Below are 141,750 nucleotides of genomic sequence, written 5' to 3' on the forward strand. Positions count from 1 at the left end.
CATTGAAACAAGCTAGTGATCAGTGCTTTAATGTGAGTTAAAGGAACATTATGTGCTGCTGTGCGCGCTGCTTTTTAGTTAATCGTGCATGGCAGCAGCTCACTGATGAACTTTGTGAATGATGCACTGTGAAGTACCATGCCTCATTGAAGCTCTCATTAGGTGTTTTATTAACACTCGTGTCTTTCAGCGCCACGTGATGACTTTTATTTGTTCAGGACCAACACTGCACGCCTCTCAGGGCTTCTGTCAATCACCTGACATGAAAGGAGGTGGAAGAACCACAGATGGAGAAAGACTGACTCCACTTTCTCGAACTGTAAGAAAGTTTTAGCTTTAAAGCAAGTTTTCTTCCTATTATCTTTTCCAGACATTTTTGTTGCGATAAAACAGATTTGGTGATTCCTTAAGAAGTGGTTTGTGAATGCTGAACTTAATTTGTTCAAAAGTTAGACAAAAAACGAAACGTACGAATGAAAAGCAATTTTTCTCCATGGGAAATCATGTAAATCCAATTAACCCGTTCCAAACACCAGAAACATACAGTACATTTTATAGAGAATAATTATTTTTACTTGTGGAAAACATCAATTATAAATGATGAATGGATGGAAGTTATTGTTGATGCGGACGTCCCGCAGTTCAAGTACAATATTGTACAAAAACTGAAAAATGTACGAAAACTAAGGGGTATGAAATACGAAGTTTGCCTGTAAAGTTTTTTTTTTATATACTATACTATATACTATACTTTCTATACAAGTAGCATACATGATTTTGGAGGAAAAAAATCTAGGAGAAATGAGAGGAGGGGCTTGGATTACATGACATCCTAGGTCAGGGGTCGAGAACCTTTTTGGCTAAGAGAGCCATGAAAGACACATATTTTAAAATGTATTTATCTAAGAGCCAATCATAGTTTTTAACTTTGGCTACAAATAAATGTGAATGTGTGCATTTTTAAGCAACACCAACAATTTTAGAATATAATAAGTCTCTGAATTTATTATTTTTTTAACTTTGTTATACTGAAGCTAACCAATAATACATAAAATACTTCTTACCATTAATGTAACGTCTGGCGCTGCATGGTTTTGCATCGTACTCCTTATCTTTCTTTATTTTCGCCATCTTCTTTGTCAAAAGGGTTTGCAGAATTAGCTAGCTGGCTGTATGATTGACCTGGAAAATATTGTAAGGGCAGCTGCCATTGGCTCAGGCCACCTGCATTGTGGTAGACAATGGATGGATGGATTAAAATGAATAATAAAGTTTTATATTTTGAACGTTATTACCTCTGCCAAGTGCAACCGCGGCCTGTCACCTTCCCTCTGTAACTGGGTGTTTAACTTTCTCACAGGCAGACCCCAGTCAGTCAGAGTCCACAACCGCACATCCAGCTCAAGAATTGTGAGCACTGGGACCCCACAGGGGTGTGTGCTGAGTCCGCTCCTCTACACGCTCTTCACCTACGATTGCGTGGCCTCCCAGAACAACATCAGCATCATTAAATTTGCGGATGACACTACAGTCATCGGACTGATCACTGGTGGTGTTGAAACATCATACAGAAGAGAGGTGGCGGACCTCATAGCTTGGTGTCGTGATAACAATCTCCTTCTCAATACAGATAAGACTAAAGAGATGATCATCGACCCAAGAACAAGGGAAAAGGAGCCGCATAGACCCCTGTTTATTGATGAGACTGAGGTGGAGAGGGTGAAAACCTTCAAGTTCCTTGGCACACACATCAGCGAGGACCTCACCTGGTCTCACAACACCCAACAAATTATGAAGAAGTCCCAAAGGAGACTGTACTTCCTGAGAAGACTGAGGAAATTTGGCATGTCCACCACAATCCTGAGTTGCTTCTACAGATGCACTATGGAAAGTGTCCTTACCGCCTCCATCACTGTTTGGTACGGTAATTGTACAACACGTGATAGGAAGGCACTCCAGCGGGTGATCAAGACCTCACAGAACATTGTTGGGGCAGCCCTCCCCTCACTGCAAGACATTTATAAATCTAGAGTCCTACGCAGAACACACAACCTCATCAAGGACAGCACACATCCACAACACTCATTATTCACACTCCTACCATCAGGCAGACGCTACAGGAGTTTGAAGTCCAGGACCACAAGACTGGCAAACAGCTTTTACCCACAGGCCATCAGGCTCCTCAACGAAGCACTCGCACACGCCGCACGCACACACTCATAGCACTTTATTTATTTATTTATTTATTTATTTATTTATTTGTTTGTTTGTTTGTATTATTTGCTTGTATTAATGTCTCTTCTGTTGTTGTTGCTTAATTTATTGGTATATATGTTTATGTGTTTATGTTTCTTATGTTCTTATTCTTTCATTTGTTTTATTTCTTTTCTTGGGAGAATGAACAGAATAAGATTTTCATTGCATGGTATAACTGCTGTTTTACTATGCACATGACAATAAAACTCTCTTGTGTCTTGTTATGTTTTTGCCGGCGTTTGTTGTCTGTGTGTGTTCAAAATAACTTGAAAAGTTGTGAATGGATTTGGTTCAAATTTTCCAGTATTGTCAGAAATGGGGTATGGAAGAACTGATTACATTTTGTGGGTGATCCGGGTCACCGTCTGGATCCAGGATTTTATTTTTTAACATTGCGAGATAGCACCATTTTCGGCATTTGTGCGTATAAGTCCACAAAAAATGAAGGATAAGTTTCCAACAGGTTCTACAAAATATCAAAGACTGATCCAAAAAATATAGGATTATTATTTTGGTGTGAATCACAACATGGGTGGAACTATGGCGCTTGGCAGAGGTCTGCGCTCTTAGAGTGCTTTTCTTTTAATACTGTGATTTCTGTAATGTTTTATTTTAAAATGTCAGCGAAAAAAATTGAATAGCTAAATTTGATGGTGTTAAGAAATGTTTGAGAGCCAGATCTGGCTCCTGAGCCTACCGTCTTCGGCATTCTTTTATCATAGCAGTCCTTCATTAACACTGGAATAGTCACGACAGTGCATGATGTGCTGCAGTGGAATGAAAAAGACTTGTCTTCAGGGGGAGGAGGAGGAGGAGAACAACATCCAGGCTAATCTTGAGTCTCCTTGAAAGGAGACTGTGATCCCCGGTCTGTTGTCAGTTTCCAGTTAACCATCATAGATTTAGCAGTGTGATAATAGATTGAAGCAAAAAAATATCTCGAGAAGGAAGACAATCAGGGCGATTTGCCAAACTTGGACAGATGGGGTTCTCCTTTTTGATCCTCCTCCTTGATTTGGTTTCTTGGGGCTGCATGGCCTCTTCTTAGTTGCTGCTTGACTGCATCCTTGGGATCAGGTGTGTCTTGCAACCTGAAAACAACGTAAGCGCCCGTAGAGTTTGTTTGACATGATAAAGAACATCTCCGGTCGGTCTACGGATCAAAAATGAGCATGTCAAACACACGCACTCGCCGTGCGTTTTTTTGTGTTTTTTGCACGTAGACTGACCATAGGAGCCCGTACAACCGGTTCTGACCTAGGCTTTAGTTAGCTTGCAGAAACTGTTAAAAATCAATATATTCGTTCTATAAAGTGGATTATACTGTATGCAGGTCCGCCCCTGGCTAAATTGGGTCCCTGAACAGAATTTTATTTGGACCCCAATGACAAAAAAATATCACATTGGGCCACCACCTGGGCAGCTGCATTCGCTACATCTTTAGGACCTAACTTATTCAAAGCTATTTTAACGCTATTTGACTTTTACCTGATTTTAGATGCAATGCGAATATGCATGGGAAATTATTTTTAGTGCATAGTAATTTAGCAGAAAAAAACAGGATCAAACTCGCACCCTCTGCTGTCAATGCAGCAGCTGTACCATTACACCACCAGGTACTGACAAGTGAGCAGGTGACATCTGCCATTTAATTGTGATTTCAATCACTGTGGAAGCGAGCGTGATGTCAGATAAATCGTCCTTTCTTTCCTCCTGCCTCAAGCTGACTTGGTGCTCTGTGCCTCCCAGCGGTAGCATGCGAATATGTGACTTTACATATTCCAGTGCGGTGCCTCTTCATAGAAACAATCATTAGACAAAGCTATTTATTTATTGATTGACATTTTGAGTATTCGGCAAGAACTTGAGAGCTAACGGAGTGGAGCGTTAAGCTGCACGGTGATGAGGCTTAGCCGGGCCGAGTGTGGCCTGGTGTTAAACGACAGCAGTGTGATGAATCATAGCCCATCAGGCTGCTCGCTGCGTGCTGTGCGATGATTCTATCATGCAGTCCTCAGCTGTCATATGGTCTGTTTGACAAGTCACCACGCCACCAAGAATATTCCCTGCGCCACATTCACACCTCTTAGTTGCATCAGTTCGGAGGGGCGCTGTGCTAAATTAGCTTGTGGCTAAATGTAGAGCATTAGCATAATGTAAATATGCTCTGTCTGTGTGTGTATGCAAGACTGACGGAATTTTGAAGGAAAAATGCTTGTAGGTCTCCAAAGTCACACAAAACCGTCACACATGATGTCACAGGAGAATGTCGGCGAACTTCTTGAGAGCGAGCATCAAAGCGTAAACGGTGTTTGGCTTTTTCTTTGACTTTTTTTTACGTGTCCTCAATAGTTAGCAAAGTTAAGACGTTATACCATTGACACTGCTTCACTTCTTTGTTACACTTCTATGACACTTAACAATTGTATTGTATTGTATTGTATTGTATGTACTTTATTTATCCCACAGCGGGGAAATTTACTTGTTTCAGCAGCAAGACAAGTAAAGAGAACAGTGTAAAGAAAGCATAGTGTCTACAACATGGTTCAGGTGGTGCAGGTGTTGTAGAGCCTGACAGCGGTCGGTATGAAGGACCTGCGGAACCTCTCCTTCTTACACCGTGGGTAACAGTCTGGTGCTGAAGGAGCTGCTCAGGGAAACAACAGTGTCATGTAGCGGGTGAGAGGTGTTGTTCATGATGGATGTCAGCTTAGCCAACATCCTTCTCTCCCCCACTTCCTCCACGGAGTCCAGAGGACCGTCCAGGACAGAGCTCGCTCGCCTGATCAGTCTATTTATCCTGCTCCTGTCCCTTTCCGTGCTGCCCCCTCTCCAGCAGCCCACAGCATAGAAGATGGCTGAGGCCACCACAGAGTCATAAAAGGTCCGTAAAAGAGTCCTGCACACACCAAAGGACCTCAGTCTCCTCAGCAGGTGAAGGCGACTCTGGCCCTTCTTGTAGAGGGCGTGGGTGTTGACGGACCAGTCCAGCTTGTTGTTAAGGTGAACACCCAGGAATTTGTAGCTGTCTACCAACTCTATGTCCGCTCCCTGGATGTTCACCGGTGTAAAGTGAGATGTTTTCCTCTGGAAGTTAATGATCATCTCCTTTGTCTTGCTGGTGTTGAGCTGCAGCTGGTTAAGCTCACTCCAGCTGACAAAGTCCCTGATGACCGTCCTGTATTCCAGATCATTCCCCTCTGAAACACAACCAACAATGGCTGTGTCGTCGGAGAACTTCTGGATGTGACACTGTGTGACACAATGTGACTTCAAACCCGTCTATGCACTTAATGAAGCTTTTGATGGCCACAGTTTGACCCTGGAGCAGACTATTTCTATTTCTATTTCTATGACGTACTGATGATGTGTCATTTATGGCTGATGGTAATAATCATGTAGTATGTGTTGATGTAATTATTTTAATGGGTCTGTGAAGTAGATTAGCGCCAATTAAATGTCCCTTATGGCGCCATAAAAAGACAGTTGGCGGTAAATCAGTGTGCTCGTGCGAATAGAAGAGAGATGAAAGACTTAAGAATGGTAAGAGCAGACTCTTAACGTGTCATTGAAATGACTCCCAGACAGCAAGTGAGACATTTGACTTGTCCAAGGTGACATCACGAAGACGGCAGCCAATCAGCGTCCTCTTGCACGATGCTCTGCTCTCGTCCATAATCGTTCTCCACCTCCTCCTCCTCTTCTTCCCGCCGCGCGGCACCTGCAAGCGCGCGTCTCCCATGCACGGACCCTCGCTGAGAGACATTGTCGCCGGAGGACATGTGGCAGTGAGGGGCAAAGATGGAGGAGGGACGCTGACACGAGTTGGACTCTTTCAGGACTGCGGGATTCTGCGTCCTCTTGTTTGGGAATATTCATCATAATTTTTTTGTTTTGTTTTTAAAAGCAGCCGCTGTGACCCAAATTCGACATGAAGACAAAAGACTGCGCTGCCTTCTGAGACTAGAACCACAAGAACTCGCTCAGACCTCCAGTGGACCACACTGCGGTAGCGACCAGTAGACCTGAGTGGACCTAAACACCTCCGAGGTAAGTTGTGTCTCACATCACACCTGTTGTTTGGACGAGACTCACTTTGGACATAGTCAATGTCCACTCTTGAGTTGGTGATTGACGTGATGATGGTGAAGCACCAAGATCAAAGACACAATCATCGTCACGGTCATCTTCCACCACGTGGTGGCGCTCTACAGGACGTGTTTTCACAGTGTGGACACTGGGATCACACACTTCATGTCCTTTTTCTCATTTTTCATTTGTCTCCCACTGTCTGGACCTGGAATGCGTTTGTCTCGCCATCTTTCTCTATCGCTTCTCCTTGTTTGTCTCCTGGGCCTGTCTTTCTACCGCTCTGTCTCTGACTTCATTGTGTCTCCAATGTGTCTTATTTTTTGGGCTGCCTCCTTGTCTAACCTCAAATGTGTCTTTGTCTTACCTTTAGTTTGTCTATTTGGAGTCAGTCTCCCTGTCTTGTCTTTCCTCCCCAGTATTGTTTGTGTCCCTCTACATGTGCCGCTGTCCCTCTATCTTGAATGTGGTCGTCTCCGCATGAAGTGTCTTCTACATGTCTGTATGTCTACGTGAGTCATGTGTTGCGTTACCTCAAATGTCTCCGTCTTGATTTTGTCTCTCGAGTCTTCACCTGACTCTCTGTGTCAGTCTCATACGTAATTTGTCCCCTTGTGTCCCTTATGTCTCTCCCTACTTCGAGTCTGTCTCGATGTGTCTTTTTCTCGGGTGTCCCTCTGTGTTGTGTTTGGAGTCTTCCAGTGGGACTGCTGGTTGTTGCTCTCCATGTGGAGGAATGTTTGCTGGAGGGGAGGGGGTGCTGAGGATGAGGAGGGAGGGGGTAAGGAGGAGGAGGAGGATGATGATGAGGAGGAGGATGCGGCGTACCTGCTGCTTGGGTACTCAAATATTAACGTCTGGGAGGGAAGCTGCGATGATGTTGCTGCCGTTGAGGCTGGAGCGTCGAATTGAAACAGCCGCGTGGACGCTGGGCTGTGACTCAGAGTTCTGATGGAGGAGGGGGCGGCGGCAGTGCCCGAGCACCATCCACCGGCAAGACCGGCGGAGGCGAACGGGGACCTGCCGGGGAAGGCGTACCTGAGGGACGGGGGGGCGTCTGCCAGTGATGTTGTCGCTCTGCGGTGTCCTGCTGAGCTGCACCCCGTGCCTTGTGGGTAAGAATGCTGCTGTCTTGCGGGACGCCTTGTCAACAGGAGCTTCACAGGTCACCATTCAGGTCTGGACCGTGGACCATGTGGTGTTTGGTCTGTGACCTTGTGTCTCTTTGTGTTTAAACATTGGAAGTGCTGCAGTGTTGTCCTCACATGTCTGTGCTGCAGCAGAGAAAGACGAACTGGACTTGGACTTGGACTTGTTGTTCAGTGACTTGTCGTCTGGCGTCCATGTCAAAGTGATGTGAGGTCACTCAAGGTCACGATTGCTAAATTTGGCTGATGTGTTGAGTTGAAGGGCCCTTTTGAGTAATGCTAAACGCTTGGTGAGGACCAAAAGCGTCCCCTTGTTGTTCCTCCTGTCTCCAAGGCGACTCAGATCACCACCTGTCCTCCTCCTGCATGCACAACCATTGATCAAAGCGACACATTTGCATCAGCTTGCATTTATTTTGTGGATTGATTATTCTGTCGTGGTTGTGAGGAGTTTTCTTGCTGTGTTGATACAGTATCACCATCACAGGGCCAACAATTCTCATTTGGATCACCTTGATAGATGCACACCTACTCTACATGTCTAAATGTTGTCACTTAGATAGTAATATTAACGCTGTCTCATAATATTACACACTCTGCACCAAAATGTAGTGTAAAAATTAGTACGTTTTTGAAGTAACCGCCACTTTACTTTGACTATTTCATCAATGAAAGCATCCATCCTGCACGGAATCATGGAAGTAGCCTGCTAGCTAACACACAAACACAACTACAGTGGAACCTCGGTTAGCATACGCCCCGGTTTAGCATATTTTTTGGTTCACGTCAAAAATTTACGACAAAATTTCGCCTCTGTGTGCGTACGTTTTCCGGTTAGCGCATGTTTCTTTGTCGTGTTATTAGCACATTACGTGAGTGCAACTGGGTTCTTAATCTTGATCATAAAACGTCCTTGTTAGCAGCTTGCTAATATGTGGAAACGGGAAGCGGAAGTCAGCTTCGTCGCCCGTCTATGATGTCCTCAGCAGTTGACTCTGTAGTTCTTTGCCAACTAAAATAGTTAAAAAAACGTTAACATGAAACACTTTTTTATAGTTTTACATGCATAAAAGAATTCTAAATGTTTAAAATGCTTATGATGAATGAAAGACATAAATGACCATTTAAGGTTACTTTTACCTTCATTGAAGACGTGATTGTTGACAAAGTTATTGATTAGTGATTGTTGCAACTTCCTTTGGCTCCATTTTGGGTTATTTTTGCAGCCGTGATCAAAAGAAAAGCAGAAACATGAAGTGAGAAACACTGCTGAATTCAAGAAATAACTCATGGCAAAACACGAAGGTGGTGTCCCTGTTGATCTCACTGCCACATCATGTCTTTTGTCAACAATCACGTCTTCAATGAAGGTAAAAGTAACATTAAATGATCATTTATCCCTTTTATTTATCATCCATGTGTTTTATTTGCATTTTGAATTGCTTTCTGCATGTGAAATCACAAAAACGTGTTTTGTATTGGAATGAATTAATGACCACTGTACGACTGATTTTTGTTAACCTCCTTGGCAGAGTTCTGCCTCTTTTAATTACTACTGCAGCCTTGGGTGTGTTGTAACTGCGCCCTCTGCTGGTCGCCTCCATAGTGACTACGCAACATAACATCATTAACGTTCGACCACACTGCGCTTGTTTTTAAACAAAGGCATCATCCTGAGGAGGAAGAAGAACATCCAGTCACGTAAGACGTCTCTATTATGCATCCTGGCCGCCTGTCCCTGCAGCTCATCCTCCAGCCTACATCAGCAGATTCCGTGCACACCTGGAAGCCTTTTGAAAGTCACCAAGTGTGTGATTTATTTAAGAGCATCCCTGCTGATGATGAAATGATGTTATCAATGCGTCCACACCAGGAGACGTCACTCGAACCATGATGACCGTGCATCGTGGGAAATCTAACATGCAACACATGAGGACATGTGTTGAATGGGTGTGTGTGTGTGTGTGTGTGTGTACATGTGAGCCAGTGATTTGTTATTATGGGATGTCAGGCAACATTCCTCCGCTGAGTTGAGGCCCATGCGGCGTTAAACGACGTCGTATTTGGATGCTTTTATTTGCGACATAAAACACCTTCACGACTCCTCGGGGGCGCCTGTGGCGCACAGAGGAGTAAATATTCATAAAGTAAAGAGCAAACCGTCATTATGACAAGATGACTTCATGCCAGAAATGAATTCCATACAGTTGTATCTCCAAGCGGTCCCTGGGTTACTAGACTGTCAAGTTTTGGTGTAAGTCGGAACTTACAGTATACCTAAATTAACTCCTAAGAGTCCAAAGTCACTCACACAGAACACATAAATGAAATTAATAAAAAGATGGAAGACAAGAATGAAATGTTTAAAATATTGTCCCAATCTAGTCTTCTCCCAGATCTTGTAACAGCGCACAGGATCCATGACCTAGCATTCATTAGCATTCAGTAATCTTTATCCTCAATGATGCTCGAGCGGTTGAGACCCAAAAGGGCAGCCATTTCTTTGACATTATTTTGATGTTTGTTTTCACTTCCATGGTGATGGCTTTCCTTTTCTTTGGCGCACTGCCGCTTGGGAGACATAATGAAGTGCAAAAAGTTAACAAATAAGTCTCTCGTTGATTTTTTTATTACTGTAAATTTCGGTGTACAGTATAAGCAGCTACTTTTTTCTTACACTTTGAACCCTGCGTCTTATACAGCGGTGTAAGACTCTAATCTCATGACATCTCCTTTACTTCAGAACTACTACTGATTGTTTAAATACTCTGCCGCTTGCAGGTCAGTGAGGAAACGGTAGCTCTTTCTTTGGTAGGAGCCAATCACGAGCTATCAGTGCACTCACAAGTTTGTCAACCCATGAGAAATTGCCGGAGGTCATTATATGTACCAGTATAACATCATAACCGTCTGACTCAGTGTCATCTTACCAGCAACTTACACTCAACACTCAAAAGATACACCTGAGAAATATATAAGCATGTGGCAATTCGAGTTAAAATGAAAAACAATAACTCTTTAAAGTTTTTCCATACAGCATGGCGTCTGAGTAACGCATTCATTGGGGTGCTGCAATGACGTCTGCCTCCCTCTGGGCTGTGTGCGCCAACCTCCTCTGGCTTTCTCTGGTAGACAGAGACAGCACCATCCATTTTCTATGTTGCTTGTCCTCCAATGAACTGCTCTTCTGGCAGTAATGCATTATGGGTAGATGTTAAAATAGCTGCTGTTTGTTATTTTAAACTCGTGTTGGTACTTGTAATGTATATTTCGTTGTTACCTTTTGAGTGTTTAGTTGCTGTGTGATGAGTTTAATGTTTGAATGGATGACACCGTGAGTCAGACTGCTATATTGAGTAATGACCTCCCGCAAGTTCCAATCAGTTGACGAGCTCGTCGTGAGTTTTGATTGGCTCCTGTCAAAGATCTGCCTGGTCCTCACAGACTCGTGTGCGTCACAATATGTCATTTTATGACGTGGACACGTGTGGCTTGTACACCGGTGCGGCTTATATATGAACAAATCTGTTTTTCTCTAAACTTAGTGGGCGTGGCTTATACACTGGAATTTGCGGTAATGTACGGGAGCATGCTGGTAACCACGGAAACTCGTAAACAGATGACCACCTGTCATCTTCATTTTAAAATGTTCTGATCAGGTGATCTTCTCAGCTCATCTGTTGCCATGGCGATGAGCCCCACCTTTCTCAGGACCACCAACTCCTTCTCAAATTAGCGTCACATGATCTCCTCCTGTAGTTATGCTTACACAGCACGTGTGCACACGCACAGCTTTCCACTGTGACTTTCCATTTAGCGGATGAGTTGTGCTTGCTTTATTATGGAAGCTCTTGTTTGAGCTCACAACACAAGCACATAGTGGGGGGGCCGGAGGCTGTGGCTCAAATCAGTAAAGACCGCAGGGGGGCCATTTCAAGACCCAGATCCAGTTTATAAGAGCTCCCTTTTTATATGACCCACGCAGCGAGACACCTCCAAAAGTAACATATCCTTTTAAGACGAAGGAAAATGGAACATTTCATTTATGTCCAAATATTCTAAAAAATGATGACTGAGGGGACGGCTGCCGCATGTGGCTGCAGACGTATGATCTCGGACCCGTGGCTATGTCCATCACACGACCTTGTCTTTTCTTCCTATCAGGGAGAAGATGCCGTTCCATCATGTGACGGCAGGTTTGCTCTACAAGGGGAACTACTTGAGTCGCTCGCTATCGGACAGCGACAGCGACGTGCTGGCCAGCATCTCCGTGGAGGAGCTGGATGGTGAGCCTCTGACGTGAATGCCAAAAGTTACAGCATGAAATACTGTTTGATATCATTAACCTGTGCACAGAATGAATGGTAACAATAAAGGAGACTCGCTTGAAGGTTCATCTTCTCATCAAATCCAAAAGCATCTTCTTGCTGTTGGGGAGAGAGAGAGGAAAAAAAAAAGTCTGCCGCACGGTTTTAGTGAAGTTCCACTTAACATATTTTCGAGAAGCAGCGACATAGCAGAGCAACCAAACACATCAAAGCCAGAGAGAGAAATATGTGCTGCATACTAATCATCACACACTGACTGCAGTGCCGCACTACATGCACCACATACAAGAGCAGCTCAACAAAGCAGGATATGGCGCAAAACGGTTTGGATTTCAGGAGTTCAATTAAGAGAAGGAGAGCGATTAAAGGCTCTGGATGTTTTTGCAGTTTGGCTGATTGGAGTGTGAATCAGAAGGTTACTTTCTTGAACTATTGGGGTAGCTGTGGTCACCACATCTCTATTTAACTTGAGCCTGAATTTAGTTAGATGCGCGTTTTGGAGTACAGTCGTCCCTTGCCACATCACGCTTTGAACTGAAATGTATTAACTAATAGATCATACTGTTTTCTGGTTGAATACGTCCTTTTAAAAGTAAAAGAAATATGCATATTTAAGCAAATTTGACATATTTCTATCTAAATTAAGCATTTTTAAGCATAAAATGGCCAACTGAAGTAAAATACAAATATAAGGCATTCAGAAGACACATTCAAAGACGCTGTGATGATATGTAGTATATGAGACATTAGCCACTGCAGGAAGTAACTGGAAGTAAAAAAAAAACAAAAAACAAAAAAAAAACAAGGAACTCTCCCAATGCTAACTTGTGTGAGTCTTTATTATGTCTTATTTTCTCTTTTTATATCGACTATATTGGGGAAAATTAGTGTAAAAGTGACTATAGGGCTATTTCTTTATGTCTGGGGAGGGCTCTAATAGTGTTAAAAATTGTATTTAGGAGGTCGTAAACAGGTTTTTTATGCTCCAAGTACGAAAATATTCCATTTATACATAACAAATCCTACTTTGTGGAAATTCACTTATCACGGTCGGGCCTGGAACCAATTATCCGCGATAAACGAGGGGTATTATGAGTGTGTATGGGCTAATATGAGTGTAAAGGTGAGTATGGAGTGTTATTTAATGTCTAGAGGGCTCTCATAATGTTAAAAAATATGTTTAGAAAGTCGTAAACAGGTTTTCTATGCACTAACTACAAAAATATTATTTATAAATAATCAACTGCAACAGTTACTGTAATACAAATAGGAAACAAACTTTTCAGTCAGTTATTTTTTGTGCAAAATATCAAATTAACAGGATTAAATAAAATTTAAAAAAAGTCCAGGGCTGGGATTGAACCCTTGCCCCCTGCTTTAAAAGGTAGCAACTGTACCATTACACCATTACATCTCTTACTCTGCTGGATGCTGTCATTTCCTGGTCTTGCCCCATAGCAGAATGTGCCCCCTTTTGAAAAATGGGGCCCCCTGTGGACTGTGGGGTCCTATGCACAGCGCATGCTGTAGGGAGGGGCGACCTTGGGTAGCACGATGGCCGTCGTACTCCCTGCATCCTCACCTGACGGATTGCAGCAAGTCACGCACACTCACAGACTTGCGTCTGCCACCAAAAAGTAGGAATGCCTTGGTGCCACATTAAGCCGCCAGCTGGAAAATTGCTTGTGCAGAGTGAGGGCGAGATGCTCCGTCAGTGTTAATACGCTGGCGACGCATTAAGTCCTCATTCCACTTCCACTAAGGTGATATCATCAGGGGGAAATGGCTGAAAGGTTGTGGCGGGGTCGACTGAGCGCTGACAAATGAGAATGTCTCACCTATCTGCTGCTTCCTGTTAGCCGCTGCACACACTTGTACTGCACAGATATACAAGTACCAGCCACTCTCTGAGCGTGTTTATTAGCATGTTAGCTTCAGTGAGATGGATGACAACATATTTTATTTTTGTGCGTGTGTTCAAGTCCTTTTCTAGATGTTGTGCGCTGTTGGTGGGAGACTGAGAACAATTTGCATAAAGATGAGGTGGACCAGAAGGTCAAAGAAGCCAAAATGACAGAAAGTAATCAATGCTGGAAACTGATCTTGTTAACTTCAGGCAGTCATGTGAGACTGGTGGAAGATGATAGAGAGAGATAACCTTTCTTTGAAACACCTGTTCAATCATATTATTTACTCTTACAACCCTAAGGTAGCTCAGGTATTATCTCCTCCTGCTTGCACTACTAAAACCTTCTTTTCAAAGCACACAACACACGTGTCAAATCTGACAACCTTATTTATGTAAAGCTCTGTGCACCTTTTTCAGTCATTGCAGCTTTGGTGAAGATGGAGGGAGGTGACGCAGGACAAGGTGGGGGGATATTATCGAGGGGATGGATGGAGAATGTAGGGAGGTGGAAGGTAATGGAAGGAAGTGATGCGAGACCACAGGAAGGAAATGAATGGATGTGGATATTGATGGACAGATGGGGCTTATTGGCCGTACCTTTGCCGGCCGCGCTTTCCAATTTTGAGAGCCTGTAAGCTGCAAACCCCAGAATTTAGACACAGCCGGAGACTTTTATAGCCAGTATTGGCTTAAAAATAAAATGTTTGTACGTGTGTGTGTGAGACAGGAAGTGTCCCGAGTTGACTTCCTGTTTGTGTGGCAGAGATTCGGGAGGCCTTCAAGGTTCTGGATCGGGATGGGAACGGCTTCATATCCAAGCAGGAGCTGGGAATGGCCATGCGCTCTTTGGGGTACATGCCCAGCGAGGTGGAGCTGGCCATCATCATGCAGAGACTGGACATGGATGGTGAGGGGACACGCACACGCACACACACACACAGTTTCTTACTGAGTAGAACCGCAAACACGTGACAAGAATGTTCGGTACTTCAAGTTGTGTTGTCTCCATTCTGCTTCTGTTCTTGTCCAAACTGGAGAGGAAACAGTCATTTGCATCTTTCTTCAATAATTCATAAAAAGTTCTCGCTCCAGACGGAACCAGTGCTCTTACTCGATGACGCAACGCAGGAAGTGGACCGGCGGTCATGTGACCTTGGCCTGTGGCAGCTGTTATTTTGAAAGAATGAAGGATGGCGTGTTCGAGGAACATTTAACAAGTGTTCTGATCCGTGCTACTCAGATCAGCGAGCACAGCAGGATCTCAGCAGGGAGCCGCCCACATGCTGCCAGGCCGCAGTACTGATCTGAGTGCGAGAACCAGAACCACATGGAGGACAACAGCAGCCATATTTAGTCTTCATGCGCAGCATCAGTGATATAAAAAAAAAAAAAAACACATTCACGTCTGTTGAGTCCTTTTGGAGCAGAACTCGGGTTCTGTTCAGGAGAGGAACTTTGTTAGTTTAGTAGAACACTCATAGTGTTTTCATTGAATAATCCCTTTTAAGAATGTGTGGTTTTATCATGCAGGTGACGGACAGGTGGACTTTGAGGAGTTCATGACCATCCTCGGACCCAAACTTCTGTCGTCGGAAACCAGAGAAGGTTTCCTGGGAAGCACCATAGACACCATCTTCTGGCAGGTACCGCCTCCTGTTCTTTGAAGTGTCCTACTTGGCAGTAAGAACATTTTTACAAGCACTTAAGTACGACATAGATGAACAAAATGCAATTTCAAATTAAAAGCTGCAAGCAGCGTTGATGGGACCCCCACTCAACTGTCGCCACTGTGTGGTGCTGAGACGAATTCAGGAGGAGACCTACGCATAGCTTCTAGGTGTCGTCTTCATCATATCCACGATTGAAGGAGTTATGATGAAGGTCTGACCTTGTGGAGCCATGAACGTTCATGTTTGTGGCGAATCATCATATTGACCATCAACGTTTGTCACCGTGCCCCGCCCACATCCTCTGGCGTAGGCGAAACTGTCTCAAATCTCCGAGTTTCATTTGGTCAAAATCCCTAAGACTAGTTCGTCAACGTACGAGCCATGGGTTTTCGCCCAAAATGGCCGCTTCAGCTAAAAAGCTGACTTCCTGTTTGCTTTGGAACATGGGTTCTTGAAGCTTTTTTGTGCGTACCTTCATGATAGACATATTCACCCAATTTTGTGATGATTCGTGAAACTGGTGTCTGGGGCTAATTAAAACGGGGCGCTGCTGAGTGAGCGTTCAGACCCCTAAAATATGACATTTTTTTAAACGCTACTCAGAGTAGAGCGGCTGCTCCTTCACATCGAGAGGAGCCAGTTGAGATGGCTCGGGCGTCTAGTCCGAAAGCCTCCCTGGTGAGGTGTTCCGGGCATGCCCAGCCGGGAGAAGGCCCCAAGGCCGCGGGGCAGACCTCGGACACGCTGGAGGGATTATGCCTCACAGCTGGCCTGGGAACGCCTTGGTGTCCTCCTGGTGAAACAGGAAGAGGTGGCTCGGGGACCGGGAAGTGCGGACTTCCCTACTGAGACTGCTGCCCCTGCGACACGGACCCGGATAAGCAGCAGAAAATGGATGGATGGATGATTTTAAACATGATTGCAGAAATTACTGCCATTATTGCATTACTGCCACCTTCAGGACAGGAGTGGAACAGTTTCAGCTGTTCAGCTGCATTGAGGATTGTTAGGCCTTGGTGGAGGTCCGTTTTTGAGTATATCTTCAATAACTAGTGACATTTGGAGCCTCAGTTTGATCTTGTTTTGGTCCACAAAAAGCCAAGCACTGCCGGCACTGGTTTTATTGCGCTAATCGCCGGCGTGGTGACGATTGTCGTTATTGACCCGTGTGACCTCCTGCTGCCGTGTGAAGATGGACGGCGAGAGCTTTTTAATCACGGCTCAGTGTGGCATACAAAGCGCTGATGAATCCTCCGGCAGCACCATGGAGACACACCAGCACACATGCAAATCAACTAGCACCATTCTAGAACACGCTCAACACATGGTAATGGACCGACCGCGCTGCTGCCGTCTAGCTAGCGGCATTTTATTTTGAATCACACGCACATCTCTTTTTTTGGTGTTAGCTTAGCTTCAGTTGCTAGTGTAGCTGCGTTCTGTTGGCTAATGAATCTACGCTGCCGGCTATTGTGGCTGTGTGATAGTACGTTGTGTCAACTTCTGTCCCCGACGCCTAGAGAGCTGCGCTGGACAGTGGGGTCGACCGGGGCTTTTGGTTCACTGGCTAGCGCTGCTCAACTTCACAATCATGTGCACGGCTGGACTGCGCGGTTGACCACTGTAACACCGGGCGACTTAATTAGGAACACCTTTAACCGCTCGTTAAGGCAACGACCTGACCAGCGAATCACATCTTAGCACATTTTAAACGCATCAAGGTGATGTGTTGAAGGTGAAAGGGAGCTTGAGAGTGATGATGTAACATTTGTGCAGCAACAGAGATGATTTTAATTTGAGATAATGCGCGAAGGTGGGGCATTTTATTTTACTTTAGTGTGTGACCGCAGGCCTTTTGTCTCCTCGTGTATTTATTCCAACAATAAGCTGACTCACCCGTCTGTCTTTCCTTCTCTAGAAGGTATAGTTCCTTGCCTCTGTCGCCAAAGGGCTCGCTCATGTGGGCTTCATTTGGTTTGTTTTGGGGGGGGGGAGTTTTGAGTCATAAATGACTTTTACCATCAGAGAGAGTGGAGGAGTCTGGATGAGCAGATTTTAAAAATAAATTTGAAAATGCTCAACATTTTTGCAATATGCATTCCTGCCACCTAGAGGACTGGAGGTTAAGGTCATTGAATGCTATTTACAGTGTTCTTGTTTTAAAGTTTTTCTTTTTGTTTTAAACCGCAGAACTTATTTACAGCTCTGTTCCTCGTGCGTACGCTAGTACAGCAATCCCTTGACACTTTGCGCTTCGAATTTTGTTGAAAATGTATGAACAAAATAAATAAATCATGCCGTTTTGTGGTTGAATTCGGAATATTGTCAAGCATAAAAATGGCTAAATGAAGAAAAATACAAATATAAGGCTTTCAGAAGACGCATTCAAAGACGTGATGATATGTAATATTCTACACTGGTCACTAGGTGTCAGTAATGTTACTGTAATGGTGGGTGAGACACACAAGCACCAGATATGATCGTTCGATCTGATGATCTCACAGCTGGCACAATAATCCCCAACACGCGTCCGTAACCCACGCTAAGCTAAAACTCCGAAACCCCGACGCCACCTCCTGTCCGCCCGCCACTCAGCTCCCCTGGCATTTACAGCAAAACACACGCGCATGAGTCTCATTTATCAGGGCTGTACTAAATTCAGAATTGATTGAGAATGACTGCTAAATTCCAATACAATTCTTGCGAAGAGGGAGCAGAATTGCAATTCAAATCTGAATTGCAGGAAGTATAATTGAAATTCCATGAAAAACTTCATGACGCATAATTAAAATTCATGTAACAATGAAGCTTTCCAGTACATATTTAAAACATCCATCCAGCCATCCTTCTTATGTATGCTGGAGCCTATCCCAGCATGGGCTTTATGTGCACAATACTTTATTGTAGTAGTTAAGTATAGTAATTGTTTTGTTTTGTTTTTTTAAATCACAAATTAACATTGAAAACCTACTTAGATAAAACAGATCATTAAAATTGTAAAAAGGTTGAAATTGTTGGCGAGGAGGCTAGAACAGCACTTCATCTCCCAGAATACCTTGCTTTCCAAGTCTTTCAAATGGCTGTCCAAACATTTTGGACATTTTGTTTGGAGTACACTAGTGAAATAAATTGATAATTATAAATAATTGAACATTAAGCAGTGTGTGTAATGTTAGCGTCTGTACTTCCATTTGGAAGACAAACGTATGTTAAAAGTATCCAATTCAACTAATATGTGATGAGAATTAATTTCTCTGAATTGCATTGAATTCAATTCCATTTCCTGTAATTCTAATTCAATCCAGCATCCCGTGGGGTGGAGTCAATTCAAATTCATCCATTGAATTGAATTCTGAATTTTGCAGAGGCCTGTTATTTATGTCTTAAATGTCTCATTTTCTCTTATGTCTACTATCTTGGGTAAAAGGAGTGTAAAGGTCTTGTCTAGAACGCTCTAACAAGGTTAAAAACTTTATTTAGAAGGTTGAAAACAGGTTTTCTCTGCTCTAACTATGAAAATATTCCATTTATAAGTAATGAACCCTACTTTCACTTATCACATTCAGGTCTGGAACCAATTAACAGCGCTAAACGAGGGATTACTGTGTTGGTATATTATACTGGCAGAGATCTGAGCTTTGCAGCGTGCTCTTGTTTACATATGATGGCTTAGTTTATTTGGAACACCATCACATTTTCACAATTGGACATGTCTGAAAAGGAGGGAAAGCAGAAGCTTGAATCCATGATATGAGCATTTTATTGATTTTATGAGCGCACTCGGCAATGGAGTTCTAGAAGGATGTAGCATTGAGTGCGTCATTATCGTCGTGTTGTTTGAGTGTAGCGGGTTGTCATGTTTACAGCAGCAGTTGACAACAGTGTTTGATGTAGATGTGGATCGGAGTTCTAGAACAAACGGAGCGTGTTTGTCAGACTCTTGTATGCGTCCGTGTGTGGAATGTTTGTGTACAAGCGCTCGCGCTGCGTCAAGGCCTCTCTTTCTCTCCTATAAGCATCGACCTGCTCACGCGTGGCTAACGAGCAGCCCGGCCCTCGGCTTAATGGCTGTAATGATGAATCACTCCGACGCTAATTGGCTATTGATAACTTTGCTCCTCACCTCTGTGATGCTGATAGGAAAAAAAAAAGGCAGCGTAATGGAGTGTTTCCTCCCAGATAGCGATCACGTGCGGCTAATTCCTCTTGGCTCAGGGACGTGTCCTCCCAAGTGGACATGGACAGCCAGCGTTAAGAATTCATTTTACACACCAGCTCAGAACTCCTGATGCTGTTAATGACGGCCAAAATGTTGTTTTTTGTATGATGTGAACCCTCCCTTCACGCTGACTGCCCCCGAGAGCCCCTCCATCACCATCTTGCACCGTAAAGGTCGCCGGCTGCTGGAGGACAGTGGCTGTGGCACAGGGAAATAAATGTTTCATACTTTTGCTCTTATCTGACGCCACCTGCTCCTTCCCTCTGCCTGGCTGTGACGTCGCCGGGGGGGGCAAGCAGTTTATTAAGTACAGCAACAATCAGCTCAGTGACCTCGACCTCCCGATCCCCAAGGACATCGTCCTCACTGGGTCCACGTTAGCGTTCTCACGTTAATCAAGCGGCTATAGTTAAATCTGTGAATGTGTGCCTGCAGTTTGACATGCAGAGGATCACGCTGGAGGAGCTCAAGCACGTCCTCTTCTACGCCTTCAGAGACCACCTGACCATGAAGGACATTGAGAACATCATCATCAACGAGGAAGAGAGCCTCAAGGAGAACGCCGGAAACTGTCAGACCGAGTTTGAAGGAGGTAAGAGTGTGTGTGTGTGTGTGTGTGCGCGCGTGCATGTGTGTGTGCATGCGCTGTCAGAACATATTTGAGGTTCCTCGTCAAATCTCCAGTGGGCAGAGTCGCTGCTCACCTGCTGATTTATTGATTGGAACACGGCGTCACCTGAAGGAGGGAGAGGTGAGGATGCCAGCTGCTCCTATAAAAAGACAGGATTCCTGCTAATGTGGTCACACGTATCGTGGTGGTGTGGTTCTGATCCAGCACAAGGGCGTATTTAGTCATTTGGGAGCCCAAGGCAAACCCAGTCGTCGGAGCCCTCCACATCCTTGCACTGACAGAAGGTTTTTTTTTTTATTTTAATTTTTACAAAAGGTGAGTATGTAATTTAGGCCACAATTTTCCTGCTTTCCAAGTCTGTTAAAGTTATCTGTCAGCTCAAGCTGCTAGTTACAAAAAAACGATTTGAAATATTGTTTATCATCTAACAAGTGTGAATGTGAGAACATTCACCTATTTCCTGAGCTTTATAAAGTCCTTCAAATCCTTCTGGGGGATTATTACTACCTAACATGTGAATCATCATAAGAATGTCATTCAATCCCAGCCATTTCTCAAAAGACAACCCCTTCAGTATCGGCCATTTTAGACGATTTTGACTGATTTTGCAAGGCAGAAGCAACACAGAATATTGTGTTCTCTGGCTATATAAACATGGAACCTACCAAAAGAAAGACTCTCATCTTTCATCAGAAAAAAAGTTTGTTTCTATTCCTTTTTCCGTTCCGTAGTAATCAGCAGTAGAACATGGGTAAGTTTCAGGAAAATATCAGTTCCCAACTACAAAAAGGGAGAAAACCATCTTTTTACATGATGGTTTTACATGATGGATACATTGGTGTGTGCAAGTGCGTGTGTTAAAATTTCCCTACAATGCGTAACCTTCTGCACGCTACACTCCTCCACGCTCTTTCACTTCCTCCTTCCTGTCATGTGTGATTCCTCCATTGAAAGGATCCCTGCCGAGCTCTTATCAAATGCACTTCCCCCACCTTGTGGCCGTTTTTATGGCTTAAAAGTGTTCTGAAATGTTGCATTAATGGAGAGTTGCATCATCACCTCTTTTTGCCTCTTGTCCAAAAAAACATAAAAGGACGTGTAAATGCGTTGTTGGGTTCGGGCGTTCGGGATTACAAAAACGTATAAATACGTCTTTGGTATTGAATGAGTTAATATAGTTTATCACTTTAAAACTCACATACTTGTGATGAGAAGCATCGCTCTCAGCTTCGTCTCGAGAAGTACTGCATTCTCTGCGGCTGACTAACAACAGAGCGTCTGGCGCTTGCTGTTGTCGTGTGTTTACGTTTATTGTGACTGTGAAAAAGGTTGAGACATTAGGTAGTTTTGATAAAAAAAAAACAAAAAAAAAACGGTTTGTTTTCCTCTCGCCTTCGTCTCTTCTCCTCTCCACTGGGGTAACTCCACTTCATTTTTCTCCAAACCACCCCAACAAGTTTGTTTTGCTACCGGAGGAGCGGTTGGAACAATCATGTTAGATTACACATTTTGATGTACTTTTAAGCACGTGAATTAAGACTAGAACAGTAAAATGTACTGTACTTTAAATGTAAGGAAAAAAAACAGGTTATATGAGACGTTTGGGGGCCCCGGGGAATGTCTGGGCCCTAAGCCAGTGTTTCCCAACCTTTTTTGTCTTGTGCATCCCCAGAGCCTTTTTGTCGTACCACGGGTACCCCCTCACTCGTCCGTATTGATAATTCCCCAAAAGTAGAATGATTTTGGGACAGCAGTGCCACAGGTTATTGTCTCCCTGGGGAAGCTAGTTGTAGCGCACATGTTCCATTTTATTGTGTGGCTTAATATGAAATGGCTGACAATATTTACTTATCTTGGAAATTAAACGTTTCCACGTACCCCCTGCAATTTGCTCACATACCACTAGGAGTACATGTACTCCTGATTGGGAATCACTGCCCTATAGGCAATTACTGTACCTGTGTTTATCTAATGTTAAGTAAACACGCTGCTCGTGCCCAGGCAGGACTCCAATCAGAACCAATTAATCAATTAGCCAAACAAACATGGACCGCCGCGTGCCTATATATGCCATAAACGATCGGCGGCATTCTGAATTTCACATCCTAAGCAATCGGTTACAGCAAGCACCCGCTTTCAACTCATTCAGATTCCTAATAATTCACAAACGATGAGGCGCGCGTTATTGGCGGCGTCTAACCAAAGAAAAGTCAAGCCGTGCGCAGCGCAGGCGCATCAAACCACAGAAGTTATCAACGATATTTTTTTAAAGAGAATTTCAGTTCCTTACCGGCTGCCTTTTCAGACTTGTAGCTCGAGATTGCACAAAGTTTGGTGGTAAAGCGCTGATCACCTGCCGATCACACCAAATCACCGCACCTGTCTGCAGCCTTGCAAGGTGCAACTTGCACGAAGTTGTGATTCACTAACTTCTAATCTGATCTTCTGTAGCATATTTTCATAACCAAATTTATTAAAAATCGTTATTAATAACTACACAAACGAAAATCCTACTTAAGGCTATAAATAAATAACCAGAACTTTTTTTTCTTCACTTGACTTTTTAAAGTTACTATTCTTTTGTTTTTAATAAATTTAAAATAAAGTATTTTTCAATCACTGGTTTTGCTTATTTCCTGTCTCATGAATTAATTAATTCTCGCTACTACTTTTAACAATAGTTTGACATGACAGCTGCTGATCCAGCATCATGACGATACATGTTGAAGACGACCATAGTTTGGTCTTGACGAGAGCCCAGAGCTGAGTGATGCTCAGAAGACAACATCGACACCTTCATCATCGTTTTGTAGACATTGATGGTGCGTTCTGGTGGCCCAGTCGGTGAAAAGTCGTGAGAAACGAGGAGAATGCCGCCCTCTGCTGGATTGCGCGTGTCATTACATCACATTGCATCGCATTACATTACAGAAGCGCCACTCCGAGCTCCTCTCACACAATAAAACCTAATTAAGGAGAAAATCAATACTGTGTGTGTGTGTGTGTGTAGGTGTGTGTGTGCGTGTGTGTGTGTGTGTGTGTGTGTCGAGCATCCACTTTCTCTGCGATGCACTCCGAGCCACTTCACTGAGAGATGAGGTGGCTTCACAGTCCTTTGCGGACCAGATTAGACAATGAAGTGGAAATAGACTCTGTTTCATTACAGGGTCAAACTGTGGCCATCATAAAAGCGTTGTTAAGTGTACATGGCACATTTAACATTCTTAAGTGCGCACAAGTGTAAAAAGAAGTGGAGCAGTGTTCACCGTATGAAAGAGGGGTGTCCAAACCTTTTCCTGTGTAAGCCGCAGCCTGAAAAAATCAAAGGATTTGAGGAGCCATTTTGATGTTTTTGTGAATTTTTATACATTTTGTAAAAAGCCCCCAGAAATTAATGTTAGTATCAACAAGTAGCGATTGCTCTAAGACTGCAAGGGACCCTCAGCTTCCCCCAAAATGTCCACACACAAAAAAGTGGTGAAATATGTACTGCCTTGTGTACATTTCATTGACTAAATAAGCTCTAGAACAGTGATCCCCAACTCCCGGGCCGCGGGTAATTTGCTACCGGGCCGCACAGAAAGAAGAAATAATTTCCATGATGTTTTATTTTGAAAAGTGGCCGGATTCTCTCTGTTACATCCGTCTCACTTGACGCATGTCCATTGTGCGTGTGCTAACTTTCTCTCGTCGCACAGATAGACTACTACTGTATTTTTAGCACTTTTCTTTCAACTCATATTTGATCTCAAATGATGATACTATGTGGGAATGCATAAAGGTAAGTTTTGATGACCTATTGAGTGCTAATGTGCACATTTGTCTCAAGTTAATTCATGCTAGCACACTGCCTTTTACCACACACGTCAAACAGCGATGTAATAATCTCTCTGGAAAAACTCCAAGCTTGAATTGGTGGATGGTGGGTCGGCATTCAGATGTTGTTCATGTCTTCGTTTCACACAATACATAATAAATAAGATCGCTATAATGTAAGAACCCCCCGGTCCGCGGGAGATTTGTGGGAACACAAGCTGGTCCGTGGGTCAAAAAAGGTTGGGGACCACTGGTCTACGGGACAGTGGGCTGGCCCGGAGGCTCGGCTTTTGCATGATGATTGGATGATCTCTCTGAGGCGGAATACCCTTTTTATTGGCAGTGAAATGAGTGAATCTGCAATCTTGAAGTATAAGCCTTCATTCCGTTTCATTCCATTGTTCTGAACTGATCTGGAGACTTTACCGATCCCCAGCGACTTTGTCCTTGTTAAAAACGACTAGCGTTGTGTTTGGCAACTCTCTTATGCCACGCTGTGGTTTCTTTCCCCAACGAGCAGCGGCAGCTTTGGACATCCCTGCTATCAATGTTAACTTTGCTAACAAGTGAGGACGCACATTCTGAACTCTTCCTTTCCAGGTTCCCCACGTGAGAATTCAAGCTGAAAACCGCCATTGACGGATTGTTCAGAGAGATGCATTCAAAGACACGCTGTAAAAACTAGCGCTAGCCTCACAGGTGTGCTTGTGTTTCGTCTCTTAGTCCACCCGTCGAAGAAGAACCGTCAGACGTGCGTGAGGAAGAGCCTCATCTGCGCCTTCGCCATGGCCTTCATCATCAGCGTCATGCTCATCGCAGCCAATCAGATGCTGAGGAACGGCATGGAGTAACCACGCCCACTGTGAGCAGGCGGGGGTGTGAGGGGGGGCGTCGGCCAGCACCTGCACATGCATGCCAGTGGGTGAGGTCACGTCCCCGCCGCCCAGACATGCTTTAAAATCAAGAAAACATCCTCTTTTTTTTTCTATCTGGGTGACACCTTGTCACTGAGAAGCCAGCATGAGGAGTCCCCGCCCCCTCTGGGGCTGCTCCTCCCCCTTTACTCTGACAGGGACTTTCAAGGGCTGACATTACCCACAATCCTCTGTCCCCTCCTTGATGCAATAACCGGGACATGCACAGGAAGGAGCGCTTGATTCCGGACCTGGAGAACTTTGGCTAGCTAGCGGTCTCCTCCATGTGGACCACATGACGGTTGTGGAAGGACACAACACGTCCAACACCGGACACGGTCCAGGCAACACATGCTCCACTTTGGCACAAGGAATGCTGGGATTTCATTCTTCTTTTCTTTCTTTTTTTAAACTAGAGCTTTGGCTTCGAACAAGAGGCGGGGATCGAACGGTGGTCTCTTTGCTACAAGGCCTGCTACACCAACCCAACCCCCCAGCATGAATATTCTTCCCATTTGTCACCATCATGTGACTTTCGCTTCCCACCACCGACAAACGTGTTTAGTTGCTGGCGAGGAGACCAAGCGGCAACATCCCGTCTCGTCCATCTGTGCTGCGTGTGTGCGTGTGTGCGTGCGTGCGTGCGTGCGTGTATCGTGCCCACATCAAGAAATGTTTATATGTCCACATGAGGTGTACATGATGGTTCTACACAGTGGTGCAGCAGAATAGACATAGCCATAGACATACTAACATATTCTAAATATCAATAAGCTATGATAATAATAATTATTAATGATAATATAAATAATAGTCGCATGTGTTGTTTGCAGCGCCTCATTGGTTGTCTGAGCTGTCCTTCATTCTACAGACGTTTGATGGACAAAAGATGCAGAAGACGAGGACAGTGAAGGTACTTAAATAATGTATTTGTTACAGTGGATATAAGAAGCTAGGAAACATTTTTTTAAAAACAGCTTTTGTAGGATTTTACCTTCACGTGTGCACCTGTTGCCCCTCCTTAAAACACGGTGATGGAAGAAGCCACCTGCGGTCTGGCCCCGCCCACATGTCTTTTGTGCGTGTTGTTGTGTCACGTGACATGTTCCACTAAACACTGTGATGCGTATAACGTGTGCGCACCTTCTGGCGCGTGTGCACGTGGTCCAAGAATCGATCGTCTCCGCAAGTTGGCGTCTTCGCGCACCCTTCCACAAAGCCATAAATGTATAAATAAATGCGCTTACACATATATATATATATACACACACACACACACACACGGGCATTCTCAAACTCAAACTCAAACGTGCTGTTTGGTTCGGTCTGGTTGCGTTTAGTGGTTTTGTACGTGCCAGCTCAGAGGACAAGCAGCAACAGCGCCCTCTGGTGGAGCTCACGGTCAACATACGCAATCCCATTAGGATTTCAAAGCTAAAGTAGGGTATTTATTTGGAACAAAATGTACAGGACACCACAAGAAGGCCATTGTTTGTTTGTTTTTTTAATCTGACAAGATGCATATTTTATTCTTTTTTAAATTAACCACCAAAAAAAAGTCACAGGTGTTTTCTTTTTAGAGGAACTTTGTATTTGCAATTCTCACGTATGTCTCTTTGACTTAGTGCACGATCCCTGCAGGACGGTTGCATGAGTCCATTCGTAGAGAAAAGCTTTTATTTTTGGAAGGAAGTGTCTCCGGAGTAGCATGGACGCACATGTTTGTGTTGACACGTCCTCCTACAGTATATTAACCAAGCACACACTTGTAGACACTTTGCATGGACAACACGTATAGACTTGACATTGTAGTCAGCCTGTAAATACTCACAGCGTGTACAAAAACCTCAGAGCTGATGCAATAAAAGCATTGTTTTTAAAACGACTCTCTTGGATGCCTTTTTGTCATCAATTCATCATTTGCTCAGATTTGTCTCCTTTGTGAACGATCGTTCAAGGGGTCCTATCCTCCTTTCAGGGGCTTTTAAAATGATATTGGACCACGGAGGTGGCACTACAGTAAGTTTCTTTTCATAAAGTACTCCATAAATCTTTAAATTGTGTACAGGGTTGATCTGTATTCTCCTCTTGGCCGGAATGCTTGGATTCCGCAGCCTCCTCACCCGACCATGACTACTCTTGTTGTGATTGGTCAGGGGATGAGCGTCTAAGCCCATTATTATTATTTCTTCTCATAATATTTTAACTTTATTCCCATAATGTAACTTTTTCCTCCCAACCTGATTTTCCAAAAATGACAATTTAATTTTGTTTTCATAACATTAAAATAATTTTTTCCTTTAATATTTCAGCTCTAAACTACTAAAATGACATTGTTTTCCCTCGTAATATGACCAGTTTATTCTGGTAAAATTGCAACTTCTCGTTGGAATACAACTGTTTTGTCTTAATATTTAGACTTTATTCTCATAAAATCACAGCTGTTTTTGTCATTTCTGCTGTTTCTTTTTTTCAAATGGTTTGGTTTGGTTTGGTTACAATGGAATACATCTCATGAATCATCCTTTCACAGCTCCACATGTCCAAAAGGAGTAGGAAGAAGCAAAGCTTATTTAATCCTACCCCCATCCATTCCACATCTAGTACTGTATATGTTGTTCACTTCCTGCATTCCATCTCATGTATTCTATAATAGAGTAATAATAAATAAATAACAGTAAGAAGACAAAAAATAGAAAAAACCCAAAACAAAACAAAAAACGAACCTGACAGAACATCATTGTAATGATCAAGACTCTTCTGCCTTGTATTTAGCAAACACCAACTGCTTGTATTGTTTTTTGAATTTGCTCATGTCTGTACATTGTTTGAGTTCCTTACTCAATCCATTCCATAATTTAATTCCACACACGGAAATGCTGTGGCTTTTCAGCGTTGTTCTCGCGTATAAATGTTTTAAGTTGAATTTTCCTCTAAGATCATATTTCTCCTCTCTGATTGAAAAATACTCTATGAGGTTTTTGGGTGACAAGTTATTAACTTTATGCATCATTCTAGCGGTTTGAAAGAATAGTAAATCTGCTCATTTTAATATGTATGATTTGAAAAATAAAGGGTTTGTATGTTGTCTATACTTGGCATTATGAATGATCTTCACACATCTTTTTTGCAGTACAGTGAGTGAGTGAAGATTGCTTTTGGAATTATTTCCCCATATCTCCACACAATACATTAGATATGGTAATACTAAGGAACAGTACAGAGTGTGGAGTGATTTATAATCAAGCACATATTTTGCTTTATTCAATATAGAGATATTTCTCGCCACCTTTTGTTGTACATATTTAATATGACATTTCCAACTCATTTTTCATCTATTATGATCCCCAGGAACTTATATTCTTTCACTTTTTCAATGTCCACTCCGTTTATTTGTATTTGGTCGTACGTATCCCTTCTGCTATTACCGAATAGCATTATTTTAGTTTTACTTAAATTCAGGGATAATCTGTTCCTATCAAACCATGATTTTAATATGACCTTTTCATCCTTGACCTTTTTAATGAGTTCTTGTGTGCTTTCCCCAGAACACAAGGCAGTAGTATCATCCACAAATAAGAGCAATTTTAAATCTTTTGTTACTTTACAAATGTCATTGTTATACAAATTGAATAATTTTGGTCCTAATATGGACCCCTGGGGTACTCCACACATAGTGTATAAACTCCCAGATGTATATTCTCCTAGCTTTACAAATTGTTTCCTTTTTGCTAGGTAGCTTTTAACCCAATTCAATACTAATTCTCTGATTCCAAACCTTTCTAATTTTGATGTTAAAATATTGTGATTAATTGTATCGAAGGCTTTTGTCAGATCCATGAATACAGCTGCTGCACATCTTCTGTTGTCTATGGCAGTAGTGATTTCCATCAGTGCCATAGAGGTTGAAATGTTGGCTCTGTAACCATATTGTCTACCTGCTAGTAATTCATTCTCATGAATACATTTGTCCAACCTGTTATTAAATAGCTTCTCCATAATTTTTGAAAATTGAGGTAACAAGGAAACTGGTTGATAGTTTGTAAATTGATGTTTGTCTCCTTTTTTAAAGATTGGAACCACCTTTTGCTGGGAAATCTTCCAGTCTGAAACGATAAGTTACCAATATATGTTAACGGGTCTACAATCTCATTAATGACCCTTTTAACTGTTTCTCATGTTATTTTTGTTCTTATCAAGTACATGACTATAATATTCCCTCTTACACGCTCTCAAGATAGTTGTCAGCTTATTTTTGTAAGTCTTGTGCTTTTGTTCTGCTTGTTTAGTCTGTTGAATGATGAATGTCCTGTATGATGTATGCTTCTTCTCACAGGCGTTTTTTAGTCCTTTTGTCATCCATGGCTGGTTGTTTTTCTTTTGCTTCTTGGACTTTTCTTGCCATGGACAGTTCTTATCATAGAGCTCCATATATGTAAGTACATAGAAAGTTGTCATATGCTTCATCCACATCTTTTGCACTGTAGACCCTCTCCCAACTTTGTTCTTCTAGACCTTTCCTGGAGGCACGGATGCTGTCCTCTGAACGCAGTTTTTGAAAAGTCTTTTTTTGTCGCCACCTGTCTTTTCTTATAATGTTCATTGTAAATTATAAACACTGGAAGATGGTCACTGATGTCACTAATTAGCAGGCCACTAGTAGTATTATCATCAAAGTCATTGGTGAATATATCATCAATAAGGGTGGCACAGTGGTCTGTTATTCTGCTTGGTCTAATGATTTTAGCATGTAAACTCAAGCTATACATTGTGTCTGTGACGTCATCTATTTCCTTGTATTTATGTGGATTCAAAAGATCAATATTGAAGTCTCCACATATGAAAATAGTTTTTTGACCTACTGTATGTCTGTAAACGTTGTCTTAATCCAATCCTCAAACATTCCAATGTTTGACTTTGGAGTTCTATACACACAACTTATTAGCACCTTTTTGCTTTTTTCTTTGCAGATTTCAATAGTTATACATTCTAAAATGTTATCAATGACAAATGACATATTCTTTACTATTTTGTAGTTCAGATGTTTGTCCACGTATACGACCACACCTCCTCCGTTTGAATTGTTCCGATTTGCACACATCATTTCATATCCTTCCAGCTCGAAGCCCATTCCTTTGTTGGCATGAATCCACGTTTCTGAGATTGCTATTACTTTGAAAGGTTCTTTGAATTGATTCAAATATTGTTTAATGTTAGTAAAGTTTGCATACATGCTTCTGCTGTTCATGTGGATGATGGATAACTTGTCGTCGTTGATGAAACTGTTGTTATATTGCTCCTCCGTATAGTAACAGCAGTCATTCGTAATGTGAGAGAAAAAATTTGAGTCCGGATCAATGGGCCTCATTCACAAACATCTTCTTAAAAGTCTTCTTAAGAAGTGTACTTAAGAAGGCGTGGGTTGGAAACTGCGCCACATTCACGACACGTTGTTAAGTAGGGATAATCGTTCGCACCGGTGTTCTTAGGTTGATGAATGCCAGCGGGGATGCCCGTGCATGTGAGCCCTAATTTGCATAGGTCACCGCCTATTATTTCCTATATAAGGTAAAAAATGTGCCGTGCGCCAACAGGCAGCTGGAGGCCAAGATGCCAAAGCGCAAGGGCAAGACTGAGGAGCAGCTGGACGACAAACAAAAGAAAAACTTCAATTCTACTGAAATAGAGGTGCTTTTACAAGGAGTGAGCGAACACAAGACCACCTTATTTTCACGTGTATCCACCGGTCATCAGGCCATCCAAAAAGAGTCGGCATGGAGCACCATTGCAGGAAACATAAATGCTGTTTCCACGGAGAAACGCACCTCCGCAAAGGTAAAAAAGAAGTGGTTTGACTTAAAATCTGAGTAAAAAAGAAAAAAGATTGCACTGCAATGGAGGGATCTGGAGGAAATGGGAGGTGGGCCATCAATCAGTGCAGGCCCCTCACACGTGGATGAGAGAATCATCACCATCATCAGGGAGACATCTGTCAGTGGGGTTCCAAACACCCAGGCCCTGGATACGGATGTGGACTTTTCATTTTTCATATCTGATTCCGAAGCTGGTGAGTCCCATTTTGCTATTTTGGAAATGCCTTTCAAATTTATACTGTCCTGTCTTTGTTACCAAACTTTGGGGCCTTTGTGGTTCTCTTATAATTCCACACTTCAAATTTAAACTTTTAATTCGCTTTTATTTCTATCTTAACCCCTGTATCTCTTTCATTTGATTTCAGAGGACCTAGTAGGACAGAAAACACAGGCGATAACAGAAGAACAAATCCCGACTCAGGCCCGAACCCCGACACGAGCCAGGACTCCGACACAAGTGTCTGCTTCCTCCCGTCACCCCAGAATCATCTCTGATGCTGAACTGGACAATCAACAACAGATAGCACACTCACTTTCTCAAATTGCCACTACACTCCAAACCATTTCGGAAACTCTAGAAAATATTTACACAATCATGATGGAAAAATAAAGTCAAAATACATAGTTTGTGTGTGACTATTTTGTTTTTTCTGTGGTTACATTTGATTAGACGCTGCCTAATTAATACAGCAGCCCCGTGCTCTGACTCAAGATGTGGCTGGGGGCGCATGTCGTTATCTGGGGGTGCTCGTGTGCAATAGGCACACCACGTTTCATTGCGATGTTATGCAAGACGCAGCAGGCCATTATGATCCTGCACACCTGCAATAACAGAGAGAATCAATTATTTATCCAGTTGACCAAATAAAACATATTTGCAATGGAGAATTCCTGGATTAATGAGAGCCTTCACAAACAATCAGAATGTTTGCCTTTTTTTTTGCCATTCCAAAGCATAAATAAACTAAAACCTAATATTAAATACTACAAAACCTACTGTACCTTTTCTGGTTTGTAGAGCAGGCTTCCACCGGCAGTGTCCAAACACATCCAGCGTCCCTTGAGTATACCGATGGCGCGCTCCACGCAGGAGCGTGTACGTGTGTGCTTTTGGTTGTACATTTGTTCTTGTGGGGTCTGCGGATTATTCAATTTAAATAAGACTTAATTGGCAGAAAATATTTACATATTCTAATTGTGAAATTCCTTTTTTTTTGATGAATTGGGATTTGAATATATATTTATCCATGGAGTATATTTTAGTTGTTTTGATGATAAATAATTGTTGGGATATTTTATTTGCACTACATTTTTTGGGATCAGGTTGCAAAATCCATCACGAGGGCGATTGCGCATTGAAAGTGCAAGCTGTATTTGTGCGTAAGAGTCCTCCTGAGCGTTCGTGGAATTTGTTCTTAGATCTAAGAACTGTGAGTTAAGAACACGTTTCATGAATGCCAAAAATCTTCGTAAGAAGGCTTTAAGAACACATTTGTGCGTAAGAACGTTTCATGAATGAGGCCCATTGTCTTTTTCCATATCCAATAGTTTGTGATCTGCAAAGCAAAAAGTGTCCAATTGTAGATCTTCTTGTAGCATATTAGAGCTCTTTTCTTCCATGCTGGGAGACCTCAGTATTTTTCTAGGTCCTTGATGTCTTTGACAACAAGAACTCTGGTCCTCCATTTACTTTGATGAAGATTTCGCAGTTTGCACTCCGTGTTCCTTGGATCCTTCCTTGCTTCCTCAGATCACGTGCTTCCTTAGCAATTTCAGCATTGCGCTTTGTCAGGTGGTCATTCATGTGGACGTTTGTTCCTTTCAGCTTCTTTCCTTGTTTCAGCAGAGCGACCTTGAATTGCCTATTAGTGAATTTGATGATGATGACGGGTGTAGTGCGATTCCTGCCATACAGTGGGATAGTATCAAGTATCAATGGATCGGATGTCTACATCCACCTCCTTAGATTGCAAAAAAAAACAACAACTTGTTGCTCCGTTGAGGCGACATCCATTTCATCTGGTCGGTCAGTGTCCGCCACTGCCCTGGCATAGGACCTTGGTTTGATTCGAAGCCCCGTCACGACCACGTCATTCATTCTTGTGTTCTGATCCGTGTCATCTATGGTGATTTTCAGCTGCTCAATAATTTTATCTTTTTCTTCACACTCTTTTTTTGAGAGTGGCTCTCAATGCAGCATCACTTTCCTGTAATTCTTTATTCTCCGCTCTCTGACCTTGAACTTCCTTCCTTAGGGACCCCTTTTCTTTTTGCAATGCACCATTATCCACTCTCAGACCTTCAACTTCTTTTAGCGTAGAGGTGGAAGTCTCCATAATTTGCTGCAGCTGCTTTCCAAATCCCCCCAGAACTTGCGCTAAGGTTCTTTCTAGCGTTTTCACAGCTTTCGCTGTTATCCCATCCCTATTTTTACTCAGTTGTCTTCTTTTCCCTTTAGCCTTTGGCATTGTTACTGTTGCTTAGCAACGTCGTCAGTTAACCGTTCACTTGTGGTGTAATGCCTTCGGTGATTAATATTCGTTATAACAGCGAGTTTGTGTCTCACCGGTATCTCACCAGTCCTCGTTAGCCGGAGAAAACTCTACAGGATGACTCCAGATGTTTTAAAAATCCGGCTTCGTGTGCAGCTGCTAGGGTGATAGCTTGCCTTTAACGGCTGTCGGCTCCAACTGTCTGTTTTGGTGAGTTTAGTCCACTCGCTGGTCCGAATTGAGGCAGAAGTCTCATCACTCACTTGCAGAGTTGTAATCACAAACTGTGGTCACCAAAAGTCACAAAAGGTTTAAAACTCCGGTGGTAGTAGACAGAGCTTTTCCGTGAGCGTCCTTTCCATACAACAGGAAGTGACGTATGAATAAAGTTATGTTATATAAATGTTCCAACTATTTCACCTTTGGTCATGTAAATTTATCTTCTTGTAATTATGACCTTATTATTCCCATAACATTTAGACTTTATTCGTTAAACATTCAAACTTTTCCCCAACCTAATTTTCCAAAAATTCCAACTTTATTTGTTGTTTTGTTTGTCATATTACAACTTTTTTTTAAAATGTCTTTTTTTCTTTATTATTTCAACTTTATACTACTAAAATGATTCATCATATTACGTTATTGTCATGAAATTACAACTTTTTTTCCGTTAGATTGTAACTTTTTTCGCTCAGTATTTAAAAAAAAAACTCTATTCTTGTAAAATTACGGCTGTTTTTTTTCCCCATTTTTGCAGTTTTTTCTTGTTAAATAAATTTTTTGTTAGAATGAAAATAACAGCGGCGCCGCACTTTGGACACCCCTGGTGTACAACATTTTAAACAGATATATAAAAAAAGGCTGGGAGCAGTGGTAGCAACAAGCTAAAACAGGACGTTATGTTGAAAATGAATGACTACGTGAAGCAGGGGTCGCCAACCCGTTGTTCGTGAGCTACTCGTCGATCTTTGGGACTTGCAAGAACATTTTGGAAAAAAATATCAGTGCCCTCACCTCAGACCAACAGGCATGCATTTTGTCCACTGAACACGCGCGTACGCCTCGCCGCTGTCCAGGCAGCAACCCGCGAGCCCCAGCAAGGAGTGACAGCGCTGCAGACCTTGAGCAGTTTCGCGGCCGAGACCACGGATCTTGGTCTCAAAAAGGTTGGTGACCACTGACGTAAAGTATCAAGTAAGTGCTTTATTGGAAGACATGTTGACCAAAAAAACCCATGACATCATGATGACGTCAGAACAATCAATCCAGCCCCTCACTTTCCTTCCTCCACTTGTCCTCTGACAGTACTTTCACATCACATCCATGAATGGACCTGCTTTGTCCTGCTGCATGCATCAAGATGCAGACGCTGCAATGGGGCACAATAGCGTCCGCTAAGAATGTCCACAACATAGAAAAACATGCTAGGACGGACGTATTTACGCGCTCCTTTAATGTTCGTCTTTTATACGTTTGAAGACGCGTTATTTGCAGACTACAACAATGCAGACGTCAATGAAGATGAGAGAACTTGCTTGTGGCTTCGTCCCCGTCCACAGGTGACCCGGTGATGTCATCAAGCAGCGTCTACTGGCTCATGGTGTTCTTGATGGTCCACCTCTGTCCAGAACAGGACTGCAGCACCACCTGGTGTCCAAAGTAGACGTTTGCGGGCACCACCTCCAGGCAGCGCCCCGTGGCGGCGTTTACCATGGAGTCGCCCTGCAATGAGGAGGGAGGGAGTTGGAGACTCAGTTTGACAGACTAACCCTTGACCTCATGAGAAGCAGGCGTCACCTGAGTGTAAATCCACTTGGTCTGCTGGACGTCCTTCACATTGTCACAGTCCACCAGCTGTGGCAAGGTGCTGCTGGGGTCATCCACCACGCAGCGAGTGTCCCCCCCGGTGCTGCCCAGTGGACCCAGGTACAGCTCACCTTCTCTGGTGTAACGTCCTAACTGAGGGACACACACATGTTGGACAGAGGCGAGAGAAACTGACTGGACAAGGGCAGGCTCTTTCAAAGGAAGGTGGAAGGTGACCGAATGAAGCTCCAGCAGATGTCCATGTCCTCCTACCTGGGGCCCCCACCCATGGCAGGGGTGCAAGGTGGCTGTGTGGTTCTCCTTGATGCCCTGGTCCAAACACAAGTGGGTCGCTTTGGAGTTGCGGACCTGAAAAGACAAAGCATCTTAAATCCTGTAAAGAAACGGCAGAAGTTTCTTTTTCTGTCCAAAACTTTCCATCCATCCACCGTCTTCCGCTTGTCCGCATTCAAGTCATGAGCGAAGCGGGTCCATCAGGGATACCTAGAACCTTGTCTCCTCTAGATCTACCAGAAAGTCACTGAAGTGTTCCCAGGTGAGTCACTTCTGCATGTCCTGAGTCCACCCAAGACCTCCTCCTGGTTGGTTATGCATGGAACACTGAGCCAGAGAGACATCCATAAGAGATAGAGAATTTCCTGACTACGTCGGCGACAGACGTGTCATTGTCCTCACGCAATCCTTCCTCTGTCGGAGCTGAGTCCTTAAAGTATTCCTTCCACTGCCCAACTGTACCTCCTGTAAAGATCAACTGTATCTCCAATTCCAGTATCACTTCCTCTCATCCTCTGTTCTAAACCGACTCACCTCTCCGTAGTAGATGGTGTTGTTGTAGGTCTTCATCTCAGGGTAGATGTTTTCCAGGTACCACTGGAAGTTCTTACACTGCAGCTTCTTCCTCAGCTCCACCCTCTCGGAGACGTCTCCGAAGTCGATGCCGTGATTCTGAGGGAGTCATCACACATGCTTAGCGCTTCGTCTCAAGCGTCCTAATGACCGCAGGTCCTCGTCCCACCTCCATGGGGATGTTCCAGGCCAGGTAAACGTTGGACTTGAGCTCGTCCATCCACACCTCGGCCACGCGCAGGGCGTTGCGGCGCATGTGGAAGACGATGTTGCTGTGGTAGGGCTTCTTCATGCGGGCAATGTGAGCCACTCTGGAACATGGAAGAACTTCCATGCTGCCCCCACACGACCACACCTGCCGGGGAGGAGGGGGCAGAGTCATGAAGACATCAAAAACTGACAGGGGAACTCGTCGAAGGCAAAACAATGATGTTGAGCATCACCTTAAAACCTTACAAGGCATCCAGTCAGATGCCATTATGCCACTAGGGGGCATAAAGCACGTTGCGCTATTATGCTATTATCAGTCTTCCTTTTTCCAAGAAACCACAACTTGGGATGTGTGAGTAGATTCTTGGTTGCATGGAGGCAACTTCTTCTTCTTCTTGTTAGTTGAAGATGTTTAATCCCAAAGGCTTCTGCAGTTTTGTCAGTTTCGATGCAGAGTTCCCGTACTTACAGTCCAGTATGTCTGTGGGGAATGTGCTTTGTTTCTGCTAACAAGGCAGCTATGCAAGTTTATGCTAACTTTGTTTTGAGGGTTTTATAACTTTTTCAATTTTGATTTATTTTCAATAAGTTTTTTATTCCAATTTATTTGTTTCAAGGGTTTTATGAATTTTGAAAAATGCTTATTTAAAAAAAGTTTTTAATTTTTTTTAAAAAATGATACTTATGGTGTTTTTTGTTTTGAGGGTTTTATATTTTATTTATTTGGAATTTTTTTTTAAATTTAGTTTTACAATTTTATTTTTTGTTTTGAGAGTTTTAAAATTTTATTTTTTAAAATGTTTTTTCATTCCTATTTATTTTTTAAAAATTACATTTTTTTATTATGATTTGATTCTAAAATTATAATTTTGTTCTTTGTTTTGAGGGTTTAATATTTTAATTTAATTAAATTTTTAAATATTTTGATTCTTATTTATTTTACAAATTTTAGGGTTTTATAATTTTTTTATGTATTCTAATGTTTATTTATTTATTCTAATTATTTTTATTTGTTTTTTGGTTTCGAGGGTTAGCCTAGCTAGCTGACATGAACTGGTGATGTGGTAGCTCAAGGCGCCACCTATGGGTGTGCACTGGAGTTGCATCAGGGCCCTCAAAGGTAGGCAAGTAGTTTTTTGTTACCGCCATGACGGTGTAGGTGTGCCCCCTAGTGGCTGTCTTGGTAGGTGCTATGATATTCCGGTGATGTCGTAACATCACTGTTGTTTGAAATCATTCACCAGCGACGGTTTGGACTCTAACATGAACAAGGAAATGTCTGAAACACAAACCCTGATGCCCAGTTCGATGTTCTCCCCTCCGTAAACGTCCATGCCCGGGTCGAGCAGGCCCAGCTCGCCAAAGTAGACCCTGTTGACCACGAAGGAGCAGCCGATCATGGCGGGACTCCTGCAAAATGTACATTAAATACAATGAATATCATCGCGGCGTTGTACTGCTAGGTGCAAGTAGCGGACCTGACCCCACCTGATGGGGGCCGACATGTCCCCCTCGTCCCACCACTGTTTGGGTGGGTTGATGTACATGCACCACAGCTCCCAGTTGTAGCCGTGACCGGAATTCTCATAGCGCTCCACTTCGAAGGTGTCGTGTTTGATGTTGTCGATGGACGGCAGGATGATCCTCGCGCGGTCCTCCTTGATTCTGGACAGAACCGGCTCGGCCCTGAACAGACGCACAGGTAAGAGCGTTTTGTTCTGTTGTGCATTCACAGCTTCTCATTAGACGACGGTGGATCACACTGGATTTCTAATATCGCGTTGACGTGTCTCACCAGAATGGGGTAAACTCCACGTGCGCGTCGAAGAATCCCGTCACCTCGGCGGTGGCCACCTTCCAGCCCTCCAATCTGGCCCTGATCAGCCCCTCCCTCTTCTGGTTCCTGACGATCTTGACCAGGCCGGGGTAGCGTTTTTTCACGTATTCCTCCAGAGGTCCTTTCAGCTGCTCTGGAAGCCGTAAAACACTACAACATCATCACCTGCAGGTGAACGTAGCCTGGAGCAGCGCCCCCTGCTGGCGTGAGAGGTGAGTAGAAGACGCTGACAGACACTAACAGTAAATACCAGCACGTCTACATCTTGTACATTTTTGCATCACTAGCGGTCGGAAGAAAACATCATAGCTTTGTGTTAAACGCTGACCAAGCCAATGAGTGTAATATGTAATAATATCTCATTAATAATTCTTTTCTTTTCTTTTCACAATATACCAAAGGCCAATAAACGAGCCGCGGGCCGCACGTTAGACACCCGTGTCATAAATCATGTTTATTTCGTGCACGTGAGCGTCTAAACATCTGAGAGCTTCCTGAGCATCGGTGAGCTGCACTTCCTGACTGCAACTAAACAGGAAGTGCTCCTCATTAGCGACCAAAAGAAGAGAAATGGCTCTCGGTGTGACCACAACAACACACACACTTTTAGGGTGAAAAGTCACACTTTGCTGAGGGAGGAAGGCGTGGCTACAGACCGTCGTCGCTGTGGTCGTCCACCAGGATGATCTCCTTCAGCAGGTGAGGTGGCGTGTGATTGACAGCTGAATGCACCGAACGCAGGATGACCGACAGCGCCTCGTTGACGAAGATGAAGATGAGAGCCATCTGGGGGAGGTCTCTCAAGTGGGACACCTCTTTGCACCTACGCACACACGATAGACGACACTAAACTGCAGCATTACTTTCAGCACAGCCTTTAAAATCTCTTTTCTTCCAGTCGCTCACCGGCTGGGTCTGTGGTCCGGGATGCTCCGGTCCAGAGAGATCCTGTCGCTCAGGTAAGCGTTGTAGCCATACTTGTCCCGCAGGTGCGTGGCCTCACTCTCCTCGGCCGGGGTCAGCGTGGCAGGGAGGCCGCCCGACCCCCGGCCCCCGAAGCCCTCGATCAGGCCCAGGGATTTGGACAGACCTGAATTAAGAAGCCAGAACACAAACGGAACGGTGACGTCCTCCTGCGTGACCCGCTTCCTGTCCTCCTTTTTGGTGTGTAGCAGGTCAGCATTTATTTACAGTCATTTATTTTAGGGTCCCAGTGACCGGACAAGAAGCTGCAAAATGTAATCAATATAAAAATGATCAATTATCAATAAATATCTATAAATGTAGTATGATGACTGAGGATGCAGAGTTTCACAAATAAGGATGAAAATGTTTAAAATGATTACTGTCATGACTATATTGCATTTTTTTAAAATTCATGCACCAATTGATTAGAACAGTATTTATTTAAAGCAGGGGTGTGGAAACATGCTGAAAAATCAAATGATGCAGTCTGATATTTATATAGTGTTCTGGTTTTATGAAAAACATATCCCCCCCAACATTATAGACGTCATGGAAAAAATGATTAGACCCCCCCCTTGTTTCTCCAGTTTCTTGTTCATTTTAGTGCCTGATACAACTAAAAGTACGTTTGTTTGGACAAATATAACAATGACAACAAAAATAGATCATAAGAGTTAATTTTTTGGCAGTACAATGCTATAGCTATTCAGGTAAGAGCTTAAGTGATTTTGGTTATTATCAAGAAACCACTGCGATGTACCCCGCCTCTCGCCCGAAGTCAGCTGGGATAGGCTCCAGCATACCCCCTGCGACCCTAAGGAGGACAAGCGGCATAAAAAAATGGATGGATGGATCAAGAAAACCAGAGGAGTTGCTGAATATCAGCTCTTAAATGAAACTCTTATGAGCCATATTTGTTATCATTATATTTGTCCAAACAAATGTAGCTTTAGTTGTACCAGGCATTACAAAGGACCACTAAACTGAAGAAACAAGGCTGGTTTAATCGTGTTTTCCATGACTGTATGTTTAAAGAAAAAGCTTTGTGTTAAAATGTGCCTTTTTGCTCTATTTTTCCCTTTTTTGTTTTCATTTCTACAATGTGTATGATTCAATTAAAAATATGTATTATAAATACTGAATTATTAAAATAAAAGAAAATAATAAATAATTATAAATCAATGACTCCATTATTTAACATTTTAAATATTAGATAATATAAAAATATAAAATAAAAAATGAAACCATGTTCCCTAAATGGCCCCCGAGCCACACACTGTACACCCCCGGTTTCAAGCACTAACTCTTAGTAAGAGAAGCATGTGAGTGGTTCGGGTGGTACCGTTAAGCTGTCGGTACACAACATCCTCCAGCAAGCTGAGCCTCTTCAGCAGCGCTTCATGGCCGACAGCGGCCCCCTGCGCGGTTCCGTTGGCCCGAACCGGCCTCCGTCGGTCCACGGGGGCGTCCGGACCGGCAGTTTGGACCTTGCGTGTGTTACACCTGCTCCACAGAGTCATGAATCCCGCCACCGCCATGACGTTCAGCACCAGGAGAAGCCTCCATCTTCTGAGCACAAAAGCCATGAAAAGCTCGCCGGTAGCCGCGGGGAGCGAGGTGGGTTCCGCAGAACACGAGCTGTCACAGGTTCCGGTTCGGTTCCCCACGCGTCTGGGATGAGAATGAAACTGCAGGAAGAAGACTCACTCGTACAGTCATGTGGTGTTTTCATATCACAGCATATTTGCAAATAAGTCCGTTTCGAACATGCTCAGGAATTCTGGTCCGGTTCTTCAGCTGCAGGGTCTTACCGTTCGGCCCCGGCCGGGTTCGAGGAGGCATCCCGCCGCTGAGCGCTCTCACACGTCCACGAGAAGTGAGACGAAGCGGCCAGCATATGTCTGCTTCTATTCTTCAGCACCAGAGCTGTTCTTCTGGTCCGGTTCGCTCGTCGTCGCCTTTGGTGCTGATGCTGGAGAGGCGGCGGCGTGCACGTCCTCAGTGACACACGTACAAACACACGCACGCACACACACACAAGCACACACTTTTCTCTAATCCTCCCCTGACACACGGATGGATGAAGGCTTCAACTAAAACATGGCCTGGATCCACTGGAACATCACGTGACATGACCAGACCCGGCCCTAACCAATTTGGTGCCCCTGACAAGACTTTAGGTGGCAGCCCCCCCTGTATCGCGTAGTAAATTCCACTGCTAGTGTAGGTGTACTCACAAGAAATTGAATAGCTTTGTGTTAAACATTCTTTTATGGAAATAAAGACACTGCACACTCAAAATACTTAGAATTAAAGAAACAAATACAAAAATGACATCTAACATAAATACTCCCCAAAATCAAGTGTAAACAAGTGATATAAATGAACTTACAAATACAATATGAATAAGATACTGCACAAAATAAGAACCAGTGTACACAAAAAATACAAGGATTTAAATAAAAATATTTTTTAAATATATGAAAAGGTGATCTTACAGAGACCTCTAGTGGCGTTTTGTGGTACTGCCTTAGCTGAAACTATTCAAAAACAACACCACCTCCTCCTCAATCTCACATAACCTGCTACAGCCTTACTGTCCTGGTCTTTCTTGCCGCAAAGTCATCTGCAACATCATCATAAGACAACTGATTTGAGACCACATGGTTTATGCTTCTGATGACAAGTCCACTGAGACACTCTTGCATCGTAGTAAATCTCAGATAAGTTTGAGTCAGTTTCAGCTTTGAGAAGCTTCTTTCAGCAGCAGCCACTGTGACAGGCAGAGTGGCAGGGATTCGTAAAGCAACCCACCAGTTGGGGTAAATTCCTACCAGCTTTTTCTCATGCAGTAAGGCCAAAAGTGCCATATTGGTCATATTTTTTGATGGCAGCAGTGGGAAATTCTGCATTTCCTTTGCAAGTTGTGTGCCATCAATGTCCGGCGGGCTGTCATGGGTCAGAGCAGTACTTAGGGTTTGACACTTCTGTCGCAGGTCCTCACACCAAAGATGTTATTCACCTCTCCAAGATTCTGAAATCTCTCAAGTGAAGAGATGGCAGTATCCACGACCACATTAAAAAATGTGGTTTCCATTTTTTTGTAGTACTTCATGTATGGGCTCACCTGGGGACTTGTAGCCAAAGTGCCTTTTTGTGGTTCCCAGGCGTTCATCTCTTCACACATCTCCTTTGCAGTTGTCTGCATCAGAAACTCCAGTGTTTCTTCTAACTGGTGAGGGAATCTCTGGTTTTCTTCAGCAAGTCGACAGTCAAGATGCATGGAGGGTGACTGCAAAATGCTATTAATTTCCCTCTCCTAAAACGTGAGCTATCCAGGTGTCTGAATGTAAACAAATTTTAACATTATAACGCTGCTGAATAAATCTAATATTTACACATTTACCTGAGGAGGGTAGGGTGGTAGTAGTAGTAGTAGGAAGTAGTTGCATTACTATTTTCCATAACAGCTTAGGCCCTTCCATAAAATTAACTGACGTTAGCTAGTTATTGATTAGCTAACGACGCTATGCTAACGGTTAATGACGCTATCAATCATCGTTCTGCAACAGAAAAATAATACAATGACATCATCTTTACTGTAACATTACCTCTGCTGTTTTCTCATTTTCTCATCATTTTGTCATTTAACCTGGACAAATAGTGTGTGACTGATTTTCAGCAGCACTCTATTTCGGCTTCGGCAGGGCAGTGAGAGGAATACACTTGCGGGTGTTTCTGAACAAGGGACGTCAGCGCAGCGCATCACGGGACGGCAGTAAAAGTGCTCATGGTCCACCTCTGTCCGGAGCAAGTCTGCAGCACCACCTTGAAAAAGGGCTGCTCCTCGATGGGCACCACCTCCAAGCAGCGCCCCGTGGTGATGTTTATCACCGACGTGTTCTGTGGGCGAGAAACTCTTTGTGACAGACGGCCTCTTGCGTCCCCTCAGCCTTTGACCTCACAAGAAGCAGGCGTCACCTCCGCGTAAATCCACCGGGTCCCTTGCATGCTCTTCACCTGGTTGCAGTCCAGGAGCTGCGGTTCGGCTCTGCTGGGATCGTCCACCACGCAGTGAGCGCTCCAGGAAAAGCTGCCCAGTGAGCCCACCATCAGATGATGCTCACTGGTGTAACGAACCAGCTGAGGGTCACAACGTGAGGACAAATGTCACCACCAAGCCAAAAAACAATCAAAAGACCCAACTGCGATAAGTGAATTTCCGCCAAGAAGAATTCCTTATTTAAATATGGAATATTTTCATAGTTAGAGCATAGAAAACCTGTTTAAGTGTTTGTAAATGTGGGTTTTAACATTACTAGAGCCCTCTAGCCATGAAATAACACCGCTATAGTCACCTTTACACTCCTATTACCCAATATAGTACAAGACAAAAAGCCAATTAAGACATAAATAAGATTCATACTCGTGTGTTGCTGTAAATGTGTTCCCAAGGGGAACATAGTGGCAGGTGGACAGGAAGTCATGTCGGGGGTTTAGAGTTGCGTTTAGCATAGCGTGGGTTGCGGCCGCAACGGTTGCCAGTGTTAGGAATTATTGCGCCTCAAACCTGCAATGAAAGCCTGTTGTTCCGGCCATCAAATCTGGTGCTTGTGTGTCGCACCCAACATTACATTTGATCAAAGCCCCTAGACTAGTGTCATCACAACATCTCTGAATGAGTCTTCTGAATACCTTGTATTTGTATTTTAATTTATTTAGCCAAAAATGCTTCAGGCAAAAAAATACATGAAATTTGCTTCAATATGTATACTTTCTGACTCGTAATAGGCTGTAGCCAACCACAAAACAGAGATGATTTACTAATATATTTTTGAAAAGTCAACCTGCAAAATTCAAAGTGCAAAGTGGCCGGGGATTACTGTAAACAAGAAAACTAAAACAAAAACCCAGCAAAAATGTAAAAAAACAAAAGTACTTTTACAAGAACAAAGTCAAAATGTAAGTAGAAAAAAGATGTAATCCTACAACAATAAAGTCGCCATTTTATGAGAATAAAGACGTAATATTATGAAGCAAAATAATGCAATTTTAGAAGCACAGAGTGACGTGACTTTTTGAAGTTGTAATGTTATGAAAAACAAACCAAAGCTGCAATTTTTGGAAAATTAGGTTGGAATTATGTTATTTCAATAGGAAATTTAGGTCATTTATGTATTTATTTATTTGGGATTGCAACTTGAAAACCAGTGAGATCCATCCATCCATTCATCTTCTTCCGCTTATCTGAGGTTGGGTCACGGCGGCAGCCGAAGCAGGGAAGCCCAGACTTCCCTCTCCCTGCCTACTTTAGCAGATCCCAGGCCAGTTGAGGGACATAGTCTCTCCAATGTGTCCTGGGTTTTCCCTGAGCCCTCCTGCCGGTCGGACGTGCCCTCAACACCTCCCTCAGGGAGGCGTCTGGGAGGCATCCTGACCAGATGCCTGAGCCACCTCATCTGGCTCCTCTCAACGCGGAGGAGCAGCGGTTCTACTCCGAGTTTGTTCCAGATGACAGTGCTTCTCACCTTATCTCTACGGGAGCGCCCAGCCGCCCTACGGAGAAAACTAATTTCGGCCGCTTGTACCGGTCATCTTGTCCCGTCTGTCACTACCCAAAGCAAAGTTAAAATTGTATGGCAATAAAGTTGTAATATTACAAGAAAAACAACATTTATGAGGAGTTAAAATATTTGGAAAATTAAAAAAAATCCAGCAAAAATTGAAAAAACATGTAATGTAAGGAGAAAGAGTATATAGTACAAGTATTATTTTACACTAAGAATGCTAAAATGCGATGTAAAACATTGCCTGTACATGTAACAAAGCTTTTATGATGGCCACAGCTTCACTCTGGAACAAATCAGTTGTATTTCCATAGGAATAATTGTTTCAAAACTAATGTAGGACCATAGATGGTTTACTGTAAATAAAGCCTTTGAATTGAATGTACCATGAGGATGACATCATGTGAGCAAGTGATGACACGTCTGTCCTACCTGAGGCCACAACCCATGGCAGCGGTACAAGATGACCGTATTGCCCTTCGCGGGGCCCTGGTCCAAACACAAATTCTTCGCTTTGGAGTTGCGCATCTGAAATGACAACATATGTTGCTTCCTTCAGCTGAGCATGTCCAAGAAACTCAGAAGGAGATGATGACGCAGACTGACGTCTCCGTATCGGATGGTGTTGTTGAAGTTCTTCAGGCTCGGGTAGATGTTGTCCACGTACCACTGGAAGTTCTTACACTGCAGCCTCTTCCTCAGCTCCACCCTCTCGGAGACGTCTCCGTAGTCGATGCCGTGATTCTGAGGGAGTGGTCACAGCTTATTAGTGCTTGGTTTGAAGCACCTGAATGACCGCATGCCCACGTCCCACCTTCATGGGGATGTTCCAGGCCATGTAGACGTTGGACTTGAAATCGTCCATCCACACCTCGGCCACGCGCAGGGCGTTGCGCCGCATTAGGGTGGTGAGGTTGTCTGTCAAGTAGGGCTTCTTGAAGCGAGCGATGTGAGCCACTCTGGAACACGGAAGAATCTCCATGCTGCCCCCGCATGTCCACACCTGCAGGGGAAGAGGGGGCGGAGCCATGGAGCCACCACAGGTAAGAAATATCACATATATTAAAAAATGAGACCCATGACAACGTGTTATAATCATTCGTGCTGCTACCGCCTCTTAGACATTGCCTACGGGGGCTGTTCATCTCAATTGTTCGGGGCGGGCAAATGGCAGCAAATGGCTAATATAGTGACGTTTAAGGTCAGAAAATCATTAACTGAAATAGATGCAAAATGTTCATACTAGTCACAGATCCTCTATATGACAGGACCTACTATAAAAAAAATGAGTCAAATATCCTCTATAGGACAGGAGCACTCTGCTGTTTTTAAGTACCTACTGCAAAAAAAGAATCAAAGATCCTCTATATAACAGGAGCATTCTGTCAAAAAAGCTAGTCAAAGATCCTCTATACGACAGTGTGAAGTTTTTAAGGTCTTACTGCAAAAAACAAGTCAAAGATTCTCTATATGACAGTCGTGCTCTGCTGTTTTTAAGGTCCAACTGCAGAAAAACGAGTCAAAGATCCTCTGTATGACAGCCGCGCTCTGCTGCTTTTAAGGTGTACATAAAGGTAGTCCAAGATCCTGTATATGGCAGGAGCACTGACATTTTTAAGGACATACTGCAAAACAGCTGTCAAAGATCCTCTATAACACACGAGCACTCTATTGTCTTTAAGGTCCAACTGCAAAACAGCTAGTCAAAGATCCTCAATGTGACAGGAGCGCTTTGCTGTTTTTAGGGATCTACTGCAAAAAAGCTTGTCAAAGATCCTCTATAACAGGAGCCGTCTGCTGTTTTTAAGGTCACACTGCAAACAGGTTAAACAAAGATCCTTTATACGACAGGAGTGCTCTAGTGTTTTTAGGAATCTGCACCAAAAATGTTGTAGGTTGGTCTGATGTCATTGATGGGCCACCAGCTAAATAGGATGGGCTGGGGTACACGTTCAGGAAGCTGCTAAGCTAGCACAGATGCTTCCTTGGTCACTTAAAATAGAACCAGGACACACAAACCCTGATGCCCAGTTCCACATTCTCCCCTCCATAGATGTCCATGCCCGGGTCAAACAGGCCCAGCTCGTCAAAGTAGACCCTGTTGACCACGAAGGAGCAGCCGATCATGGAGGGACTCCTGCAAGGCAACAGAACACAGGCATGTGCATTCGATGACATGGTTACAATCAGCTGCTGTGTTGTGAGGTACGAGTATGGACCACCTGATGGGGGCGGTGGTGTCATCCTTCTCCAGCCACTTTCTGGGCGTCTTTGCGTACAGGCACCACAGCTGCCAGTCAAAGCCATGGGCCGGGTTGAAATAGGGCTGCACCTCAAAGGTGTCGTGTTTGATGTTGTCGATGGTCGGCAGGACGATCCTCGTGTGGTCCTCCTTGATTCTGGACAGAACCGGCTCAGCCCTGAGGAGCAGACGGTCACATTAGTGTCAATTCTGTGCTGCAGGGGTGGGCGGATCGATCCAGATATTGATAGTATCGATACTAATGGTAGCCAAGTCAAAGCTCGGTTTTTGTAAGCCCCAAATTTCGTTTCATTTTTCAGTTGAAATTTTCGCCAAAATTTTGCCTCAGTTTTTGTACAATATTGCACATAACAAACTAGTGTGTTTGTCCAAACTGTATCGTTCCTTGAAATTGAGTGTCCAAACAAAGCAGCCTACGTGTTGCTGACTCACTGTGTGTGGCTGCTAAATAACCCAATAATGGATTCATTGGATTTACATTATTTCCTATGGGACTTGCTACTTCTAGTCCAAACAAACGCATACCTAGTGATTGTCTCACCAGAATGGAGTAAACTCCATGTGGGCATCAAAGAAGCCCGTTATGTCGGCGGTGGCCACCTTCCAACCCTCCAATCTGGCCCGGATCAGCCCCTCCCTCCTCTGGTTCCTGACGATCTTGACCAGGTCAGGGAAGCGCTTCTTCATGTAATTCTCCAGAGGTCCTTTCAGCTGCTCTGGAAGCCGTAAAACACAACATCATTATCATGCATGCATTCATTCATTCATTCATTCATTCATTCATTCATGGGTGAGCTAATGTTATTTGATTTCAGGAGTTCAGTTCAGAATGACAGGATTAGAATGAACCAGTGGTTTACAATATTGAACTTTTTGACAATTTTTCACATTTTATGACACAGAATTTGGGATTTTTATGAGTCGTAAGCAATATAATCACCAAAATAATTAAGAAATTCTGTAAATCCCTACTACTCTCCACTACTAGCGGGGGTGGCATTCTGTGACCCCCCAGCTAATGGAAAAAAAACGAGTAATTGATACGCACATAAAAATGTCTATTTCTGACACATTGCTCGCCCTTCCCCTCCAAACTCTCCTGCTAGCTTGACATTGACGATAAAAGTCACTGTTGTCATTATAAGATCATTCAGCTTTAGAACCCTCCCCTTCCCTCTTCAACGTGCCTCACGCACTTATTAAAGACATTTTAAATTATAAAATGTATCGGTACTCACCACCAATCAATGATAATGTACGATGATCCATGAAGGGATGGAATCGGAGTCACAGTGCAGAAGTTTTACATGATTTTCACTTTTCAATGACAGCTGAACAAAGTGCGAAATCTCAATGCTTGTAAAATACAGTGGAACCTTGGTCAGCGTCATTAATCCGTTTCAAATGGCCCGACTCTAACCGAAACGGATGCTACCTCAATACGTTTTTCCCGTAAGAAACAATGTAAATCCAATTAATCCGTTCCAGAAAGCCAAAAATGATAACACAAAACACGTTCTTATAGTTTTACAGTTATATTGTGACTTGCTGTAGACAATCCCAAATGCATATAAATACATATAAATGAAAAAGATAAATGAACATTTCAGGTGACTTTTGTCTTCATTGAAGACGTGAGTCTTCATGTGTGTTCCCAAAGACAACACCTTCCTGTTTTGCCATGAGTTCTTGCTTGAATTCAATAGTGTTTCTCACCTCAATAACACAAAATGAACCAAAAAAAACTTTCAAGTTCCAGCTTTTTGATAAAGAAGCTGAAAAACACTATTGAATTGAACTGAGTTAAAAAAATAAGTCATGGCAAAACAGGAAGGTGGTGTCCATGTTGTGTCTCACTGAAACGTCGTGTCTTTGGGAACACTCACATCAAGAATCACGTCTCCAATGAAGGTAAAAGTAACCTTAGATAATGTTACAATTGTTGTACTCATAGAAAACTATGAAAGCGTGTTGGCATAACGTATCTGGCTTCTGGCTCCGGTTGCGATTTTCTAACTTAGCAAGCTAGCTTCTTTCTTAGATGTTTTGTGATAAAAATACGTTAAGAACACAGTTGGACTCACGCAGTGTATTAATAGCACGACAAGACACGTGCTGTATTGTACGCTAACTGGAAAATGTACGTAAACCGAGGTCACATTTTGCCTTAAATATTAAACGTTAACTGAAAAACAAGCTAACCGAATTACCACTGTGATGTAAAAATTGTGGCTGTTTTTTTTTTTAACAACGGTACATGTATGCTGTACATTTTACCTGTATTATCACTAATATTATAAATTATTACTTAAGGTTAATGAGATGTATTTCCTGTGGGAAAAAATGGCTTATTTTTGGACACAAACATTTTAATATAATTTTTCACCAAGAATCCGCAAATTTGCAGGGCCATGAATGCTGCTGATTCACAAATGTGTGGGGATCCACTGTACATTTTAAAAATATTTCATATCACCTTCGCACCTGGCCTTCGTGGCCTGCTTGTTTTGTTTTCTACCCCTGCCTTCTCCTGGCCTATTTTCTTTCTGTGTGCAGTCAACACGTGAGAAGGCTGGAGGTGGGAAGGCTGGGCACACCCGTGGCTGATTGCTCTCTCCACTTAAGCTGACTGCCTGCAGCTGGAGGCCGCTGGTTCTTTGTCCTCACTTCTACCGGCTACCCACAAGTGGATTTCCACACTACACTCGGACTACTTTTCCCCGTTGTGTATTTGTCTACTTTAGCCCAGCTCTCCATCCAGCTCTTTAGAGAGTTTTGACTTTTCATGGTGTTGTTCTCAGTTTTAGTTCTTGCCAACACCATCGCCCTTTGTTCTTTGTCTATTTTTGCACGCTGTGCCATTAAAAAGCATTGAACAGTCCTCCAAGCTTTCCGCCTCTGCATCTGGGGTCCAAACCTTCACTAGAACATTACAATTTCACACCATTTGTGGTGAATCTATAGAACAGGGATGCTCAACTGGTGGGTTGCAGGTCTTTGCTCGGGCAAAATGAATAAATAAATAAATAAATAAATGTATGTATGTAATGACCCAAAGTCTGTGAATTCATCTGGCCATCGAGTGGGGACTTAACGTGCCGTCCGTCCGACACACAGCATGCCATAAAGAGAAAGACAGCGTTTCACAGTTCCAGTTATTCTTGACAAGCAAAAAAGATTGATTTTCACTTTCGTTTTTGAGTCACAATTTCCCCGCCCCCTCAAACTGAGAGCAGGTGGCAGTGTGGTCATGTGACATTTACAGTATGCATGAGCTAATGACGTTCTAAACGCAGCTCATTTCCATGGCAGCAAAAGGTTTGCATTCTTTGCACGCTATCGCCTGTGCTGACATCAATTAATTGCCTTAAACGCAGCTTCAAAGCAGACAGGACAGACAGGTTTGCCTCCTTAAGTGTTTGACCGATCATAACTGTCACCTCCTTCTGCACTGGTGAGACATTCATTTTACAAGTTGGGGGTTAAAAACATATATTTAATGTTGTCAACAGGCCATTCCCTGCGTCACAGAGGGTGACACAAGACGACAGGGCGGTACCATTTGTGGTTCTCGGGCAGGGGTGTCAAACTCAATCACACAGGAGGCTAAAACTCAAAGCCTACTTTAGGTTGTGGGCCGAGCTGGACATTATTATTTTGTGTCTTTCTTATTGAAATTTTCAACACTTGTATATTTCTGTATATTGAAAGTCTTAAAAACCTTAAAACCTTCTTGTCCTTTTAAACAACATAACTAGTGAATGAAGCACACCCATCTGTGTCATCAGTGCACACGCACACACACACACACACACACACACACAGATGGTCGTTTGAAGTTGCGAACATGACAATAATCCACGCTGAAAAAATAGTAGTTAGTATGGTTAGATTTTGAGAAAATGTCTCATTAGCATTGACGAACAGATAAGTAAGCGGCCTACATACCTTTTATCCCGGTTCCCCGCGCGTGCGGTGCCAGGATTGGAACATACCAATAAAATGCACCCCGGTGGTTGCGTTTTCAGATCGGGACAAAATGGGCATGTGTCTTTATGTTGACATACATTTTTTTAAAAACTTCACTGGTGGGGATGGACGTTTTTTTTAAATGGGAGTGGGGGGAATGTGCATTTTTTGGTGTTGGAATTGTTGATGTGTGCAGGTCAGAGTAAAGTCAGGAAAGAGAGGCAGACTTTGTGTGACTGACTGTGTGGGGACGCTATTGTGTATTTGTCTGCCCTCATAACAGAGAGATGTGGCTTGACATGATGCCCATGTGTTAATTGCACTAAACATTTTAATGTCTGTAATTAAACAGTAATGTGCTATTTTTTACAGTCCTAAAAATAACTCAACTTGATACTCTCTGGTGCTTAATACCACAAAATAACATATATAAATATAAAAAGGAGCATTTCTCTATGGTGACAAATATGCCTTGTCAGGCTAGCAAGTTTAAGGCTACATTTTTCCTCACTTGTTTTATATGAATTTATTGAACAAATATAGCAAGAAGAGTTGAATTGTAATATTTAAAGTGCGCAAGTATTAGAATTGTTTAAATTGAGTTTTAAATGACCTCTAAATGGCAAAAAATATGCTTTTGAAAAATAGCTAGCTTACCTGACACACTGCCATTTTGAGGAAGCCATATCCTGGTCACATGACAAAACTGTTTAAAGGAAAACTGCACCTTTTTTAAAATTTTGCCCATTTTCCACAATCCTTATGTGAGACATGAACACACATCTTTCTCTTTTCTGTGCGTTCTAAAGATATAAAAACATCCATCCAATCATTTTCTATACCGCTTCTCCTCTTTAGGGTTGCGGGGGCATGCTGGAGCCTATCCCAGCTGACTTTGGGTGACAGGCGGGGTACATCCTGGACTGGTCGCCAGCCAATCGCAGGGCACATATATATAAAACAGCTACAAGTAATTCATGCACGTAATGGGACACACCAATTCCGCCTAGAAAGCCCGCCATTAAAACCCCTCCAAAAACCTCCAACAACGTTTTCTATCCATGCTGTGACCATGTAGCAAGAGGCACATTCATGATAACATGTAATACTTACAGTACTTTGCCGTATTTTGGTCATTTTAAGCCTTAGCGGAACTTCCTTCCTGGGTGAATTGATTTCACATAGCATCAAGGAACTAACTTTTCTAAACTCAAAAACAAAACCACAGCAACAGTGGCGCCAGCTTCAATATGTAGCGTTACCTTTCGCTAGTGGCCTGAGGCGTTGTGTGCGTGGTACTGATGCGCTGCAGGTGTCACTACGTGAGTAAAGTAGTTCTTCGGTGTAACAATAATAATAACAATGTCAATAATATAACTATGTTAATATAGAGGCCACATTATGTAAATGCCGCATTGTTGGCACCTTTTGGAGATTTTTTCAGAAGGCTTTATAGGCAGAATCGGTGCATCCTATTACATGCATTCTTTGCTGCCTCTTTTTAGCTGCTTTTATATCTTTAAAACGCACAGTAAAGAGAACGGCGTGTGTTCATGTCTCACATAAGGATTGTGGATGATAAAAGTGCAGTTTTCCTTGAAGGCCCATTTTAGGTCATTTAAATGACCTCTCTAGTAAAGATGGCAAGTAGTTGGATGGTCCTGCTATCGCACTCATGCACACAACAAAAATCTGCAGACGCACTCCAAGATGTTGCGTTTGATCTGTCAGTGAACTCATCAGGCTTTGTCCTCCTGGACCAAAACACTTAAAGCATACACGTCTTCCCCCTCACAAACACACAAGCATGCTTGCCAAGTGAAAATGGTCGCCACAGAATTCACTATAAATGCCAAAAATGTGCCATTTCCAATGATGTCATTTCTTGGAAATGTACAATACCTTCTTTTAACCTTTTACCTTCCTCAATAACGTCATAAGAGACGAATGCAGAGCAGTCGTGTTCAAGGAAATATTTCTGACACCATTGAGGTTATATAATTAAGGAGTACTTTTTGTGCGGATTGGTGCAGCCTAAATGCTTATTTTTTTCAATGACATTGCATCATCTTGTGACTATGAATTTGTTATCAAAGCACTCTATGTCAACTTAACCCCAAAAAGCACATTATTTTGACAAAAAACAGTTTTGAACTGAGTCAGGCCCCATTAATTATAACACAACTGTTGCTTTGAATTATTCCTCTTTAATAAATGAAACAAAATGAAATGAATGACGAGTTTGCTAGGCGCAACTGCAACCCTCTTGACTCTTACTGCGTCACGGAGTGAGGTTTACCAACATTCATCCACACAGCCATACTGGCTGCCACCTATTACACCATGACTGGCATATTTTTAGCAACAATTTTCGCCAAAATTTCCTGCTGGAGTGGCAAGCATCAAGCTGTGTGCTCTCGCATCCAAAGGCTCCTTAAAGAAGACGTCTCATCCTCTAATTTTCACCAGTGATTTATGTTCTCTTGAAAAAGTAAGTCAGATATGTTTTTATGTCAATGAAGGTGATTTTATGGCCAAAAGTAAATAAAAAAAAGACACTTAATCTATGTGATAGGTATCGATATCGGCTTTCGTTGAGAATATTGGGGAACCACGGATCGTAATCTGTAGCGGTGATTTTTATTGGTTCATGAGAGACGATGAGAGATTAACATCACACGTCCACATCCGTCAAAGTAAACAAAGAAGCGAGGACGTGGATGGGCCATGCAGGGACATGATTGGTTAGGCAGTTGACGTGTGATGTTTGATTGGCCAAAGAAGTTGCTGGGATTGCCAGGTCTGATTAGGAATGGAGCGGTTCAGCTTACGGACCGTCGTCGCTGTGGTCGTCCACCAGGATGATCTCCTTGAGCAGGTGAGGCGGAGTGTGATTGACAGCTGAGTGCACCGAGCGCAGGATGACGGACAGAGCCTCGTTGACGAAGATGAAGATGAGGGCGATTTGAGGGAGGTCGCTCGGGTAGGACAGCTCTTTGCATCTGCACGCACGTGAGAGGAAACATTTCATAGGTGATTGTAGAGGTCTGCAGGCGTTCAGCATCCATGCAAGCGCATCTAGAAAAGCGCTACATAAAAGTGATGATTGCGTTTACTGTCATTCATGCAAGCACTTCCTGTTTTGGAGCACATGATGGACCTGAGCAGAGTTTGTTTTACCCTTCCATTGAAAATTGCTCTTTTCACTATAAATTCAAGCTATATTTGTGTCTTCTATTTTGTGACTCACCTGCTGGGTCTGAAATCCGGGATGGTGCGGTCCAGAGAAATTCTGTCGCTCAGGTAGACGTTGTAGCCGTACTTATTGTTCAGGTTTTGGGCTAGGGTCTTCTCATGCGGGGGCAGCGTGGAAAGCGATACATCTCGGCCCTGATCGCTGTCGCCCTCGATCAGGCCCAGAGATTTGGACAAACCTGAGGGACAGAACCGTGCACATTTCTTTTTGCTGCAAGAAGTTTGTGTTACCTGCTGAGGAGTCAAATTAAAAGTGAAAGTGAAGACATTTGTGAGAATCAAAGACAGTCAAAGATGAAAAACACACTAATAGAGTAGAAAAGTTAAAGCCCAATGGGCCTCAAGTTCTACAAGTCAAACCACCATTTTCTATTATTTTATAAATATTTTAAATTATTTAATTATTATAATTGTTATTGTAATTAATAATACAGTGTTCCCTCGCTCCATTGTGGTTCACCTTTCACGGCCTCGCTGTTTCGCGGATGTTTTTAGTGCAATTTTTGTGCTTTTTTTTTTTTTTTTTTTACAGCTTATGAACGCTGTTAAAGGCCGAGCCTGGCCCCTTAAGAAGAATTGCATTGTGGGAAGTTGAGTGTTGTAGTTCTGTGCTTTGGCAGGAAGTGGCTGTCTCTCTCTGTCTTCTCTCTCTTCTGTCTGCACTGCCCATTGTCTTTTGAGTCCTGACTGGCTGTCGACCATTGTCAATCTCCTGTTGTGGTCATCGCTAGCAAACTAGCTAACCGTGTGTGATGCTTGCTAGCCGCCAGTAAACAATAGAAGAAGAAGAAGCTAACTGTGTAAATAAATCTTTGGTTGGAGGAGGAGGACGACGAGAAAAACAGGACGACAGCAACAATATGATTTAATAAGGACACAAAAACGCATCAGCCAGGACAAAGTGCAGTCAGAGGAGTGAAATATACGCGAGTCACTTAATTTCTCGTGTCCAACCTCGTAGGTTGATCATTAAAATTCAAACAAAGGTTTGAACAAGAGAGAAATACTAGAAAATGTTAATGCCTGTCTGAGAAAAGTGTATAAAGTGTATGGTGAGGAGTTTTACAGCCTTAAAATAGATATAATAATTGAAAAAAATAAAGGTGGCTACTTCGCGGATTTCACTTACTGCGGATCATTTTGGGAACCTACCCCCCGCGATAAACAAGGGTACACTGTAATATACTGTGATTAAATAATAACTATAAAAATATTTTAATTTTTTACATTTTATTTCAAGATGAACAAACTGATATTTGAGATAAATGTTTTAGATGTTTGACAGGGAACATCAGGCATGCAAACCTCCTCCTACTGTCACGCAGCTAAGTCATAATATGTGTTCCTTTATGACGATGGAAAGTCACGGTAGGGTCATGGACTTCCATCCAAGTAGTAAAACGACACTTAGGACTGTGGAAATCCTTGATAATGTCCTGTAATAATCATGTAAGTCTGTACTTCTTTAAATCTATTGTGATGTATGGAGGCACAGTGAGAGTACTACAGATAGTATTTACTTACAGTAAACAAATACTTCATGTCTTCACTCTTTCTGGACTAAAATCTTTTAAAAGCTCACCACATGATCAAGAAGTACTGTCAGAATTGGTTCTGGTTCTACCGTTCAGGTGTCCATACACGATGTCCTCCAGCGACTTGACCCGGCTGCCCAGCTCGTCCTCTGCGGTCCAGCTAGTCAGCTCCGGCCTCCTCACGCCCACCGGAACGTCTGGACGAAAAATGATTTGGAAGCTGCGGATGTTAATGGCGGCCCACACTGTCATGATCCCCAGCACCCCCATCCCATTGAGCAGCAGAAGAAGCCGCCATCTTCTGAACCACACAGCCATGAGAAGGACACCAGGTAGCGAGCACGGTGTGTTCTGTATAAGCAGACGTGGCAAAGCCAAGCCAGAGCTGCTGCTTAGGAGTAATTAGCACGTGGGGCGTTCAGGTTTTGCTCCATTGAAGGCGGGGTTCCCCAGAGAATGTTAAAAATGAAGTGAGGCCACGCCCCCTCACAGGTGTATGACAATGAGTGACAGCAGACACCTGGAGGAGGCCTGGCATCCTCCTAAACGTGCGTGACAGGAAAAGGAAAGGAGGTTCTAAGTACAGCTTCAAAATGAAAAAAAAGAAATGGCTGTGAGACAATCCTTTTTTGAATTATTGCGAATAAGCTGTCACGTTTGCTTGTCGCTCTGCTGCCGCCTATGTGCCATATGTTCACAGTGCACCTCAGCAGGCGAGGGTGGAGCCTGTGAGCAATCTTCATCAGTAATCACTGAGGACTCTTAAGCCAGGCAGCGGCGACATACCAGTTGCCAGATTGTACTCCTTGACTCCTGGACTACCTGCTTCCTGCTTCCTGCTTCCGCTTTGTCCGGCTCCCTGCTCCTTACCCTGCTCTCTGGCTCCCTGCTTACCTGTACCTGCCTGCTTAGTATTTGTGATCTACTCCTGTAAGGTTTGCCTTCAGTGAATTTTTGTTCTTGCTAGTTTTTGTCCTAACAGCCTTTTGCTGTTAGCGTTTTTCATTTTCCTTATTTGTACTTTGTGTTTGCTTCTTGGACTCTTTTTATATATTACATTTTCCTTTTTGTATTTTTTCGCCTCACTTGTCTGCATTTGGGATCCTAGAGTATTCGCCGTGTCCCACGGCCTCGCATGACATAAGCATTCAAGTGAAATAGGCTGTTCATCAAAAGTTGAAGACCACAGCCTTTAAAAGCTGAAATCTCTGCAAAAATATGGATGAAATGTGATTTAGTGTCAGGTATTTACACTTTCATGATCTCTTCATGGCAAAGGCAAAAAAGCTTTCTCTCTTTGAGTGCGGTGGGATTGTTGAGCTGCATAAGCAAGGCGTCTCAGAGCGCGCTATCACTGCTGAGGTTGAGTACAGTTAAGGCAGGCATTTGAAACTTCTTCAAAGCTTTCGAGGTTCACTGAACAAAAAAAGTCAAGTGGTAGACCCAAAAAAATGTCACCGGCCCTGAGCCGCAGGATCCCATCGGATGTCCATCAAGACATGGGGCCATCCTCGCCCCAAATGAAGGTTGTTACTACTGCCGAGTGCGTCCGATAACCAACAGCCATCTGCAAGAAAAGGCTTTTAAGAACAAAAAACATCTTCAAAGGCCTTGTCTCCTTCAACGCCACAAAATTGTCCGTTGGGACATTGAAAGGTGGAAGAAAGTTTTATTCTCTGATGAGAAAAAAATGTAGCCTTGATGGTACTGAAGGCTGCCAACGTTATTGGCATGACAAGGAGATCCTACCTGAGATGTTTTCCACACGGCACAGTGGAGGGGGCGCCATCATGATCTGGGCTGTTTTTTCCTTCAGTGGAACAATGGAGCTTCGGGTTGTGCAGGGGCGTCAAACGGCAGCTGGCTATGTGGAGATGGTGCAGGGGACATCCCTCATGACTGAAGGCCTGGCATCCTGGTGTGGTAATGACTGGTTTTTCAACTGGACAACACTACACTTCATAATACTCGCCTGACAAAGGACGATTTTGTGATGCAAAAGTATTACGTACTCTTTTGAACGCATATTGTTTTGAGAAGCAAAAGGCGTAATTTAACAGACGCCAGCAACCAGCCGGAACTACTTTCTTCCACAACGAAAACCGACCAGAACTCGGGCTCACGGGACCAAGTCACTGTTGATGTATTACCCTGCTGATGGGGATGTCATACAACTTCATGTCAAAAAATCCCAACTATCCCTTTGATCTCACGGTTGTCACGTTCACATTCATGTTTACCCATACAAGTATGAAGATTTTTCAGGTCCGTTCCTTTTGTTTCTTTCACTATCACAATGGGGTCCTTCGCAACAGAAGACGGTTTAGCAGGTGCAATCATGGGTCATTACTCTAATGATAATTGGCTGCCATTAACTGACGACAACATTAGGTACCACAGCATAGGTGTGCCTGACCCGGAAGCAGGGAGTGCCACTTTAGTAGGGCGGGAGGGAGGCTTGGCAAAAACTTTGGTGAGATGATTAGAAACTCAGGAGGGCGCTTGACGTCAGTGTGTGATGAAAAGCATCCTGTCATCAGCACACACGCACACACACACAGCTTAAAAGTGTGGCAGCAAGAGACTTCCTGCTTAGACTTTGATCATTTGTTCATCTACATACCACGGAGAGAGAGAAAGGCAGAAATGGCCTGCATGACAGAGTTCCAAGACAAAAACCACTGCTGAACTAAAAGATCATTAAGGCTTGTCTCAATTTTGCCAGAAAACATCTTGATGATCCCCAAGACCTTTGGGAAAATACTCTGTGGTCTGACAAAACAAAAGTGGAACTTTTTGTTAGGTGTGTGTCATTACATCTGGCATGAAAGTACTGCTGCATTTCAGAAAAAGAGCATCATACCAGCAGTAAAATATGGTGGTGGTAGTGTGATATTCTGGGGCTGTTTTGCTGCTTCCGGACTTGCTGTGATAAATGGAACCATGAATTTTGCTGTCTACCAAAAAATCCTGAAGGAGAATGTCAGGCCATCTGTTGGTGACCTCAAGTTGAAACCAGCTTAGGTTCTGCAGCAGGACAATGATCAAAAACACACCAGCAAGTCCACCTCTGAATGGTGGAAGAAAAACAAAATGAAGACTTTGGAGTGGCCGAACAAAGTCCTGACCTGAATCCTATTGAGATGATGTGGCATGACCTAAAAAAAAGGCGCTTCATGCTGGAAAACCCTCCAATGTGGCTGAATGACAACAATTCTGCAAAGATGAGTGGGCCAAAATTCCTCACTAGCGCTCTAAGCGACTCATTGCAAATAATCGCAAACGCTTAATTGCAGTTGTTGCTGCTAAGGGTGGCCCAACCAGTTATTAGGTTTAGGGGGAAATCACTTTTTCACACAGGGCTATGCAGGTTTGGATTTTTGTTTTCTTAAAAAGTTTATTGATCCATTTTAATGCCTGGTACAACTAAAGGTACATTTGTTTGGACAAATATAATGATGATAACAAATATAGCTTATAAGAGTTTCATTTAAGAGCTGCTCCTTGGTTTTCTTGATGATAACCAAAATCACTTAAGTTCTTACATGAATAGCTACAGTATAGCATTGTACTGCCAAAAAATGTAACTCTTATGAGCTATTTTTGTTTTGTTGTACCTTTAGTTGTATCAGGCATTAAAATCAGCAAGAAACTGACGAAACAAGGGTGGCCTAATCATTTTTTGCATATACATATGCAAATATTTAAAATTATTTCTGTATATTTTAAAAATATTTAAAATTTTGTAAAAAGGCAAAAAAAGGTTATACAGAGTATATTCAAATATAAAGCAACATGTTATTTTGAGTTATTAGTATCAACATTTCAACTATTTCTCTTTACATTGTGCCTTTTTGCTGTATTTTCCCCATTTATGCTGTTTTTTTTGTCAAATTTTTTCTACAATGTGTTACAAATAGCCCCTGAACAGTGCTATGGACACCCCTGTTCTAAAGGTAGAAGTATGCCCCAAGCAAGAATGATTTCACTTTTTGTGGCACAAAATGACACGTCATGAAGAGACAATTAAGAGAAAATTGCTGCCAGCCAGTGTCGTAGGTTGGCAGAGGCGTCACTCACCACACTGCACAACAAAAGAGTGAAAACTTCACACCCAACACTTAAAGCATTGGCTTTCAACTGGTTTAGCTGCGGGACCCTCCATCAATCACCCCTCAGTGACAGCCAGTGACCCAAATTGTGGAAATTTTTCAACTCAAACTTGTCAAATATCTTATATTTAAAGGGACCGTTTGCAACAACGTGTTCTGCAGCATTGAGACGCTGTCTCTGTCTTTATGGCACTCTTTTCTGCAGCAGATATCCGCAGCTGTGTGTTGGACGGATGGCATGTTAAGTCCCCACTCAATGTCTTTCCTCTCCTGCTCAAGTATGACAAAGTCACCCATAAACATCGCACGCACCTCTTGGCAGTGTAACAAGCGAATAACACAGACAAAAATCCGCGGTGACATCAGGTCATTACATTTTTTTTTTTTTTGCCGCGGCAAATGCCCACGACTCACTGAAAACGGTGACCCACCAGTTGAGAATCACTGCCTTAGAGGGTAAATTCTTTGTACCTTATTGCCTAAGGTTGAGGTATGCCACTAAAGAGTGAAACCATTCTTGGTCAGGGCATGCTTTTACCTTAGAGGACTTGTAGGACCCAAGTATTGGGTCAAAGAGTGAAACCATTCTTGGTTAGGGTGTGCTTTTACTGTAATATCTGGTACTATCAAGAGACGACATTATCTGACATTTATTGTATAATTACACATGTTCCAGGAATGTGAGACACTAATAGCGAGAGTTCCTCCAGCAACCTGAGCAGTAAACAATACAATCACATACAGTACACGCATATAGGGTGGCTCTGGGAATAGGGTCCCACCAGGCCCACCATGGGTGTCTAGGGATCATTTAGACTCTCCAGATGTGAACAATGTTTAGGACATTTTTCAAAATCTTCAAAGATGCTATGATTCTATAGACTGGCAGTCGTTGGTCAACGTCAAAACAACACGTGTTTTGACCATGAAGGAAAAAGCCCAACTTTAACAACAGGATTACAACAGTTTTACGTTTTGCAAAACCTCTAAGTCTGACTGCTGGCCAGACTCATGCTAGAAGTGCTTCCAATCTGACTGAGCCCTCTCACAGGGCAGCCGACCTGTTATGATGCTTTCTGGTTGTAGTAAAGTTGTCTTTGTTCAACGGGTTTGCCTCATCGGATCTGCCACTTCATCACACCATGATCATCCTGTTGTTTGGGAAGATGGAAGGCACATCACTAACTTAGAGGATAAATACTTGGTATTCTCCAAGGTAAAGGTATGCTCCAATCAATAATGGTTTCACTCGTTTGTGGTGCGGTGTGGTGTGGTGAGTGAAGCCACTGCAAGCCACCCAACTCCCCTCCACTCCACTGTATCCTAATGACTGTCGTTTTGCACCAACCATTGTTCTTTTTTTTGCTACATTTATTCTCTCAGGCAGACGTACAGTATGTCCTTAACCAAGAATGGTTTCGCTCATTTGTGATGCAAAACAACAGTTGTTAAGATACAATGGAGTTGGGCCTTCGCCAGCCAACGACAGATTCCACCCAAACGGCTGTCGTTGGCCGACAGAGGCCTCAGTCACCACACAGCACCACAAAAGAGTGAAAACATTCTTGGGTGGGACCAACGTTCCCTCTAAGGTGCGTGCGTGCCCAATCACGCACTGCTCTCGCGTTCTCAGAGCACAGAAAATCCATGCAGTGCACCAAATACAATACAACCTAAACTATAAATGAAATAAACGCATCACAATTTATCCTTTACCATTTTGCAATGCAACTCAGTGAGTGACGGAGAACAACAAGCAGTAACAACATAAAACACAATGGAGAACACTGTCCAGCCAATGATAAGATCCTGTTTGAACGTATTTACTTATCAATTCATTATATATTTATTAATTTACTGTCCAGGATATGTACATGTACAAAAGAGTGCTGTTTCTCCTTCGGGCGCAGGTAGACAATCTTGAGTGTTGACCTAATGCATACGGAATGACAATGTTATTGCATCTGTCACTCTTTTCTTCCTCATCTTGCTCTTGTTCCTTCTGGAACTAGATGCACGTGCGTCCATGACCATTGTTATATCTGAATGGAGTACTAACAAGGGTGATTCAACCCAAACGACTGTCGCTGGCCGGTAGGGGCCTCACTCCACTATACCTTAAAGACTGTTGGTTTGCAGGACAAAGGAGTGAAACCACTGTTGATTGTTGGTGACTTCAAGCAAGTCTTTGTGTGTTTGTGTCTTTTATTTAACGGATATGCGGTCGGCTGTCAGACTCCATAATGACTGGGGTGGGTGGTCAGTTGGGCAGCGGAGGGCGTGTCCTAGCCAGCAAACACAGGGCTGGGCAAGAACACGAAGGGGATGTTGGGCTGGTTTGTTCTTTTGAGAAATGGAGACACGGTTGTTCCACCGCACACCCTCAATGGTTCTGAGGGTACGGAACTCAAAGGCTTGGATCCAGGAAGCTGTGGTCTTGCAGCGTGGTCAGCAGGTCTCTGCCCCTTAAGGAAGCACTGGTAGGACGGCAGAGCTTGGTGTGACGGGAGATGTCATGCCGTCTCCATCGTGGTCTCCAGGGTCTCATGACACCAGCTGCCAGTCCTCCCTCTCTGTTCCCCTCGGGCAGTATGTCAAACTTAGCGGGCTCGGCGACGACTATGGGTGGTTCGAGACCATCACCGACATGCATTATTTTAGTTTTGGACCAGTTGCCGTGCAGTCCCAGGTTCATTGCTTCCTCACTGAACACACAAGGGGCTCCCTCCAGCTCAGTGTATGAGCAGCAGAACAAGGTGGTGTCGCTGTTGTAGTCACCGATCTTGACCCCAGGGAAAGGGGCGCACACTGTCGTCATCAGACACCCAATAACACAGTTTAAAAAAAGGGCTGGTGCGGCCATGTAACCCTGGCGGACACCGGTGGCTATGGGGAACCAGTCGGTATCGCAACATACAGCATCGTAAAGAGTCTGATTATAGCTTTGATGGAAGTGCAAGGGTACGGCGGATGTTCCACAGTGTGGCTCGGTCAACCATGTCAAAGGCGGCCTTGAGATTGATGAAGGCGATGAGCCGGTGCCAGTCCTTGCGGAATTCCCTGGCCTTCTCAATGAGGAGTGTGAGAGCTGAAATGTGGTCGGTACCACCTTGGTTTAACTTGGTTAAACTCTATGCTGATGAAAGGTGTGATGTTCTTATTCCTGTCAGACAAGCAACATCATCTTTTTCGCTTCTTCTTCTGTTAGCTGCCCATAAGACCTGCATGTAATGTGAAGCCCAGTCACAATCATATTGCTCCACATCATCAGTCTTGCACGTCATTTTGCTTCTTTTTTTCTTTCAGCCCATCAGTTTGCTTATGAAGTGATGCATTATCATTCTTAAGATCCTTAACCTAAGCTCCCCTCATGCGGACTTCCGAGCGCTCCTTCTTCATGTCATACCACATCACCATTATCCCCTGTAGTGTTCCTGGCTCTCTTCCACGTCCTCCTCCTTTGGATTTTTCTGCCCATTCTGACCGTTGATAAACATCTTTTGTTGGGCATTGGAGGTACGTTAAAAATATTGTAAATATGGTAGAGGTTTTGACATCCTCTTTCTGCTTTCCAATACGTAATGTACGGCTTGCATGTGTATTGTTTGTTGTCAGCCACTGACAGCAATTTAGCAAAGTTTAGCTCCAGTACCTCTGTTAACTATCACTGAATGCATAGCCTATCAAAACCACACAAGGACTTAAAAGTGTTGGTTGCCTCTTTTTAGACTGCTTTAGCAGACAACCGTGAGTGACAGCCATTAACATTTGTTTTATTTATGCCAAATAAAAATTTACAATTTGTATGCGGAGAAAAATACATTTGTTCATTTTTCATCTTTTCCTTTGAACTACTATTGGTGTTCTTTTACTTGTTGGTAAAAAAAGAGAATGTAATTATGAACGAGCTGCTACAGTCCTTTAATGAGCTGTCAAACATGCCCAACAAGCAGTTGAGTCCCGCCTTCACAAGAGTTTAATAAAAGCATCTAAGTGTTCACCACAAAGTGCTTGTAATAGCTTACATAAAAAGTCCACGCAAATCTAAACTCCTCGCCAGCTTCCATGATCAACAGGGCCGACGTTCAAACACGATGAGTTCCTCATGCCAGCAGCGCTTGGCGGCATGCCACCTTCTCCTTTTGGAAGTGTACCAGCATTCATGGGCGGGGAGCTCTGTGGTCTCCATCTGCAGCTCCTTTCAGGTTCAGCTGTCCAACCTCCTCAGCCTCCTCCAACGCAGCTCCTCCTCTGATAGGCGGAAACCATACGGAAGGGGAGGGCCTTCTCTGTGGCTGTGGTGTCCTGACCAACACAACATGACAGACAGCAGCGCTCATATGATGCTGATTACTACGTGCCTCCTTTTGCCAGCGTTCCCATGCTCACCCCTGTCATTGAGGCTGTTCCTGATGGCTGCCGCCAGCTGCTCCTCCTCTGTCAGTCCACCTGTGTAAGATGAGTCACGGGTTGTGTAGTCATGGCTTCTGCTTGAGTAGCCTCCGTTGGTGCCACTGTAGCCTATACACACAAACACACATACTTATGATGATGCAGGGCCATCAAACCAGCACATAAAGTGAAGCGGTGCATGGGGTCACTGTGGTACCTGAGGATGTGTAGCCAGAACTTGAAGTGAAGGCGCTTGAACTCATCCATGCTGATGAGCACACAGGTCCAGTTTCATTGTCAAGTATGTGCAGTCTACATTATCATATAGACGCATACCTGCACACGTCTTCATCACCTTCTTCAGTGGTCCAGCAGTGTAGAGCAGGCCCACCAAGATACCCGATAGGTGACCAATCAGGGAGGTCCTGGTGAAGAAGATGAGATTAACGCTGGCGGCCTCTGCTGGCCGCTTCAATCTATTGCAACAGAACTAGCGCCACTACTGACCCTGGTGCTGTTATATGGATCAGCACAAGCTCCACCCAGCTTGCATAGCGATTGGACACGGGGAAACCCATCACATAGGTCACACCCCCTGGGTAGTAATGGTTACTGAGCACCTTCAAGGCAAAAATCACCCCTACAAAGTCACGAAGAGCAGGTTGAAACCCAACGTGAAATGACACAAAAGATGCAATGTTAGGGGGGCAATGTGTTATGGGGTCAGCACATTCTCGGATTTCTTTTCTGCTTTAAATTGTAAATAATGAGTCGGTTTTATGGTAACTTAGTACAAAACTGTATACTGTATGTCTGTAATTGTTTCTTAATGTGTAAAACTGAATTTGAAATGTGTTTAATAAGGTTGAGAGGCATATTATTGTGGTTTGAGTATCAAAAATTGGCATTTTAGGGATTTTATGTATGAATGTAACCCCCCCTGCAAATAACAATCAATAACATAGCGGGGATCTACTGCATTTCTATTTCTTAGACGTGTGACCTGAGAAGCCGACTGCACACGCTTTGCTGTACGACTCGTCCTGGGTCAGCTCAGTGAGAGCCGCCTCCAGTCCCACGTAGACCACTCCTATAAGCAGAGCGAAGACAGACAGCACATAGGAGAACCAGACGCTGCCCAGCCGCCGCTCCAATCTGATGCCTTTCATGAGGAAGGACACCATGTTGAAGTACAGGTGCATGTCGTCCGCGTGGTGCAGTGGCGACAGCAGCAGGCGGCGCCAGTCTTTTAACCTGTACGCCTGCTGGACGCTCACACAAGCCTGGGAGGGGTCAACAGTCACAGTGTGAGTGGATAAGATATATATGCCTCAATGTTCAACATATTTCCAGTACCTGCATCAGTGGTGCTGCAGGGAACAGGAACAGGTATACGTTGAGGCCCAGGACAGCCAGGGTGACCGGGGGGATGTTGTTCAAGCCCACATGATACAGCTGGGAGGCCAGGAGCAGCAGCCCCAGCTGGGAGCTCCTCTCACGGCGCCGCATGATGACCACCAGGCAGGAAAATGGACCCTGACTTTAATCAACACACAATAGGTCTCGCTTTGAAAAACTTCCAATATTTAAGTTTTGAAAAGTACCATTTCGTTTAATAACATGCACTTTTTCCAGCTATGATTTACGCTATTAAAAACGTAATTTGTCTGGGTACATTGAACAGCATATATCAAATTTGGTCCACAATAGAGATGACTATAAGTACGGTAACAACACGAACTTACTTCCTGTTGAGATCAAAGCTTCTACCTGTTTCTTCGGCTAATGCAAATGCTAGCGAGAAAGTCCACTCCGCGGGCTTCAAAACGCTCCGCTAATGACGAGAAAGTGAAACCGAGGTTACAAAGCGACACTTGTTTTGATTGCACCACGTCAGCGCAGTGTGAATTTCTCAACATTGCGCGTCAATAACCGGAAGCGTTACCGCATGTCACGTGATCAAAACAACGTACGTCACGTCACACATGCGCAGTTGCCTGCTCATAGTCACCGGAAGTAGGCTTGGAGAGGTCCACGACGATTGCACTTTTTATTGCCGTCTTCCTTCGAAGTACTCTGGAATTGCCATATGTTTTGAATGAATTACAATAACAGACTAATACCACGGGTGGTGGCTGTTTTGGGGGAGATAGAAGTCCTCACAGACGGGGACCGTTGCTGCCCCCCGGTGATCAGAGTTGAGAGCTGCAGTGTTAATTGTCTATTACAACAGTGAGATAAACGCCGTCCGTGTCAAATGTACAATATCTGTTTTTACTACTTCAAACATAGTATTCTAACATATTTTCAGTTGCCACTGTGATTTATAAATCACCATTAATGTTTGTTTGAATAATTAAAGAAGTACCGTCTGGTTGATTTAATGTATAGTGTGACAGTGATTCTAAAAGCGATGCATTCCCAGCTGTAAAAGGTAGTTTAAATGTCTCACTTTAAATGTCCAAATAGTCTTGGGTGTCAATTACTACATGTGGGCCAGGTGAGACATGAATTATTCACTCGTGACGTCAATAGACTTGTCGTCTTATCACACCAGGTGAGAGACGACCCCAGCGCTTCCGGTGTATGTCTTTATGGGAAAAAAACACTCAAATTGTCACTTTTTACCTCATCGTCAACATGGGCCTGAGCAGACGGAGAAGCTTGTTGCCATGGAAACAGCTGTACGCCTGGCGGATGGGGCGAGGATGACTAATCAAGTGAACGGAAATAGTCAAGAGCTCGCTTTTCAAATTAAAAATTTGTGTTTTTGTAATTGGTAAACCAGTATGCATTATACTGAAAAATATCGCAAGGGAGCGTTTTCAATAGAAATCATCTCCACTGGAAGGCGACATATGATGACAGCAAGCTGCCTTTTCGTAGCTAACAGGCACCTAAGTGGAAATACTCTGAAAGGGCAAAGCGGGAAGTGTGTTTCGCCTCAGCTTGTAACTTGAAGTAGCGTCAATCAGTGGGGGGGAGCGGGGATTGGCAGGTAAAGGTGCGAAGTGTTAGTCAGCGTGGGGTGGACAACAGTGAGGTGACGGAGGAGGGAGGAAGAAAGGAAAGGATGGATAGAAGGCGAGAATCACAGAGGATGATGTCGTCGTGTGGAAGCTTGTACGACAGCACTAACCTGCTGCTGCAATACTGCAACAACACCGGTGAGTGGACACATCAACATGCACCACCACGCCACTCAAATGATTCAGATAAAATGTCTAAACTCCACACCAAAAACAGCCTTGATCTTTTTGTTTTGAGAGACCTGCCCTGACATTCTTTTGGAGACAGGAAATGAATGTATTCAAAAGACACAAATATTCACCGAATACCAGCAAACCGCTTAAATCCTTGGCAATGTCAATACGTGTCTTGGTTTTGTACGTGTTTTGTTTTAGTATTTTGTTTTTCAACACATTTCTTATTCTTGTCATTATTTCATCACTGCATAAGTTACAAATCTGGTGTGCATGAATTATTAGTCATAGATAAACACATTTTGTTCTACACAAATGGAATTTTAAAATGCGTGAAAACACATTGGCGGGCTGTGTAGTGCATGCCAAAGCAACAGGTGGCACTATAGCACCGAACTAAGTCGCTTTTAATGTAAACCAGGATTTACAGCGAAGTTGGCTTAACTGCTGCACGTTTTGCTGTCAAAAGACAGAATGTGTTTCAGTGTTGGGGCCAGTCATGGTACAGAATGGTTTAAGTGTTGCATTCAGTGCCCTCTGCGTGTGGGGGACATATTGAAGGGCAGGTGGCGAGGCAGCAAGGCCCACAGAGCATGTGCCAGTCAAAGGAGGTCTGAAAGCATGGTTGTTATTCAGCCTCAGCGCATGCCACTTGATACGCTGATGTAGTGTTGTGTTCAAGTGCCCACCACGGCTGCAGTAGACGGCGTTAGTGTTTGCTATTTGACACCTTCGGCTGAGAGTGAAGCATCATGAGCATCAATCATGTCCTCCTCCTTCCTCTTCTTCTTCCTCTGCCATCTGGCTTCACTGTAACCAAATACCCCCTATAGGAAGACCAACGGTCTCATTCTTAGACCACGCCCTTTGACCTCTGACTGGAGTTACTTCCCTTCTTAGCTGACGGCCATCATAGCTTTTTAGCTAGCCTCCCTAAATGATCCCCCTGAGTTAGATTCATAGTTAACTATCTCAAACGTGAAGTTATGGTTTTCTTAAAACACCAAAAGATATATTTGTTCCACTTATATGTTCTTATTTATTTAATTAATGTCCGAAAATGCTTTGTTATGCAAAGACGTTTGCATAACTGGTGCTGATTAGTGATGTGTTGGTCGTGAACGAATCGGCTCTAAGAGCCGGCTCTCTGGAATGAACGACAGGAGCCAGTTCACATGGTCAGGAGTCGATTGGGAGCCGATTAGTTTTTTAGTCGTATTTTTTTCTGTTAAAGGAGAATGTCATTGGTCAAGATGTGTGGCGGCATCTCTGTGTCCACACTAGCAGGGGGAGGGGCAGGGTTAAACACGCTGTGGTGCTCTTAGAGCCGATTCGTTTGTGAGAAATTTACATGACGAGATTTGACCTATTTTGACCTAATTTGTCTGTTGATGAGTCTTTGTTTTTGTATTTTATTTTTTTTAAATTCTAGCCTTCAATTGGTGAGTTTTAGTAGAATGATTGAATTTTGAGTCATTAATGTTTACATTTTCAGCTAAATTATTATTATTTTTTATCAAGAGCTCATTTCTTCCTTAGAGTGGTACAAACTAGCGGTGGGCCATACTGCTAATTTTGATATCAGTACGGTACCAAGTAAATTCAGGGCCAGTATTACTGATAAATTTTACTCCAAATTTTTGTAGCTCATTGAATGATTTTGTGGTTTTGCCTTTTAATTTGTTGATCTTGATTTATAATCGGGACAAAGATTTTAGGCAAAAAACATTTTTAGCAAATGTATTAACATATAATAATATTAGGGCTGTCAACGGCGGTAACTAATTAATTTCATTAATTACGTTCAATTTTTTAGTATAATTAACGCATGTGCACCAGAACAGGCACGCCTCTCTGTTGTGACGGCAGACGGATCATCATGAGCACAGTTGAGCACATAGCACAATGGAGCACAATGGAGCACAATGGAGCGTTCCTACACAGTCACAGAGAGTCCGAAACTCTTTTCTAACTTCATTCTGGCCTGAACACATCAACAGCAGTACAATTCCAACACCATATACTTTATGTATCTCCAACACACACGTCTCTGGTCCGTTCATCCTGGCAGCGACTCTTCCTCATTGTCATTACAAGAACGCGAGATGCTTTCAGAGACACTCCGAACATCATAAAAATGGCTTAAAAATGCGTGTGTGCGTGTAAATAAACAGGAAGTTAAAGAAAAACATGAAGTGGATATTCTTATCACTCACTTCGTAACTCTTAATTCGGATGTACAATTTGCTACATTTTGGTATGCTGGAAAATACACTGAAAACAAGTAAATTTATTTAAAATTACCTTATGTCTTTGGACGCAGCCCCTCATTGCTCATAATAACACGGTTTAAAGTGTGATTAAACTTTTCTGCTTCTATGAAAGAGACTGGTGTTACACAAATAGATTTTTAGACTTGTGTGGTGTCTTTTAGCTGGATTGACATATTCAGTTCATTTGGAGCTGTTATCCATCCATTTTCCTCCGCAATCCGGGTCCGGGTCGCAGGGGCAGCAGTCTCAGTCGGGAAGTCCAGACTTCCCGGTCCCCGGCCACCTCCTCCAGCTCCACTGGGAGGACATCTCACCAGGGAGGCGTCTGGGAGGCATGCGGACTAGATGCCCGAGCCACCTCAACTAGCTCCTCTTGATGTGAAGGAGCAGCGGCTCTACTCTGAGCTCCTCCAAGATGACCGAGCTCCTCACCTTATCTTTTAGGGTGAGTCGAGCCACCCTACGGAGGAAACTCATTTTAGCCGCTTGTATCCACAATATTGTTCTTTCGGTCACAAGCAAAAGCTCATGACCATAGGTGAGGGTGGGAACATAGATCGATCGGTAAATTGAGAGCTATGCCTTCCGGCTCAGCTTTCTCTTCACCACGACGGTCCGGTTCAGCGATGGCAATACTGCAGAAGCTGCGCCGATCCGCCTAAAGACCTCACGCTCCAACATTCCCTCACTTGTGAGAGAAATTCTGTCCATGAAAATTATGAACAGAATCGGTGATGAAGAGCAGCCTTGGCGGAGGCCAACGTTCACTGGAAACAGGCTTGACTTACTGCTGGCAATGTGAACCTGGCTCCTGCTCCGGTTGTACAAGGATCGAATGGCACGTAGTAGCACGCCACCAATCCCGTACTCCCGGAGCACCCCCCACAGGACACCGTGAGGGACACGGTCGAATGCCTTTTCCAAGTCTACAAAGCACATGTAGACCGGTTGAGCAAACTCCCAAGTACCCTCCAGTACCCTTGCAAGGGTGTAGAGCTGGTCCAGTATTCCGTGACCAGGACAAAAATCACATTGCACCTCCTGTAGCCGAGGTTTGATTAACGGTCGTACCCTTCTCTCCAGCACCCTGGAATAGACTTTCCCAGGGAGGCTGAGGGGTGTGATCCCCTATAGTTGGAACACACACTCCGGTCACCTTTCTTGAAAAAGGGGACCACCACCCCAGTCTGCCAATCCACAAGTACTGTTCCCGACTTCCACGCAGTGTTGAAGAGACGTGTCAGCCAAGACAGTTCCTCAACATCCAGAGCCTTCAGGAATTTAGGGCGAAACTCGTCCACTCCCGGAGCTTTGCCACTGGAGTTGTTCTGTCATTTATCTTTCTGTTCATTAAATACAGTCAAAAATTTTATATTTCAGACATAGTTGATAATGGTGATTAATCATGATTAATTCATTTTAACACTGTAATTAATCTGATTTAAAAAAATAGCCATTTGACAGCCCTAATTAATATAAGTACAACAATATAAGATAACAATATAATACATGATAAAAAAATATTAACAATACAATTGATTCTCTTTTATTAAATACAATTGTGCAAAATAAGCAAAAACTGCTATTGGCTGTTATGAATTTTTTATTTTTTTGGCCCCAAAGTCCTCCTCCAAATATTGCACTGGCTATGTAAATATGCTGGCTGCCCCCTAGTGGTGGCCCAATAGTTTGCTCAGATCGATTTTTTTTTTTTTTTTTTGTTTTTTTTTCAGAACAATTACCTCTCAGTAGGCAATAAGAAGTTGTGTGTTTGTGCAAACATGTAAATGATGTGTGTGTAGCCCTGCAGCATTTTCGTGGGGGTGACTGGTACTGATTCTGCTGCTGCCTCCATCCCTTTCGTTTTGTCAACAAGACAGAAGAGGAGGCGCGGGGCTTAAAGGAGTAGTGGAGGAGGAGAGGAAAGGATGGAAGGGGAAAGTGGGCGTGATCAATGTGGGGGAAGCCTGAGGGAAGGGCGAGAGAGAGAGTGAAAGAGTGACCAAGCAGACAGGGCGGGGCCGGAGGGAGCAAGGGGATTGTGCTGAGTGGGCAAGCCGCCTCTCTTGACTGTTGCTCTGCGGACTGACCATTTGATTGACAGGAGCAGGATGGCAGGTAGGCCAGACTAGCCCCACCTTCATCATCCTCATCATCCTCATCATGACCATCAACGTTTCAGCATCACTCTCAATCTTCATCCCATTGTGTGACCTCCTCCTCATCTTCCTCCTCTTCTGTGGTCATTTCTCTGCTTCCTGACAATGATCATGTGACCTTATCTCTCTCTCTGTGTGTGTGTGTGTGTGTGTGTGTGTGTGTGTGAGATTCAAGGGCAAAGTGTAGAGTACAGTAGCTCTGTGGTAGTATATACTGTCCTCCTCTGCATCCATCTTTCTATGTCATACTGAGTCATGCTAAAGGCTAACAATGTTCTGTTTGTAAGGCAACCACACAATTTCAGTTTTGGGACACAAATGTCAATGTGCACTCATTGGACACTTTATTAGGTACATTAATGAACTGCCTTTTTAGAGCTTACAGTATTGTGCTTTCACAACTGTTTAATTTTATATTGTTTAATAAATAAATAAATATATATATATATATATATATATATATATATATATAGTTTAATACTTTGGCACTCTTTTATACAGTTAAATAACTTCTAATAACAAAGTATTCATTACAGAAACAGGAACGTTTAGACGTGTGAGGTGTGGAAAAATGACAAAAATTCCTGCAGACACACTCCAAAATGACCAAAACTCTTCCCAGAAGAGTGGAAGCTGTTTCTTCACTTTTCACTTCCTGGAGGTGTCCTAGTACTATTGTCCAAGTATTGTATATAAGTTGTACACTAATTAAAATATGTTGTGTCAGTAACGATTAATAGAGTAATCGGTTATGCCCTAGACCAGGGGTCTCAAACTCAGTTTGACTGGGGCCGCTGGAGATAGGGTCTGGGTGAGGCCTGGCCGTATGAAGTATTGGGAGTAGGGCTGGGAATCTCGGGGTACCTTACGATGCGCGATGCATGGCTCACCATAAACATAATATCTCCATACAGTGGGGAAAAAAATAAATCATAGTTTGTATTTTGCTGCATTCAGCTGTGATAGGCTGCAGCTTACCCGTGACCCTAATGAGGACAAGCGGTATAGAAAATGAGTGGAATTTTTGCAGCATATTTTAAGCAGCAATGCAGCCAAAAAGGAGACTTTTCGTACAACAAGTGTAAACAGGATTTTAGTTTAGATGTCTGACAAACATTAAAGCTATTTTAAACTCATTAGGAAAACATCGCTCAAGTAGATCAACTCTATAAAGTAGAAGCAAAACAAAAATACATATTTTGTGTAGTATGGCAGTAGTGATGCATTCATTGGAGAGAGACAGAGAACAACCCTGATAATGTTGAACAGCACGACAATGTAAAACGTAAACTAAACACACATATACACAAACACACACCACAGAAAAATGAACGTTTCTCTTACTAAACACAGCGTGGTGACAAACGAGGTGGTTGTGCATGTCTGTCGTATTTTTGTCAGACACTTCTTCCATACTGCAAAGTCCTTGTCCAGCATTGTCTCGTCCATGCTGGAAAAGTCAAAGTGAGTCCACACTTTTAACTGGCGTGTCTTTCCATTCCTGGCCAATGTGTTATGTGCCATTTTTTTGTAATATTTTTTTCTTCTGCTTTCATTTCTTCTTCTTTTGTGGTTTCCACACAGTTTTTCTGCCGCTGTCACGTAGAGCTCCTAGATGACATGTAAAATGCTCACTCGACTCACTGAGAAGGAACAGCAATGCAAGTTTACAGCGGTTATATGTAGGGATGTCCGATAATATCGGCCCACTGATATTATTGGCCCGATATTGGCACAAAAATATTGGTAATATCGGTCAATGTCGGTATCATTTTTTTCCCTATGATAAAAGCCGATTAAGTGCCACAGGCAACATTGCTGTCACCATAACAGTCAGCATGCAGCTTATACTTGAGCTGATGTTTTGCTTAACCGTGTTTGGGGTGGCAGGACGTGGCGGGTTGTGAAAACACCGCTAACGGTGAGCGTAGACATACAGTATATATGTAGACGCTGCATCGAGCGCTGAGCCATACTGGATGGGGCAAGAGTCGGAGCAGAGAAGATGCCTCATTCATGTGCTGCAAAACAATTCCCAGGGAATAACATTTCGCTGGTAAGACTTAACAATTACCTTTGATAGTTTTTGGCCCATGGACTGCATCATTTGGCCATTATAACATCATTTTGGGAGCATAATTTGCAGACGTTGTGGAAAACACTGTATTCCCGCGCACAAGTCATTCATTCATATTTCTATGGCAGCCCTCACCAAATGGCGGACCTCGGACCGGATCCGGACACAGTGATGGCGCTTTATGGACCCGTGACCAATTGAACTGAATGGGAAATATAATAACACATAATCATGTTAGCGGACTGATCGCAGCGGCAGTTTGTGGGCATAATTACTTCAGTTATTATGGTTAAGGTGACAGCAAACACAGTGACGTCACTCAAAATAAGCCAATGAAATTGTTTACTTGCTGTGAACCATCCATCCATCCATTTTCTATGCCTCTAATCTTCGAATAGGACCATGGCTTTGCTCAAAAGTAAGAAGTTGATGGAGAAAACCGAACATTGAAAAGTGAAAGGACGGCCCAATATAGTTGCGCCCAGTATGAGACGACTACACGAGTCGTAGCTAGGGATGTCCGATATTATCGGCCACTGATAATTATCGTGCCGACACTGGCAGAAAAAAGTGATATGGGCCAACATTGGTATAGTTTTTTTTTTGCGTACAATAAAAGCAGATACAGAACTTTTAGCGCCAAGGTCTCAAACTTGCAACACTGCGGAACTTGCTGGATCATGTTAATAATTATTAATAATAATAGTTAATAATGTGCTGCTCACAAGTCTGTGAAAATAGGGTATTTTTTAAGGTGTTTTTTAAAGAAAGACCTAAAAAAAACATCACTCAGCAACGTAATAGGTAGATAACAACAGACAAGACACTACCAACGAATAATGCAGAATAACCGACAACTATGTGAGCTCCAAACAGTACCGCAAAGCACGCTGGGAAACAGCAATCGCTGCTGTCAAAACCACATAAGTAGATGCCGCTTCGCTGAGCCATACGTCAGCGCCGCCGCCACATTTGGATGTGGCAAGGCTGCGCTGTAAGCGAATACTTCATAAAACGCCTTTCTACAAAGAAATTAAAGTTAATGCCTTTCGTTTATACATTCTACTTGTCACTGACAGTATGACACAAAGCTAATGTGTTTTTTGTTCAGATTGACCTACATTGGATGTGTTTTTGGAAATAGTGTGTACCCCCCTGCCCTGCATGGATTTAAAGTGACAGTAGCAGCATAGAGAATGTTTGAAGGAAGTGACAGGTCTGAACTGGTGCTGCATTGTTCGTCCTCTTTATCCCCATCCATCTTCATGCCGTTATGGAAATAATAACGCTGCTTCCTGTCTCATTTCACTGCCAGATGTGATACCACAATGGTTAACTCGTCACTTGTTTGGTTTTAATCATCCATAACGACTTTCATGTATGCTTCTGTGTTGTGAGTTAAATTACGCTTATGCCGAATAAAGTTTTTAGTGTAATCTGCTCATGTGGGCCACAGATTAAAAATGCACATTTTTGTCTCATTAATCCTCTTTTCCGCTGCTGATGTCATCGTGGCGGATGATCAGACAGGAAGCACGAAGGACTGGATGGCGCGAGAAGTTGGAAAAACAAGAAATACTGTCGCCGGTTCTGTTCACAATTTTCATGGACAGAATTTCTAGGCACAACCAAGGCGTCGACAGTCCAGTTTGGAGGTCTTAGGATCTTGTCTCTGCTATTCGCAGACGATGTGGTCCTGATGGCCTCAACATGTCTGTGATTACAAGCTTGTTGTGTTTGCAGATACATATAATTATACTATTACATTTTGACCAGTAGAGGGCACTGTAGGACTGCGGATAAAAGTTGTAAAGACCAACTAGGCTTGTTATTCTACACCACCCACAGAACAAAGCTGTGCTACTATACAGTATATACGGCAGCTTTAGTTCATCAGGAAGTAACGGGAAGTGACGGTGCGACGTCACGAGCAGGAGAGCTAGGCTGAGTGCTAGCTGTGAGTGTCGAGAGAGTTGGGAAGTGTGTGGATGTTGGCGTGGATGTAAAGTCCTGCAGTGTTCTCTGCTGTTAATAAAGCGATTAAAGTTCATCGGTGACGTGAGTCTCTCCTTCCCCACAACAAGGGGCATTATAGTATTGACCAGTGCACATTGTCTCACACCAGGAAATAAACGGTGTCACTGTCTGCAACAAGCTCAAAAGAAGACGGCTTTTTTATGTGGAACAACTGACAGTTTGTGTGGATCTTGTGAATGATTGTGACTGAGCTAGGACTCAGTAATTAAAGTCTACACACGACGGTTTCATTGGTTAAAAAACAAAACTTTTTGTGCATGAAGCTTCTGCTTGAGTCGGTATTTTGGCCGCTATATGCGGTCAGATATTGATCAAGGGAGACAAAATGGGTGGCCGCTGGCTGCATTAGACAGGTGACTGCTATACACAGGGTCTATAACACGTACATTTTCTGCGGGGGATTTTTCAGTGGCCGCTAAGACAGGTTTGACTGTACTTAAAATTTTTGAAGCTTTATTTTGGACTTTTGGATTTGACTACTCCGCAGCCAGTGTTTTCCCCACAGGATTGCAATCTATATGTGGTGTTGGGTAGTGGGAGGGCTGGATGACATCACCATCTATGTGTGTGGACGTGTGCGACATTAGCTCATGTTTTTAAATCTTATTTTACATGAAGGTCTTGACCTACGGGTGTTGGTTTCATTTTGTGCAGGGATAGAGGCCAGCGTTGGACGCGAGTGTGCATGTTGCACATGACATTAAACACACAACCTTGTAAAAGTCAAGAGTTGCTTCTCGTTTTGTTACCCGCATGCAAAGTCTTAATTATTCATTTATATTGTTAAGTTTCCTCTCAGCTCTCCTTTCAGCCTGGGAGAAACCTAAAACCTCAAACACTACATGGACAAAAGTATTGGGACAGCTCCAGGAAGTAGAACGTGACAAAACTGTGTGTCCATTGTTCTTTCCCACCAAACTCCTCCGAGCATCCCTTTATGGCGCTTGCTTCGTGCACGGGGAACAGAAAGCGGCCTTCAAAAGTTGAAAGCGTACAAATGCTAACGTGTCTTGCAGATGACACGATGTCGGCGGGCAGCAACATGGACATGGAGGACCGCGTGTCCCACCTGGAGCAGAAGCTGCAGCTCCAAGAGGACGAGATCCAGCTGCTGAAGGCCGCCCTGGCCGACGCCCTGCGACGTCTGGGCTACTGCGAGGAGCACAGCCTGGCCTCGCAGGCATCGGGTGCCCACGCCGCTGGGAGGCGGTCTCTGGGAGGAGCAACTGCGACCCCGCCTACCAAGGGTGAGTAGGAAGTGGGCGGGGCCTGCCTTAAAACTACTTAGCTATTTGACGTTTACATGTTGCAATAGCTTGACTGCCATCATTTTTGCAGGGGTTTCCAAAGTGCGGCCCAGGACCGCTTTTTTTATTGGCACACAAAAAACATATATTTGATATCTAAAAATATCAAAGTGACCCCTTGCATTTTTTAGTATTTCTGTATGCAGCCCTTGGTGGAAAAAAAGTTTGGACGCTCCTGATTTTGTGTGTTACCAAGTATCCTACAAGACCAATTCCAGTCCGAAAAAGCCAATAATTAGATTACTACTAGATTACTCCCAATAGATGTTGGAAAATAAGTTTTTTTGACGTAGCGTGAATATTGAACTGCTAGCATCCCTGCATTAGCACCCTTAGCGCTCACGCTAGCTTGTGCCGTCAGTGCGTCAGCTGCTGCAGACTCTTCCCTCAAAGCCGCTGAGCAATGGCTACGTGCAACACAAACGCCTCCTGTCCTCCCCCTCGTCTCCAAAGAAGGACGTCTTGCAGTCCATCAAAAGGTATACTTCATGCACTAAAGGATAACGTGGGTGACTTGGAATATGCAGATTTAGGCTGGTTTATGACGTCGTGTGTCTCTTGTCCCCCGTCCCAGAAAGAGCATGTCCACAGAGCGCCTCACGCTGGTCAGGAGGGAGGCGGCAGCAGAGAGTCGAAGTCGAACTACCTCCTCCAGCAGCTCCTCAGGTGGCAAAAGGTAATTAATTGACTTTTGCACCACATACCGTGGTGTTTATTTGCACATAGCGTAGTTTATTTTGTGCCTGACGGTATGTGAGGATGTTTAGGGTGAAACCTGTGTCCATAGTCCAAGTGCAAGTCCTCCATGTTCTTCTTATTATTAAAAAGTGCCTGTCAACTGTAAACTACTGTCTAGTTACACAACATTAAATGTAGAAGCACTGTGAAGTAGCCAAGTTCCAGAGTCAGTGAAGGCAACACTCTGGTCACTTTGCTGCAAACCAAACGTGTGTGTGTTTTTTATTTCTACTTCCTGTTTTCCTTTTTGTCCTTCATGCTGTTTTAATTATGTCAGCACAAATCTCCTCCTCCTCCTCCTGACTTGGTAACTTCTCAGTATCACACACTGTGCCTTTTACAGAAACAATAATGCTCATTTTTGAGACGTGCTGATTGAACGGTGTATTTGTAATGCTGCGGTTACCTCCAAAACATAGTTATCTTCATTCATTATTAGACTTTTTGCATTGGATGTCATTGGATTGTGCAGCTTTCCTTCCATCACATTTCTAGTGGGGGGCCGGGGGAGCGATCCAAATATTGATAGTATCGAAAGCAAGTTTGGCATCAGCATAGGATCGACACTAGTGTGATTAGATTGATATTTTTCATTTCTCTTCTATGTTTATTTAAACAAATATCAGTAGTTTGGTGGTGTCTTTTGTGGTGATCATATTGTTACATTGTTGGTATTGTTATTGTTAAGTTGCTAACAAACTCAAGCAATACGTTTTTGGAGACAGGAGGGCTTTAGGGGCGAAAAGCCATAGGAGTTGGAATAGAATAGGACAGGAATGAAAGCCAATAGTATTCGTCTCTTTGTTACCTATTTAATATTTATTACATTTATTTATAATTTATATATGTATATTTGATTTTTTAAATATATTTCTTATTTATTAATTTATTTTAACATGTTTAAAATATGATTTGATGATTTATTGCTATATTGTGACTAATCAGCACATTAAGGTCAAAATCATTCTGTGAGCTTGAAAAATGTTCCTGTAAAAAGTATCGGTGTCTGCGATACTGGCCCTGTATTTACTTGGCGTCGGCTCGATACCAAAATGTGCAGTGTTGTCATTGGAGAAGGGGGCCGGAGGAGGAGGCGGGGCTGCACGCTGGGGAAGTGTGCTGTGATTGGCTGCCAGCAGCATAAAAGTTAGCAGCAGGGTGAAGGAGGAAGTGTGAGAGTGTGTATGTGCGAGTGTGTGTGTTGCTGAGGGACACAAAAGGTGTTTTCTTCTAACGGACGCTCGCAGACATGAAGAGATCCTCCAGGTAAACTTTATTCCACTTTATCAAGTACAGAAATAAATATCTGCAACCGGTGTGGCTAGTAAATAATAAGGTATAGTTGAAGCTTGATGGAAGTTATTGTCCATAATGAACCAGGGTGCGATTTTTAACATTGTATTACATTGTGCTGTCATAGCAACACAACACAACAAGTAGTTTTATATGTTCATGTTGGTGTTGTTCGTACTTTAGAAGCCTCGTGTGTGCATGATTGATACACGCTGTGGCTTGTTAGTGTGCAGACAAATGCAGCAAGAATGCATGAAGAGAAATATCCCTTTAAGAGGCCGGGTTGTGTTGCATTCAAGTGTCCAATGGAGCATTGGTTGTGATGGTTGTCACACGTCTAGTAGGGTGAAAGGAGCTCATTCTAGCATTCGACCAGCCAAAAGGTCTCCGCAGTGTCCCAGCAGCAATTGAGGAAGTGTCAGATGAAGATAGACACACAAATATGTATAGTGTATGTATAGTGTACCAATCCAATCGGCTTTATTTCACATTTAAATGTTTAATATGTAGCAATAAACAATGATTTGAGAAGTAGATGGTGTCAAAGCAGACACGAAGGGCTGGCTGTGGGTGGGTGTGGTTTGGTAGGTTCTGCTGAGCTTGCACTAATCGCATTAAATTGATTAGAGCTTCTGCTGTGCGCTCAGTGTTGTTTTGTCGTCAACGCCAGCAGCATTTCTCCTCCTGCTCCTCCCCATACCGCATCCACCAACTTTGACATCAGAAAGCATTTCAGTCTGACTGGATGCGTCCGGTGAGACTTTTAATGCGCTTCTAATGGACTCACAGTGGAGAACCACAGTTTGGACCTCAAGGAGCTCCATTAGCTGCAGTCTGTCTGCTTGTGTTGTTGTTGAGCTCCTGTTGTTATCATGATGATGATGATGGTGTGCACATATTAGAAGACTGGGACCATATGAAATGACTTCTCGTGTTTAATTAAAGTTATGGTGTAGTTTATTTGCAACATGCATACCAAAGTGACACTTAAGAGCATATGGCAGGCGATTGGTTGCTTCGTGCATCCATGCATGCAACAGTGGCTTCTGGTTGGCTTGTCATGTCAATGTGGTCCCGCCCACTTGAGTCAGCGCCCACTGACTTGGGCCAAGTTCACAGAATGTCCTCCTCTAATTACTGGCCCCGGGTGCTGGCCCGGTTCATTGCAGAGTGTCCAGGAGACAAACAGGCCTTTGTGTGCTTGTTGGGTTGGCTGCGGTCATTGATGGCCTTCTCGGCAGCGTGTCCATGGAAACCACCAGAAAAGGCAAACAAGCCTTTGGTCTGGCTATTTGGTTGACGCCGTCCTTTTGATTGACACTCCTCCTCGTCTTACTTTTATGTTCATGACATGTTTGTGCTGTGGTGTTTCTCACATTCTCTTTGTTTGTCTACCTGCCAGGTGTTTCACGCCTGTTTGCGTTCTGTCAGCTGACATCCCATCATAGCCAGTCTCAACACTGCAGGCGTCACAATCCAGATTCTAGCGTGACAAATGAATGTGAACGTACTTTGTAATTTTTTACACTGTGGCTTGCTCCCATGCTAAATACACATTTGGCTATCATGCTGGAGGCTAAACTGACCTGCTTGTGTGTGTTACATTAGTGGTCTGCGCTACTGTGTTTAAGGACGTGCTGTGAGGCGTGCTCTGCAGGTGTAAGAGGAGCCACTAGAGGGCAGAGAGCAGCATCACGTTCCTGCAATCAGCAGCTGAAATGCTGTGGGGTTTTGTTTAAAATGACGCATTTACTGTAAAAACTCATTTCACTAACATTTCCATATTGGGGAATGGCAATCTGGGAGTCATTCAGAAGCATTTTTTTTTAAATCTTGTAACATTATGACCCTTTTTATGAGGGTTAGAATAAAGATTATTTTATAATTAAAGTTATTTTTTTTGTCTTTCAGTAAATCCAAAGAATGCACCTTCAATGCAGGTAAGAGCCTCTGTCCGTATCGCCTTGTTGTTGTTTTTGTAAATACGACTTTACTGCAGCACTTTAGTTTGTACACAACCTTGTGTGTCCGCTTTGAGAGCATGTAATACAACATAGACGGGGGGGGTTACAGTCCGAGAACACCAGCGAACAGTGGGGGAAAAAATTAGACTAATGGAAACGCCAGGCTCACTCCTCCCCCTCCAAACCCTCCTGCTAGCCTGAGACATTGGCATTCTTCTCCAATTTTGGAACATTTGCAATAAAAGTGACTGTTGTAGCCCACCAATTTGTTTCAGTTCCAGTAACTCTCACCTCACGACAAAGGAGGCTAAATCAGAACGCAGCAATGTGCCTGCTCACACAACAGCATTGCATGTTGTGGCTCAAAATCAGCCTTTGCGACCTCAAAATGAAGGCACAAATATAACTCCATAGATGTGCACCTCCAAAAAACGCTGCTCATTAGCACTGACTGTTGTAATGCAGCCCCTCTCCCCTCAACCACCATCGCTTCGCTCGCCCACGACACTGAGCCAACAAGCCAAATAGCTTTGTAGTTTGCTCATAGAGCCCACGCCACAAGCCCAACCCCGACGAAGAGCCACAAAAGTAGGGATGCCCAAAGTGCGGCCCAGGGGCTGTCTGCGGATTGTGGCTAATTTGTCATTGCATCCCTGCAGAAACAAAATAAAATTGAAAAAATGGTAAAAATAGAGCAAAAGTCACAATGACAAAAAGCTGAAATGTTGACACCAACAACCAATAATAACACAAAGCTTTGTATTTTAATACAAAGCATTAAATATCCGTCACTTTTTCAAATTAATATATGTATAGATCTTATAGAACAACTTGTAGATTGCAGGATCACGGTCGAGACCAGAGATCTTGGGCTCCAAAAGGTTGGTGACCACTGATATAAATGCATAAAAGCATAATCCAGGTCCTGGATTATGCCTCACACTTCACACGCATTTGAAATTGTAAAACGTATAGGCGCTCACTACTAACTAAAAGCTACTAACTACTCGCCTTTTAGCCTGGTCGTCAGGCTATAACTGCTCCAACCGAGTTTCCGTCTCCTGTGGCGGCGCCTCCATCTCCCTCTAAAGCGACTAGCCGCAGTACGCGGCTCCACAGGGTCCTCCCGGCGAGCAGTCCGAGATGAAGCAGGTGTTCCTCCAATGCTGCGCCTACATAATCCATACTGCTTGCCTGTTGTAATTCCAGTAAGGGCTCACCATCATATATTAACTTGTGCTCAGTTTGCTGCACGTTGTGAGGCTGGTTTGCAAGAATGTCCACTGTACTCCACTGCTGCCTCAGCCACATTGGGGGCCGCCGTCTTATGCCTACGTTCCGGACCTTGGCTCGATTTTCCAGGACCCTTTTAACTTTCAAGTGGTTAGCCTCTGGATGTTATTGTGACATGAACATCCCTCTGATCCCTTTCCCCGCAGAGGACGGCTACGTGAGGATGTTCCTCCGAGGTCGCCCCGTCACCATGCACATCCCAGACGAGCAGCGGGCCGATTACAGCCTGGAGAACAAGGTAGCGGTACCTGACCGCAAGCTGAAACTGGAGTGGGTGTATCCTCCAAGCGGTAGTTTACGTATAAAAGTCCGCGTCGGCACAGAAAAGCATGTTTGCCTTCCCTAACCGGGCCGTGAGCAGGTACGGCTACCGAGGGCGGGACTGTCGCTCCAACCTGTACCTGCTGCCCACTGGAGAGATCGTCTACTTCAACGCCTCAGTGGTGGTTCTGTACAACACCGAGGAGCAGCAGCAGAGGCACTACCTGGGACACACAGACGACGTCAAATGGTGATAAAGACCTGACCCACACGTTCATACACACTGTGGACGCGTGAAGTAATGAAGATTCTCTTCTTAGCCTGAGTGTGCATCCTGACATGGTTACCATAGCAACAGGGCAAGTGGCCGGAAATACAAAAGATGGAAAGGTACACAAAACATACACACACAAACTAACGAGGTGTTGATATTCTGTCAGGAAATTCTTGTGCGAGCGTTGAGGGATGACGTCGCCAAGTAATGGTCGTGTCATCACAGCACCTCATAGCAATGTTCAGATACCACGTGGATCAATAACGAAAGATCTCAAACAAGTAACACATTTTGTTCTTTGATTTATGATGCATTCAAGACTGTGGGGGAAGTTGGAAAAAATCCAACTTGGTCCGTTTGTTTGAATTGTTTGGTAGCCGTCACGCTATTTCCATGCTAGACTGTATTTCCTTGCGTTAGCATGTAGCTTTGTGTCACTGACTGACTGTGGGAACTGCAGCTGCTGGCTCCTCACGTTCGTGTCTGGGACTCGGTGAGCCTCAACACGCTCCATGTGCTCGGGATGGGCGTGTTCGACAGAGCTGTCACCTGCGTGTCTTTCTCCAAGTCGGTAAGTGGCGCCCCCTGGTGTGCACTGTAGCCACCTGTAAAGCCTTCGGGACGATCCACTAAAGTCCGGTGTCGTCCTCAGAACGGAGGCAGCTTCCTCTGCGCCGTGGATGACGCCAACGACCACATGCTGTCAGTCTGGAACTGGCAGAAGGAGAAGCAAGTGGCCGACGTCAAGGTAGCATGACCTCTGACCCCCGTTCCACCTCTTCAGAACATTTAACCCTCCCTCCTCCTTCAGTGCTCCAATGACTCCGTGCTGGGGGCTGTCTTCCACCCCATGGACGCCAACCTGATTGTGACTTGTGGAAAGTCCCACATTAACTTCTGGACGATGGAGGGAAACACGCTGGCTAAAAGACAAGGACTCTTTGAGGTGACCACACCGACACAGCCTATTAGTAAAGTAATATGCATATTTAAGCACATTTTACTGATTTTTTTTTGCCTAAATTAAGCATTTTCAAGCATAGAAATGGCAAAATTAATAAAAATCAAATACAGTACGTATAAGGCATTCTGAATACGCATTGTAGTATATGCAGTATTCTACACTGGTCACTAGGTGTCAGTAATGTTACTGCAATGTTGGGTGAGACACACAAGCACCAGACTTGATCGCCGGAACATTTTTGTGTGTGTGTGTGTGTGTGTGTGTTTTTAGTACTTTTTTAGCTTCTTACCTTGTCCTCCTTTTCCACTCCATTTGAAACACTAAGTTTAGAAAAAATAAATTGGAGGCTGACTAGTTAGCTTGGTAGCTTGCTATATGCTATGAGCGATGGCCGTCTTTTATGTCCTTGAAGTGTTCTGTAGCCTGTGCATTGGTGGCAATGTGGAGTGTAAAGGTGATTATAGGGGTGTTACTTTATGTCTACTGGGCTCTAATAATGGTAAAAAAAAAAAAAAAACCATTTAGAAACAGTTTTTCTATGCTCTAACTATAAAAGTATTCTGTTTATTAATATTGAATCCTACCTTGCGGAAATTCACTTATCACAATCAGGTCTGGAACCAATTAACCACGATGAATGAGGGATGAGTGTATTGGATAGTTGGAGTTTTAAGGTGACTATAGGGGTGTTATTTCATGTCTAGAGGGCTCTAATAATGTTAAACTGTATTTAGAAGGTTGTAAACAGGTGTTCTATGCTCTAGCTGTGAAAATATTCCATGTATAAATAAGGAGTCCTACTTTACGGAAATGGACTCATCACAGTTGGGTCTGGAAACAATTAGCTACCCACAATAAACGAGGGATCACTGTAGTTCATTACATTTAACTTTGCTGTTTGCTACATTTGTACATGATTTTTTGAATGATCTTATACTTGCATTCAAAATTCTAAAATGCAATACAAACATTTTTTACACACCAAGGATAGATTTTAGGTTTTTAAAGAAAACTGCACATTTTTTGGAATATTGCCCATCATCCACGATCCTTGTGAGACATGAACACACATGGCTTTCTCTTTTCTGTGCGTTCTAAAGATATAAAAACAGATAAAGAGACAGTATTACTGCATGTATGGAACCCACTTATTCCGCCTATAAAGCCTCAAAAAAGCCCCAACAACGCTGTATTTACATATAACGTGACCTGCGTATAACCAAGCTACAGCGACGTTGTTGTTGTTGTTGTTGTTATTATTATTATTATTATTATTATTATTATTATTATTATTATTGTTAACATTGTTACGCCATTCGAACTACGTTACTGGCGCACTGACACAGAACACACAGCGGCTAGCTTGACCACACAAACGCCTGCAGTACGTCCCGCTCAAAACGCCTCAGACCACGACAAAAAAGGTTACATATTTGAGCTGACACCACTGCTGCTGTATTTCTGAGTTTGGAAAAGTTAACGCTAGGTGTAGGCCTTCATTTCTATATTGATATGTGAAATCAATGCGCCGAGTACTTCGAAGTTCCGGTAATGCTCACAATGGCCAAAATACTGTAAGTATTACATGTTATCATGAATGTACCTGTTACCACATGCTTGTACATTCATGTCTCACATAAGGATTGTGGATGATGGGTAAAATTTTAAGTGGGGTGATTTTAGACCCAATGTGTTGAAGCAGTACAGTGTTCTCTCTCTACATCACGGTTCACCTTTCGCGGATTTGCTCTTTCCTGGATTTTTTTATGTGCCATTTTGCATGTTTTTTTAACGTCGTATGAACGTGCATTGTGTTGTGAGTCCTTGTGGTGTATTAGAGTGATCTATCGGTGCTCTGTTGCATGTGTCTGTTATTGTATTTACTATTGCTACCAGTAGAGGGTGTTGTATACTCATGTGAGAGATGAAGACGTGTCCAGATGTGTTGGTTGTCTCAGTAAATATAGAGCCACAACAGTCCTGATTGGTTAAGTGAGAACCCGCCCATTGTCTTCTGCGTTCTGATTGGCTGTAGATCATTGTCAATCAATCTCCTTCACGCAGGACTGCCTGTTTCCCGTCGTATGGCCGGTAGCTGCTAGAGATCATACATGCTGAATGAAGGCAGAAGTTACACAGCTCTAGGGCGCCTAAGTCAGTGAACTCACCTGAACACTAAAAACTACTCTGGACCCCAAAAGGTTAAAATAGAAGATGAATGGTCAAATTGTCGAAAAGGAGGTGCAGCATGGACAAGAAAAGTTTACTTATGATGGAGCCTTGAGGTACTTCACATGTTTACTCTGAGATTATTTTTCCATTTTGTCCCCTGAATGAAAAACTTGTTCTTTTTTTGTCCCCTGATTGAAAAACTTGTTCTTTTTGTTCTGAAGAAACACGAGAAGCCCAAGTATGTGTTGTGTGTGGCGTTTGCGGAGAATGGAGACGCCGTTACTGGAGACTCCAGTGGAAACATCTACGTCTGGGCCAAAGGTGAACGTCCTATCTCCTCTAAGTATGACACAAAAAATATTATACGCTTATGTTCTGATTGGTTGGTTGTGTTTTAATTAATGAGTAGGTGGTAACCGGATCAGTCAAGTGGTGTCGGGGGCACACGAGGGCGGCATCTTCTCCGTATGCGTTCTCAAAGACGGAACCATGGTGTCTGGTGGCGGGAAGGACCGCAAGGTGGTCCTGTGGGACCGCGACTACAGGAAGCAGGCGGAGATGGAGGTCAGGCTTCTCTCACTTCTTTTATATTCAATTAAAAATACTTTATTTTGTTGTTGTTTTTGCTTGCATCCAGGTGGGTGAGTCGTTCGGCCCGGTCCGGGCTTTGACAGAAGGCAAAGCAGGCGAGCTCTTCATCGGAACCACCAAGAACGCCATTCTTAGCGCCGCCTTCCCTGACACTATGAAGGCCATCGTGCAGGTGCACACTTTTAAAGGAATAAATGACACGTTGGGGAGATTCACTGCATTTTGTTGCAATAAATAAAGGTGCTATGTTGTGTCCCAGGGGCACACAGATGAGCTGTGGGGTCTGGACGTCCATCCCTCCATGGAGCAGTTTGTCACGTGCTCCCAGGACAAGCAGGTCCATCTGTGGGACACCAACTCCCATCAGCCCCTGTGGACCAAGACCATCGAGGTGATGAAGATGATGGAAGGAACACCATGGCTGGAAATGTCTCCTAAATGTGACTTTGTTGTGCTGCAGGATCCTGGGAGGTCTGCAGGGTTTCATCCAAGCGGGGCGGTTCTGGCGGTCGGGACCATGTCTGGAAGGTGCGTCTCTACTGTCGCTTGCTGGATTATTACTTTCTGTTTGGACACATGCACTTCCTGTTGCGTGGCAGGTGGTTAGTTCTGGACACGGATACCCGGGACCTTGTCTCCGTGCACACGGACGGCAACGAGATCATCTCCAACGTGAAGTACTCGCCAGGTGAGACTGGAAAGACTTCACCTTAGCGTTCTACGCTAACTCTGGCTCTAACTGTGGTCTGGCGGCAGATGGCAACTTCCTGGCTGTGGCTTCGCACGACAACTTTGTTTACATCTACGGCGTGACGGAGAACGGACGCAAGTACAGCCGCGTGGGCAAATGCACCGTAAGTGTGTCTTCATGTTTCATTACAGGCCAGTGTGGTGTTACTTGAGTTAGAAGTCGGTGCCTTCGTCATTGTAGCGTTGTTCTTGGAAATAATGGCCTCCAATGTCTGTATGTCTCTCTCTTCCTGCTGTGGTGCAGCATAGTGAGCATGACTGATGTAGGCAATATGTGTCTTACAAATCCTGCACTTCCACACTGACACCTAAATACTGCGTGTACAATGCATTTAGTTCCCGGGGGCGCAGATTTTGACAGTGTACTCGAAATTGATCACTGGCATTGTGCATTTACCGTAAATAACGATCCGGAGGCCCTCTTATTTATTTGTTGTTATACACAGTATACAGTATATTCCACAACTTTTCTTGCATTTTTGAGGGCCTTAAAGGGATAGACGGGGATTTTTGACATGAAGTTGTATGACATCCCTATCAGCAGTGCAGTGCATCAACAGTGACTTACCGCCCATTCCGTCCCGTGAGCTGAGCTGTGGTTGGATTTTGGTGAAGAGAAATGTGGTTCTGGTTAGTTGGTGGGGCCACTTAAGGAAAGAGTTTGGCTTCTCAAAACAATATGCGTTGAAAAGAGTAATTTGCAAAAAATGCCACAAATGCCAAAAATGATGTTCTCTCCCGTCGTATCACTGCACACTGTCACCTGTCCATTGTTGTGTGTGTGTGTGTGTGTGTGTGTGTTCCACAGTGCTTAGATGCGCGGATGAAGACGCGAGTGTAATGGCGAGCGATTGTGAGGTCTGATTTTATTTTTTTAATTTTTTTTTTCAAGGAAACATTTTTTTTATGTAAATGTATTACTTCTTTGAACGCATATTGTTTTTGAGAAACCAAACTCTTTACTTAAGTGGCCCCACCAACTAACGGGAACTACCTTCCTCATCACCGAAGTCCGACCAGAAGTCTGCTCATGGGACGAAGTGGGGGGGTAAGTCAATGTTGATGCACTACACTGCTGATGGGGATGTCCTTCAACTTCATGTCAAAAAATCTCAACTATCCCTTTAACATGCATCAAAACTTGCAAGTGCGTCAGGTTCGGCGAAAATTTTATATTTCAGGGGTCCCAAACACGAACCCCCAAAACTGACTCAGTAGCGCCACCTTTACATTTTGAAAAAATTCGCCTCTGCCACCAGTTTCACAGGTTGCCACAAAATTGAGTAGTGACATCAGTCACGACACGATGCACAAAAAAAGTCTTAAGCGCCCATGTTCCAAAACAAGCAGGAAGTCATCCATTTTTGTTTCTGGCGGTGATTTTGGCCGAAAACTAGGGGTTGTATTTCAACAAACTAGTCCTAAGCACTTTGGCCAAATGAGCTCAAATGAAAATCATGGATATTAGACAGACAGGTGATGTTATATTGGGAAGGATTTTAGGATGTTTACTAAAATGTGGGCGGGGCCTGGCAACAAACTTTGATGCTCAATCTGACAATTCGCCACTAGACTCTAAATATTTGTAATTGGTACATATGATGAGGATGACACCTACATAGGTCACTTCTTGAATTTGTCTCAGCGCCACCCAGTGGTTACAGGAACTGGGATGCGCATGCGATCCGACTTACGTGAATCAAGGCTGCTCACCACTTTAACTTTGTTTCACTGATTGTCACCAAATTTGGTGGAGATATACAGTATGTCTTGACAGGACCGTCAAAAAAGTACTCACGATTGCAAACAAACAGGAAGTTGGCCATTTTGGGCCAGAATCAGGAGACTTATTTTGATGCACGCCTCTGAAGGACTTTGACCAAATGAGCCCGAATCAAAGTGATGCGTGCTTGACAGATGGACGATGACAAAAAGCAAAGCATTTTAGCCTACGTCATAGGATGTGGGCGGGCATCGTGACAAACTTTGATGGCTGATCTGACGATTGGCTACAAAAATGTGAATGGTAATAACTGCTCCTCAAGGTCAGATCTTGATCTTAATTGGTGCGTATGAAGATGATGACACCCCCAGGCTATGTGTAGGTCACTTCCTGAATTTGTCACAGTGCCGCCCAGTAGCATCAGGGAATGGGGAAAAAAAAAAGTTATTTGGGGGCATGTTCAATGCTGCTTACAGCTTTAATTTACGTTAGTCCCTCCCCTTCCGTTACATAGCTAAGATGGCAATGATTGAGGGTGTTTAGGCTCCATTGCTGCACACTCACCATTTGGGCGTGTAAGTGCCCCATTGGTACACAGCTATAGCCTATTAAAGTGAAGAGAGACATTATGCTGTAAAAGTGCCACTGGTGACACCTCAAAGGTTCTGAATGAGAATGTGGGTCTCCCTGGTACTCCTCAGGGTCACTCCAGTTTCGTGACCCACGTGGACTGGTCTACAGACAGCCAGAACCTGGTCACCAACTCAGGAGACTACGAAATCCTCTTCTGTAAGGTGTCCCACATTGAAAACGTCCTCTGTGTCCCCCGTGTGTGTTGCTAAACGAGTTGTTTTTGTCCAGGGGAGGCGCCCAGTGGCAAACATGTGACCAACATGGACGCGGTGCGAAACCTCAAGTGGGCCACTTCCACGTGCACTTTGAGCTTCAACACCTTTGGTACGTCTATTGATAATATATCAGAATTCTTCCTTTTATTATCATTGTGTGTGTGTGTGTGTGTGTGTGTGTTTGTCAGGAATCTGGCCCGATGGCGCAGACGGCACGGACATCAATGGTGTGTGCAGGTCACATGACGAATCCCTGCTGGCCTCGGCTGACGATTTTGGCAAAGTGCACTTGTTTTCATTCCCCTGCTCTCAGCCCAGGGTGAGTCTCAGTCACTGTTAGCATGCTAACATGCTTAAGACCGTTTCGTACTTCGCATCTGATGTTCTTGCCTCTCCCTCATAGGCGCCGGGTCACGAGTACGGTGGCCACAGCAGTCACGTGACCAGCGTCGCTTTCCTGCACGACGACAGCCGCCTCATCTCCACCGGCGGTAAAGACACCAGCATCCTGCAGTGGGTGGTTGCCTAGGCAACACCTCCCCCGTCAAGCCGCTAGCTCAGCCTCCTGCCCACCAGGGGGCAGCACCTCCTCCGTGCCTGCACTTAACTAAGACAGACATTACGCTGGATACTATGAATGTTTGACGCCTTTATTAATCTGGTGAATGAAACAATATTTAATGTAACACATACGACGTCGCCGTGAACTTTAGAATTAGCGCTAACTGTGCCTGAACTCCATCCTGTCCACCGAGGTATTTAGTTTCATATCACATTGTTAGCATTTTAATGACGCTTTAGTGGGATTGCTGCTTGAATCCCATCGCTAAATGTGTTCCATCCTCTGACCGAAGCTCGGAAGTGTGCTGTGACGCCACGCAAGCGTCCTTCAGGTCATCTTCACACCTCCTACAAACTGCTTCATGTCCCGTTGGTGCGCGCTAGGCCCGCTTGCCTTCATGGAGAATCTTCTTCAGGTCTAAAATAATAATGTTGAGTGTCAAACGGTACACCGTGGCCGTTTTGCTTGTGGTTGCTGTGTTTTTTGGGCACTGGGTGGCGCTGCAGTGCAATGATTGCATGAGCTCAGCTGCCCTTCTTCATAGAAGCTGTTAACAAGGTCTATTAGAGTTAATATATACTATATAAATACATATGTATGTCATGCAGTATATCTGAGTGGCTGTGCTATTTTAATATTTTACACTTATTATTATTGTTGTAATGATTGTGATTGTAGGCATGTCACATGTAGTGATTGACAAACTGCTTAGCTTTGTTTGGCTTTCTGATTTGTTAATAAAGTTTTTACCCAGTCGTGGACTAAAAAAAAAAACTAAATGAATCCAGCACAAAGAAGGAGACCTCAAAGATAAAATATTGTCGAAGTCGTCGTATGAGTAACATTACAGAAAAAAGTTGAAATATGACAATGTTTGGTAGAAAAAAAGTTGCGATTTTATGACTTTTATTATCTTATTGTAATGTAAGTATTGTATATTATGACAATTTAGGGACCACATGGTGACCGAGTGGTTAGCACGTTGGCCACATGGATTGGGAAGACCTGGGTTCCAATCTCCGCTTGGAGTTTGCATGTTCTCCAAAAAAAACAAACATGCATGTTTGGTTAATTGGTGATTGTCCATCGGTAAGAATGTGAGTGTGAATGGTTGTTTGTCTATATGTGCACTGCAATTGGCTAGCGACCAGTCCACACCCCGCCTTTCGCCCAAAGTCAGCTGCGATAGGCTCCCGCATACCCCCGCGACCCTAATGAGGATAAGCGGCATAGAAAATAGATGCATGACAATATAGCCATAATACTGTATTTGGAGGGAAGAAAGTCGAAGTCGTACACCGTGGCCGTGTTGCTTGTGGTTGCTGTGTTTGTTGGGCACTAGGTGGCGCTGCAGTGCAATGATTGCATGAACTCAGCTGCCCTTCTTCATAGATGCTGTTAACAAGGTCTATTGGAGTCGTTATATGAGAACAAATTTGCGGTTCTTATGACCGTAACATTACAAAAAAAGTTGAAATGTCATGAAGATAATTACAAATTTGGTAGAAAAAAATGGTGATTTTATGACGTTTATTTCGTAATACTACAAAAGAAGAAGCTGTAATACACCCCTGATCAAAATCTTAAGACCAGTTGAAAAATTGCTAGAATTTGCATTTTGCACATTTGGATCTTAACGAGGTTTTAAGTAGAGCTACAATATGGAAAAGCAAGAAGGGGGAGTGAGACAAGTTTGGAACTTGTAATTTAAACAAAAAAATAAAATAACTGAAATAGGCTGTTACTCACCTGATCAAAAGTTTAAGACCACAGGCTATAAAAGCCAAAATCTGCTCAAAATGTTCATTCACACTGCCATGCCCTCCTGATGGCGAAAGCTAAGAAGCTTTGTCTTTTTGAACGTGGTGGGATTGTGGAGCTGCATAAGCAAGGCCTCTCGCAGCGTGCCATTGGTGCTGAGGTTGGGAGTAAAACAGTCATTCTAAGTTTTTTGAAAGATCCTGAGCATTATGGAACAAAAAAGTCAAGTGGTAGACCCAAAAAAATCACACCTGCACTGAGCCCATCAAGACACAGGGCGGTCTTCCACCCACATTAAGGCCCTTACTGGTGCCAACTGCAGCGCAATAACCATCAGACGGCATCTGCGGGAAAAGGGTTTAAAAAAACAAAAAAGGAATTCAAAGACCTCGTCTCCTTCAACGCCACAAAACTGCCCGTTTAGACTTTGCCAGGGAGCATCAAACATGGGACATTGAAAGGTGGTAAAAAGTTTTATTCTCTGATAAGAAAAAATGTAACCTTGATGGTCCAGATGGCTTCCAACGTTACTGGCATGACAAGGAGATCCCACATGAGATGTTCTCTACCCAGCATAGTGGAGGGGGGTCCGTCATGATGTGGGGTGCCTTTTCATTCAGTGGAACACTGGAGCTTCAGGTGGTGCAGGGTCGTCAAACGGCGTCTGCTTATGTGCAGATGTTGCAGCGGGCATCCCTCATGACTGAGGGCCCTCGTCTGTGTGGTAACAGCTGGGTTTTTCAACAGGACAACACTGCAGTTCACAACGCTCGCTTGGCCAAGGACTTCTTCAGGGAGAATAACATCACTCTTTTGGACCATCCTGCATGTTCCCCTCATTTAAATCCCATAGAGAGCATTTGGGGATGGATGGCAAGGGAAGTTTATAAAAAATGGCCATCAGTTCCAGACAGTTGATGCCCTTGGTGAAGCCATCTTCACCGCTTGGAGCAATGTTCCCACTAGCCTCCTGGAAACACTCGCATCAAGCATGCACAAAGCAATTTTTGAAGTGATTAACAAGAACAGAGGAGCTACTCATTACTGATTCCTACTGAGAACATTTTTTGTTCTGGTTTGGAGAGTTTTTTGTTATTTTTTGAGCGATCGTCTTAAACTTTTGATCAGCTGATAAACAGCCTAATTGAGTTTCATTGTTGTTTTCAATAAATTACTTTTTCAAAATGTTTTTTGTCTCACTCCCCCTTCTTGTTTTGCATATTGTAGCTCTACTTAAAAGCTCATTAAGATCCAAATGTGCAAAATGCAAATTCTAGCAATTTTTCAACTGGTCTTAAGATTTTCATCAGGAGTGTATTTATGACATTATGACATCATCTTCTACCACTTACCCGAGGTCGGGTCACGGGGGCAGCAGCCTAAGCAGGAACCCTAGACTTCCCTCTCCCCGGCCACTTCGTCCAGCTCCTCCCGGCGGATCCCGAGGCGTTCATGTCTCACATAAGGATTGTGGATGATGGGCAAAATTCCCAAAAAAAGTGTTTTTCCTTTAAAGACGGTAAGTTCAAGTCCATCTAAACGTCACTAGGGGGCAGTAGGGACTTGGCTTGGGAGACCAGAAGGTGTCAGGCTGTCAACCAACTAATCAGCACAAACATGGAATGTGGAATCAGGATGCTGGTTTGCTTGCTGAGTGCTGCCGGAGTGCACCACAGCAAGGCACCAAACAGCAGCCTTTGTTTCTGTTTCACACCATCCCTTCCGTGAAGCAGTTTTGACTTTCAACTTGTTCTCATTTCAAAACAATCTCAATCTCAAACCATTGGAAATCATGTTCAGTCAATTCGTCTGTGCCATTGTCAAGCGGTGGCTGTCATAAAAGCTTCCTGAAGTGTACGGACAATGTTTTAAGTCACATTTTAACATTCTTAGCTATCAGACAAGTGTAAAAAGCCGTTAAGCGCTAAAATAAATAGTGGAACTACTCACCCTTTGAAGACACCAGACAGATACCTCAGGGAGAGGTAACAGGAAGGTGTTTGCAGATGAATACCGTCACCGAGTGGTCGTTTTGGAGGTGATTAAAAGGTGTGTCATTGTTTTGTTGGTATGTACTGTGTAAGTCAGGGCTGTCCAAACTTCTTCCACCAAGGCCCGCATTCACAAAAAACAAAGGATGCGGCGGCCACTTTGGTATTTATAATTTTGTAAAAATGCTAAAAATAACCAAAGGACAAAGCTTTGTGTTATTATTCATTCTTAGTATCAACATTTCAGCTTTTTCTCGTTACATTATGCCTTTTTGCTCTATTTTACGTTCAATTATATTTCAACAACGGGACGAGGAACGCAAATGATCCCCAGGCCGCACTTTGGACACACCTGGTGTAAGTAGTTGTATATACAACATTAGCATCTGCTTGCTAAAAGTCCTGTGTGTCAATAATTGCTATTTAATTCATTACGTTTGCTGAGTCGTAGTATGTTCTATATCCAGTTCTATGGTTATCGTCACACTTTCCCTCTTTACCATCACTGCTGCCCCTATGTGGGGGCTTCATACAAAAAACAGCAAAAGAAAAAGCAAGACCGCTGCAATTCTCACAACACAGTGGTTTGAACGGCAGGTTTGGTTTGACTTCTGAGACATTTTGGCGGAGCTCCAAGTTGTACCTCTGCATGTTAACATGTAAAAAAAAGTGACAGAAGTAAACAGGCATTAAAATAAAACTTGCAATTTTTCTGCATTCAATAATTGTTTTAAGATGAATACAATATATCCATCCATCCATCCATCTTCTACCGCTTATCCGAGATCGAGTCGCGGGGGCAACAGCCTAAGCAGGGAGGCCCAGATTTTCCTCTCCCCAGCCACTTCGTCCAGCTCTTCCTGGCGGATCCCGAGGCGTTCCCAGGCCAGTTGGGAAACATAGTCTCTCCAACGTGTCCTGGGTCTTCCCCGAGGCCTTTTACCGGTCGGACTTGCCCTGAACACCTCCCCAGGGAGGCGTCCGGGAGGCATCCTGACCAGATGCCCAAACCACCTCATCTGGCTCCTCTCAATGCGGAGGAGCAGCGGTTCTACTCGGAGTCTCTCCCGGATGACAGTGCTTCTCACCCTATCTCTAAGGGAGAGCCCAGCCACCCTACGGAGAAAACTCATTTCGGCCGCTTGTACCCGCGATCTTGTCCTTTCGGTCATTACCCAAAGCTCATGACCATAGGTGAGGGTAGGAACGTAGATCGACCAGTAAATTGAGAGCTTTGCCTTTTGGCTTAGCTCTCTCTTCACCACAACAGACCGATCAGACGCCGCACCAAATGAATACAATATAAAATGTGATTATTTATTTCTGTATGCAGTGTACCTTGCGGTGAACGATATTCAGTGAATACTAATACATATTAGGTAAGTATATCAGTCATATATATGAATAGATTTTTCTTGTATTTCTGGTAGAATTGTAAAAAATGGTGCGTTAACTAATTTATTTAATCAATTTGATTGCTTTTTTTTTTTAGCATAATTAAGGCATAGGCATCATGGCATCATGGCCGCCGTTATGACGACAGACGGCGGACGGTGTCACTCTCCACAGAATCACACACAGTGCCGCTCTTTTATAACTTTATTCTGGCCTGAACACATCAACAGCAGTGCAATTCTAACACCATATACTGCACGTACCTCCAACGCACAACCACGTCTCTAATCCTTTCAGTCTCTCAACTACACTTCCTCATTCCTCACTAGATGGCAGCGAGATGCATTCAGGGACACTCTGAACATCACCCAAACGTCTTTATTATGCGTGTATGTGTGGTCTAAATAAGCAGAAAGACAAAGAAAAACAGCAAGTGGATATTCTTATCACTCACTTTGTAACTTTTAATGCGGAAGTACAATTTTCTGCGTTTAAGTATACTCGGAAATCCCAGAAAATAAACTCAAAACATGTGAATTCAATTTAAGTTATGTGGCGTCTGAACACAACCTGTCATTGCTAATAATAACATGGTTAAGGTGTCATTCATATTTTCTTCTACTATAAAGAAACTAGTGTTAGCTCAATAGTTTCAGACATACGTGCTATCTTTTAAGCTTGATTTAAATTCTCTGCTAATTTGGAGCTGTTAATACATACAAATTAGGGACGCTCTGATCTGGGTGTTATGCTGCCGATTCCAATACCGATCATCAAGGACTGAAATCGGCAGATATGATCACATGGATTGATTATACATTTTTTAGTGCTTTTGGCCAGAGGGGCCATATAAAGGGGAAAACTCAGGACAATTCCAAGGTCCCTTGACTGCCAGGGGGCCCTATTGCTAATAAAATTACTAATTAATTAACGGGGCTAATTAATTAACATGTTTTTTTTCATGGCACCCAGAATTCCTGGCTGCACCGCAGCTACTGGCTATATGATATGAAAAATGGAACCATAAAATAACCTTAATTTAGACACAAATATATTTTACTTTCTGAAGACGACTCATGAAACTTCCAGACGCCTTCTTTAAGGAGACTTTGGTGAACCGCCACCGCTGAGAAAGGCTGATCTCGTCCGCTGAATTCAATTAGGTATTTTTTGGGTTATTACGTAGCTTTTAGCCGTGAGCTGTCGTTGAGCCTCCAAAACTCACCATACTCTGTCAAGTGTTGTTCTTCAAACGCCGTATTAAAGCTTTTTACCCCCGCAAGATAGTTTTGGTGGCATGTGTTAGCAGTTAGGTTCCGCACGGCAGACATGATTGCTTTTGTTTTGAGGGAAAGTTGGAGGACGACTGCCCAAGACAGTTAGAGCAAGACACTACACTGCACGAACGGGTCGCTGCGGGCTAGCCACAGGTGATCGGCTTTTGTGATCGGCGTTGAAAGGCATTTATCAGAGTATGCCGATGACGTGATTTTTTTTTACGGAAATCGTACGATACTGATCGGTGGCTGATCTATCGGAGCATCCCTAATACAAATACATACTGCTCAAAAAATAAAAGGAACACTAAAATAACACATCCTAGATCTGAATGAATGAAATATTCTTATTAAATACTTTTTTCTTTACATAGTTGAATGTGCCGACAACAAAATCACACAAAAAATTCCATCCATCCATTTTCTATGCTGCTTCTCATCATTAGGGTCGTGGGGGCATGCTGGAGCCTATCCCAGCTGACTTATTTTTTGTATTTATTATTTGCATTTATTTATGTGTTGAGGGTGTCTTGCTGTCCACTTGTTGTCTATTCCATTTGCTCAACAGCATGTGGAATTGATTGTCAATCTGTGTTGATTTCGAAGTGGACAGTTTGAGTTCACAGAAGTGTGATTGACATTGTGATTGATTAAGTGTCCCCTTTTATTTTTTTGAGCAGTGTATATAATCCTGTCCTGTCTTTTACCTTTCTTTCAGCAAAATACAGTCAAAATTTGCATATTTCAGACGTAGTTGCAAATGGTCATTAATCATGATTAATTCATTTGAAAACTGTGATTAATCATTGGACAGCCCTAATTTCTGCATCTTGATGCGTTTGTTGCATCAACCCTCTTCTGCATTTTACATAAGAGTAGTGTATTACTTTCAGTATCTTCAAAGTGACTATGTTACCAGAGCCACCTCAAAATATTAATTAAACACTCAATTTCTACCTTTAAAAACACCATAACTTCATCAATCCAATTATAATAAAACACATTGCTAGGTCTCAGGAGGTGAAGGCAGAGCAGCACATCATGTGACAAGTGTGCGGCCCACTGAGGACAGCACAACTCATTGAACTTGAAGCCGCCACATTCCTTCCTACACATCGTTTGGATTAAAACGCATTCGCCTCAAACTTTGATCAAGTGTTGTTTACGATGAGAAGACTCAAGTTGACTTCAAGCTTGATGAACGAGCTCTGCGCTGCACACAGTTTACTGCTGCCACGTACTAACCCTAATCCTAACGCTAACCCTAACCCTAACCTTAACCCTAACCCGCCATTCAACTGCTCCTCAGCACTGATGATGCATGAAGGCTTCATGCTGCAAAGAGAAGAAGACAAAGGAGCGTCCACATGCACTGAGAGCACTGAAACAGGAAGTGTAGAGCACCAGTCTATCAGCAGCTGGAACACGCCTCCTCCCTCCATCCTCACCCCTGCCCTCCCCCCTCCTTCTCCTGTCTCAGTGTGCCTCAGCTTGCTGTCGCCGTGGATGTTAGTCAAGCAGATCTCAGCCTCTTCGTTCCTGTTTGGACAAAATAACACTGTGACTTTTATTCCTCTGCTGGATTTGAGTTGTTTTTGTTTGTTTGTGTGGAGGTGAGCAACAAACTCAATGTGAGTATAAACCTTTTTTCATTTGTCTCTTTCTTATTTGCCTAATATGTGTGACATCACTGTGACAATGACACATATGAACAAGTTGTAGATATTCGAGGTTTTCCCTAGAACAAAAAAAAAACCTGGCTGACAAATCACCTTTGTGTTAAGCAACAAGACACCGTGATGGCAGTTAATGATCTGCGGAGCTCCCACTCAGTCACTTTGTCCCTCAGCGTCCTGTCCACGCTAATGTACCACATAGTTGTAATTATAGGACTCAGGTTTGCTGTTTGTGCCTTTTCCCACCCAAATCATAAAAGACAAATGTCAAAGTAACACAAATGCAAGCTTAACCCCTGACAATAACCTTAACCTAACCCAAACCTACCAATAACCCCCTGAAACTTCTGGTAACCCAAGTCTATCTGCTGATTCAAACCCAACCCCAACCCTATCCCTAATCCAAACACAGCCCCAAATCTACCCCTAACCCCTAATCCAAACACAACCATAACCCCTAAACCCAAACAAAATGCTCAACCGAAACCTAAACAAAAAAAAACAAGCCTAACCCTAACTCAACCCCAACCCAATTCTAACCCTAATCCAAACGCAACCCTAAATCTAACACTATGCTGAATCCAAAGCCACGTCCAAACCTAACCCTTACCCTTAAATCCAAACATAAACCTAAACATATCCCTAAACCCTAATCCAAACGGTTTGGACCAAACCCAAGCCAAAATCTATCCCTAGCCCCTCAATCCAAACCCAAACCACCACTATCCCTAATCCTTACCCAAACACAACCCTAATCTTTAACCCAACCCTAAACCCAGAAACCATCGTCCAGTACCGTTACCAAATCCTAGTCCGAACACAAACTCAAGCCCTGAAACTAACCTTCAGCCTAACCCTAACATAAGCACTAATCCAAACACACACCCAAGCCTGCTTCTTCTATACGGTATTTGTTTAACTGGCAGCTCCTTGTGTGTGCTTAGAGGACGATGGCGTGTGTTTGCCATTGCGATGCACGATTGTGTTCTGTTTGTGTTCATGATGCGCTATGTCGGAGAGCAACATGGGTGTTGAAAGCCAGCGTAGAGGACACCGTGGTGGCAGTGAGAGTCACGTTAATGAAGTGACGTCTGCTTGAAGGATCACTTCCTGCCAAAGAGTCTTTGGCAAGAACGTTGGGAAGATGACTTTTGTTTGCTTGACTGAGCTCCGTCCGGGGCTGCATACACGTGGTTGACAGCGTTAAAGCGAGTAGTCTTGGAATCTCCATCCTGCTGCACAAATGTTTCCCAACGCTCCAGACAATCAACAATGGATCCAAAGTCCTCCTCCAGAATTCCTGCTCATTGTGAAAATCATTGGACTGTTTCTTCTCCTCATCTTTGTCCTCAACGCGGTCTTTTTCTTGCTCTTTCATTCATCCCCCCCAAAACACACTTGTTAGAATGTCATGTTAAATGTTAAATGAAGAACATATTGCACTATTCGGACGTGAAACCCCAAATTCAACCTCGGAATGATCCAAAAGTCCACCTAGAATCCAGAATGCCGTCCTGTCTGTGGTTGCATGCCTTTCAGAAGGTTAATAGTGAAGATGAAAATGCTAAAATGTTCCTTCCAACATGACCTGACGTAGTCTAGTTCTTGATCAGATGATAAGGTTCCTCTGTCGAAGTCCAGAAGATGGTTTGTGAAACATTAGCCGTGACCTTGAAGCCAGACAGACGTCTGCGGTCCACTGAGGGCTTTTTGCTAAATTTAACCTGCAGCGTCCTTATCAAACGAACCTTCAGAAGCAGACATGCAGAAGAGCACGAGAGAAAACTCAAACATCATCAGCGCTTTAGCCAAACAAAACGCAGAGAGTGAGGGAATGGCACCAAGAACGTCTGCGTCACGTCACCGCAGAAAGAATGGAGGACTTTGCATGAAAATGGACAGGAAGTCAGCAGGTCTGCGACTCTTGATTATTTTAGAAAAACAGAAGAGCTGACGTGGTGTTGCAGAGAGCTGATAAAGAAAATATCACAGACAGAGAGAGCAAGATAATGGACGTTTTGGTTGAGAGGAGGATGTAGAGTCGACATTGTGCCCTCGGAGGACGAGCTCTGAGCTGCACTTAAGAGCTGCTGTGCTTCACTAATAATGGTGATTAAGAACAGCTGATGAGGGTCAACACCCTGGACACTGGTCACATGACGCTGTCTTCTTTGTCCTTTGTCTTTTTATGGACTGTGACGACCTCCGGCAAATGGAGAAAAAACACAAATAATGCCCTAAAAATGCCTATTTTTGATACTCTGCACCAGGGGTGTCCAAGCTTTTTCCAGCGAGGGCCAAATACTGAAAAATGAAAGGATGCAAGGGCCACTTTGATATTTTGTAAAGCAACACATGTACTGTAGATATGCTAAGAAGTTATATATCCAGTATTTCAAGAAAAAACTGCATCTCAGCTTTGTGATATAGGTGAAAAAGCCTATTATCAGTATCAATTTCGCTCTTTGCTGGGTTTTGTTTCTTAGACAATCTTGGATAATGTCCTATTTGTAATATTATGACTTTATTCCCGTAATGTCACTTTTTCCACCAAACTAATGTCCCAAAAATTCATTCATTTTGTTTTGTTCGTTATAGCATGTTTTTTCTGTAATAGTTCAACCCTATACTACCAACATTACAGTATTTGTCTTCATATTACAAGTTTATTCCTGTAAAATTGCAAATTTTTTTCCCGTTAGAATACAGCTTTTTTCTCGTAACAGTTTGAATTTATTCTCGTAAAATTACTGGTATTTTTTTCCATTTCTGCTGTTTTTTTTTCCTAAAACTATTTCAACTTTTCTTTGTGAAATTTTCTCTTCTTAATTATGGCTTTATTCCCATAATATTTTCACATTACTCTCGAAACATGACAACTTTTTCCACAATTTAATTTTCCAAAAATTCCAACTTTATTTGTTGTTTTGTCTGTTTCTCATAATATTAAGACTTAAAAAAATCAAGTCCTGTGTCTTTAATATTTCAACTTTATGCGACTAGAATGACGTCATTTTTCCTCTTAATATTACAACATTATTTTCTTAAAATTGCAACTTTTTCTCCTTAACTTTACAACTTTTTTCTCTTCCTATTTTGACTTTATTCTTGTAAAATTATTGCTGATTTTTCCATTTTTTTTTGTTTTTTGTTAAATAATATTTTTAGCCAATAAAAAAAAACAACCACGGGCCGAACTTTGGACACCCCTGCTCGAAACTCAGCAAAATGCCTCCCACAGATACATTCAATTTTACACATAAGAAACAAACATTATAAAATTATAAGGTATACGTACAGTACTGTGCTTATAAAACGTGGCGTGGGTGATATTGCACATTTTCTTGTTGATCCCATACCGTACACAGCCAGTATTGCCAATACGGATACTTTTTACTTGAAAATTTTCAAGATCATTGTGCTTATAATCTCTTGATCATGACATCTCGCTTGTTGTTGATGTTCACCGATTGCGTGACATTCGCCGACCCTTTTACAAGCCGTCAGGATCAGATCTGATTTGAATAGATTGCTTTCCGATAAGCAGTTTCTTTTTAGATGTCTCCTTCATTTGCAACCATCTTTCGTTTTCTCTTCCGTCTCTCTCTGGTGATCAATAATACTGTCCTGCTTCTCATCTTCTCATGGCCACTAAACAACCTGACAAGCATCTCAGGTTTAAGCGTTCTCATATTTCCTCTTTGTAATGTTTTATTTGCTGCTTTGAATCCCCTCACGTTACAACCGTTTGACAAATGGACGTGCTGTGGACAGTTTGATGACGTTCTAACGAATGCTTTTATTGGATGTGATTTATTTAGAGTAGCGTGTGGGTAAGATGTTTCGAGCAGGCGGGGATGCTGGTAAATGTAAAGTTTCTAAATGTTTTAAGTTCTCTGCGGCTTGCCACCCAATCACATAAAAACAATATGAAATATTTACTGCAAGTGATTAGAGTTGGCCGATACTGCAAATTTTGGTATTGATTCAATATCATGTGAATACGGGGCCAGTAGTTCCGATTCTGATGCTTTTTACTTGACGTTTTTTTAAGATTTTTGTGAATTTGCCTTTCATTTGTTGATCGTGATTATAATCAGAATTTAAAAAACTGGGGAAAGATCAAATGTTTTTAATCAATAAACTTATTTGTGAACAATATAACAAAATATAAATATAACAATATAAGACAACAAAATAATACAATTATTCTCTTTGATTACATACAATTACCGTATTTGAGTAAAATAAAGTCAATAGTGTCAGGGTTCGGCACAGGGCCGGAACTTGGATCCCAGGATGCGTGAGCCGATGGTTTGGTGTAATAATATTTATTACACAAAAGAGTATAAAACACAAACAGACGATGCAAAAGTACAAACAACTTCAAGTGCAAGTAAAAATCACCTGGAGGTACACGGGGAAAAATATTAAAATAAACAAAAGGAGCTACCGAAAAAGGAGTGGTAGAACGGCAACACTGTAGCCTAGGCTAGCAAGACAGCAAAAATACCGGGCAGGCTGGAAACAAAGGACAAACACACCGCAGGAGGCAAGTGTGGCAAAAAACAGAAAACGCAGCTCAAGGCTGGAGAGGAATGCTGAGTGAAGCAACAGGTAGCGGACACTGTGGAGTAGAGCCGGAGTTGACGGGTTGTTGGCAACAATCCGGCAGCGACCATGCAGGAGCTTGCTGCTTAAGACAGGAGCTCCTGATGGGATGCAGGTGTGTTAATTAGGTCCTCCCGCGGCAGAGGAGGTGCACCGCAACAGAGAGCAGAGAAAGGGCGACAGAGCAGTGCACAGAACCTAACAAATGGTACAAAATAACTAAACAAAAGCAACACAGTGGTACCTTGGTTATTGTTTAATTCCACTTGTTTGTTCCAAAAGGTCCGACAAAAAAGTAAAAGTGCAAAAACCAAGCCAATTTTCCCCATAGGAAATAATGTAAATCCAGTTAACCCATTCCATGCACCCACAAATATTTTAAAAAACACATTTATAGAGAATACTTATAGTTTTATATACAGAAAACAATGTAAAATTATTATAAATGAGGAAAGGATGGCACTTATTGATGATGCCGATTTCCCGTACATCCTGGCAAGATGGAATTCAATTGTGTTTCTCGCAGTCTTTTCAAATTGCTGGCACATGCAACTTTCTTTGGCCCCGTGTCGGGTTATTTAGAAGTCTCACTCAATAAAAAACAGTGAGTCGGCAATGCCTAGGACGCTTGGTTTTGGCACTCGATTTTGCGGAACAATACAGTACAGAGCACACAAACTAGTTTATTATGTGCAATATTGTGCGAGACGGTGCATGATCGCTGTTTCCAAAAATTTTGACAAATGAATGAATCATCCGAAAACTGTGGCGTACAAAAATTGAGGTTTGACTGTATTGGCTCTCATTCAAATCCTCGAATCAAGGTCCTCTGAATGAGACTTGATAGCGCTAGCTGTCAAGCTAAAAACCTGAACTATCAACTAGACATCCAGAGTGACTCTTACAGTATCAGGGAGTGAGGTTTACCAACATACATCCGCAAAGCCACACTTGGCTGGCACTTGCTACGTATGTAACAATATGTAACAAGTGCCAAAATATCAGTCTCCTCGATCTTGTATTGAGCCAATACTGATACTACTGGTGAGTTTATGCCAGTGCCAATCAAGTAAATCACCCATTTATGATTTCAGAAATGTGAAAGTCCAGAGGTGGGAGAAAGTCAGTGTTTTGTCTCAAGTAAGTCTCAAGTCTTTAATCCTGTTAGGAATGGAATATTTTCCATTCTGTTATGAACAAGCGCAAATATGTTGCAGTGCTTATCCAAAACAGAGTGGAAAATATCCCATTCCTGACAACTCCAAGTCTCGAGACAAGTCTCAAGCAAAGACGTGCAAGTCAAAGTCAGGTCTCAAGTCAAGGCAAGACAGGTGGAGTGCTTGAAATTTGAGTCCTTACAAGTCATAAGCTCTGTTAAGACTGTTAAGTCTCCAGCAGTCTGGTGCTCACAGAGATGTAAGCCACACCCTTGTTTGTTAATAGATGCATTCAATGAGGCAGATTCTGTGGGAAAATTTGGTGTCTCCCTGGAAATGACTAAATAACGCCCATGTTACCTCTGTGGCGTCCCACAGGGAACCCTTCTCAGACCTCATTATACATGAAAAACATGTATTATTAATACTAAAGTTTGTGTCTTCTGGCCCACACGACAATACTTACATTGTCACATTTCTACGTGAAGCGTAAATCAAATTCCCCCCCACACACTATCATCTAACCAAGTTCAGGTATCACTGCTGTATCGTCTGCCTGTGGTTGGGTTGGACCGCATCTTTGTCGTGCACTGTGGCAGGAAATTGAAGAAACGAAAGAGGAAAGGGAGACAGCGTGTCACTCAACACTTCAACCACAACACACGCGGCCAATCAGACAAGAAGAGGCAAAACAGGAAGTGACACAGGAAGCACCCGCGTACTGGCACCACTAATCCAACATAATGATGCATTCAGGAGCTCACCTGTTTAACTCAAAATGCTCATTAAAAATCACACACACAAGCAAATCGCTATAGTAAATCACTATAGTATTCATTATGCTGTATTGTGAACTGAACTAAAATAACTACAAGAAAATGATCCTTATGATTGCTAATGTTGCCTTTACATTTTCTTGCAAACGAGCATGTGTGAGAAGACTGAATGTTGTGTATCAACATATTGCGTAACCTTTCCTTCAGGTTCACGTCTTTGTTTCAGGCGTGGCTGCTACGACGCCATCACATTAGCCTTCACATCTACTGTACGTGTTTGTGTGTGTGCGAGTGTGTGTGTGTGTGTGTGTGTGTGTGCAGCCACTCGAGTTACCTCCTATCTGTTAACACACATTGTCTCCCTCTCTCGCTCGCTCTCTCTCACACACATACACACACGAACATGAGCAGGGAGTGAAGGTTTTCTTCAGTGAAAGTGCTATCATCACATGCTAACCTCTACTGGAAGAGACTAAAAATACACACTTGTTAGTCATGTGACCAAGGGTATCATCAGTGTTGTGTACTGAGTGGCTGCATATACAGTGGTGTGAAAAAGTGTTTGCCCCCTTCCTGGTTTTATGTTTTTTTGTGTGTTTGTCACACTTAAATGTTTCAGATCATCAAACAAATTTAAATAGTAGTCAAAGATAACACAACTGAACACAAAATGCAGTTTTTAAATGAAACTTTTGATTATTAAAGGAGAAAAAAATCCAAACCTACATGGTCCTGTGTGAAAAAGTGATTGCCCCCTACACCTAATACATGGTTGGGCCATGCTTAGCAGCAACAACTGCAGTCAAGTATTTACGGTAACTTGCAATGAGTCTCTGTGGAGGAATTTTCATCTCTGCAGAATTGTTGTAATTCAGCCACACTGGAGGGTTTTCCAGCATGAAGCGCCTTTTTAATGGGATAGTTTGGATTTTTTGACATGAAGTTGTACAGTACTACATCCCCATCAGCATTGTAGCCCATTGACAGCGACTTACCACCAACTTGGTCTCCTAAGTCCAGTTCTGGTCAGATTTCTGTGATGAAAAACGTAGTTCCGCTTAGTTGCTGGGGACAAACATGCAAAAATATAACAAATCAGGCAGGGGGCAAACACTTTTTCACACCACTGTATATGACTGTGCGTACGTGTGTGTGTGTGTGTTCCTGTAGGAGGCTGCTCTTGTCCTGAAACAAATCAGATGCTACAACAGAAATGAAAAGACCCTCTAGGGTGATATCATACATCATCTTGCACGAACACGGACACACACAGTTACGTGACGACAGCGAGATGAGATCAATAAAGCAGAGGGTGACGTGCGGATTTAATGAAGTCGTTAATTTTGGGGTCAAGCGCTGTGAGATGTAACGAGGCGACCGCTGGAGCGTGAAATGATCATCACCCTCAATTTACAACCAGCAGCCGAAGGACCGTTTCTTCTCCTCCTCCGTTCTTTCTTTCTTTTTTCTTTCTTTCTTTCTTTCTTTCTTTCTTTCTTTCTTTCTTTCTCAGCCTTTTTGGGAACATACGCCCTGTAGCCACTTCCTAATCTCGCTCGTCTAGTGATGTGGAAGTGTCATTCTGCAGATAGGCATTTGTGATGGGAAACCCGATTCATTTTACTGACTCGAATTCTTACGAGTCACACACTGAAGTGAATGGGGTAATCGATTCACTTGAGTCACCCGTCACAAAGTAAGAGGGTCCAGCCCTTCCCCCCGACGTGTCCTGCATTTAATCACTCCCTTGTCATGCTACCCGACTAATAGCAGGGGTGAATAAGTGAACAAGTCAACGTAGACGAGTATCCGTGAGTCCCGATTTAGTATAAAGTTTGTGAGCTTTAAACAATTTGTTCTTGATTTGCGCATCTCTAAGAGACGTGTTTGCCAGTTGGAGATACAGTCCCTCGTTCACGTGATATAGGATTCAACATTAATAAATTTAATATTTTTGTAGTTAGAGCATAGAAAACCTGTTTTTGACTTTCTAAACACAAATTTTAATATTAGAGCCCAGACATTAAACAACACGTCTATAGTCACCTTTACACTCCTATTATTCATTGTTTACAACACATTGACCCACCGTGGCGGGTCTAGCTAGCTCTAGGGACATGGAATGTCACCTCTCTGGTACGGAAAGAGCCTGAGCTGGTGCATGAGGTTGAGAAGTTCCGGCTAGATATAGTCGGACTCACCTCAACGCACAGCAAGGGCTCTGGAACCAGTCCTCTTGAGAGGGGTTGGACCTTGTTCCACTCTGGCGTTGCCAGCAGTGAGAGGCGACAGGCAGGGGTGGCAATTCTTGTTGCGCCCCGGCTTGTGGCCTGCATGTTGGAGTTTAACCCGGTAAACGAGACGGTAGTTTCCCTCCGCCTTTGAGTGGGGGGACGGGTCCTGACTGTTGTTTGTGCTTATGCGCCAAACAGCAGTTCAGAATACCCACCCTTTTTGGAGTCTCTAGAGGAAGTACTGGAGAGTGCTCCCTCAGGCGATTCCCTTGTTCTGCTGGGGGACTTCAATGCTCACGTTGGCAGCGACAGTGAGACCTGGAGAGGCGTGATTGGGAGGAACGGCCCCCCTGATCTGAACCCGAGCGGTGCTTTGTTATTGGACTTCTGTGCTCGTCAGGGATTGCTGAAAAGAAACACAATGTTCAAGCATGAGGGTGTCTACATGTGCACTTGGCACCAGGACACCCTAGGCCGCACTTCCATGATTGACTTTGTGGTCGTATCATCGGACTTATGTTTTGGACACTCGGGTGAAGAGAGGGGCGGAGCTGTCAACTGATCACCACCTGGTGGTAAGTTGGCTCCGATGGTGGGGGAGGATGCCGGTCAGACCTGGCAGGCCTAAACGTATTGTGAGGGTCTGCTGGGAACGACTGGCAGAGTCCCCTTTCAGAAGGAGTTTCAACTCCCACCTCCGGGAGAGCTTCTACCATGTTCCGAGGGAGATGGCGAACATTGAGTCTGAATGGGCCATGTTCTGTGCCTCTATTGTCGAGGCAGCTGATCGGAGCTATGGCCGTAAGGTGGTCGGTGCCTGTCGTGGCAGTAATCCCAGAACCCGTTGGTGGACACTAGTTGTGAGGGATGCCGTCAAGATGAAGAAGGAGTCCTATCGGGCCTTTTTGGCTCATGGGACTCCGGAAGCAGCAACAGGTATCGGCAGGCCAAGGGGTCTGCGGCTCTGGCAGTCGCTGGGGCAAAAACTCGGACATGAGAGGAGTTCGGAGAAGCCATGGAAAACGACCATTCTGCGTCTCGGGAAGCAGTGCACAGTCAACACCGTGTATGGTGGGGATGGTGTGCTGCTGACCTCGACTCGGGATGTTGTGGATTGGTGGAAAGAATACTTCGAAGACCTCCTCAATCCCACCGACACGTCTTCCGATGAGGAAGCAGAGCCTGGGGATTCCACAGTGGGCTCTCCTATCTCTGGGGCTGAGGTTGCTGAGGTTGTTAAAAAGCTCCTCGTTGGCAGGGCCCCGGGGGTGGATGAGATCTGCCCGGAGTTCCTTAAGGCCATGGATGCTGTAGGCATGTCTTGGTTGATACGACTTTGTATCATCGCGTGGACATCGGGGGCAGTACCTCTGGATTGGCAGACCGGGGTGGTGGTCCCCCTTTTTAAGAAAAGGGGACCGTAGGGTGTGTTCCAACTATCGTAGAATGATACTCCTCAACCTCCCTGGTAAGGTCTATTCAGGGGTTCTGCAGAGGAGGATCCACCGGATAGTTGAATCTCGGATTCAGGAGGAGCAGTGTGGTTTTCGTTCTGGTCGTGGAACTGTGGACCAGCTCTACACTCTCAGCAGGATCTTTGAAGATGCATGGGAGTTTGCCCTTTGTCACAATTCTGTTCATTATTTTTATGGACAGAATTTCTAGGCGCAGCCAGGGCGTTGAGGAGTTCCAGTTTGGTGGCTGCAGGATTGAGTCTCTGCTTTTTGCAGATGATGTGGTCCTGCTGGCTTCATCAAGCCGTGAACTTCAACTTTCACTGGATCGGTTTGCAGCCGAGTGTGAAGCGGCCGGGATGAAAATCAGCACCTCCAAGTCCGAGTCCATGGTTCTCGCCTGGAAAAGGGTGGAATGCCATCTCCGGGTCGGGGATAAGATCTTGCCCCAAGTGGAGGAGTTTAGGTACCTTGGGGTCTTGTTCACGAGTGAGGGAAGGATGGAACGTGAGATCGACAAGCAAATTGGTGCGGCGTCTGCAGTGATGCAGACTCTACATCGGTCTGTTGTGGTGAAGAGAGAGCTAAGCCAAAAGGCAAAGCTCTCAATTTACCGGTCGATCTACGTTCCTACCCTTACCTATGGTCATAAGCTTTGTGTAATGACCGAAAGGACAAGATCGCGGGTACAAGCGGCCGAAATGAGTTTTCTCCGTAGGGTGGCTGGGCTCTCCCTCAGACATAAGGTGAGAAGCACTGTCATCCGGGAGAGACTCCGAGTAGAACCGCTACTCCTCCGCATTGAGAGGAGCCAGAGGAGGTGGCTTGGGCATCTGGTCAAGATGCCTCCCGGACGCCTCCCTGGGGAGGTGTTCAGGGCAGGTCCGACCGGTAGAAGGCCTCGGGGAAGACCCAGGACACGTTGGAGAGACTATGTTTCCCAACTAGCCTGGGAACGCCTCGGGATCCGCCGAGAGGAGCTGGACGAAGTGGGAGAGGAAAATCTGGGCCTCCCTGCTTAGGCTGTTGCCACCGCGACCCGATCTCGGATAAGTGGTCGAAGATGGATGGATGGACAACACATTGAGCCACTCTTATGCTGCAGGGACTCGAGACGGCCACTAGCTAGCAAGCTAAAGAGCTAGCGAGCTAGCAAGCTAACCAGTTAGCCTTGGATTTATTTCTTCTAAACTTAAGAAACCAAAAACTTATCACTTCCACACGGAATGAGAGGAGAACTTTTTTCATTCTATCATGTAAGACATGCAATGACTGACTTCATGACTTCATCCATTGTTAAGGTAATGTCATGTAAGGTAATGTCTCAATGTTTTGTGTCATTACTGCCACCTAGTGACTGGAATACTACATATGACTTGGAAATCAATAACAATAACACACCATAGTCGACCATGAAACAGCCATCATTAATTAATTAATTAATTTCTGAAAAAAACGATGTGCGGAACGATAGTACATGTTGGTGTTGGAATTGCACTGCTGTTGATGTATTCAGACCAAAATAAAGTAATAAAAGAGGGTCAGATGGTGTATAACTCCATGGGGATGATATACTGTGCCTCAGTCTGCAGGTGTAACAGAGAGGTGTGGTTTGCCATGATGCTCATACGTTATGCAAAAAAAAAATGTAAGGAATGAATGAAATCCATTAGTTATTTTTGACAGCCCTATTTTTAATGTAACATTATGCTTATGAAAGTGCTTATGTTTTGGCGAGCTTATAGGATTGGTTTCATCAGTGGCTTTTGTGTATAAGAGCTCCACTTCCTGCATGGGCGTGCACGCAGGAAGTGACACACTGCAGTCCAGTGATGTCATTGTGTTTTCATTCCCAGTCTGAAATTCCAGAAATACTTGCAATGATTCATGCCAGCCAGCAGGAATGGAAGGAAGTTGTCCGGTGAAGTTGAAATCTCAACTTTATTTCAAGCACGAAGCAAAGCACTCCTCTATGAATTAATCATAAAGCATCGTGCCACTTATAAATATTAGTGTTATTGTTTGTCTGTTGGTAATGAGCATTAAGGAATGGCGGTGGGCGTTTGTTTGCGTGCGCGTGTGCACTCAACATGCTGTCAGTGTGGGCCTTGCACGCCCCCGCCAGCCACATTAGAGCAAAGTCAAATACTGCACACAGATGCACGCTTAAAGGAAAATTCTCCCACATAAACCACCTGCCATACAGCTGGCATGCATGATGCTTTGCTCTGATTGGCTACAATTAAGAGCACATCACTTTTGCGTTCAGGAGACCTCCTGATGGGTCACATGATCCGGCCCTTCCCCATACACACAGCGTTTTGGGGTGTAATGATGCTGTGAAAATATGATGCATTTGAAGGACTGCCTTCTCCCATATGTGGGCGTAGCCTCCTCGCTCCTATTAAGTCCACCTGTGCCGCCGAGACAGTACGAGTCTTTTATTCTTGCTTTCAAAAAGCTGCAGTGACACAATGAGACAGTCGGGCTCCTCTGTGGCTTGTTGAGTGACTTCCTGTTTGAGTTGTGTAACTTTGTCGGACTTCCTGTCTTTGTTGTGTTCTGCAGTCCAGTCAGCGTGAGCACCTGTGTCTGCTGGCTAGCGGCTGTTTATAGACGCATAGTTCACAGGCTCGGAGACCTTCCTAGAGTTTTCCTCGTTTCTTTGCTGCAACAGGGGAGCGGCAGCCATCTTTGTTGTCTCTTTCAGAAATGCTAAGGAGTGAAAGGTTTGGAATTGTCTTTAAAAAAACTATTACTACTTTCATCATTTGTTAAGCTCTGAGGATCAGAAATTTGCTGATTGTGCATTTGTGCGTGTGCACAACTCCCTTGACGTCCTTTGGCATCAGATCAGACTCAGATAAAACTGTACAGGTCGATGGAGAACGCCATTGTATACATTTTAGGGTCAATGTCCCATCCAGCCCTTTGGGGCCTTCCTGGCATGGGGGTGCCGTGGTAGCTCGGTTTTCGTTATTAATTCCTTTCAAAAGGTCAGACAAAAAACGAAATGTACAAAAACCGAGGCAATTTTTCCCATAGGAAATAAGGGAAATCCAATTAGTCCTTTCCAGAAACCCCAAAAAGAAGAGAATAAGAGAATAATTATAGTCTTAGTGCAGAAAACAATGTTAAATAACAAATGATGAATGAGTGGAACTATTGTTCATGCAGACTTCCAGTACATTCTGACGAGATCAAATTCAATAGTGTCTCTCACCTTCTTTATGAAATTGCTGGCACTCGCAACTTTCATTGGCCCCATGGTGGTCATTTAGCAGCCAACCACCACAAAAAATGCACGGACAGTGAGTCAGCAACACGAAGGGTGCTTTTTTTGGGCACTCGATTTTGCGGAACGATACAGTGCAGGATACACGGACCAGTTTGTTACGTGCAATATTGTAGGAAAACCGAGTCAAAATGTTACCAAAATGTTTTGACGCAAACCAAATCAAACAAAAACTGGACCGCACGAAAACTGAGGTTTTATTGTACTAAATTCTAAAGTACCAGGTCCAAACAAGTCCTGGGTTGGGTCATCCTTGCACACCAGTGATGTTGCCTAGATTTAGTTTGTCCAAACACAAGATCTGCTTGACCCCATAGCGGAAAAAATGGAAGATCTGGAATAAATGTCAAGGTGGTCCAGGATGGAACAAACAGCATGCTTTGGTCTCATGGAAGAACTTTTGTTCTGGTACATGCATGACGACTCAGGGAAGTGCTGTTGTGGTGTCCAATGAGATAAGGTGGTCCTCGCTTTTAAGGGGAAAGACTAGGAGGTAGAATTGGGGTTAACCCTAAGTCTTGTTCTGTCGTGTGACTGCTTCGAAATGACACAGGAGTGTATGATCACCTGCTGAATGGACGCGTGGATTCATGTTTTTATACAAAGTAATTTAGTGAGCGTACGTCTCTCTGTTACAGCTGTTCACAGGTGAAGTGGAGAAGAAGCTGTGAAGCTGTGGAAAGGAGTCAACAAGAGATTAACACTCACACAAACACTCACACAAACACACACACACACACATAGGCAGACCTCTCTGAAAGATTGATGAGGTCCTCTCAGGACCCGCAGGGCCTGCTCTGGAGTCGATAAGGCGGCTTCCATTTCACCTCCATTCATTCCTCCTCCTCTTTCAATTGGACGCTCCACAGGACGAGGGGTGTGGCTGCGAAGCGCCACGGCGGATGATGACAAATTTAGGGCCCTTGGCGGAGAAGGACGGGAATCAGGAGCCATGAAAGGCCGCAAGAAGGACGCCTCCCATTGGGTGTGTAGCTCCACGACGGAGAGCGGCGAGCCGTGGGACACCATGTTTTTGTTAAAGTGGCGGAGGAGCAGGGGTGCAGTGAAGCCACAGAGCTGAGAGTAGTTTAAAACACACACACACGTACAGGACAATGTGCAACATCTCCTTCTGCAATGTGGACAGCAAGGTGGACCAGTACTTCCAGCCAGCACTCTACATCATTGTCATCGTGCTGGGCCTCCCCACCAACTGCATGGCGTTGTGGGCTGCCTACATGCAGGTGAGGACACACCTGCAGTGTGCATGCCGGGCCACCGGGTGGTGCTATAACCATGTAGTACGGTCTTCTCAGAATGGCCAACAGATGATTGTACGGAAGTCTGTTTCCGCCACTCAAAGAAATAAAAAAATTCCAATGGTAAGTCATAATTATTAGATAAAAAAAGCAAAATTATAAAAGTTGAAATGATGAGAAAAAACGATATAAGATGATTTAAAAAAAAGATATAAGAAAGTCATAATTATGAGATGAAATGTCATAATTATTAGATAACAAGTCAAAATAATGAAATAAAAAGTCATAATTATGAGAGCCATCCATTCATTTTCTATGCCACTTATCCTCATTAGGGTCGCAGGGATATGCTGGAGCCTACCCCAGAAAAGTCGAAATTATGAGATACAAATTGCGCATGTGCCAAGTGTCATGTGACGAAGGCTCCAGTGAAGAAGGCGGCACATGCGCAGTTTATATCTCATAATTTCGAATACCCTTTTTAGCTCATAATTATGACATATTATCCCGTAATTTCAAATTTTTTACCTCATAATTATGGCTTTTTATTTTGTCATTTCGACTTTTTATCTGATAATTATGATTTACTATTGGGATTTTTTTTTCTTTCAGTGGCGAAACGGGCTTCCATAGGATTGAGTTAATGACGGATGAATGAATGTTGCTGAGCTACAGGACAACGTTGTCTTTAACTTCCTTTGAAGTCTCATTCCTAGTTTTTCGAAGTGAAGCATTGGAGGTGAGTTCATGCCAAGCAACATGGGCGGCAAGTGAAGGCAGAAGGCATCATTAAAATTGATGTGCAATGAACATTGTAGTCCCACACAGAAGCACCGCCCACTGCAGGAGGGGAATACTTGTGTCATCTTTCTCTTCTCCTTCTTCATCTTCTTTTACCTCCGTCCAGGTGCGCCAACGCAACGAGCTGGGCATCTACCTGATCAACCTGTCAGTGGCGGACCTGCTGTACATCAGCACACTTCCTCTGTGGATCGACTACTTCCTGCAGCGCGACGACTGGATCCACGGCCAGGAGAGCTGCAAGCTTTTTGGTTTCATCTTCTACACCAACATCTACGTCAGCATCGCCTTCCTCTGCTGCATCTCTCTGGACAGATACCTGGCTGTGGCCTACCCGATGAGGTTTGTCAAGGTGCGACGCATCAAAACAGGTATGTCCTTTTAAGAAGCTACAGCATTTATACACCTTGCTTTGTGCAGTGGCAGACAGAAAAGCCTTATATTCTCCAAAATGTCTTGCTAAGATAAAGAATTAAGATTCAGAGATGCAGGCCAACCTATCATTGACACTTTTGTCCATACATGTATACATCAAGGACAGGAGACAGGTGACCTATGAGTGAATGTCTTCTATCTGTCTTTGGCTCCCCCTGCAGCCATCTTGGTCAGCGCCACAGTCTGGATCATTGAGATCGTGGCCAACTCTGCGCCGTTGTTCCACGACGAGCTCTTCCAAGGTCGCTTCAACCACACCTTTTGCTTTGAAAAGTACCCCATGCAGGATTGGGTGGCCGGGATGAACCTCTACAGGACCTTCCTGGGCTTCCTGGCTCCTTGGACCGCCATGCTGGTGGCCTACCGCGGCATCCTGGTCGCCGTGCGCTGCAACGTGTCCACCGAGCAGCAGGAAAAGGCCAAAATCCAGCGGCTGGCGTTGAGTCTGATTCTGATTGTGCTGTTCTGTTTCGGCCCGTACCATGTTCTCCTCCTGGTGCGGAGCGTCATGTTTCTGAGGAAGCCGTGTGACTGCGGCTCAGAGGAGAGCTTGTTTGCAGCCTATCATGTTTCGCTGGCGCTCACCAGCCTCAACTGTGTCGCTGACCCCATTCTGTACTGCTTTGTCAACGAGGGGGCCAGGCACGACGTAGGCCGTGCTCTCTCGGCTTTGCTGTCTGCAGCGTGCCACAAGGGCGCCGGCTCCTCGCCGTCGCACGCCGACATGCTCAACGGCGCCTCTGTGACCGTGGAAACTCCCCTGGCTGCAAAGAAGCAGCCGTGCGTTTACGCGGATGGCGGCAAAACCAGTAGCTACAAGACAGAACTGGTGGCGCTGAAGGAGGAATGTCTACAGATGAGCATCCTCAGGAAGTAAAGCCGTGGAAGGTACCATAACAGACTTGGTAGTAGCAAGAAGAGGGCTTACGACATTTGTCTGGTCTTTATGCATGCATCCAATGAAGCCACGCCCACTTGCATGGAGAACTTGCTTTGAAGCGACTTGAAACTCTCTTTGCTTGTTTTGTCTGTTTAATTTTTTTTACAGAAACCACAAAGTCAAGTCTGTAAATTATTATTTGTTATGTTGAACCGAATAAATGATATCTGGCACAAGATGGCTTAAATGGCTGCGATCAAACGTCCAATCTACCACATAAACAGGGGAACCCACTTAAGTTGATCCCGCTTCTGTTGCCAAGCCGTCTATGTCCAACAACTCATCAAGTCCCCTATTATTATTATTAAAAAGTGTGGTTGTGTTTCTTGTTGTGACTTTTCATATAGAATTGTGTAGATGAACTGAATTTGGAGATGCATCTTGTCATTGGATATACAGTATGTTTATTTCTAATGTAACGTGCGTGACTCATGACAGCACAAGCACAGAGGCTGATGTACCAAAAGGTAAATGTTAATCACGTCTTCTGGCTACAGAAAACAAACATTTGCACATTTATCCCTCCCACCACTGTGACCAATGTGACCCAGAATCCATTTTTTCACATTATCGGATTGGTACGTTGCTAGTCGTGTTCTCATCCTGGCAGAGGAAGCTGCATCCAACACCCCTGCAAACTGCAAACGCGATAATAAACAAATCACATTATCACAAATGCCCTCTCCAGCTGCATCTATGAGTGTTTTCAAATGGTCTAACCCTCCAACCCCCCCATGGAGACGCAATCGTAATGGTTCCGGTCCATTCTAGCGTGTGAATTATGTTATGATGGAATAAAAACATGAACCCTGAGGCGTAAGAAGGACTACTTCCTGGGATGGACCCCGTGGTGATGAGCGAGCCGTGTCAATGTAAGGTCTGTAAATCGGACCGTTTGGACATTCAGTAGAGGACTTCCAGTGGGCCTCGCTGTATTCAGGATCGTTAGGATCCGAGCTGCATCAAATCACTTCTGTCACCTCTGTCTATTATCTGATCATATGTTAGATGAATTACGATTCTGGCGTTTCGTCATTTTGGCAAATACACTCTTCACTAATATGTCCTTTGTTTTGGTTTACAACCCTCTGTAGGAAAACTTTCTCACGGTACCCAGACGGGTCGGATACTGAGCAAACAAACTGCAGCAGTAAAGAATACAGTGGACGTGACTTTTCATGTTTATCTTACCCCCCGCAATATGGCCGCCTGCAGAGCATGGACGCCATGATGGGAAGGAGGTCAAATTACAACCAAACAATTGTTATCTAATCTCATCTAATTGTTATCTAATCTGAATGACCAACATGATAATGTCGCATATCCTGTGTTTAAAGCAAATGTGTGTCTCAAGGATTCACACAGTTTCATGTGGAATAAAGCAACGTTGCTGCTGGATGTTTAAATGTCTTTTAACTTCACGGTGAAAACAAACTGCGTTAATAACAGCAAGTCTGAACAAAATCTGCCCCAATGGCGCCATCTTGTGTCTGAGAACCATCACGACGCGTCCATCAACAAGAATAAACATTGTTCACTTTATTATATCACTGAATATGTCGATTAAAATTGAACATTACTATCGCCACTGAGCACTCACCTCTATATATTGGTTGTTCACAGTGACGAAAAAAACAACCTGAACTGATTTCAATGAAATAGCAGCCCACACCCTGTGAGGCAAACACAATTTGATTATTATTTATGTAATATTTTCCATCCATCCATTTTCTATGCCGCTTCTCCTCATTAGGGTCGCGGGAGCATGCTGGAGCCGATCCCAGCTGACTTCGGGCGACAGGCGGGGTTACTTATATATACTTATTTTATTTTATGAATTGTACTGTTGTATTTATCATTTGTGTTTATTTATTATTTTCAATTTTTACATTAATTTAAAGATGTAACGTATGCCCGACCTTCCTCCCGGTACAGCAGTTTGATCATCTACGTTGGGTTTCACTGATCTGTACTAATAAATCTGGATAGAGTCTACCCAGATTTATTAGTACGCGTGCGACGTATGGTCTATCCGATAGACCATACGCCACATTGAGGCCATCTTACCACTCACATCTCGTACGTAGCAGACTACATTGGCACAGCGTACATAGTGTACAAAGCAGATGAAGAGGCTCGCAGAACATCTACTGGATATTTTAAATTAAAAAGCGGGGAGATTCTCCCATTGTAACGCAACCTTTGTCCCTTAAAAACGATTTGATACGTTATTCTCTATCTTTTGGCTATATTAAATGTACTTTTTCCCCTTCCAATTCTCATTGCCTTTAGGACAAAATTCTACTCTGCACCCCTGGCTCAGCACTCCCCTATAGCAATGCATAGTTTTAATTTGAACTGCATATCCCATCCCTTTTTTTCACTAAAATCCATGATCATGATCCTTTACTTTTTTTTCTTACTTTCATACAATTCACTATGCTCTCGTCTGTACAAAATATGAATCATAAAAGAGAGTGACTTTGGACAAGTTTTAAAATCATTTAACATTTTGCAAATTTTTTTTTGTTTGTGTTATGAAATAGAAATAACCTATTTTCTGATATAGAAATATATTTTAACAAAAAACACAGGAATAATATGTAATATAATATGTAATAATATATAAACATTGTCTCCATATGGGGATTCATTTTAAATTCGGGTAAACAAAAAAAACAACGTATTTTTTTTATATTTGCAAGCAACCGCAAATTATTTAGTAGTCTAGTCGCGGTTGTTTGTTTACATATCCGCCACGGCCCCCTATGCAAAGCCGTTATGACTCAGGTATGATATGATATCGACAGAATTTTTAAAAATTATTATACCCGAGTCCTTATGACTAACCTCAAGCACACCTGTTGTGCGAGGTTAGTCTTCAGACTAACCTTGCATTTAATGTGAGTGGGTAACAAACTAACAACAGACTTAACAACTCACAAGTTCTGCCATAAATCATTGTCCGAGAAGTGTTTCTTGTGAGTGGTAATATGGCGGCCGCGTGGCTTCACAAGTCATTGACCAATGGCCTATCCAGATTTATTAGTACAGCTCAGTGGTTTAGTTTAGGGGTTTTATAAATAAAGTTGGATTGGATGTCGCCAAACAAAAAAAGGCTTGGCTGTCTCCTTCATGTAATTAGCAGTTGTCAACCTGTTGTAAACTACATCACTACCACCTACAGGAGTGGAGTGGAACTCTACTACTCTTACTAACAACTATATTAACAACAGGACAGTTACCGGGAACTCGTCCACTTCCTGTTCAGTGTTATGTTAGCCACTACGCTAGGAGAGAGCAACCCACCACTTTTTGTAGCTGTTATTATTTCTAAACAACGTTTGTCATTGTTAAACGTACTTACTAATGTAATGAGTGGACCTTTGTCTTACAGGCCTTGTATTGGATGTCAGTCTGGTCATGCTGTGTCCTGTGAGTGAACACTATATGAAATGTTTGGGAACATTATTAATCGCGTGGCTAACGATCCATCTGGCTTCTGATTTATGTCAATGTCCTTCTGTTGTAGAAAGGAGTAGAGAAAAAGTTTCACATCAACTACAAAGTTGTCAACAAGGCAAGTCACCACACATGTTTCTACTTTCAACAATTCATACTTTTCCACATGTGGCACCATCATGTTCAAGCTCCATTTGTAGGTAAGGAACAGGGGCAGTGTGCCTTAGTAGGGAATATTTTGACATGGACCTAGGAATTATAAATACATAGATAGTTTAAAAAAAAAAGGAAAAAAGAAAAAGCAAGTCCTTTTGAGGTATTCATGTAATTGCAACAGTGCAAAAACTAACAACAAGCTGGGAAGGAAGTGTACCTTCAAAATACAACAGGAAGTTAACCATTAGTCCTGTCATTTGTAGGTTCAAATGGTCGAAACGTGTTGATAGGTATATAGAAACATTTTAGGAGCTGATAATTATTTGCCTGTTCTATGGTTTTTAATCCAATCTCGTTCACAATTTCAGGGACTTTTGATGTGAAGTGAAAGAACACTGTTGCTTATATGTAAATCATATGAGGACATGTTATGTCATCATTATTGGTTTAAACAATTCAAAGTAATGAACTTCACTGCTGACTGCCATACACTCGTAGCTTGTTCAACCAAACAAAATAGGCGAGTAATAAAAGATAGGCTGCACACAATCAAAGGGCAGGTTGTTATTTTGCAGGCTCTCATGTCTTCTTTGTGACTTCACTGACATCATCCTTTCAATCTCACAGAGTGCTCCCTCGTCCTCCTCCTCCATCGACTCTTCCATTGATCTTGGAGACGAAGCAGAGAGCAGGTCAGCGAGTAGGGCAATCATGCAAATGTGAAGCGGCGGAGGGAAGAAATGATGAAACTGTCCATGGGTGAGTTTGATTTGTGATTAGTGGTGACGCTTGCACTTCTACTGTATGATGACAACACCCATGCAAGGATACACAGTTCACTCTAAAACACCCTCACAATTTAAATTCCATCTTGTTTCTTTGTCTTGTCTTTCCTTCATCGCTGGATACACTAATAATAATGACCCCCTCTTGGACTTGGGCCCCGTCAAGAATCAAGTCAGTTCCACAGCCACCAGCCTTGGCGTCATAATCAACAGTGATTTTAAACTTAATAAAGTAAAAAAAAACAACAAAAAAAACTTAATAAACAAATCAACAGCGTTGTAAAATCTTGTTTTTTATCATCTTAGGCTTCTATCTAAAGTCAAATCATTTTTATCATTGCAACATTTTGAACAAGCCATGCATGCTTTTATTTCGTCACGTCTGGACTACTGTAATGCCCTTTACTCTGGAATAAACCATAAATTACTCTCTTGCTTACAGCTAGTCCAGAACTCTGCAGCACGGCTTTTAACAGGAACCAAAAAGAGGGAGCATATTACCCCAATTTTAGCTTCCCTGCACTGGTTGCCTGTGCGTTTTAGGATTGATTTTAAGATTTTATTGTTTGTTTTTAAGGCTTTGAATGGGCTGGCCCCTCAGTACATCTCGGACCTCATCCAAATTTACACTCCAGCGTGCACATTGAAGTCCGAAGGCCAGCTCCAACTGGTGGTGCCTAAGACCAGACTTAAGACCAGGGGAGACCGGGCCTTTTCTGTAGTTGGTCCAAAGCTGTGGAGCACTCTCTCCCCTTATGTAAAAATGGCCCCCACAATTGAAAGCTTTAAGTCTTGTCTTAAACCCCACTTTTATTCTCTGGCTTTTAACTCTGCATAAGTTGTGTGGTCCTCCTGTGTCTTTTATTATTTTTTAGTTTTAATTGCTTTATTTATTTTAGTTTTTAAATGTAATTTACTTATTTATTTTTTACCTACTTCTTGGAATTTTTTGCTTTTATTGTTTCTACTTCCTGTTGAAATATTTTACTGTTGTACGTTTCTTAGTTTTTATTTATTGGATTTTTTTGTTTTTACTGTAGTGATTTTTATTTATTATTTACATTTACATTTACATTCCCTTATTTACTTATTATTTGTGGTTTTGCTAGTCTGTGCAGCACTTTGGAAACAGTGTTTATAAAATGTGCTATATAAATAAAGTGGATTGGATTGGATTGGATTGGACACTATCCATCCATTGCTACACATTCTCTATTCTTTTTTCTTTAATTAGAAAACGGTGACGTTTAAACACATTGTGTTGTTCTCTTGCACCAAACGAGAAAGAGGAAGGACCCAAGTCCATCAATATAATATTTTGTTGCTGCTAAATACTCTAACATCATGCATGCCGGTGGTTTAATTCCCAACTTTATGGGTATATTTTTCCTATCCCAATTCCACCTTCAAGTACATTTGACGAGGGCGTATGTGTCAAACTCGTACCCTGGTGGGCCGAGACGCTGCAGGTTTTCTCTCCAACCAGTTTCTTCAGCAGGTGATTTAATTGATGAGCTCCTTCCTTCAAACTGAAGGTGTTGATCATTAAAATCACCTGCTTTAGTGACTGGCTGGAAAGAAAACCTGCAGTGTCTCGGCCCTCCATGGCACGAGTTTGACACCTCTGCACCCCTGGACTAGGGGTTTCACTGTTCGACGTAATAGTGAATGTGCTGCTCTTCTGCAAGCTACCGGCAGATGGCGCCATAGGATGAACATCCCGGCACTGGAGCCCCTGCAGGGGCAGGTTCAATGAATGTTTGCAGCTCATATGAAGATGTTTCGTGCACAAAGTTTCTTCAGCGCTTGATGCTCATCCACGCATTTCGGTACCATGCCGATGATATGACTGTAATATTTTGTCTTACAGCTTTTTGGTTATAGCGTCTTCTTCTTCCACATTGCATGTTGTGCTGGTTAGACTGTGCCAGGTGACAAACAGGAGCTCACAGAACCAAACCCCTGCAGAACATCTGTTGTTATATTGCCAGAGCCTCTTAAAAGACAAAAATACTGCCGGGGTCGTGTGCTTTTTACGGCTCATGGGCCCACTCGACTTTTTCCACATGCTGCGAGCGTAGAAACATCTGGATGGAGCCGTGAAAGTATCACGGACCCAAAGGTGCCGTTACGCAGGCCCCAAATGAGTTGCCACGTACTCCTTTCTAGAACTGTGCGCTGGCTCGCCTCTGCATTCTCTCATGGGTGTGTGAAATTTGTGTGTGTGTGTGTGTGTGTGTGCGTGTGTGTGTGCCCGCAGGCAATGTCACCTTGACTACAAGCTACAGGAGGCGATGAGGGCGCTCTGCATCTGTGCACTGGACAGAGGAGGGACTGATGGTGTTTGCTTGTATGTCTGAGACTGTGCATGTGTGCGTGCACGTGTGAGCGACAAGCAGCCGGAGAGGAAGAGCGAGGAGGCTTCATCGCTCTCGGGAAGATCACAGCGCCGGAGGTTCCCTCTACAGATCCCAGCTGAGCCGCCCCCGAGATGTCAACGCACTCAGGTGAGTCACATGACCGCTGACATGGCTTCCTTGTCACTGGTCACACTGGACGAAAGGGGTATGTGTATTCATAGATGACTCAATCAGAGGTAAGACTAGAGTCTCTGAATTGTAATTGAAGACATTTTGGTCACTTGTATGCTTCCAACTTTGTGGGAGCGCTTTGGGAACCTTTTTGTTACCAGTGCATAAAGCAAGTCCATAAAGGCATGCTTGGAGGAGTTTGCTGTGGAAGAACAAGCTGCTTAGAGTGGGAAATAAGAAAAGTCTGCATACGCTCACCGGTCACACAATCTAATGGCATCCAATACAAATATTCTATCTTTTACAAAGATAATAATGCTGACTTTTGATTGAAACGGTCATAGAGGTATACTAATGTGTTTATTATTGTACTCATACAACTGCACTACGTTTTTGTTGCTTGTTTGTTATGTCCATGTAGCTTTTTGGAGTTTAATCATGACTTTTTATGTGGAAAAATTGTGTAGATTGTACCTTAAAGAACACAAATGGACTCCCACTATATTAGATACAGAAACAGTTCTCATGGGGATGCAGTAGTTGTATGCAACTGGAAACTACACGCCAAATAATAAACATTATTCATGGAATACATTCCTCAATCAAAAGTGACCTTTACTGTCTTTGTAGATGGAATGTTTGTATTGGATCTAATAATGTACCTAATACAGTGGCCATCGTATTTCCACAAAAACTAGACATTCACTTGGATCTCTCACATGAAAATAGTAGAGGTCACAACATGTCTTGTAGACATGTAATCGGATGTTTTTTCAAGGAAAACGTAACGAAGTTGTGGTTAACGAGAAGCCCCTGAAGGCACCGCGGAGGCTCAGGCCCTGTGACGTCACCGCCCCTCCACCCAGTGAGAGGAGGGATGCTGTGAATGCTGTGAAAGCAAAGACTGCAGCATCTTCAGCCAGAGAAGCAGTCAACGTCGCCTTCTCCCTTCGCCGCCCTCGTCGCCCACCACGGGGTGTCTGCGCGCTCCTGACACCACGCACGCTCCTCGTACGAACGCGTTGGATCCTTTTCTTCATCCGCTTTATCTTCTGGTCTTCATCGTTTTTCTTTGCTCGGACTGGATTCATTCGGCGAAGGCTGGCAGGCAGCAGAGGCGCGCCCCCGCACCTCGCACCTTATTGTGTACGTGCGTGCGCAGCGCAATGACACGCGCTTGATGGAAGACTGACGCCTCGCGCACGCGCCTCACCAGCCAGCCTCTCCTCTCCTGGAATCTTCCCCCTCCTCCTTCTCCCTCCCTCGCTCCCTCAACGGCGCGCACAGCATCTCCCATACGCGTGCACGACCCACACATAGCTTTGTGTCTTTGCCTATTGCGGACACGCGCGCGCCACCCCTAAGAGGACTCGCCCGCGCGGCCACGCTGCGTCAAGAGCGCCATAGCAGAGCAAAGGGAAGGGGGGATTTAAGCATCCGAGAGCAAACATGATGGCCGGCGGAGCAGTGCAGCAGAACGGCCTCTTCTCCACCCCCCACCACCACAACCAGCAGCCCCACATGGAGGCCGACCCTCCGGACTCGCGCAAAAGACCCCTGGAGACCCCCACCGAGGCCAGCAGCACCAAGCGCACCAACACGGGAGGTAAGAGATGCGGGGGAGGTCTTGGTGGTCTGGAGGGAGGGGGTGCTGTGCTTCTGAGCCGTGTTGTTGGGCCCGCAGAAGCAGGTTGATGCGCCTCCTGACGTTTTATTGTTATTGCTGAGCCTTCAAAGAGCTTAATGGAGCGTTTTTATTCGAGTGTGCGCGTCGTGCGTGATGCTAATGAAACAATGAGACGGCGGGATGGAGGCAAGCAGCCCGTTAGCCTCGCCTCTAACTCGGCTGTTTTTTTTTTTTAACTAAGCTCCACACTGAAGAACGAGGACGTAAACAAGTGAAATCCGGATGTGGCTGGTGCGTGAAGGCATCATGACCTTGTGATAATCTCACACGTCAGCCACCATCGCACACGCGGATAAACAAGCAGTGCGCTCATTATTATTACCAAGATGTCGTCATGGCAATCTCCATACTTTTTTTTTGTTTACATGCTGTCATGCATCCCATCACAGCATTACAACCATCAGGAGCCTCATGCACACCATCATGAACAACACAGACACTGTGGAGCATATTTACTGTCATACTACTACACTAGATAACATGATAAATGCCTGTGGCAAACAGATCATGTGTGTATTTCAAGTCTTCTTTGTTAATTATGTCTGTGTAAATGGTACATGCAGAGTAAATAAATACAGCACACAGCTAAACTTCAAACCAATGTAATCCTGAAGAACACTCTTTTGGGGATGAATGCCCTTTTTGAACTATGTATTATGAGATATAAAAATCTAACACTTGGGTTCCTGACCAGGTAAACAGAAGGTTCCAAAAAGCTCTCGTCTGTGTGAAATTTTGCTATTGAAATTGCACTTTTACAGTTTATTATGCAGTGGTCTAAATAGTAAGTACACAAAAACAAAACCTAACTTGAAACTAGACGTTAAACTGCCCTGTTGTGTGTGTTTGTTTTTTTTTTTTTAACTGATGAAACATTTCAAAGGGTTTAAAGCCGTTAAATCTGTGCTGCATCAAAACATCTCTGATGTCTGCAGAGGTCTGTGTGACCTACTTGCATGGAAGACCATCAGGGAACGTCTGCAGCCGCAGCTTTGATTAGCCACTTCAATCTGCACTTTTTAACAGTCACTTCAACCACTGATATGCTCATCACTGGCTGTAGTCATTGGCTTTAAGTTGGTAACTTAAGTCAGTACTGTTTAAGTCAGTAGAGTTTATATCAGTACAAGTCAGTATCGTTTGTCAGCCATTTTTAAGTAGCAGTCTTTAAGTCAGTACAGTTTAAGTATTAGAGAGTCAGTATTGTTTGAGAAGTACTGTTTAAGTCAGTAGTTATCTTTAAATCAGCACTGTTGACGTCAGTCATGTACTGCAAGTCACTGATGTTTAAGTCAGTACTGTTTGTCAGTCATTTTAAAGTAGTGTTCAGTACTGCTTTAAGTCAGGACAAGTCAGTACAGTTTCAGTCACTGATGTTTAAGTCAGTACTGTTTTTTTAAATCATTTTTTATGTCATTCTTAAGTAGTAGTGTTGAAGTCAGTGCTGTTTAAGTCAGTACTTTTGATGTCTTTTGATGTCTGCTCGGTTTAGGTCACTGATGTTTAAGTCGGCACTATTTGTCAGCCCTTTTTAAGTAGTAGTTTTGAAATCAGTGCTGTTTAAGTCAGAACAAGCCAGTACTGTTGACCTCAGTACTGTTTAAGTCACTGATGTTTAAGTCAGTATTGTTTGTCAGCACTGCTTACCGATGTTTTGATTAGTAGTATTTTGATTAGTGAGTGAGGTCAGATTGTGATCTGATGTTTAACTGCAGCTTAGTGCTGCACGTAAAAGGCCCAGTACTCGCCCCGCTCCCTGGGGGCTGATGAGTGCAGCAGGCATTTAGACAAATGAAAAGGTTGGGATGATGATGATGGTGATGATGACGACGAGCAGCGACTGAGCTGCCTCAGCCAGCGGACTGAATTTGAAAGTGAAAGTGTTTTCAATGTATTTCAGTAACAAGACGTTAATGATATCAAATAATGAATGAATTCGATAAAATTTTTGGACAACTTTGAGGTTTGTGCTCCTATTGGTTGTTTCTCTGAACCATTAGTTGACGCCACACAACCCCCTCACCCCGACCCCCCCTGTGCTTCCTCTCTCTGTAGTGGCCTTCCTGCAGCCCCTTTTTGAAAGTGAAGGCATTGTTTTCCCACACCAAGAAACTGAGAGCCATGGTAAGACACCTTCTACCTGTTTCTATTTATAACCTTTGACCTTTTTCAATGCAGGAGCCTTGTGGCACACTTAAATAAGAACTCAGTACACACACACACACACACACGCTAATGTTGCTTACAGTATATTGTGTCCATAGCATCCATGTCCATGTCTTTCTTTTCCTCACGCTGCCAAGCTGATGAGTCCTCATGACCTTTGACCTCATGCCAGCCATGTCATTATTTGGGTTTGCTGCTTTTTGAAAATATCTTGTCATGTACTTTTTTTTGTCATCTTTGAAGCGTTAACTCAGACAAGGAGTTATGTTTTCATTGCAGTTAGTTTGTTAGCAGGATTGTGCGAATAAATACCAATCTGATTTGTCATTTTTAGTCTGGTTAAAACAAACTGGAGTCCGTTTGCTCTGCTCGTACGGGTCATTTGGTCAAGTGTGAACACGGTCCACAGAACTCGGGGCCGACTCAAACGGGCGGATCAAGACCGCCTGAGAGATGGGTCTCGACATCTTTTTGACATTTGTATAATTATATTCTCTTTGTTACATTTAAGCTGGTAAAACGTCCTACAACCGTAGGTGACTCAGAAGACACGATTGTTTTGAATGCATGACTTTCCTCGCACAATGTACATGTTACATGCATGACTTCCAGCAAATACTTTACTGAGCACTATTTGGTCCGCTGACAAAAACAAAAAAGTGTGAATGCAAAATAAACTTTTGTTAAATTTTTTGTGCGGAGCAAAGTACCGGACTAGAATTGTGAGCGCACCCTAAAGCCTGGATTATACTTACTATCAACTGCTTAGTCACTCTGATGCCGCCTTGGTCCTTTTCTAGCATTCCTCAGGGTTGAGCGTGTGATGTGAAATTTTCTGCCAAAATGCTAGGGGCGCTGTTTTCCGGTGAGTCAACTCAACCATGGCACACGTGGACTATTTATTATCTTGTTAGCTTCCTTTGTCTGGAGCTAATAATGGCAATTAAAGAGTGACAGAGTGTTATTTGAGTTACAACAGTTGCTTTTATTGCAAATATTGATCTGGAATCGGAGGAGAAGGGTGGGCTTTACGCCCTGCGAACAAGTTGTTTACACACAGGAAACAATGTAGGACGAGCCGACCAATCATGGTCTTTATGTTCTACGTTGCCATCCAGGTTAAAATGAAACAGGCTAAAACCAATCCAATATATAAGCCAATGTATGTTAAGCCGTTAGATATTAACAGTCTCATCGGTGGCCGATTGGTTAGCATCTTGGCCACACAGTCAGGAGATCGGGAAGACCTGGGTTCAAATTTCCTTTTGTCGTTTGTTGTTCTCCCCGTGCGTGCGTGTGTTTTCTCCGGGTACTCCGGTTTCCTCCCACATTTCAAAAACATGCATGTTAAGTTAATTGGTGACTCTAATTTGTCCAAGTATGAATGTTAGAGTGAATGATTTGTCTATATGTGTCCTGCAATTGGCTGACGACTAGTCCAGGGTGTTCCCTGCCTCTTGCCCGAAGTCAGCTGGGATAGGCTCCAGCATACCCCCGCGACCTGAGTGAGGATAAGCAGCATAGAAAATGGATGGCTGGATTGTAACCTTATATTTATTTTTGGCATTTGCAGTGTGGCCCTAATCATCCTAATTTTATTTTTCAGTAAAAAACAAACTGGACTTTGCACACCCCTCTTTTAGGAACTTTGTGGAAGAGTGGACTTGGGCCGGGGAAGACACCATCACATTTTGGTGAAGATCTGCCTTTTTTCCCGCAATGTGTCAGTTGATGACTATCAGGCATGCAATGCTGGAAGTGTGTCTATGTGAAGGTGACGGTATACTATTTCCAGTTTGTGTAGACTTGCGTATATCTACGTGTCTTGGTTTGATGTTGGACAGACGTTAGCATCGATAGACCTGAACAAATAGATGCCACCTGGCCCGTAGGTCCGGATTCTGGTTCTGGCTTGTTCTGGCTATATAATAGTGAGGAACTGGTCTGTCACTGTTAGAAATGATCAAAGCCTACAATTGGTTCTTTATTTGACACATAGTGTACAACGTATGATAGTCACTGTAAGTGTGTGTGAGAGAGAGAGACAGGTAGGCGGAGCTTGTCAGCTGTCAGGTGGCCCATGTGGTAGACATGGCCGCCTGTAGCTCATAAATCACAGCAAAGTCTCATAAAGAGCTGAAGGTCTTAAGGATGAAAAGATCAATGAGGAGCTGCTGTTACAGCCACCATCCCCTCCTACCAGCCAATCTCCCCTCCCCTGTTTAATGCAGTGACCCTGAACCCTCTCTCATCTGGGCCAGTTCTGCCACCCAGCCCGCCCTCTGATGGTGCTCGTGTAGGATCACACGTGTGTGTGTGTGTGATGAGCTCAGCGTATGTATGTATTAAACATGTATTTCATCCTGATTGGCGGGTGAGCGAGCGTCCATCACGAGCTAACAAGATGACTGCAAGACGAGAAAAGCAGACATGCCGAAAGTGATAGCGTCAGAGATTTATGACTTTTATTTTATGACCTTATTGAAGGCCAAAGGACATAAAATACAGAAGTTGGCCACTAAATCGTGTTAGCGGCTATGAGACACTGACAGTATTTATGACCACACTTCAATTAGCTCCGAGCCAATGACAATTTTTTTTTTTTTTTCCCCATGTTTTGGCTCAGAGAACATGATTGCTGACCATTGCACAGTGTCTTCGTCAAGTCCAGGGGTGGAGTGATGGGGTTGGGAATGGCGGGAAGGATATAAAGGAGAGGGGCACGCCGTTTGACATTTGAGCTAACGGCAGGAGCAGTCTGGCCACTAACGAGTGCATCCTCATTAATGAGCGCATCGATTCGTTTCATCGCTCTCGAGAATGCAACAAGTTGGCGAAGGCGAAGTAGCGGAGGAGCCAAAGATGACCAGTTCAGACCTTGAGGCAGGTCTGAACTGTCAGTTGCCATGGTTACCAAAGCTGCAGTATCGCTAACCCGCATGTAGTCCACGAGCACTGAAAGCACATTCTTCTCCTTGCTTTCGTTTGCCTTTCTTTCATTGTCTTTATTCATGTTTATCTTTGAATTTATTTTGTCTCTACATTTCATTCCCCTTCAACTTTTCCTCTTTCTTTCTTTCTTGTCCTCTCATCAACATTCCTTTTCTTACCTCCCATCTTTTGGACGCTACTTTATTTTCCTTTTTCCACAAGTTTTCCTTTTGTTTTTCTTTTCTTAGTCCCTTTGTCTTGTGTTCTTTCCTTTTCCTTCGCTTTGCCCTCTGTCTGTGTGATGTTTTTCATTTTATAAATGGAAGGACTGGCACAGCAATTTTTTGCAAGGTCAGGACAAGGAGTACCATACGCACACACACACACACACACACACACACACACACACACGCTGTTTCTGAAGAGCTGGTGCTGCTATTGATCCAAGCTGTTCTTTGGCTCCGAGTGGAGCATCTTTTTATTGTGGAGGAAAGTGACAAACAGAAAGTAGGAAGTGGATGCTAGTAACCATGGTTTTAATTGATGGGATGTCTACGTCTTCATCTTTGTGTCGTCTTTTTGGCCTCGTGAAGAACACGATGTTCCCTGCTTGTACTTCTTCCTCCTCATCCATTCTAATCATGCTCTCCTTCAGACCCTCACGCCTCCTCTTCCTCCTCTTCCTCCTCTTCCATCAATCACTCGACAACCGACGCTGCGGATCGATTCGGCACGACGGCGTAGCCAATCGCTTCGACCTCTCCTCTCCTCCTACGCACTTTTTTATTCCAAAACACTGCATCACAGTTTATTTTAAAAAAAAAGACAAGACAGGGTGGGGAAAAAGAGCGAATAGGCGGGAACGTTCTTGCTGAGCGAGGTGGCGGTTGGCGGTTTGGGTTAGCCACTCGCTGATAGGAGAGCGGACATCGATGAATATGGATGAGGGGATGACAAAAAAGGCTGATCCAAGCAAGGATCACTGGAAGAGGACCGTACACCTCCCCCTCACGATAACACCAAACAATACACACACGGTGTAGGCAGAGAGGCTGCAGAGGTTAGCATAGTTAGCATAGCCACTTTGACGTCACCTCACAACATCGAGACGTTATTTGGTTCTTCGTTCAAAGTGAGATGCACGACAATATTTGGCTCTGACAAAATGGGTCGGGCGTCACGTGTCATGAGCTGCAGATTTGGGCGGTGTCGTCATGTCAGCAACGTTATTCTGGCCGAAATGGCTGCTGGCTGCTGTCGAGACGTTAGCGCTCGCTGGTTGCTGCGTAAAAAAGTGAATAGTACAAAGCCGCAGAGATGAAACACCCCCGCCCTCCCCACACCCGTCTGCTCTCCTGATGAGCTCTGAGTGTATTTCGGCGTGACGGCGGCCATCTTTCAGCCCGTAGACAGCTGGTGGAGCCTTACATGTTTGTGTGTGTGCAACCCCCAACAAAAGACCGCTAGGACAAGGGGGTGTTAGACAAAGCATGTGTCCCCCTTAACTCTCTCTGCTTTAGATGAGATGAATATTTGAGTCCCCAAAGGCCCGTCGTCCTCCCACCCCACCACTGTCCAGCCGAGGCTCTGTTCTCTCTCACACACACACACACACCCGCGCACACACACACGCACACACATACGCAAAATACGAAAACATTTCTCCTTAATTCAGTGGTGTTTTGTAAGACATTGTGTGCGTTCCAAACTCTCCCGTCATGTTTATTAAATGCGATAAAACATTACGTTGGCCAAACCAACACACAATGAAGTAATAAGCTCACAACGTGAATCATGGTCCAAGTATTTTAGCACACATTTAATCTCGCTGTAATATGAGACTTGTGTGGACATCACAGCACTGAACACACAACGTTTTCCGCAAATTTTAGCCCAGTGGACAATTTGCATTTGGTCTGAAATGTGTCAACATCTCCAAAAAGCTTTAAATCATTAATGAATAAATAAAAGTGTTGGTATGTTTGCCTTAGTCAGACTGCACAGAAAGATGCAACATGAGAGAGGACCTCTCAAAGCAAATCACCACGCCCCCTTCGTTGCCCCTTTTGCCACCCCCCAGGCCTGGGGACACCAGATCCAGGGATTTGAGCCTTCAATCCTGCAGCATGTGGAGCCTATTCTGGGCCCGGAGGGTCCGCGGAAGCCTTAGCAACAGATTGGTCTGTTTACTCGCTGGATGATGTTTATTATTTATAATGGAGCACCTCCACCACTACACTACACTACACACACACACACACACACACACACACACACACACGTTGCTGCAAATAGCACACACCCACCCACAAACACACACACACACACACGACAGGAAAGTTCTAAGCATGGAAGAGAGTGGAGCCCACTGTTATTAACATGCGTTGAGCACATGATGCTGAGGGTCACCATGAAGGTCGCTTGCTCACAATCAGAGACAATCAGCTGGATGGTAATTATACGACTTAGTTCTGGTCCTGTTTGGACTCTTGAAGGCTTGATGTGCTCATTATGTTGTCAGCCTGAAAGACAAGCGCAGGGACAAGAAACGGAGAACAATGCAGTTGACAATCTGTGGTTATTAGAACTATAGTTCTGATGATGTCATAGGAGGTGTGGCTTAGTCATAATCCCGTACCAGTTTGGTTTGTGTGGCTTTATCCATCACACAGCACAGCTCAAACAAAACATGGAGCCGTTTATTCCAGTATGTCTACTTGTATCCAGATCTTCACCAAACAGTAATGTTACTTCGTTCAAGTGCAGCAATAGTTTTTGCATAATTTACATCATTTTTAGTGCTGCCACCAATAGCGCATTAATGACGGTGACGTATTTATGTAATTAATTATGTTAATTTTTTTTGCGTATGCATCATGGCAACTCACGCCTCTCTGTTATGATGACAGACGGCGGCACAGTGAGTGTCCCCCCAGAGTCTGATGCTGTTTTATAACTTTATTATTCAGACCTGGACACATCAACAGCAATGACATTCCAAAACCATGTATTTATCTCCAACTCACAAAACCTTCTCTAGTCCCTTCGTCATCGGAATGACACCTCCTCTTTGTCGACTGCAAAATGCATTCACGGACACGCCGGACATCACAACAACGTCTTTATTATGTTTGGTCTAAATAAACAAATACAAAGCAAAACAAGTAAAACAAATGCAAGAAAAAAAAATGAGAAGATATTTTCATCGCTCACTTTGTAACTCTTAATGTGGAAGTACAATTTGCTACATTTAAATATGCTCAGAAATCCCAGAAAATACACTCACAACATGTGAATTCAACTTAAATGACGTAGTGTTATTGAACGCAACCCCTCATTGCTCATCATAGCACAGTTAAAGTGTGATAGTGAAAGGTAAATTGATTTTCAGACGTGTGTGCTAGCTTTTAGCTTGATTTAAATTTTCAGTTCATTTGGAGCTGTTAATACATACAAATATATCTATAATCCTGTCCTGTTATTTATCTTTCTTTCAATAAAATACATAATTGGCATATTTCAGACATAGTTGCAAATGGTGATTAATCATCATTAATTGATTTGAAAGCCACAGTTAATCTGACAGCCCTAATCATTTTGCAAACAAACCAATCTTGATCATAAAAGTAGCACTGGACTTGACACGCCACTCAAGACACCTCCCAGGTTGGTAGGCAGCTTGTGTATTATTAAATATTAAATATATCTTGGTATATTCATGTCTTATATTGTTGCACTTTTAGGCTTATACCATTCATTTAAACGTCTTTTTCTAAAACTTTACTTTCTTCACATTCTGGAGGCTTTTTGCTAAACACCCACCAGCGGAGACCTTTGGCACGACCCATGTGTTTAATTTGATTTGTAAGGGAGTATTGCGTGGGTTAGTGTCATGTGACCTCTGTTGGATTCTGAGGTTGATGCTGAGGGGTGGGATATCCAGTATGTATATATTCTGTATACTGTATATGTATCGCCATCTCCTAATAGTGAAGGGGGGTGAATGTAAATGAACAACAGTCTTGTGTGGAAAGAAGATAATGCTGCATGTTGGAGACCATTAGGACTACCTGTGGCGGGATGTTTGGAGTGACGACTTCAAGTTGGCGTGTTTGTATAAAAAGCTCTCAACAGGTTTTATTGGTTCTGCTTGTGTTCTTTGCACGAGGCTCTTAAAACCACAAAGAGCTTTAAAAGGCAGGAGTCTGCATCACCGTTTGAACTGTGTTGGATTAGGCCTCAAATGAAGCACAATGGCGAGCAGCAGACAGGAAGTGGACCATCTCATGTCGTCAAAAGTCCAGTCCAGCTCTGTGCAGTCTGGCTTTTAACGGTCGCCGTGGTGACACATATTGGAAACGCGCCGCCAACATTCTGCTTGCGGAGGAAGTGTTTTTGTGTTTCCTATTTACCAATTCCCCCGCCTTATTAACACGGGCTGGTTATAATTAGCTAGCCTCCATCTAAAGCAGGTCAGTCTGAAGGCTTTGCACGTCGCACAAGTGGGTCGCTGCAGCGATGGGGGGGGGCAGAAGTGGAAGAACAAGTGCATGATGGGAAACGCAGAGGGGGTTCGGAGGGAAAGATAAAACAGAATAATCGCACATTGAGGTTTGTTGAGCTACTAGCTCAGCATTAAAATTTGACAAAGACGACTCAAGCAGGCAAAAGCAAAAGCGCAGAAGAGTTTAATGAAATACACGCTTCCAGGCCAATTCAGCCTGGACACGAGCGTGCACAGAGGCTCATGCACATCTGGGCTCCCTGCTCTTTGTCTTTCATCACAAGGAAAGACAGGGTGGAGCTTGTTTCCTGCCCCATGTGACCCGCCGCAACTGGAAAACAGAGCCGGTCCACTTTGGGTCTCTCTGAAGCGCGCGGTGCTGAAATGTATTTTGTCAGCTTGTTTGACGCCCTGACCCGTCGTCAACAGCACAATGTGAAACAATGACGCCGCTTTCTTTACTTACACCTAAAACCACTTGGCGGCCCACCATATTTGTTTATTTTTGTCCTGCGGTCACCGCTTGGTTTTGTGTGTCAGAGGAGGTCACGTGGACGCAGAATTTTGGTGGCCCAAAGCCCTGCCCTCCTCCTGGGACAACAGTTCTTGGGAAACACCTGTGAGCGGGAGGCAGGTCTGTGGCGCCGTTAGTCAGGACTGAGACTTGATCGGAACCTGGTTGATACTTGTATCTTCTGTCTATTATTAAGTCGTTGCAAAAGGTCAGATGAAAACCGAGGCAATTTTTCCCATAAGAAATAATGTGAATCCAGTGAATTTGTTGCAGACACCGAAAAATATTAACAGAAAATACATTTTATAGAGAAAAATTCTCGTTTTACATGCACAAAACAAAAACTCTAATGAGGAATGGATGGAAATTATCGCGACCCTAATGAGGAAGAAGCGGTATAGAAAATGGATGGATGGATGGAATTCAATAGTTCCTCACATTCTTTATTAAACTGCTGGCAATCGCAACTTTCTTTGGCCCCATGGTGGGTTATTTAGCAGTCCAAAAAATGCACGGACACTGAGTCAGTGTAGTACTGTACCAAAACTGAGACGGTACACAAAAACCACGGCAAAACTTTGGTGAAAATTTCCAACAAAAATCGTATCATACCAAAACTGAGGCACATGAAAACCGAGGTTTGACTGTATATAAAAAAAAAGTACTTTCTATGTGTTTGTCCATGCATAAACTGCATACGAAAGTCTGACATGTTTGGAACTCTGGAGGGGTGGTAGTTACTGGGCCTCTGCAGTCTGCTGGCTGGCTAAAATGGTCTTTAATTTAGGGCCTCTAGCGCCACCTCTTGCTTTGGACCGCATCTGACCTCCTGCTAACCTGTCTTAATATGGACAGAGTCAATTAAAATGAGAAAAGGTGTGGACGTAAGACGCGGGCATCTCTCTGACAACATTGTCACACAGGTGTGGGAGCTCGCTTGTTGAATAATCCTCATCTAAACCAAACATGTCGTCATCTCTTCGTAGAGGTGTGTCTATTTTTAAGCGGCAGGAAGTCGTGCTGATGGCGAGATGACGAGGCGTCCATCTGGCTGCGAGTCGCACAGTCTCAGCAGGATGTTCCAATATTTTGGTGTATTTTTACGCTCGAGTTGGTCACGCTGCGAGATCAGCGGCCCCGCCTTTGTGCGAGAGTGAGGCCTTGTAATAATAATCCTATTTTAATCTGCCCCCCCGAGGTTACGTGTCCTGGATTATCAAATATGAGGAAGGCCACACTGAGGCACATGGACTCCAGTAGGAAGAGGCACTGAGGAGCCACGTGATCTCGCCTTCACGTCGTTTTTTTTATTCATATTGCCTTTCTTTGACCTCACTTTTTATTTTCCTTGTTGGAGTAAATGATTCTTAAATTGTTCAAGTGTTTTACAGACCACTCTAGTGGCTTTTTCACATCTTCTAAATCAGGGGTGTCCAAACCTTTTCCAGGGCCAAAATGAAAGGACGCGAGGACCACCTTGACATTTTATAAACCCAACATGTACACTGTATATGCTAAATTATATATATTTCAAGAAAAAACTGCATCTCAGTTTTGTGATATAGGTGAAAAATCCTATTATTAATATGAACTTCAGTCGTTGTTCTTTTTTTTCCATTTTATGTTCCAAAACTTTCTTCCTAAATAATCTTTGGAAATGTTCTTTTTGTAACACTAAGACTTTATTCCCATAATATTTTGACTTTACTAATACTTTTTACCAAAACGTTGTTTTGTTTGTTCTTTAATATTTCAAATCTATGCTACTAAAATGAAATGCTTTCTCATATTACGAGTTTATTCTCGTAAAATTACAGCTGTGTAGTCCATTTCTGTTATTTTTTTAAATTCCCAACTATTTCAACGTTCTTGTGAATTTTTGTCTGGTAATTACGACTTTATTCCCATAATATTTTGACTTTACTCGCATAACAAAACTTTTTCTGCAACCTAATTTTCCACAAATGCCAACTTTATTCATTGTTTTATTTCTCATAATATTACGACTGAAAACACTTTTTTTTCTTTAATGTTTCAACTTTCTGTTACTAAAATTATGTTATGTTTTCTCATAAAATTACAACTTACATTACAAATTTGTACTCTTAATATTTTGACTTTATTCTTGTAAAATTACTGCTGGTTTTTCCATTTTTGCTGTTGTTTTTTTGTTAAATTATACTTTTAGAATGTGTCGCGGGCCAATAAAAAAGCAGGCCAGCCACGGGCCGCAAATAGCCCCAAGGCTGCACTTTGGACACCCCAGTTCTACGTAAATCTTATAGTTTATTTATTGGTGTGTTTCACTTCCTAGATAATGTCAGATTCCATTTTTCCCAGTAGCTCCATCTCAAGATGTTTTTAATCTGGTCCATCAAATAAACTGAGGGTGAAAAGCAACTATCTTCCCTTGGCGTCAGATTGCGCATTGCAGGCTCAATCAAGATGGAACCATCTTTGCTTTTGTCTTTTGGTGGGAGGACGCACCCACGTCAACGCTCCTGTGAAGCTATGCGTCCACCAGCGGGGGTTGGATCCCATTAGCTCACCAGCGAGCAGCTTTCTCCTCGGCTCCTTGTCGCCGTGCCAACGCGCTGACGAGGACCAGATTCCTTGGGCCGACGCTGAAATTAGATCAGACCAATGTGGAGGCCGCCGCCTTCAAAGGCTTCATGCTAATGCGCAAGAAAGCGAGCAATAACGCCGGCAGGGAATCCTCGCATTATGGAAATAATAACTTGTTGTGGATATCAGTCATCATTCGATGAGTCGCTTCCATACTGATGGCATTTCACATGTGATGGTTCTAAAATTAGATTTCCATGAAATGTTGTCAAAAAATAAAAATGGCAGGCATGAGGACAAAGGTACAAACGTACTATCTCTTAGCTTCAGCTTTGTTTGTAGGGAAAGTTCAAGCCAAAAAGTTCCCTCCTCTGACTTCCTCTTTCCTGTTTCCTGCTGCAGAGGAAGGTGAGTACTTCCTCAAGGTTCTGATTCCCAGCTATGCGGCCGGCTCCATCATCGGGAAGGGAGGACAGACCATCGTCCAGCTGCAGAAAGAGACCGGAGCCACCATCAAACTGTCCAAATCCAAAGACTTCTATCCCGGTAAGCTCTGCAACATGGATGGATGGATGCGTGGATCAAAGATGGTTGGTTGGTGTCTTGATTGGCTGGTTGCCGGAAAGTTGAATGTTGTCCGTAAATGTTCTGTTTATGGATGGATGAATGGATCAAAGCTCGTTGTTTGGTTCATTAGTTGATTGGTTGGTTGCTGTGAAGATGAATGGATGGCTGCTTGTTACATTGATGGATGGATGCATTCATCAATTGCTTCATTGATTGGTTGCTTCAAATGCCCGTCACATGCTGGCACTGCAGTGTTGTCATGGCGCTGGTGGAGTGTGTGCTGCCAACCAATCACAGCGTGAGGCTTCTCTTTTTGTGTGTGTGTGTGTGTGTGTGTGTGTGTGTGTGTGTGTGTGTGTGTGTGTGAGATGTTTTATACTTTGTGACAGGGAGTCATGCACAACTTCTCACAATCCCTTCACACACACAACTTCACACAATTCCCGGAAAGTTTGTTGTGCATTATCATATTATATATAAAACACTTGTCAACATTTATATTGAACATCGGGGGCCATCTTGTTTGTTTGTACCAATGGACTGAAAGACGCATACAAGGCGCCGTTGTTTGAGCTGGGCACAGTATGCCTTTTTTGGCAAGTGTCTGCCAGCTACAACAGATGCACGGTGCAAGAACCACATACGCGTGCATGCACACACACACACACTGATGGTCCATTGCAGCAGGTGGGCCTTTTGATTTGTCACCCAGGAAGAACCGTGCCCCATTTGCATACAGATGCCTCCTTCAGCGCAGGGAACACACTCACACACGCACACAGCTTCTTTAGTCCAGACTGGAGGAGCGTACAAGCGTCTCTTTCTTTCTGTCTTTCTTTCACTTGTCTCCCTTCCTCCTTTTGACCTCATCAGCCAGGCTAAGCTGTGCAGCCATTTTGGCATACTTTGTGTGTGTGTGTTTCCTCTGTGCAAGTTCTTAAGATTTTTCTGCTTGCATGTGCTTTGTTGTGGTGTTGTGTCATTACGTGCGTGCGTGTGTCAGTGTGTTTGTGTGTGTGTGTAATGAAGACAGAAAAGACATTCACTGCTGCGTCTTGGCCCAAGCGTCTCATTCCTCTCCTCTCCCTCCTCGGAAGACATTAGTCACTTTCCTCCCCCACCCACCACACATAAGACCCCCCCTTCCCCCTTCCCCCTAGGCACTCCTGAAGTGGACCGTACCACTTGAGTCATCTCATTGAATGTCACTTTTTTTTATTGTGTATTACATTGAAATAAGAGCATCAAAATAAGCTTGGCTTCTGGATGAGGAGAATAGCATGTGCTGTTTCCATGGCAACACCTACTTTGCTACACCTGCTTTTTATTGTTGCACCCCTCCTTGCTTTCCTCCAACCTGCTTTTTCTTCTTGCAATCCTACATCCTTACTACTTAGACCTCCTTTTTATACTTGAGCGTCACATCCTTCTTTCCCTCCGCTCTTCCTCCACTCCTTCCGCCTCCTTTTACTGCCTCTCCTCCCCTATCAGGTCTGCAGGGAAAATACTGCAGCAGCAGCAGCAGCACTTCAGCCTGCGACAACCAATTAGGAGTGCACGAAACGGGCCGCCATTCATCCTCACACACGTGTGCGCACACACACACACGCGCTGCACTGTGACAGATTTATTAGGGTGCTAGCCGATGTTAGTCCAAATATAACCTATGTGTCTCAAACCGTATCTTAGGACAAAGCTGCAAAGCTGTTGTGTGCAGAAACAACACGCGTGTGAGTGCAACAAGGACAGACAAGGAGGGAATGGAACCGTTGGAAAATGTTTGTTTTCTCTAGTCAGCTGTAATGTTTTCTTCCTGAAAGACGGCAATATTTAGGGGTGCAGCTGGGACATTTGCTGCTTCATCACTTTGTGCAGCAGCGCTAATCAAGCTGAGGCCTCTCAACATTAAATATTCATTCCTTACACCTGTTTTTTTTTTTTTTTAATTACAATCGACTCGCTTCCCTGCTCGCTCCGGGATATATTGACCCCTTTCACACATGGAGGCAAAGTCATAAACTTCAAGTAAAAGCTGCAAATGAATTACAATTGATGTCTCCCCTCCCGCCTCTCTACTCTGTACACCCCCCCCTCCCCCCAATTGTGAGCATAGCAAGTATCGTCTTTTTTATCAGCCTCTTCTTTCTTTGCTTCCATCTCTCTTTGCCGCCGCCACTGCTGCAGCCACCATTTTAGAACTTTGCCTTTAATCCCACGCCATGATTGCAGCTTTTGCTCACACACACACACACACACACACACACACACACAAGAGACACATCTGTCACACAGTCTAGCATAGTGGCACACACCTCCCTCACACACATGCACACACCTGACACGCACACACACACACACACACACACACACACGCTGGTTTGAGCGCTGTAAGCTTCTTAGTACCGCTAAGCTCTCGCACTGCGCCATGCAAAATGACAACATCACAGAGCACACAAACATGGCCGCCATTTGCCTCCCGGGTCTTGTCGTCTTCCTACGACTTTTTTTTTGGGGGGGGGGGGTAGCAGATTGGTCACATGTTGACAGACAAGCTCGGAGTGGGCGGAGCTGTGCTGTAAAAAGGTCAAATAGCGTGTTCTGCATCCCAGTAGAGAGCCTGTCTGAGTGGCTTTCTGTGTCGGGAGGCTCCAGTGGGAGTTGAACTGTGAACCCTTGCAGTGACAGTGATGTTTTGCAGTATGAACCCCCCACTCCTAACCCCACCACCCCCATGTGGAGAAAGGGCCGCACCGACGTGCAATGCTGTGATGTTCCGTGTTGGGCTTGCATGGTTCTAGACTGTTTTGCTATCATGCGACCTCGCTCACATTCCGGAGCGGGATGTTGGGAAATGAATCCCATTTCACGGCCTTGACACCGCACCCTTTACATGTGTCTCATCCAGATGTCAGATAGGACAGGTGTCTCCCTTCACTCACCCGACCCTCGGGCCACATCAGTCAGCGTCCTGTGGCCCACTGACAGGCCTGACTAATCGATCTGTGCGCAGCATCTGCCTTCCGGTCAGGGGTTCAGGGCGCAACCTCCCGCCACCTTTGCGACGGTCACGTCGTCTTCTACTCACAACTGACAATCGGGCACAGAAACTTGATGGATGATGCTCTTCGCTCGTTGTGTTTGGCCTTTTAATGAGGAAGTGTTGAGGGTCCCAGAGAGGCCGAGCGTAAATAGAACAGCAGGACTGCAGCCTGGCAATCGATGCTGCTGCATAAGTGCGCGTGTGTGCGTGAATTTGCGCGCGTGTGTTGTGGGATAATGTAGTCTTCCAGTGAAATACGACCTTTGTAAACCCTCAAACACTTTCACTGCCTCTCATCACCCCCACAGTACACACACACTGATCACCGCAGCTGTGTGTGTGGGTCTTGGTGTGTGTGTGTGTGTGTGTGTGTGTGTGTGTGTCTGTGTGCCTACTTGCAGAGATGGAATCCTGCAACGAACCAGAGACACATTTTGAAACTCACTGATGGTTTTAATGATCAGAAAATGACTACTGGGCGGTTTGACTGTGTTGGTAGTTCATCTGTGTGTGTGTGTGTGTGTATGTGTGTGTATTATGCCACAGCTTGTCAAGGCTAACCACATCTTCACACAGACACACACGAGCACGGCTTGGCGTACGCACTGCAAGGAGGAGTTGGACATGAAAAGTTCAAATGTTGGCAATAAAGGAGAAACGTAAGCACACACAAGCTGAACTTGATGGATTACTGTGTGGCTGACACTAATGTTACTGCATTGTATTAAAGACTTCCAGCTTACTGCAGCATACATGGTGAGTAATAATGAAAGACGCTAACGGCTGCCACACTACACATTTTATTATCCATTTTATACTCAAATGTCCAAAGTGTAGAGTCATATGGTGCAAATGTTGGTCATATTGTGTATAATGTTTGCCACATTGCTGCTGCTGCTTCTTCTGCTCCAATCCCAAATATTCAAACCAAATAAATCTAACATTCATTGTGTGTGCGTGCGTTAACATTTGCCAGGTCATCACAACCATGAGCAAAGACGGGGCAGCCTGTTGTCAGCAGTGCAACCAAAGCAAACGCTCAAAGTAGAAACTTACAAACAAATCAAAACAGCAGAAACGGACGACAAACACATGCACGTCTTTTCTGTCTTAACGGAGGACAAAAAAAGAAGACGTGAGGTCAGCAGCCTGGTCTCGTTTTTCAGG

General features: G+C 43.7%; 7 protein-coding genes and 1 long non-coding RNA gene across 18 annotated transcripts in view; 5 read left to right on the top strand and 3 right to left on the bottom strand.

Annotated features, from left to right (window-relative positions):
- Window positions 1–5,958: 5,958 nt before the first annotated feature.
- caln1 (calneuron 1) lies at window positions 5,959–29,589 on the top strand. Of its 3 annotated transcripts, none has more exons than XM_054793982.1 (6): window positions 5,959–6,306; window positions 11,658–11,779; window positions 14,494–14,637; window positions 15,261–15,373; window positions 20,055–20,211; window positions 24,790–29,398. In XM_054793982.1, the coding sequence occupies exons 2-6, from the start codon at window positions 11,665–11,667 to the stop codon at window positions 24,915–24,917; spliced, it is 657 nt and encodes a 218-aa protein (XP_054649957.1). In that variant the 5' UTR covers window positions 5,959–6,306; window positions 11,658–11,664; the 3' UTR covers window positions 24,918–29,398. The 3 variants fall into 3 exon arrangements, with proteins under 3 accessions (XP_054649957.1, XP_054649956.1, XP_054649955.1); XM_054793981.1 differs by lacking the exon at window positions 5,959–6,306 and adding an exon at window positions 7,217–7,460 and having other exon boundaries at window positions 25,814–29,415; XM_054793980.1 differs by lacking the exon at window positions 5,959–6,306 and adding an exon at window positions 7,253–7,460 and having other exon boundaries at window positions 24,790–29,589.
- Window positions 29,590–33,469: 3,880 nt separating this feature from the next.
- Window positions 33,470–42,221, bottom strand: galnt17 (polypeptide N-acetylgalactosaminyltransferase 17). Of its 3 annotated transcripts, XM_054793975.1 has the most exons (13): window positions 42,159–42,221; window positions 40,843–41,003; window positions 40,374–40,719; window positions 38,972–39,155; window positions 38,722–38,888; window positions 38,024–38,198; window positions 37,717–37,914; window positions 37,521–37,638; window positions 36,188–36,373; window positions 35,980–36,117; window positions 35,425–35,520; window positions 35,143–35,304; window positions 33,473–35,067 (listed from the first exon to the last, which is right to left on the bottom strand). In XM_054793975.1, the coding sequence occupies exons 3-13, from the start codon at window positions 40,615–40,617 to the stop codon at window positions 34,933–34,935; spliced, it is 1,803 nt and encodes a 600-aa protein (XP_054649950.1). In that variant the 5' UTR covers window positions 40,618–40,719; window positions 40,843–41,003; window positions 42,159–42,221; the 3' UTR covers window positions 33,473–34,932. The 3 variants fall into 3 exon arrangements, with proteins under 3 accessions (XP_054649952.1, XP_054649950.1, XP_054649951.1); XM_054793976.1 differs by lacking the exons at window positions 33,473–35,067; window positions 35,143–35,304; window positions 35,425–35,520 and adding exons at window positions 35,589–35,772; window positions 35,848–35,910; XM_054793977.1 differs by lacking the exons at window positions 40,843–41,003; window positions 42,159–42,221 and having other exon boundaries at window positions 33,470–35,067; window positions 38,722–38,911; window positions 38,972–40,514.
- A 49-nt stretch (window positions 42,222–42,270) lies between these two features.
- On the top strand, window positions 42,271–47,133 carry LOC129191034 (uncharacterized). Its single transcript, XR_008573130.1, has 3 exons — window positions 42,271–42,357; window positions 42,739–45,641; window positions 46,652–47,133. It is a non-coding gene; the product is annotated as an uncharacterized LOC129191034 (long non-coding RNA).
- Window positions 42,581–55,938, bottom strand: LOC129191032 (polypeptide N-acetylgalactosaminyltransferase 17-like). 2 transcript variants are annotated; one of them, XM_054793978.1, is made up of 12 exons: window positions 55,710–55,938; window positions 54,081–54,264; window positions 53,666–53,832; window positions 47,403–47,577; window positions 46,821–47,018; window positions 46,618–46,735; window positions 45,413–45,601; window positions 45,205–45,342; window positions 45,031–45,126; window positions 43,013–43,174; window positions 42,684–42,934; window positions 42,581–42,594 (listed from the first exon to the last, which is right to left on the bottom strand). In XM_054793978.1, the coding sequence occupies exons 1-11, from the start codon at window positions 55,936–55,938 to the stop codon at window positions 42,797–42,799; spliced, it is 1,794 nt and encodes a 597-aa protein (XP_054649953.1). In that variant the 3' UTR covers window positions 42,581–42,594; window positions 42,684–42,796. The 2 variants fall into 2 exon arrangements, with proteins under 2 accessions (XP_054649953.1, XP_054649954.1); XM_054793979.1 differs by lacking the exons at window positions 42,581–42,594; window positions 53,666–53,832; window positions 54,081–54,264; window positions 55,710–55,938 and adding an exon at window positions 48,100–48,230 and having other exon boundaries at window positions 42,794–42,934.
- Window positions 55,939–63,493: 7,555 nt separating this feature from the next.
- On the bottom strand, window positions 63,494–66,069 carry rhbdd1 (rhomboid domain containing 1). Its single transcript, XM_054794500.1, has 8 exons — window positions 65,870–66,069; window positions 65,481–65,664; window positions 65,128–65,407; window positions 64,632–64,764; window positions 64,461–64,549; window positions 64,342–64,392; window positions 64,122–64,253; window positions 63,494–64,037 (listed from the first exon to the last, which is right to left on the bottom strand). Exons 2-8 carry the CDS (start codon window positions 65,631–65,633, stop codon window positions 63,940–63,942), a joined length of 936 nt encoding a protein of 311 aa, XP_054650475.1. The 5' UTR covers window positions 65,634–65,664; window positions 65,870–66,069; the 3' UTR covers window positions 63,494–63,939.
- Window positions 66,070–67,112: 1,043 nt separating this feature from the next.
- On the top strand, window positions 67,113–93,562 carry eml2 (EMAP like 2). Of its 3 annotated transcripts, XM_054794497.1 has the most exons (22): window positions 67,113–67,291; window positions 76,890–77,120; window positions 77,542–77,659; window positions 77,755–77,856; window positions 81,123–81,151; window positions 82,615–82,744; window positions 82,830–82,979; window positions 83,050–83,119; window positions 83,464–83,574; window positions 83,656–83,751; window positions 83,815–83,949; window positions 86,361–86,460; window positions 86,549–86,703; window positions 86,777–86,902; window positions 86,990–87,121; window positions 87,191–87,258; window positions 87,330–87,418; window positions 87,487–87,584; window positions 89,905–89,992; window positions 90,065–90,160; window positions 90,240–90,370; window positions 90,455–93,562. In XM_054794497.1, exons 1-22 carry the CDS (start codon window positions 67,198–67,200, stop codon window positions 90,578–90,580), a joined length of 2,475 nt encoding a protein of 824 aa, XP_054650472.1. In that variant the 5' UTR covers window positions 67,113–67,197; the 3' UTR covers window positions 90,581–93,562. The 3 variants fall into 3 exon arrangements, with proteins under 3 accessions (XP_054650472.1, XP_054650473.1, XP_054650474.1); XM_054794498.1 differs by lacking the exons at window positions 67,113–67,291; window positions 76,890–77,120; window positions 77,542–77,659; window positions 77,755–77,856 and adding an exon at window positions 79,052–79,184; XM_054794499.1 differs by lacking the exons at window positions 67,113–67,291; window positions 76,890–77,120; window positions 77,542–77,659; window positions 77,755–77,856 and adding an exon at window positions 79,251–79,965.
- A 4,960-nt stretch (window positions 93,563–98,522) lies between these two features.
- gpr4 (G protein-coupled receptor 4) lies at window positions 98,523–116,874 on the top strand. Of its 2 annotated transcripts, XM_054794404.1 has the most exons (4): window positions 98,523–98,668; window positions 112,879–113,484; window positions 114,407–114,671; window positions 114,897–116,874. In XM_054794404.1, exons 2-4 carry the CDS (start codon window positions 113,356–113,358, stop codon window positions 115,610–115,612), a joined length of 1,110 nt encoding a protein of 369 aa, XP_054650379.1. In that variant the 5' UTR covers window positions 98,523–98,668; window positions 112,879–113,355; the 3' UTR covers window positions 115,613–116,874. The 2 variants fall into 2 exon arrangements, with proteins under 2 accessions (XP_054650379.1, XP_054650380.1); XM_054794405.1 differs by lacking the exons at window positions 98,523–98,668; window positions 112,879–113,484 and adding an exon at window positions 113,924–114,238.
- Window positions 116,875–122,456: 5,582 nt separating this feature from the next.
- Window positions 122,457–141,750, top strand: part of nova2 (NOVA alternative splicing regulator 2) — a 48,575-nt gene continuing 29,281 nt past the window's right edge. The window contains exons 1-3 of one of the 3 annotated variants that reach the window (XM_054793148.1): window positions 122,457–122,585; window positions 126,352–126,420; window positions 137,379–137,522. In XM_054793148.1, coding sequence (XP_054649123.1) covers window positions 122,570–122,585; window positions 126,352–126,420; window positions 137,379–137,522 — 229 coding nt within the window. In that variant the 5' untranslated portion in view covers window positions 122,457–122,569. Of the gene's footprint in view, window positions 122,586–123,484; window positions 124,216–126,351; window positions 126,421–137,378; window positions 137,523–141,750 lie in introns of those variants that run through there. The other 2 variants (XM_054793146.1, XM_054793147.1) reach the window with 2 other exon arrangements.

The sequence above is a fragment of the Dunckerocampus dactyliophorus genome, chromosome 12 (assembly GCF_027744805.1).
Source record: "Dunckerocampus dactyliophorus isolate RoL2022-P2 chromosome 12, RoL_Ddac_1.1, whole genome shotgun sequence".
NCBI classification, from domain to species: Eukaryota; Metazoa; Chordata; class Actinopteri; order Syngnathiformes; family Syngnathidae; genus Dunckerocampus; species Dunckerocampus dactyliophorus.

Excerpts from the sequence above, each read along its gene's own strand:
- caln1 (XM_054793980.1), top strand. The coding sequence starts at position 7,297 with ATGGAGGAGGGGGCGGCGGCAGTGCCCGAGCACCATCCACCGGCAAGA. Across the intron at positions 7,461-11,657 it reads CTGCACCCCGTGCCTTGTGG|GGAGAAGATGCCGTTCCATC; the intron begins GTAAGAATGCTG and ends TCTTCCTATCAG. Across the intron at positions 14,638-15,260 it reads GCAGAGACTGGACATGGATG|GTGACGGACAGGTGGACTTT; the intron begins GTGAGGGGACAC and ends TTTATCATGCAG.
- galnt17 (XM_054793975.1), bottom strand. The coding sequence starts at position 40,617 with ATGGCTTTTGTGCTCAGAAGATGGAGGCTTCTCCTGGTGCTGAACGTC. Across the intron at positions 38,889-38,971 it reads CCGGACCACAGACCCAGCCG|GTGCAAAGAGGTGTCCCACT; the intron begins GTGAGCGACTGG and ends GTGTGTGCGTAG. Across the intron at positions 36,374-37,520 it reads ACATCGAACTGGGCATCAGG|GTGTGGTCGTGTGGGGGCAG; the intron begins GTTTGTGTTTCA and ends CCTCCCCGGCAG.
- LOC129191032 (XM_054793978.1), bottom strand. The coding sequence starts at position 55,938 with ATGGCTGTGTGGTTCAGAAGATGGCGGCTTCTTCTGCTGCTCAATGGG. Across the intron at positions 53,833-54,080 it reads CCGGATTTCAGACCCAGCAG|ATGCAAAGAGCTGTCCTACC; the intron begins GTGAGTCACAAA and ends ACGTGCGTGCAG. Across the intron at positions 47,578-53,665 it reads GGACGACCACAGCGACGACG|AGCAGCTGAAAGGACCTCTG; the intron begins GTCCGTAAGCTG and ends TACGGCTTCCAG.
- rhbdd1 (XM_054794500.1), bottom strand. The coding sequence starts at position 65,633 with ATGCGGCGCCGTGAGAGGAGCTCCCAGCTGGGGCTGCTGCTCCTGGCC. Across the intron at positions 65,408-65,480 it reads CTGCAGCACCACTGATGCAG|GCTTGTGTGAGCGTCCAGCA; the intron begins GTACTGGAAATA and ends GACCCCTCCCAG. Across the intron at positions 64,393-64,460 it reads GGTGATGAAGACGTGTGCAG|CATGGATGAGTTCAAGCGCC; the intron begins GTATGCGTCTAT and ends TGTGCTCATCAG.
- eml2 (XM_054794497.1), top strand. The coding sequence starts at position 67,198 with ATGGATAGAAGGCGAGAATCACAGAGGATGATGTCGTCGTGTGGAAGC. Across the intron at positions 82,745-82,829 it reads AAGCTGAAACTGGAGTGGGT|GTACGGCTACCGAGGGCGGG; the intron begins GTATCCTCCAAG and ends GGCCGTGAGCAG. Across the intron at positions 90,161-90,239 it reads TTTGAGCTTCAACACCTTTG|GAATCTGGCCCGATGGCGCA; the intron begins GTACGTCTATTG and ends TGTGTTTGTCAG.
- gpr4 (XM_054794404.1), top strand. The coding sequence starts at position 113,356 with ATGTGCAACATCTCCTTCTGCAATGTGGACAGCAAGGTGGACCAGTAC. Across the intron at positions 113,485-114,406 it reads TGTGGGCTGCCTACATGCAG|GTGCGCCAACGCAACGAGCT; the intron begins GTGAGGACACAC and ends ACCTCCGTCCAG. Across the intron at positions 114,672-114,896 it reads GGTGCGACGCATCAAAACAG|CCATCTTGGTCAGCGCCACA; the intron begins GTATGTCCTTTT and ends CTCCCCCTGCAG.